We start from the raw sequence: 144,179 nt of genomic DNA on the forward strand, positions 1-144,179 counted from the left end.
TGACTTCTGCAGCACCTACCCTAGTAGTCTCCTTGTCTCACTGCAATCCTTCCAAATTCTCCATACTGACCCACAATTGCCTCTGAAAACAAACAAACAAACAAACAAAACAACAGCAACAACAAAACTAGATACCTCCATGTGGCATAAGAGCATAAGAGGCTTTTTTGGATCTAACTTCTGCCTCCCTATCCAGCCTAATTGAACACCTACTACCCCCAGGCTTTTAATTTAGACTGAGCTTGTCCAACCTGTGGCCCACAGGCCACATGCAGCCCAGGATGGCTTTGAATGTGGCCCAACACAAATTTGTAAACTCTTCAAACATTATGAGAATTTTTTGTGATTTTTTTTTTTAGCTCATCAGTTATCGTTAGTGTTAATGTATTTTATGTGTAGCCCAAGACCATTCTTCTCCTTCCAATGTGGCCTAGAGACACTAAAAAAATCAGACACCCCTAATTGAGACTCTACTCACTGAACTAATTTGAGTTTCCTGAGTATACCACAACCTCATAATTCATTGTGTTTGTTTACGATGTTTCCTTTGCCTAGACTGTCCTCTCTCAACTTATCTACCTAACTTTTAATCATCTCTTGGAGGGGTTGTCTTTGAAGGGACTCATTATATAATATCCTCTTCCCTGTCTCAATCTCAATAAATTGAAAATTAAGGAATGATGGGGTTAGGAGATCAAAATAGCACTTAGATCATGGCTGGAGCCCAGATATGAGGTCATGTCTTTAGGTCTGTGAACACAGAGTGGATGCTAATAAAGATCCCGAGTTGGGTAGCTCACCTGCCAACTGCAGCAGCAGTGGGTGGAATTTAGCCTTCCCCGATGGCCAAGCAGAACCTGAAGAAGCCCTGCTGCATGTGGTCCCTGCAAGCAGCAAATCCCAAGAGGAGTGAGAGAGAAACTGAGCCTGGAAAGCTCTTTCATGATGTTTCATGATGGAACAACTTTCCATCCTGAAAGGATTACCTGTGATTCAAACTCATTAACCCAAATTCAAGAACTGCAAGTGCTTGTTATTATACCCAGAGCCTCCTACCTTTGACTTTCTCATTGTCCTTTGATCTTTCATGACTCTTAGGTCACATTTGCTGTGCCAACACATAGTTAGTCTTCATATATTGTATCTTGAGCATTTTCTTAGTAAATACTCTTTGCAAACTTACCAATTAGGCAAATCATTTTATTTTCACTGGGCCAGAGCAAGTAAAAGGGCAGAGAGAAGCCAGGAATGTGCTTTTAAAAATCCTTCCAGAAGTGGGAGTAAGGAAGTCCAGGCTTCTTCAGGCCTCTTTCCATTGCTTGCTGCTTTATGTATCCTCCCCTACCTTATGCTGAGAGATTTAGAGGCTCTTTTCCCTGGTCAGTGGTCCTCATGCAGGGGTGATTTTCCCTCAGAGAACACTTGGCAATGTCTGGTGATATTTTGGGTGTCTCAGCTGTGAAAGGGGGTGATACAGTTTGGCTTTGTGTCCTCACCGAAATCTCATCTTGAATTTTAATCCCCTAGATGTTTAGGGAGAGACCTGATAGGAGGTGATTGGATTATGGGGGTGGTTCCTTCATGCTGTTCTCCTCATAGTGAGTGAATTATCATGAGATCTTTTGGTTTTATGAATGGTAGTTTTTCCTGTGCTGACACACACTCACTCTTGCCTGCTGCCATGTAAAACCATGCCTTTGCTTCTCTTTCACCTTCAGCCATGATTGTAAGTTTCCTGAGGCCTCCCCAGCCACACAGAACTGTGAGTCAATCAAACTTTTTTCCTTTATAAATTACCCAGTCTCAGGTATTTCTTTGTTGCAGTGTGAGAACAGACTAATACAGTAAATTCATACCACAGAGAGTAGGGTACTGCTACAAAGATACCTGAAAATGTGGCAGCGGCTTTGGAACTGTGTAACAGGCAGAGGATGGAACAGTTTGGCGGGTTCAGAAGAAGTCAGGAAGATGTGGGAAAGTTTGGAACTTCCTGGAGACTCATTGAATGGTTCAAGCCAAAATGCTGATAGTGATATGGACAATGAAGCCCAGGCTGAAGTGGTCTCAGATGGAGATGAGAAAACTATTGGAAACTGGAGTAAAGGTCACTCTTGCTATGCTTTAGCGAAGAGATTGGTGGCATTTTTCCCCTGTTCTAGCGATCTATGGAACTTTGAACTTGAGAGAGATGATTTAGGGTATCTAGTGGAAGAAATTTCTAAGCAGCAAAGCATTCAAGAGGTGACCTGGGTGCTTTTAAAAGCATTCAGCTTTATGCATTCACAAAGAGATGGTTTGAAATTGGAGCTTATGTTTACAAGGGAAGCAAAGCATAAATGTTTGGAAAATTTGCAGCCTGATGATGCGATAGGAAAGAAAAACCCATTTTCTGGGGATAAATTCAAGCTGGCTGCAGAAATTTGCATAAGTAATGAGGGACTGAATGTTAATCACCAAGACAATGGGAAAAATGTCTCTAGGGCATGTTGGAGATATTGGCAGCAGCCCCTCCCATCACAGGCCCAAAGGCCTAGGAGGAAAAATGGTTTCGTGTTCCAGGATCCCTACTACTCTGTGCAGCCTCAGGACATGGCACCGTGTGTCTCAGCTGTTTCAGCTCCAGTTGTGGCTAAAAGGGACCAAGGTACAGCTTGGGCCATGGCTTCAGAGGGTGCAAGCCCCAAGCCTTGGCAACTTACACATGGTGTTGGGCCTGTGGGTTCACAGAAGTCAAGAATTGAGGTTTGGGTACCTCTACCTAGATTTCAGCAGATGTATGAAAATGCCTGGATATGTAGGCAGATGCTTGCTACAGGATTGGAGCCCTCATGGAGAACCTCTGCTAGGGCAGTGCAGAAGAGAAATGTGGGATTGGAGTCCCCACACAGAGTCCCCACTGGGGCACTGCCTAGTGGAGCTGTGAGAAGGAGGCCATCATCCTCCAGACCCCAAAATGGTAGATCCACCAACAATTTGCACTGTGTGCTTGGAAAAGCTGCAGACACTCAACACCAGCCTGTGAAAGCAGCCAAGAGGGGGGCTGTACCCTGCAAAGCCACAGGGGCAGAACTGCCCAAGACCATGGGAGCCCATCTTTTGCATCAGCATGATCCAGATGTGAGACACAGAGTCAAAGGAGGTCATTTCAGCCCTTTAAGATGTAATGGCTACTCTGCTGGGTTTCAGACTTGCATGGGGCCTGTAGCCCCCTTTGTTTTGGCCAATTTCTCCCATTTGGAATGGGTGTATTTACCCAATGCCTGTACCCCCAATGTATCTTGGAAGTAACTAATTTGCTTTTGATTTTACAAGTTCCTTGGTGGAAGGGACTTGCCTTGTTTTAGATGAGACTTTGGACTTGAACTTTTGAGTTAATGCTGAAATGAGTTAAGACTTTGGGGGGATGTTGGGAAGGCATGATTGGTTTTGAAATGCAAGGACATGAGACATGGGAGGGGCTGGGGTGGAATGACATGGTTTGGCTTTGTGTCCCCACCCAAATCTCATCTTGAATTTTAATCCCCAAGTGTTTAGAGACCTGGTGGGAGGTGATTGACTTATGGGGGCAGTTTCCCTTATGCTGTTCTCATGATAGTGAGTGAATTCTCATGAGATCTGATGGTTTTATAAGTGGTAGTTTTTCCTGTGCTGACACACACTTACTCTCACCTGCTGCTACGTAAGACTGTGCCTTTGCTTCTTCTTTGCCTTCTGCCATGAGTGTAAGTTTCCTGAGGCCTCCCAGCCATGTGGAACTGTGAGTCAATTAAATCTCTTTCCTTTATAAATTACCCAGTCCCAGGTATTTATTTATAGCAGTGTGAGAACAGATTAATACAGGGAGTACTGCTGGCATCTAGTGGGTGGAGGCCAGGGATGCTGCTAAACCGCCCTCAATGCACAGTACAGACCTCACAATAAGGAATCATCTGGCTCATGCCAAGGCTAGTGCCAAGGCTGAGAAATCTTGCCCTAGGTATATACTGCTCCAATTGATACTCTCCTACCCTTATCCCCTCAAAGTCCCAAAAGATAGGGATTGTGTATTTCAATTTTGGATTTCCAGAACCTACAGTCAATACACATTTATTGAAAGATTGAATGAATGAATGAATGAATGAATGAATGAATGAGTTGGCTCATAAATATTTAAACTACAGCATAAACAGTTAACCAACCCTCCGGATGACATAGAGACCTTTAAAACCTAAGGCTGCTAACTTGGAGGCTGAAGTTTTGAAATCTACAAACTACTAAACTTTCATGTAAAATAATGTATGTTCATATTTGCATTTTTTCTGAGTAGAGGGCCTAGGTTTTAACAGATTCTTCAAGAAGTCTATCACTCCAATAATGCTAAAAATCACATTTAAGACACCAGGTCAAAATTTTTGAGAATTAGAGCATCAGCTCCTCTTTCTAGATGAGCGCTGGCTACAACTGTCCATCATGAAAGGATTACATTGTGATGCAAACTAATTAACCCAAATTTTAGAACCACAAGTGCTTATTATTATGCCCAGAGCCCCCTACCTTTGACTTTCTCATTATCCTGTTATCCTTCATGACACTTAGGTCACATTTGCTGTGCTGACACATAGATAGCCTTCATATATTGTATCCTCAGCATTTTCTTAGCCAGTCTCATTCCGTTTTGTTTCAAATTACGCATTCAATTGGCCAGGACCACATTAAATTTTAACAGGGATATTAGGAATCATTTTATCCAATACAGTCGTCTTACAGGTGACAAAACAGAGGCTCAAAAGGGTCAATTGCCGAATATCAGAGAAACTGCAAGAGGGTTAGGAACCGGTCTCTTATTTCCTGCTTTAGTATTTTTTGTTGTTGTTTTTTTTTGTTTTTTAGTATATACACTAATGTCTTAACTATCATGAATTCTTGCTAATTTTTCATAGGCCATCTTGCTTCTTAAGAAAGTTTAGTTCGTATATATAATAGAAACTGCCTGCCCTGTGTTGAGATAGGAAGGAAGGAAGGAAGAAAAGAAGGAAAGAAAAAAGGTAGGAAGGACAATAAAAGAATAAAAAAAAGAAAGAGATTGATGGACTGTCATGACTGAGTAAGAGTTACTGACCTTGGAAACAGATGCCAAAGAGTTTCTTGCACAATGAGTTTTGACAAATACTTCTTGGAAAATAAGAGCCACTGAAGATGTTCTTTTCTCTTAAGTGAAAACAGAACTTAGTAACAGAACCATAGCAGGTCCTCCAGGCTGACTGTGCATTGATGTTTGATTTGGACAGCAAATGAACTGAGGTATTATACTGTGAGTTCCAGAGAACAGAAAAAGCATATATTATGTAGGCCAAAAATATCGGGCAGGTAAGCAAGTTCATCAGAAGGAGAGTAGCATCTTTCCTGTTACCAGGAAAAGGCGTGTCTCATCACATCACCCACTTTCTACCTAGTATTAACCCTTGAAATTCAGAATCTACTTATCTGCCCCATTACAGATATATACAAAGCATTTCCTATGAGAAAGAGGAAATATCTCTTAAACCTGTTTTTCTTTTATCATTTTGGCAATTTAGTTGCTATGTAATTTTCAACTAAATACTTTCCATCTTTAAAACTTGGTTTCCTCACTTGAAAAAAGGAAACCAAGGAAATAATACCACTTCATGAGGTATATGTGAGATGCTTAGCTACTGCATGGAATTTAGTAAATTCTGAATAAATATTAACAATTAACATTTGAATACTTTTAGTGGGATTGTTTGGAGGGTAGCAGTAATCCAGCTAAACATTATATTTTTTCAATTTCTTGGCAAGTTAAATTCTGCTTGGAAACTGAGCTTTCTCTTTCAGTAATGTAGATGAAACATCTTCTTGACATTTCATATGAGAATTTAAACATTGAGCAAGAGGAGAAGTTTGGAGTTTAATTTCATGTTGGCAATCCAGTAGTCAAAACTGCTGCTTAATTAGATTCTTCAATTAACCTGTGCAAAAAAGGTTTGATACAAGAAGTGGATACATTTTGACTAAATTAATTTGAATTATATCTGGGTTTTGCAAGTTACTTTTCAGCATTTGATGTTATTGATTCTCTAAAGTTGTGGGGGAGTAAAGCGAATGGAGTGGGGTGCTTACTGTGCAGAGAATTCCGAGGAGAAGAAGCAAATAAAAGCACAAGCCAGTTTTCAACTGCTTTAATTGATTTGACTAGTGGTTATATATAAAAATAAACACTTCCAGGTAAGGCTTTAAAAACAGTTTTCCCTGGTTTGGCTCTTTCAGAGAGAGAGTGTGTGTGTGTGTGTGTGTGTGTGTGTACATCCTGTACTCGGGGATTATGGGATAATTTGTACGAACAATTAGACAACTAGGCATTGGGGATTCTTTTTTTTCCTCTTGGACTCCAGAAACATAGTTGTATGCATGACACTTTTGGGTCCTTGGATCTAGGCAGCTCTTCTGTCTTGATTTACTTCTAATTCTCCCCCTTTCAACCCCAATGCCCACTCCACCAACAGACAGCCACTCTAATAGCCACTCTTAATTTGTGTAATTATGTCCTTTGATATGCATATATCTTTGGAAACTGTATTAATATGTCCACTGCTTTGGTAACCTGACACAATTTTTAAAAATCTATCCAGTTGCTGTATGTACATCTAGTTTATTGCTTCTAACTACTGTATGGAATTCCAAATAATATGCATCTGCTATGTTTTATTTATACATTTCCCATTGATTGGATCTAGGTTGCCTCTAAGTCACTTTTACACATACCACCTCACATGAATATCCTCATATGTGACTATTTATGGGTCTGTGAAAATATTTTCTAGGGTATAAGCTCAGGAGTGTGACTGATAGGTCACCAAATAGAGAAAATATATGTATATAATTTATATGTTTATATACATAGGCATGTAGATGTGTACAAATACATAGTTTTTTCTCACATAAGTAATGACAGATTACTCTCCCAAATGGCTTTTCCTGTTTCCATCCCTACCAGCAGCACTAGGATTCCTGTTTCCTCCCAGATTTCACCAACACTTGGTATTATCCCATCTAATCTGTACCTCTCTCATTAGTAAAACATGATGCAATTGGCTTCTTCACCCCCTCCCCATCACCCTGATTACTAGTGAGGTTGACATCTCTTCACATACCCATCAACTATTTGGATTTTCCATTTCGTGCATCACTTCTGTAGCCATGTTTTTTTCTCTCTGTGTTTTCATTTTTGTAATTTCTAGGAAGTGTTTGTTTATTCCAGTTTTGGGGCTAGCAAATATTTTCTTCCAATGACCTCTCTGTTAGGCTTGTGTACGGTGCCCTTCAATGAAGATAAACTCTTAAATTTTACATAGTTGTAGCCATCAGTTTGGGTCAGTATTGTTTGTGCTTCTTTGATTCAAGAAGTTGTTCCTCAATATTAAATTAGAAAATAGTCTTTTAAATTTTATTTTATTAGTTTTTTAGTTTTGCCTTGTACTTTTTCATCTTTAATTCATTTAGAGTTCACATTTTACATATGATGTAAAATATAGTCACTTCATTTTTCTCTATACAGTAAACCAGCTTAGCCAGCATCATATATTAAAAATCCATTTTTATCCACCAATTTGTGATGCTTTGCAATCATACACCAGGTTTCATATGTACAGGAGTCTGTTTATAAACACTCTGTCCAATTATACTGATCTATTTGTCTATCGTTGTGCAAATACCATGTTGTCTCCATTACTAAGAGTCAATCGTGTGTCAAAGTCTAAGATTAATCAACCTGCTTTGCTCTTATTTTTTCAAAATTGTCCTAGCATTTGGGAACTTTTATTCTTCTACGTACAGCTTATATTAAGTTGGTTAAATTTCTAAAAACATCCTGCTAGAATCTTATTAACATTTCAAATCAATAGTAGGAGAAAAAATGTTACATTGTCATGCAACAAACATTTCATCTTTCTATTTACTCAGATTTTTTTCTTCTTTTTTAATGGAGTTTAAAAATTTTCCATGAAGGTTTGTGCATTATACACAAGTTACCTCCTAGGCACCATAGTTTTGTTGTTACTATAAATGGTGTCTTCTTTCTAGTAATGTTTTTCGCTAATTATTGGTGGTTGAATTTTTTAAACTGATTTTGTTTGGCAAACTTGCTAAACTCTCTTAATCCTCCTAATATTTTGTCTGGTAATCTCTGAGTTTTTCACGTAGATATAAGAAATGGCAGTTGTTTAATTCTTTCTAATCCCACCTCTCTTATTTTGTTTTTTAATGTTTTTTGGCCAGGACTTTTGATATTATATCAAACAATGGTGATTATAGCAGCCAGCCTTCAAAGTTTCTTTATTAAGTATAATGCTGACTAGAAATTTTTAACAGATAGGCTTTGCCTAGGGAAAAGAGTTTATTTCAAATAATAGGTCTTTTTAGTAGTTTTTATCAAATTCTTTTTCCATAGCTATTTGAATAATATAGACCTTTTCTCTTTTAGTCCCTTAATACATAGATTTTTTCATGTTAAATCATCTTTGCATTCCCAAGATTATGCTTGATTATGATATTGTTTTTAATATACACTGATTCCATTAGCAAATAGTTTTATTTATAATTTTCTCATCTATGTTCATAAGTGAAATAGACCTACTTATTTTTTTTCTTGCACTGTTTTCATCTGGATTTGAAATCAAGGTTTTACTGGCTTTACAAAATTACTTAGGCAGCCTTTCCTCTTTTTCTATTTTCTGGAATAACTCATATAAAATTTAACAGTTCTGTAATAATTTGGTAAAACTCAACTCCAAAATTGTAAAAATGCTTTGATTATCATAAAATATTTCATTGCATTGGTCCATTAAACTTTTCTATTTCTTCTTGTGCCAATTATACATTTTATGTTTTTTCTCAAAATTTATATATTTTACCTAGGTTTTATTGTTGTTACTCTCTATTTCATTAGGTTTTTCCCCCTCCTTCTCCACTATTTTTTCTCCCTTTTCCTTTCAGTTTATTCTCTTGCCCCTTTTCTAGCTTTCTCAGTTGAATTCTCAGCTCATTTGTTTTCAGACTTTCTTGGTGTTCATAATAAATGTATTTAAATCTTTTAAATTTCTTCTGTATTCCACATTAGCTATACTTTGATGGCCTCCTACTCATCTTGTTGGTGAGGGAAGGATTCCTCTGCCCTAAATAGCGTGAGATAGCCAAACACAGGACGACTAACACTGGAGAGATGAGACTGACAGCAGTATGTCAGTCACATGTCATCACAGCCTTGGAGAGCACACCACACATCATGCTGAGCCACAGAGAGTTACCCTAGGGGACAGAGTGAACAAGCAGGGATGTGGGAGGCAGGCTTTATAGCAGCGGGAGGGTGAGGTGACCCCTGGTTCCCACAGGAGGATGTGATTGGCTTGTTTGAATAACTTCATGGGCTGGTAGGGGAGTGAAACCCATTTGGTTAAAGACTAGGTGGGGTGCAGCATCTATCTGCTGGTCTAGCTGACTGATGAACTGGCTAGGTGGGAAGTCTTTCCCACTGGGTGGTATAGCATATCTTGTGAGAGCAGGAAAACTCATGGTTAGGCTTTTGAGGTCCTCTCGTTTCAGATGTCAAGGCAGCATATAGTATTGAATATTAATTTCAGGCCTCACACCATAAGCTGTATCCCAGAAATTTTGATATGTGGTGCTTTCTATGTATTTTATAAATTCTGTTATGATTAAATCTTTAACCTAAGAGTTAGTTGTATATATTTATGTAGATATATATGCATTTATGTATGTATGTAATATATGTATGTATTTAGTTATGTATATGCATGTATGTATGTATGTAGTTATTTAATTATATATATGTTTGGTTTCCTCACATAAGTCATTGCTAGAGTGATTGTTTTGCATTTTTACCACCTAAATTCATTTCGTTATGTGCAGCAAATGTAGTCTGTGTGATGTTGAATTTTTGGAATTTGTTGAAGAATTTTCTTCCTTTGTGGCATAATCAATTTTTGTGTGTTCCATTTGTACTTTAAAAGAATATGAATTTTTGTTTGTTTGATGGATATACAAGTCTATAAATATTAGTTCGAATTTATTATGTTGCTTAAATCTTTTAAATTATTGCTTACTTCAGACTCTTTGTAGGTCAATTACTGAGAATCATCTTAGAAACTCCAGCTTCCTCACCCAACTTTCAATGCTTTCTTATTTGCCTGATACGTCTTATCTTTTACTTTTAATTTTTTTTGAATCTTTTTATTTTAAATCTATCTTTTTAAAAGACACATTGCTCAATTGTGTTCTGTTACCCAGCCTGAATGTCTTCTGTTACCCAGCCTGAATATTTATGTCTTTTGATTTGTGAATATTTATTGTAATTATTATTCTGTTAGCACAAATTTCTATTATATAATTTTATGTGTTCTCTTATCATTCTTTCTGCATTTTCTTTCTTCTTTTTTCTCTATTGTATCAGCTATCTCTTGTGCCCTACACACACTCTTCCTTCCTCTTACTCCAGGCCTTCCTGGGGTGATCAACTTTTCATGGTATAACCTGACAGCACTGCCTCACCTGCATCTTACAGCTCTTGCTTCTTGCTTTTTATTCAATATGCCTCCCTTTATCCAACCCTTGGGAAGAAAATTGTGAGAAACATTTTCCACAGTTCCTTAATGCATCCTTGTGTTAGTTTTTCCTCCTTTCCTTCCCTGTTTCATTCACTCTGTTCTCCACTCCTGTTCACCGGGATCGCTTTCCAAAATAAACTATCTATATAAAAGCCCTTGTCTCATATTCTGCTTTTAAAGAGATTTCCAGGCTAAGGCTCCCAAGTTCCTCAGAAATACAAGATTTTCTTCAGCTGGTTTGAAAGTTATATACTTTTATTTTTCATTAACAATTTATTAAAACTGATGCTTTTGTCATCAATTCGTGTATCTATAACTGCCATTCTCTCCCTTCCAAAAAAAGTAGGTGACTTAACATGTCCTCACTATTCTCTGGTCACCCTGTTTCTGGCCATTTTACTATCACATAGAATTTTAGTTTGGAATTATATTAATTAGATGTATCTCCTTTCTCTTCCTGATCCTTGAATTTTAGTAGGAGATCAAACTTTACTCCTTATGTATCTCTTAGCATCCTCCAAGAGCAATTTCTCTTTCTGCTGAAAATATTTGTCCAAGGGTGTCTTAAAGATAATCTTATGTTATAGATTGTCTCAGCCATGTATCACTGAGAACATAAAACACTAACTTCAAAGAACTTTTCCTTTAACACTTTGTGTTAACCAGTAATACAAATACCACTCTATTGCCTTCTTCCACCTAGGGTTGCTGTTGAGAAGTTTGATAATAATAGTTGATACTTAACAGAATGCTTAGTATATACAAGGGAGTGTTCAAATAATTTACATATATTAAGTCATTTAATGTCCATGATGGTAATTTCATTCTTCTTCCTTTGTAGTTAGAATCCCCTATTCCGTTGTCCCCCCCACCCCCATTTTGAAAGCTTGTAGACTTTTTCTTTCCTCCTTGATGGTCTTATATGTTAGTATATTGAGCATAGGTGTGATTTCATTTTTTCATCTTTCTATTTTACCAGTTCCTGAGTCTTTTTACTCTTAAGGTTTTTTATATTTAAGTCTGAAAAATTATTGTTCCTTGATGCATTCCTCCTTCTTACTATCATTATCTTGTTCACTATCTCCTGAAATATTTCTTTTCCTCTGTTTATTCATTACCTCTTCTCAAGACTCTTACACAAATCCCAGCTTTTTAAAAACTTCTATCCTCTGTATTTCTCACCTTTCCTTTTGCATTTTCCTGCCTACTGCTTCCCGACAGTTCCCTAACTGATCCATTAGTTCACTAATTCATCTTCAGATATAATCAGTTTTTATTTCAACTCTCATATTTTATGCCTAGTGTTTTTCACTGATTCATTCTTATAATGATTTGTGTCTCTTTCTTGTTCCCAATAATCTTCCCTATTTCCTTGAAAATTTTTATTATGATTAAACATGTTTGTTCTATCTGATACATTAACAGTGCTTCATTTAGTACAGATTGTTCAGTTTATCTTTCTTCATGGAGCTTGTACCTCAAAAAATTGCTACATTGGCTGGTAACATTTCCAAGCGGAAGCAGCAAACACCTACACCCTATCTGTACCCATCAGAGTATATTTGGCCTTGGGGAGAAGACGCTCTTCAAAGAATATCTCTAGTGTTATAATTCATACACTATCACTCACTCTGCTTGTTCTCCCTACCACCAACTAGAGAGCCTAATACAAAATCTTCCAATAGCTTGACCAATGAAACTGCTCTTTGTCAAAAGCCACCTCTCTGAATTGTAATCACCTATCCCATGGCATATTGAAAACAGAAGGGGAGAAGAAGGAAAGAAGGTTTGAGGGCTGGTCTTGCATGTATGTTTCTATTGCTTTCCACCGAAGCTAGCAAGCTCTTCCCAGGTGGCTCTGATGCAGAACACAGGAGGGCCTCTGCTCTGGGCTGCACTCTCACATCCAGCCTAACCCCCTCTGTCACCCCAGGAGCTTCTCACAGTTTTCATGTCAGGTTCTCACATTCTTCAACCTTTCCCCCTCCCTTTTGGCATTTTCGGGAGCTCATTAGGGGCAAGTCAGGATCTAGACTAGTTCTTGACAGGGCCAGTGATGTACTTTCTGGGAACTCCTAACTGCACCCCAGTCCTCACTTATAAAATGTGCCTAAGAAAACATGTTTGCCCAGAAATATGCTCAGGCTGAGTGTTTCATCCAGAAAGTTTAGTCCTACAATGGCAGAAACAGTATTTCACAATCTTAAGGTGGCAGTTTTGTGCCAAGATATGTATCTTTTAGAAGGAGCATAGCTAGGGCAAAACAGCCTGATGGGCCTTGACCAAATCATATACCTCAGACATATTTGTGGGCCTATAGTAACCCTATAAAGAATTTTTCATTCATTCCTTCTTTCTTTCATTCTTTTCTTCTCTCTCTCCCTCTTTGACTCTCTCCACCACTCTCTGCATGTAAAATAATCAGAAGCTGTTTGCTCACAGCACTGTGAATCCACACAGTGGGGTGCAAGTGAAAGCAGATTTGCAGCAGGAAGTTTGGTGGAAGGGCAGAGAGAAACACTATCCTACATGGTCAGAGGCTTGTATCTAAACAAGGATGACTGATTTGACTCTGAAATTAAAATGTTACAATGCAATTTTTCCAACAACAAAAGGTGATTCTTACAAGCAAAGCACTCTATGGTTCTTCTTTGCTCTTCTAATTATAATGACCCCTCCAATTTCTATCATTAATGTGCCTCTTGCAAGAAGGAAGCCAAATAATTGAGTAAAGACACTTGGATTAGTTACTCCAAATTATCTCTAGTCTACAGAAGAAAAAAATAGCAGAAATCTACAGTCAATTTTTATTTTCTTCCTAAGTGAAAATGTACAGGGAACTATTCAGAAAATGTTATTTTATTTGCATTCTGCATTTATGTAAATCCACAAGTATAAACGGTTTTCAATGACCTCATCCTCCCTCGTTCGTGAGTAGATAATAACTGACGGTACACTTTCCAAAAGGAGGATTTCACCAAATAAGGGGCTTTGCGAATGCAAATGCTCAAAGCAGCATTACAATGAATAGAAAAATAAATTTACCCCAAAAGGGAAAGAGTATATCTAAGTAAGTGCTTCTTAGGAATACTACTGTTATTCATTTACTTAAAATTTTCTTGTTCAGATATTCCCAATGTATTCAATAAAGAAAATGGTTTAAAACCTCTGGTCCAACTGATAAATTTAAAATGGGAATAAAGAGGGGCCAATAATCCTGGTTTCTGATAAGACCCCTGCCTGGTATCACTCTGCACCCTCCGTCTAGATTCTTCCATGGTCAGCAGGGAAAACAGAATCATCCATCTACAACACATAATGCAACTCTCCCTGTGCTTCAAAATGTACCAAATAGCAGGGACAGCTCCAGGAGGCAGACAGTAGATCAAGGAATTGTCTGTCAAGATGGAATAAACACTAGGAATTGTTAATGCTAATGGTAGCAATTTTTCCTAGAGTTACCCAGAATTAGAATCCAAAGATTTATGAGCAGCTTGGTAATAACAATATATTGATCGATCTTTCTTTTTTGCCATCATATATACCTATGTCTTCCCCTTCTCGACAAAACAGCCCTACCCCAAATTTAGTTAACTCAGTTGTCCCTTCTGGCTTTTATTCCACTGCATTTTTATTGGAATGCAGCCTCATTTCTAAACTCTGACTGGTGCACTTACATCACTTTCATTTCTATTTTGCCTACAACCTCCTTATTTTCTGCAAACTAGTTTCCTTTCCTCCTCCTTTCCCATACCTTCACCTTCACATACACGGGCAGTCTTAAGCCCACAGTACTGAAACACTCAAAGGTCACTAAAGATTCCTCTGTGATAGAATCTAATGGCAAATATGTCATCCTCTTTTACACTTATCTATCTGTAATATTTGATACTATTGACCACACACTGTACTTCCGGAAATGATACCTGCCATTTAGTAAGAGTTCACTATAGTTAATATTGTGTCGTGCACAATATTAAGCACTTTACATGCATTAATCTTTGTATTTTTCAAATGCCCACCTAAGGTAAGGACCATTATTATCTCCATTTAAAAAATAAAGTAGTGGGGTCTAGAGGGGTTAAGTAATTGCTCAAGGTTCCCAAGTAGTAGAGGAAGATTCAATCCTAGGTCCTACTGACTCTAAGCCCATTCTCCGCTTACCACACTGATACCACGTCTCACAATGTGCTTTTACCCCTTTACATTTATAACCCCATTTTCCTCTGGATCCTCTTCCCTGACCCCCTTACTTTTAGGCATTTTCTGGCCCTATCCTTGGCATTCTGCTCTCCTTCCTCTCTACTGTGCTTTAGGATTTCCCTAGAGTGCTATTAGTCATCTCAAGCTGCCACAACAAAATACCATAGACTAGGTGGTATAACCAACATATGATTGTTTTCTCACAGCTCTGAAGTTTGGAAGTCTGAAATCAGGGTGCCAGCAAGGTTGAGGAGAGGGCTTCCTGGCTTGCAAACCATCACCATCTCACTGTGTCCTCACATGGCCTTTTCCTCAGGGCATGTGTGTGTGTGGAGAGAGTGCGCACTCTGGTGTCTCTTCCTCATCTTAGAAGGCCACCAACCCTGTCAGATTAAGACCCCACCCTTGTGACCCCATTTAACTTTACCTCCTAAGTGTTCTATTTCCAAATACAGTCACATTGAAGGTTAGAACCTCAACATATGAATTTGGGAGAAACACAATTCAATCCACAACCAATCATGACTTAAAACATCTTCTCCTGTCCTCTAATTCATGTTCCCTCTCCTTAGCTCTAATTTCCTACTATGCCTTTCCTTTCGTATCTTCCACCAGCACTTCAAATTTAGCAAGTCCAAAATTCAGTTTCTCATTTTCACTGTCATGGAAATGTCACCACTCTTCGCTCACTTCAGGTTTAAAAACTTGGAACTAAATTTTGAACTCTCTCTCTCTTTCAACCTCAGTGTCTGTTATTACCAAAGAACTGAATTTGTCCTTCTCAGATTAATTCTCTCTTTTGTTTCTATGCCAGGATCACATCCTTATCCCCTGTATGAGTTACTATTGCTGTATAATAAAATACCCAAAACTCAATCATAAAACAATGATTTAGTATTAATCATGTGTTTGTGGCTGGCTGGGGGTTAGCTGATATAGGTTGGGCTTAGCTGGTGCTCATCTGCTCCTCAGTTCTCTTTGCCGGCTAGCCAAGACATGCGCTCTTCTTGGTGATCACAGAAGCAAGCTCAATCACACAAGTGCTTCTCAAGTTTTGTTCACATTATGTCCACTACCATTCTAATAGCCAAAGCAAGTCACATGGTCAAGTTCAGAGCAAAGATGTGGAAGGCATAGGGTGAGAGAAAAAGGGAGTGAATATTTGGAACAGAAATTTAACCTATCACATCGTCTTATTCACGTATTACAGCACAACAATCTTTTAGCTGCTTGTGATGACTATAATAGCATCCTTGTCCAATGTTTCCTTCATACAATTCCCAGATTAATCTTCTGTAAACATCACTTTTATCATGTCACACATCTGTTCTAAAATCATATATGGGTCACTCTTTCTAACTATACTATATCTAAAGCATTTTTTCTGTCTTTTAAAACCCTTCATCATTTGACCTTTCTCCATTTCCTAAACATACATCCTCCATTCTAATCAAGCCAGACTCTTCAGTGTTTCATGAACATTCTTTATCAATTCTTATCTTGGTAGCGTTGTTCAGACAGTTCCTCTTGCCCCACATACTCCCTTCTCTTCCCAACCTAATTACATCTCCTCCACAAAATTTCCCTAGGTAATTTTTCCTAACTTATGTCCTTTTTATGCTAGTGAATCAACATGTTACTTCTCCCAGAGAAGACTTGTGTTTGTTTACTCATTCAACAAAGTTTTATTTAGTACTTACTAGGTGCCAGCATCATACTAAATGTTGGAGGTAACACAGTGAAAACGACCCCAGTCTGTGACCACGTGCTAGCCGACAATCTCTTGGGAGAAATTATGGCATGATCATGCTGCATAGGGATGAACATAAAGTACACAGGAGTGGTTTAATCCTTAGTGGACTATGAAAAGATATTTGAAGCATAAGTTGTCTATGCCAAAACCTGTGTGATGAAGAAGAGCTAATCAGGTTAGAAGGGATTAGTGAGAACCATTCAGGTAGAAGGAACTAAGGCAAGAAAGAAAGAGGCAGCATGTTTGGAGAGCTGCCCATAATTCAGAATGGCTGGAGAATTCAGTGTGAGACAGAGATGGGGAGATAAGGCTGGAGAAGAAAGCCTTTTCTAAGGAATTGAAACTCACATTGAGGGCAGGAGAGTAGTAAATTAGTATGTTTAAGCATGGGCATGACATGATCTGATAGTGTTTTAAAAGATCACTTTTAAACAATGGGTTGAAGGGAGTCAAGAGGAGAAGCAAGAAGACCAGTTCAGAAGGCTGTTGTAATAAGCCAAGAGAAATATAAGTGTGGATCATACTCAGGTAGTGGAGAAAAGCAGATTTCAGAGGCATTGGAAGTGGATTTAACAGGACTTGGCTGTTAAATGAAATAAGGCTATGAGAGAGAAAAGTGTCAAGGTTTTGCCAAGTTTGCGGTAGAGGCAAAGTAAACAGTGGTGCAACTAATTCAGGGAGCCTAAAGGAAAGTGGGGAGAAGTGGAGAGGAGGGCAGGACAGGATGAACGGGTAGATGATGGGGGATGGGGGCGTGTCACATGTTAACGCTCCTTAAAGAATGAGACTGCTTTCCGATATCAGCAAGCAGGCAAGTAAGGAGGATCTTCTGGCACCCCTGAAATCACTCTACATTGGTGGCCACCTATCCTGCCCATGAGTGGAAGTAGGTTCAAATCAGAATGGGCCTAGGAGGAGTGCTATGGTCCAGTGTTGCCTGAGATCCAGATCAGCCAGGTTGTAGTTCTTACAGGTGGGTCACAAAGTCACTGAAGATAAGACCATAGGTCTCTGAACTCCCTTTACTGGATTTAGAATAGTGATGGTTGCAACAATTCCTCATTCCACCACATCCATTTGTGGGGTTCCTGAGAGACGCAGCTCATCCCTACTTATTTGATGATGCCAAACTAATAGTACTTTTACTAAGCAAGAAATAAAAGACAAGTCCAAAAAAGTTACAGCTGGATTTGCATTTTAACAAATTTTATATTCCTTTTGAGGAAACTGAAATTAAATATTTATTTTTTATATCTTGAGAAATAAAATTTTCTTTGCTGGGAAAACAATCTGGATATATATTGGATCTTGAAAATGAAAGCAGACTTACAGGGTTTTTATATTAGTATCAGTGATACTGGAAGTTTGCCCCCAAAGAAAGCAGTGCCCAGAGAAATAAGAGCTACATTCTCAAGTGAGAGAACTGTGTACTTACTTGATGGTTTGCAATGTATTCAATTACTGGGTAGCTCAGCGATCAAGGCCCTTAGCAGTGCAAAAGGCTATTAGATTACCTGCCGCTACCCCAACCAGGGTAGAAATCTTCTTTCTAGTATGTTCATAAGGACTCTGTTCAGTCTAGTTTTAAAGGTCTTAAGCTTGGAGGCTTTAATCACCTCCTTTAGAAGACTCTTCCCTACTATCAGGAAGTATGTCCTTAGGGGAAATTCACTGATACTTAACCCATATTTTACCTGTTATAATGTCCTATTACCCTAATTAATACCTTCTCTGAGCCTTTCCTTGTGACTCATCCACCATGCATTACCTCTTCCTCTGCAGTGTTTTTGCCATTCAGATTCATTGCATGTGGACAGTTAACCTGTGTCTCTAGTCAGTCCTAATAGTTAGGAAATGTTTAAGCCTGCAGTACTAATAAATCAGCTTAACGTGTAATTAGAGGCTTAACTCTGTGAAGAGAAGATATAACCCATTTGTTAATAATATCACTTAGGCCTTTTGAAAACATTCTTGCCTAAAATAACTGAATTGAATTGGGAACTAGCCTTGAACAAAATGTGAAAATAATTGCCTTCTATGACATTATGAGCCCAGTTCCTTCACCAAAAGTATAGAGCTAAGAATGCTCTGTAGCTTTCTGTCAGTTATTCCAGAGGCAAGTAGATTATTAGCTTCCACAAAGTTGATTAAAATTCAGATTTATAGTTGGGAATGTGGTGTGAGTCTGCAGACCTAGCTACTCAGGAGGCTAAGGTGGGAAGATCTCTTCAGCTCAGGAATTAGAGGCTGCAGTGAGCTGTGATTGCACCACTACACTCAGCCTGAGTGAGAGAGTGAGATCCTGTCTCAAAAAAAAAAAAAAAAAATCAGATTTAACTAAAATTGCCAATATGCTAGATGCTTTCATTTAATCTGCCGCATTATAGTCATTTTATAGATGGCTACACCAAGGCAAAGAGAAGTTAGAAACACGCTCAGCACCACACAGCGGAAAGTGACAGATGTAGAATATGCACCTGAGTCTTCTGACTCCTAATCCTGAGCTCTTGAAATGTCATTCACCTGACTGGAGACAGTAAGATGGTTACTTTTGGGGCTTGAGTATCTCTACCACACCACAAGACCCTAGGAGAATATCTGTTTTGTATTTTCTCTTGTACCATAAAGAATATAGGCATGATATTCCTGCTAATTCCTCTCACTGGACAAGCAATTTTGTGGGCATTTTGATGGAAAATTGTTGGGCATCCACCTAAAAGCCTTGATTTGGTTCATTTTGGCTTCTTTTTGTTTTCTAATTTTTAAAAAATATTTAAATGGGGCCTTTTTATCTTTAGTTAATAATGTAAAAGAGACTGCATTCACATAGATCCATTTCCAGGACCCTCGGTATTTAGGATTGGACTGAATGACCAGTATCAACATTTACAATGGTGTCTTGAAATTGATGGCCTTTTGGGGGATTTTTTAAGATTAGAGGTTAAGGGGAAGTTGAGGGAGCCAAGTCAGGATTCTAGGGTGGATGCCTGATGATTTCCCATCAAAATGGTCACAAAATTTATTGTTTGATAAGAAAAATGAGCAGAAACACGGCCTTTTCAAATGGATGGAGCTTATGTTGAGAAATAAATTTTTCTTTAAAAAAAAAAAGAACATGGGCATGAGAACAAGCATGCTCATGGATGTAAAAAAGCCATGGAATTCCTGGCTCTTATGAATGTGAAGTAGCCCATGCCTCCCCACTCAGTTTACTTCATATTACCCTTTTGTATGCTGTTGTACATGTGGCCATTTCCTCCTCTGGTCCTATCACAAACACCTAACTGGGTACCCCATTTATGTACTAGCCTGGGACAAGAAGATATGAATTAAGACAAGGTAGGAATGAGCTCTGAGCTCTTTCTCCATCACCATTTCTGGGTTCAGCCTTTCCTGGGGTCAAGAAGAGGGAGAACACAACCAATTATTCATGCATGGCAGAAGAGAATAATTCTTCTCTACCCATCCCACATAACTTCCAGAGAATTATCTATCATTCTCAGACTCCAAGTAGAGTGAAGATCTGTTCACATCAACCTTCCTCACATTAATGCAGGAGGAAAAGAAAGGTAGGGGGCTGGGTGCGGTGGCTCATGCCTGTAATCCCAGCACTTTGGGAGGCCAAGGTGGGTGGATCACCTGATGTCAGGAGTTCAAGACCAGCCTGGCCAATGTGGCGAAACCCCATCTCTACTAAAAATACAAAAATTAGCCAGGCATGGTGGCATACACCTGTAGTCCCAGCTGTGGAGGTTGCAGTGAGCTGAGATTGCACCGCTGCACTCCAGCCTGGGTGACAGAGTGAGACTCCATCTCAAAAAAAAAAGAAAAGAAACAAATAAAGGTAGGGTCCCGAGAGCTCTCTTGGAGCTCATTTTGGGTCTGGGGTGAAGGCTTAGAATCAGGATGGTGCTGCTACTTCCCCCTTAGCCTTGTCAGTAAAGGGCTTAGAACCAGATCTAGGGGTGCACAAGTCTAATGCACTAAGCTGTGTGCCCCATGACAAGTGGGGAGGGAATGGAGCAGGTCCAGCCAGAGCAAATCAGTGTTTGCTACCTGGGTACCTGTAACCAAATGGGCTACAGGGTCTGCCTCAATTCAGCTAGATATTTTCTTATTGAACAACACCTCCCCCGAAAAATCATATTATGAATAATTTTGTATTCAAATATAAATTAGTTTAAGAAATAATGGAGTTATACAGGGCCTAGTTTCTAAGGTAAAAAGTACAATTACAGTACTGACCTCTTATTCGCAATTTTTGCTTTTCATGGCTTCAATTACCTGCAGTATTAAATGGAATATCCCAGAAATAAGCAATTCTTATGCTTTAAATTGCACATTGTTCTGGGTAGTTTGATGAAATCTCTCTCTCTCCTGCTCCGTCCCACCTCGATTTATCCATGCTGTCTACACTATCCACATGTCAGTCGCTTAGTAGCAGTCTTGGTGATGAGATTGACTGTGGTGGTATCACAGTGCTTGTGCTTATTTTACTTTTGTTACAGTCTGTTGTTAAAATTGTTCTATCTTATTATTAGTTATTGTGTTAATCTCTTACTCTGCCTAATTTATAAATTAAACTTTATCATAGGCATGTATACACAAGAGAAATCATAGTAATCTAAGGTTCAGTACTATCTGTGGTTTCAGGCATGCACTGGGGGTCGTGGAACATATTCCCATGGATAAGAGGGGACTACTGTAGTCAAAATTGGCCATTAAAATATTAATACCTTCAGGGGCCCCACACTGGAGACAACAGTTCCAACGCACTTTCCCTTCATCTTTGGATCCTATTTCGATTTCTTTAATATAGTAGCCAGATGAAGGAGTTGGCTTACATCTAGGGACCTTGTTATGTGAAAAATACATACCTTTAAAAACTAGAATCACACTAGGTGTGCCAAGACTCCAGAATTATGAGAGGTATAAAAGAAATGAGGCAGCCTAAGGGAAGAATGTGTTCATGGTTCCATCTCATGCTTACTCTAAGGCTTACACTCAGTGAAGAGAATGACAGATACAACTACTGTTTCTCCATCCCTTTCTCTCGGTATATTTATTTTTGTCCTGAGTATGTATAGTTGCCTTATTTTTGGTGCCTTTTTATCAGTTACATGTACACATGATGCAACCTCTCTACATGTAAGCTCACATTATTGAGGATCACCAAGATACCACATTAGGGTAGCCCTAACAATGTAACAATGTTAACAATCAATATTCAAATATTGTGATTGAAGCCTTATAATTTCATTTTTTTATTGGATTCTTAAGGAAGTGAGAAACTGTAAGTAGAACATGGGAGATCTAGAATTATGATTAAAAGTACTACTGGAAATCATGGTTCTCAGGACTATGGTGCTGGGATTCTACTGACATCTGGGTAGCAACTGTGTTAGTCCACTCCCATAAGATTTCCATAGCATTAGTCTGAAGCTGTTTTACATTTGCTGAAATTTACATGATTGATTAAAATTGATGGTCAGTTTTAATACTAATATGCATCCTTATAATGCCCAGATCCTGAAGTGTTTATTTATAAGTTTGGAGATTTGGAAAAGGGGAAGTGAGGATGAGAAAGAAGGGAAAGAAATGGAATGAAGATTTATTTAATGTCCCATATATATCTGAGATGCTTGGTTGAAACAGTCTATGTATTCTTTTCCTACAAGGTTTGTATTATTATGCCTGTTTTAAAGACTAGGTGCTCCCAGAAATTTTTTCCAAGGGTGATTCAGATAGAAAGTGGGGCTAAGCTCAAAACCAAACACAAGTATCTCTGACTACAAAGCCTGCCACTGAAAGTAAAGGAAGGCAGCTCAGCTTTGCTTCTTCATAGGGATGTTGAAAAAAAATAACTAGAGTGATATTGCAACATGTTTTGCAAAGTAAAATATGCTAAGGAAGAGCTTGTAGTATTAACCTTCTCCATAGGACTTGTACAGATGATGAACTTTAAGACTCACGAAACCAGTTTTCCTGGTGTGTAATTCCTTTTCCTGTCACTCTCTAAATATGCAATGTCATCTCCTATGTATTGTAACCTGTGCATTTGATAGCTAATTCTAATGCTACTACTGCTTGGCTAAATGATATTTAAAATTAAACTTAATAAATCTTTTAATGAAGAGATCATTCTACATAATTAAATAAAATTTCAAAAGAGCATGTAACTGACAAACAAACTACCGTAGTCAGATGATCAAGGTCAACATCAAAAGTAATGTCATGTTGACAGTACCCTTGATATAATGTGATGAAAATGGCACTTGACCTCAATGGTCCTACTCCCCAAACACATAAACCCAGTATAATTATGAGAAAAACATCAGAAAAATATCAATAGAGGGACATTCTGCAAAATCCAAGTATTCCTCAAAACCAGTCATCAAAAACCAAGAGAATCTGAGAAATTGCAATAGTCAAGGGAAGCCTAAGGAGACATGATGACTATATGTGATGTGCTATCCTGGATGGGAAGCTGGAACAGAAAAAGGTAAAAATGTTAGGTAAAAATTAAGAAAATTTGAATAAAATATTAACTTTAATAATAATATATATAATATTGTTTCATTAATTGTGGAAGGCTAGATATGTAGTATATGGGAGTCTCCATACTATCTTCATAATTTTTTTAAAAAATCTAAAACTGCTCTAAGTAAGAAAGTTTAAGAATAAAACAAAAGAGCACATAGATAGGATTTTGCTTCAAAAAAATTCTGAAATATGTATTCTCCTTTCTGTGTTCTCATGTTTCTTCAAAGATCTGAAGGACAGAGCAAGATAGCATTTTTAAAAATTCACATGAGGCCAGGCGTGGTGGCTCATGCCTGTAATCCCAGCACTTTGGGAGGCCAAGGCAGGTGGATCACCTGAGGTTAGGAGTTTGAGACCAGCCAGGCCAACATGGTGAAACCCTGTCTCTACTAAAAATACAAAAATTAGCTGGGCATGGTGACAGGCACCTGTAATCCTAGCTACTCAGGAGGCTGAGGCACAAGAATTGCTTGAACCCAGGAGGCAGGGGTTGCAGTGAGCCGAAATTGCGTCACTGCACTCCAGCCTGGGCGACAGAGTGAGACTTTGTCTCAAAAAAAAAAAAAAAAAAAAAAAAGAAAGAAAGAAAAGAAAAGAAAAAAATCACATGAAATGTGTTTATCACGGTAAAGTGTAGCAATTTAGCCTTGTCCCATCTTACCCTCATAAATAAAGATTAAGAAACTTGTGGCCGTTTTTCTTTAGCGTTGTTATTGATTAATTATGGTATTTTTCAAGTCGGATTACATCTGTAAAACAGATAAAACTCTACCTTGTGGGAGGCTTGTAAAGTTTAATGAAATGAAACAGATAAATAGTACATAAAAAGGATTACTTTTGGGCTAACATTCTAATAACAGAGCTTTTTAAAATAATCAATCTTAAGTCATTTCAAATGCTGACCAGGTTTGACTTTCCTGTCAATACAGAGGCCTATAATGATTGTATTCCTTTGTTGAATTTTTCTTCACACAAATGAGCACACACTTAAACTTTACTTAAATGCCAGGGCATGCTGACACAAGTTGGGGGCAGAATCGCATAGACAGCCCACACCCTGGCTCTTGGCTAGTTCGCGTAATCCAGGACACACTGTGACCCACCTGTGCAAGTCACTGTTTCATGAATCAGTCCCCTTCATGCAAGGGAAAATGTGCTTGGCAACCTGGCCACACTATTCTAAGGTGAGAGAAGTGATTACCTAGGAAGAAGACGTAAAGGCCACCACACGTACAGACTTGCTTTGCCCAGGACATGGGGAGTTTCAGTTTGCTTGGAATTAGCCCCAGAATTCAGAATTAAGCTAACTACAGCTTGCTTTTCTAATATCCTAAAAATGCATGCTTTTCATAAGAACCTAGGTGGTGGCTTTCCTACTTGCGCATGCTTTGCCTCTGCTCACCATCCCTGAGCCCTTAGCATTAACACAGCATTGCTTGATCTCTTCAGGTGAGGTGGGGTAGAGTTTAATCAGTCAGAGGTTCATGTGCAGAAGCTACCCCACATATAATCAGAAGGAGGCATAAGACAGTGAGGATGACTGCAGGTTCTGAAAGGAGAGCTGGTGGGGTCTATGCTAGAAACTAGGCAGGCTGGGTGCAGTATGGTCATCACATCTGTGATGTTGTTTTTCTTTTGGTTTCTGCTATTGGTGCTTAATTCAAGAGAATCTCACCCAATGAGAGCAACAGGAAATAGGCAGGCTATTCTTCTATGGAACCTGCTAGGTCTAGTCTCTGGCCCAAGGTAATTTATAAGGGCTTTTGTTCTTCCTTCATGTAGGCCCTAGGAACTCATGGTGATGAAGACTTAGGACACGTGGTAACTACTGGTAAGAATTTTATGAAACATAGTATCACCAGGCTCTGTGGCTTAATTTCTAATACTATGTGACTTGAAAGTTGTCAGACAAATTCCATAGTCTGAATTCCTTTTCTCTTCAAGACTGCCCCTACTGCATATTATCTCTAGAGATTTCTTTCTCTCCTCATCTCCAAGACTTGCTTTGAGTGGATAATACACTACCTAATTTCTTGCTAACTATATTGACATGCACACCATTTCTGCTTTAGAAGTTTAGACTAAGTACTATAAGAATGCTGACACCAGAAAAGGATATAAGAAGCATGGGGAGAATTGTAAAAGCCTACTAAATTATGTAAAATAAAACTCCTTAGTCCCTAGCCTGAAAAGGGATGACACCCTTTGGCTTTTTCATAAGAGTGAAGTTCAGAATAAATAATAAGATGAAATATTGAGTTCCTATTTGTGAATAATATTTGTGTTTCAGGAACTTTCAGGTATGTGTTACCAAATTTGGTGGGCATTTTCACAATACAGAAGTCAGTCCCCATAAACATATTGTTGGAATAATTATATCCCTATTCAGAACTATCTGAGTATCAAGGAGTTCTTCAATCAATATACTGAAAAAGGAGAATCTGACTTCACATTTTCTTTCTATCATTTGACTCATGAGAATAACCATAATTTCATTGAATATAAATGTGAGTCTGAAACACATTTACAAGGCCCTGTGGCTTGGTTTCTAATGTCATTATCACTTTACTCAGCAATGTTGCTTGGACTCAACCCTAGTCCAGGATTTCCTTCCTCACTCAGTCCTCAGATCCAGAAGCTCATCTAACTGAATTTAGGCCTGTGTTCCATAAAGTCACCGGAAAAGTTTATTAATTTACAATGCAAAGTATTTACACATGGAGAGTTAATTTTTTTTCTCTAGATATCTACTTCAGAAATGAGCTAAGGACAGCAGTGGGTTAAATGACAATTGAGCCAGGAAATAAAGGAAAGAGAATGTTTTTAGGTTGAGAGAGCTTGCTGAAATTTCCTTTTATAAAATTATGGCACCGCAGAGTTATACCTAACCAAGAACCTAAATATTCCTGTCACAAGTCTGGGCACTATTAGTTTGGGGAAATACCCAAAAAATCTTACGTCATTCTCATTTTTCTGGATGCCATATGCCCCGATGCCTTTCAGATTCTACATTTTCACCTTTCATTGCAACCCTCTCACAATATTTGGACAGCATCTGCATTGTGTTTTACATTCCATTTATCTGACTTCCTACGAAAAGGAAGCATCTGTGTATATATAATGTACTAATTGCTATCAGTCCCAATTAGGTAGAGCTTGCCTCTTTTCCCCCATTTTTGTTTATTTTCTAGCATTCATCTGATTTTGGTCTGTTCTCTATATTCAATTACTACAACAGTATATGGAAGTAACTCACCACATTTCAAATTTGTATTTATAACATCAGTTGAATGGGTGCTATAGGCATTACAAAAATCATAAAGGAACATTATATAGGATAAACATTCCTTTGTTTTTCATCCTATATGTGTGAATGAAAGAATTAATATAGGATGACATAATAATGGTAAGAATCTTGGTACTTGGTATTATATAACAGTGAATGACGGGGTGCAATTGAACAAGTCTACTTTGTGGTCAATCATTACTGACTTGGGGTTTTAATTCCGAGGACATCCATTTTGTTCTAATTACAGTGCTCACAAAGCTTTGACAGCATAACAGGCAAGCACCTAGAGAGGAAAAAAAATATTGTAATTAATATTAATAAAAATATTATAATTAATGCAGACTATAAAACATTCTTAAAAGGAACCTGTGATCAACAAATAGTGCTGAGATAAGTGGATAGCCACATGAAAAAGAATGGAGTTGGATTCATAACTCACACCATACAGAAAAAGTAATTCAAAATAGATCACAGACTTAGATGCAAGAATTACGATTTCATAGAAGAAAGCATAGGAGTAAATCTTCATGACTTTGGATTAGTCATTGGTTTCTAGATATGACCCAAGAACACAAGTCATAAAAGAAAAATTAGATAAATTGGACTTCATAAACATTAAAAACATTCTGCCTCAATGGACACCATCAAGACAGCAAAAAGGCAATCTACAGAATAGAAGAAATGATTTGCAAATCATACATCTGGTAAAGGACCTGTATGCGTATATAAAGAACTCTTATAACTCAACAATAAAAAGATAAATAACCCAATTTAAAAATGAAGCTAGGTGTGGTAGTTCACACCTGTAATCCCAGCACTTTGGGAGGCCAAAGTGGGAGGATCCCTTGAGGCCAGGACCTTGAGACCATTCTGGGAAATATAGCAAGACCCAGTCTCTACAAAAAAATTTAAAAATTAGAATATGATGGCACATCGTTGTAGTCCCAGCCACTCAGCTGAGGCAGGAAGATGGCTTGAGCCCAGATCAAGGCTGCAGTGAGCTGTGATTGTGCCACTGTACTCCAGCCTGGCTGACTGAGTGAGATCTTGTCTCTTGAACAAAAAAAGAGCAAAGGCTTTCAATAGACATCTTTTCAAACATGATACACAAATGTCCAATAAGCATATAAAATAATGCACAATTAGAAATTAGGAAAATGCAAATCAAAACCACAGTAAAATACTACTTCACACCCACTAGAATAGCTATGATAAAAAGATGAGCAATGGCAAGTATTGCTAAGGTTGTGGAAAAACTGGAACTCTCATACATTTCTGATAAGGATATGCAATGGAGCAGCACTTTGATAACAGTTTGGCAGTTCCTCAAAAAGTTAAACATAGTTACCATAAAAGCCAGCATTTCCACTCCTACTGGACCCTATCATACTTATAACCTATATATGTTCACAGAAATTCATAATAGCCAAAAATATACACTACCCAAAATGTGCATCACCTGATAAGGTATGCCCATGCAAGTGCATATTATTCAGTCAAAAAATGAAGTATTGATATACACTACAGTATGGATGAACCTTGAACACATGATGCTAGGAAAAGAAGTCAGACACAAAAAGCCACATGTTATATGACTCCATCTATATGAAAAGTCCAAAATAGGCAAATCAATAGAGAAAGAAAATAGATTAGTTGTTTCCTGGGTTGGGGGAGACAGGAGTCAGCAGTGATTGCTAATGGGTATTGAGTTTCTTTTTGGAGTGATGGAAATGTTCTGGAATTAATGATGGTAGTTGCAGAGCTGTGAAGATAGTAAAAAACACTGAGTTGTACACCTTAAAATGGTGAATTTTACAGCATATGAGGTAAATATAAGAACTACAGTTATGATTCAGAAAGGCTGAGGACTTTATTAAGATTGGAGAGGGGTGGTGTAGTGCACTGATTAGGCCAACAGTTCTCAAAATGTGGTACTTGAGTCAGCAGCATCAACATCACCTGAAAATTTGGTAGAGATGCACAGTCTCAGGTTATGCCCCATCTACTGAGTCAAAACGCCTGGGGGCTCAGAGATTTGTGTTTTAAAGAGCCCTGCAGGTGACTGTGATGTACATGTAGGTTTGAGAGCCACTGGATTAGTTACAGCTTTAAAAGCCTAATTGCTCTTCTACTCACCAGATCTGTAGCCTTTGGCAAGTTTCTTGACCTTTCTGTGTCTCAAATTATTCATCTGGAAAAATGATTCCTCACAGGGTTGTTTGTGAGAATGAAATGTTTTAGCATAGGTAACATGCTTAGGAGAGGACTTGCCACTTAATAAGTACTCCAAGTGTTAGCCATTATTATGCAACAGTGCTGAGCTGATCTGGGAATCAAAGGCAGATGTCTGACTCAGCAGAATGTCAACCACATAAATGTAGGTATATTTTTTCTAGTAGGCACATGTTTTTAAAGTTTAACAAAGAGAAATTCATCTAATAGTATACTTTATTTAACCCAATACATCAAAAGTATAATTTCAACATGCAATCAATGTAAAATATCTCAAAAAAATTATATTCTCTTTTTCACACCAAGTCATCAAAATCCAGTGTATTTTATACTTAGAGTACTTCTCTATTTGGAATAGCCACATTTCACTAGCTTAATAGCCACATGTAGCTAGCGGCTTTTATATTAGACAACACAGCTGTAACTCAAATACCATGCTCTCTTCCCTTTCTTTTTTTATTATTATTTTTTATACTTTAAGTTTTGGGATACGTGTGCAGAATGTTCAGGTTTGTTACATAGGTACACATGTGCCATGGTGGTTTGCTGCACCCATCAACGCATCATCTACATTCGGTATTTCTCCTAATGCTATCCCTCCCCTTGCTCCCCACCCCCCAACAGGTCCCGGTGTGTGATGTTCCCCTCCCTGTGCCCATATGTTCTCATTGTTCAACTTCCACGTATGAGTGAGAACATGTGGTGTCTGGTTTTCTGTTCCTGTGTTAGTTTGCTGAGAATGATGTTTTCCAGCTTCATCCATGTCCCTGCAAAGGACATGAATTCATTTTTTTTATGGCTGCATAGTATTCCATAGTGTATATGTGCCACATTTTCTTTATCCAGCTCATCATCTCTGGTCATTTGCGAAATGCAAATCAAAACCACAGTGAGATACCATCTCACTCCAGTTAGAATGGTGATCATTTAAAAGTCAGGAAACAACAGATGCTGGAGAGTGTGGAGAAATAGGAATGCTTTTACATTGTTGGTGGGAGTGTAAATTAGTTCAACCATTGTGGAAGACAGTGTGGTGATTCCTCAAGGATCTAGAACTACAAATACCATTTGACCCAGCAATCGCATTACTGGGTATATACCCAAAGGATTATAAATCATTCTACTATAAAGACACATGCACACGTATGTTTATTGCAGCACTACTCACAATAGCAAAGACTTGGAGCCAAGTTCCAAGTTCCTGAACATTCAGAGATGTAGTCTCTGCCTGAGGATTTCCAAAGAGTAGATCACCAGATGGGGACAGGTCATGAAGTATCATTTCCTAGCCATGTCCCGTCATAACAGGTGATGCTGGCTTGCAGACGAGTCTCCTATTGACCCACCTCCTCAGCTACATATTGTTATAATAGAACTGGTAAACTGCCTGAAGAGAATCTTCATAGAGGAACGTATTAGATTTCAGGCTCTTATGTGTTGCTCACTGTTGTATCCATAGGGTCTAGAAAATGTGCCTGGCACATAGCAGGTACTCAACACACTTTTTTTCAAATTGTGAATAAACATTGTTTTTCTAACTTAGCCTTTAATTTTCGAATATTTTCAAATATCCAAAAACATCAAAAAATTCTTTTAATATTGTCATTCCTTCTCACAAGCAGATACATTTTTGTCTTCTAACTTTAAGCTTCTAGTTACCTTTAACATTTATCAAGCCCTTAGTAAAGATCAGGTTTCATAGACTATAAACCCACAATACAATTGCTGATATTTAGGGGTTTATTTTCTGTGACAGAGTACATATTTCATATATGTACAAACATCATACAAAGATCATAAGTATAATTTTTAAAATTTTTTATTGCTGGTCTAAGAAAAAAATGAAAGCAAACATCCAGAGTTGTAAGATTCATGATTTTCCCTGCATTCTCAGTAGCAGTACCTACAGGACATACTTTTATGTTAAAGGCCCATGCTGCTGGAAGATGCTGACATTCTTATAACTTATGACCTGAACAATCTGGAGTACAAAGAAACACCACTGATGTGTGGGTGATGGTTGCCCAAGGAGGCTGGCACCTGAAGTGCATTAATTTCTTCACTGAGGTCCTAAGATTCTCACAGCAAGATGTGAGTAGTTTTCTCAGAATAAAAGACAAGGTCTTAGTAAAGGCCTACAAGGTCTCTCTGACTTCATTCCACTGGAGGGGAGTGTGGGGAAGAATATTCCTTCATATTCCTCAAACACACCAGGTTTGCTCCACCATGCCTGCTGTGCTCTGTAAGTTCTCACTGCCTGGGATGTTCTTTCCTTAGTACCCACTTGGCTAACTACTCTCACTGCCTTTGTCTTGCTCAAATGTCTCTCCTTCTCCAGGAGTTCTACCCTGATCACATTATTAAACACAGCCATCTGCCCCCATTCTGTGACACCCCCACCCCTGCCCACCATATTCCTTAGCCTGCTATCTACTCCCCTTAGCACTTCCCACCTATTGAAGATATGGCATACCGTGTTCTTTACTGTTCCTCACACTAGAACGTAAACTCCACAAGGGCAGATCTCTTCACTGTTTGGCTCACTGAGGTACCCTACTCCAGAATAGTAGCTGGCAGATAGTAGGTACTCCGTAATAACTCCTTGAAGAATGAATACAGGAATTAGTTCACTCATAGACCAAGCTCTTTAATATATCACTTTTCCCTTTCGGTTTTAGTCTGCTCTAATATTAATATCTGCTGGGAGGTTTTGCGTGTCTGAGAAGTTGAACTCTCCCAACCTGTTGGTTGGGTTTACTCAGTGAAGGATCTAGTCTCTGGAATTTATTCTTCTGGGCAGGCTGCCAGAAACTGAATTTGTCGTCTTTGGGGTATGATGCAAGATTTGGGGTTCTTTGTTATTCTGAGGGGTGTGTTTCAATTTTGGCTGACTTTATTGTTTTGTCTGGGAATTTATTCTTGTGTTGAGTTTTATTTCTCTGGGTTGATCAAGCAATTTAGCAACTATTCGTCACAGAGCTATGGAATACTAGAAATTAGAGCTGAAAAACACCTCATGGTTGGTCCAGACCATCCCCCCGCCATTAAGTCTTCTTGCTCCCACAATACACTGTCCATGGCTTTGTTCAATGAAGTTTTAAATGTCCTTAGAGATTCTTTTGGGCACCCACTCAATTAACCTAATACTCCTGACAATTAACAAGAATCCCCAATATTTTGTCTAAACTTTCCCTTTCTTATTTTTATTTTATTTCTCCTATTTACAGTCCAAGGTCAACTCTTTTTCTTTTGGAATTTTATACCTTTCAGAGAGGTGTGGACTTACATTTCTGCTCTATTAGTTCTTTAACCAAACTATGTGTTCCTACCTTAATCTTTCTTCATTCTCTGTTTAATTTTGGTTTTGGTTATTGAATTCCTTCCAACTCATCACCTTGGTTTGCAGTATGTATAGTTTCACTGTTCACCCATTGAACAACTATCACAATGCTTTTCCTTCAGAAACCTTAAGACAAAGCACTGCCATCTGCTATATATAATTACAAATATATCCAATTTGATGCCATAATCAACCTAGGGTGTTTTCATTTTACTCATCAGAATATTAAATAAGTTCTGTGCAATGCTGTTTACTTAACTTGATTTTAAATTCTGATGTTAATTGTGTAATATCAGACATCTCACTTAAGCCCTTTGTACTTTTGTTTTTATATCTGCAAAAGGAGAGAACAACATCAGCTTCAGCCTCCTTTGCTGTAATCTTATGAAAATAAATATGCTATTCTAGGGCTAGAAAGAGATTTTTCAGAGAGAAAAACACCTCACTTCCCAGCTTTCAGACAGAATCACACAGGATAAATTATTCTCAATATATGAAGTTCAAATGACACTCTTTTCTGCTTACAGTAATTTATGCTAAATCAATCCATCTCCATTTGTAGTAAAGGGCAAATTTTTTAAATTCAAAAATGCCATGGGCTGAGTTTTATAAAATACTAAATCACAGGGTTGGATGAAGTGGCAGTGTCAAACTAAGTGTTTATGCTTACTTTCTGTAGTTGTCTTTTATAGGCACCGGTCCAGGGACCCCACTTTGAGTAGCTCTGTGCTAGACAATTATATGCCTCACCTTCAGATTCAGATATAGGCTCAGAGGCCTGACAGGTACTTTTCAAGATAACTCTTTCTCTTCTAATGATTAACACTGGACTTGATTTTACTTTTCAATTTTTGTACTTCAATTCAAAATCAACTTTAAAAAAATAGAATAGCAAATCAATTAATCATTCCTCTCAAAACATTTGATTACATATTTCTCATTTATTTATCGTCACCTTTTTTCAAAGTGTGGCAATCCTTAATTCATATCATAAAATCAAATCTGAATGAAAAATACTTTTAAGAAAGAAGAAAAAATAATTCCATGGAGCTTACACCAGACCCCTGAGTTACAGAATGATCTCTTAGTCACAGCGATGCTAGCAGCTCCACTTCTCAAACTGTCACTAGTCTCTGGCAGCTTACCGTCAGGGATAGGCTGACAGCAAGCAAACACATTCCAATCAAAAGGAAGGCAAAATCACCCAATGCTAATTCTACCCCACCTGGCAGTCTGCCATCAACCTTTACTCTTTGGATTTAAGACACAGATCATGTATCAGAAATAACTGGAGTAGCTATTACATAAGCTGGTTATGGGATGCATAGGCTTTCAGCTAGCATCTTTTATAGTTTGGGTACAAGAAAAATTTTGAGTTTTAGCACTCTTTTCTGGAATAGGCTTCTCTTATTTTTAGTGGGTTTTAATTATGTTGAGAAGGAATTAAATAACAATATATTGAAATTTCATTTTTCCAGGGAATTAAAAAAAATAAAGTTAATTGGAAAATATGAAATGTGAGGAAATATTAAATACAGTTTTAAGCTGAACAAACGTAATCCATAAGTTACACATTGGGCTTTTTATGATCTAAAAATTTCTTCCAAGAAAAAGAAAAATTGAAATTCAAAGACTTATGAGCTTGTTTCAAAAAATAGTAAAAATAAGTTCCAACTGGTGTAAGAACATGGATAAAGTCCCAACTCATGGTCAAGGTACAACATGGTACCAGGGCAAATAATAGCACAGGATGAGTGAGGTATTAGCAGAGAAGAAACTTTAAATGCAGAACATTTTATACTACTTTAAGAGATTTTATACAACTAAGAAAACATATATATATACACACACACATATGTATAAATAGCAGAGAAAGTGTATTAAAACAATATATTTCTGATGAAGTTCTTCTTTACACAATTTTCTAAGAGCAAGCACATGGCCAATGTGGATTAATCATTAATGAATTTAATAAAGTGTACAGATTATTAGCTCCTAAAGCTAGTTATTTTGTTTTTCAAATGTTTCAAATGTGCCAGATGTTTCATAAAAATAGTTTTTATTATTTAAAATGATTTATGAAGCTAGAATGCCCAACTTTTGTTTCTGTGTTAAAATCTAAGTGTTAAAAACCGTTAACAGACAAACAGAATTTACAGTTCAGTTAGCAGTCACTGAATGTGAAAAGAGTTCTTAAAATGCTCCTCTTCAGAGCCATTCTTGTTCCCATAGAAACCAATGTGAGATCCTGGAAAACAAGGTAAGTTCTAAAATAATCACCATTATAAATACCCATTATATAAATGTAAATACAGGCAATTGAAATGATTTAGATGATTTTGAAATTGCATATCATTTCCCAAACCATAATGATTCCTTTAGAGTGGTTCTTATCTGTCATATAAATACAGCATTTACAAAATTTTAAAAATTCTTATGATTTACCTGTAAGACCATAATCGCCTTTTCCAACAAGTCTTGGGCATGCAAATACCGATTTTTGAACAGGTAGTTTGGTCCAAAATGGGGTCTTTTTGGGCTGGGCTCTTATGTTGTGGTAGATTAAGTACTTCTCATTATTAGCATTTAGATTTTAAATAACTGCATCTTTATTCATTACTAATTGTTCTACAATGAGATCTAAATATTTTAGAGAGTTTACAATGATAATTTTTCACATTTTCATTTGTCCTGGCATTTTGTTATGACAAAAGAGCCAAAAAAGCTCCATCTATTTGGGATTGTAATTCTTCCCAAAGTCCAGAATCAATCACTGGGTACAGAGTACTCATAATACTAATAAAGATGTGAGTGTGAGTTGTTCCCAGGCATATATACACCTTCCAAGAAGAGCTAAGCTCCTCCCCCATAAATCAAGCCATTAAACATATCACACACAAAAATCAACTCAAAGTGGATTAAAGGCTTAAATATAAGACCAGACACTGTAAAACTCCTAAAAGAAAACAGGAGGAAAGCTTCCTCATATTGGTCTAAAAACGATTTTTTGAACATCCCAAAAGCAAAAATAGACAAGTGGCACTACATCAAACTCAAAAGCTTCTCAACAGCCAAGGAAACAGAATGAAAGGGCAACCTATGGAATGGGAAAAAATATTTGCGAACTATTTATCTGATAAGGGGTTAATATCAAACACACATAAGGAACTTCTATAACACAACAGCAAACAAAACGAAACAAAACAAAAACCCAAATATCCCAATTAAATAATTGGCAAATGATTGGAATAAACATTTATCCAAAGAAGACATACAAATGACCAAAAGGTATATGAAGAGATTCTCTACCTCACTACTCATCAGGAAAATGTAAATCAAAACAACAATGAGATATCATGTTATACCTGTTAGAATGGCTATTATAAAAAAAATAAGGTAAGTGTTGGTGAGGTTGTGGAGAAACTAGAACCCTTGTGTGATGTTGATGGAAGTCTAAAAATGGTGCAGCCTCTATGGAAAACAGTATGGAGTTTCCTTAGAAAATTAAAAACAGAACAACCATATGATTGAATTATTCCACTTCTGGGTATATATCCAAAGGAATTGAAATCAGGCTCTCAGAGAGATATCTGTACTTCCATGAATATGTAGTATTATTGTAGTATAATTTGCAATAGCCAACATATAGAAATAATCTGAATGCCCATCAACTAATGAATGGATTAAGAAAATGTGGTATATACACACAATGGAATATTATTTAGCCTCAAAAAAGGAAATCCTGCTATACGCAACTGTATAAAAAAGTAAAACACAACAACATGAATGAATCTGGAGGACATTATGCTAAGTGAAATAAGCCAGTCAGAAGAGACAAATAATGCATGATCTCACTTAAATGCAGGATCCAAAATAGTCCAAGTAATAGAAACAGAGAATAGAATGGTAGTTGCCAGGAACTAGGGGACAGGGAAATGGGGATTTGCTGTTCAATGGTTATAAAGCTACAGTTACACAAAATGAATAAGTTCTAGAGATCTGCTGTACAATATAGTGCCTACAGTTAACAATACTGTATTGTGCACTCAAAAATAGAAGAGGGTAGATCTTATGTTAAGTCTTCTTACCACAATGATAATAATAAACTCAAATGTATATCACAATGGGGTTTAGAGCTGGCTGCAAGTATCCAGAATCTGCCTGCATTGTTAGAGTCCACTTTTCTTAAAGATCCTTAATTTTAAGATCTGTTTCAGGAGAAAGTGAGTATATTTTAAAGGTCCAGAAAGAATGAAAATTTGAACAGACAGCTATACATTTACATGACATAAGAAATTTCCTATAAAAGATACCCTAATCACAACTTTCTAATGTCCCATCCTTTATACACTTCCTTCTTCATTTCCAGTGCTACAAATTGATATGGCTTGGTTTGTCCAACCCTTTTAGAATTTCATTTTTCTCTGAATAGAATTACACTTGCATTTATTACAAATATATGTGGAATTTTAATGATGGTGTTGATAGCTGCCTAAAAGCTGTGACCTGGTGGAGAAAGGAAGTTCCTGAAAGTGTGCTGCAGACCAGCTTTATGGATTTATTATAATATTATCTAGGACCTGCCCTTTAGAGACTCACAAGAAGCTACAGCAAATGGTTGTGTTCTAGAGGTTAAAGAAAGCAGATAAAAAGATAGCTCCATTACTCAGCACAGCAAATGTTCAGTATATCTTGATGACAAGCATAGAAGTGGTTGGAAATAGTCGACTTCCCTTCTGTGAAGAAGCTTATGCATTGCTAGAGGATAGGAACCAGCATTATCATCCTCCTTTCTACATCAAACAACCATTACTTACCATGTATTTGCTATAGGCTGGGCACCAGAGAGTTTTATATGCAGTAACTTAATCCTAACAACATTATGAGGAAAGTAATTTCACTACTTCCACTTCAAAGATTGGAAAAATGAGGCACACAAGGGAAATTTCCTAGAGATACAGCCAGCAAATAGTAGAGCCTGATTTAAACTGAGGAAGGATGAATTTGGAGACCAAGCTTTTTACATACTCTGAAAGGATGTCGTAGAAATTGAGGTGTAGGTCAGCTTCCTCAACCCTTCATGGCTAGTTAGCTCTGCTCTCCCAAAGTCAAGTTGAAGGTGCCTTTGAAATCAGTCCTTCCTCTAGACATCAACCATTAAATATCCTCTCACTGTTTCTCCCTGGATAGATATTACAAGCATATGCCACCATGCCCAGCCTCAAGTAAATTTTTTTTCTCTAAAAGTTTCATTAGGGATTTTTATGATATTAGTTATATGACAAATACCTGAATTCTTAAGTGGGCTATGGACTGACCATTTAGTAACTAGACAGAATGGACTATAACAGGTTGACCTTTCTGTACAGACCTGTTATAGTCCATTATAGTTATAGTCCAACCTGTTATACAGTCCATTCTGTCTAGTTACTAAGTGGTCACTCCATAGCCCACTTAAGAATTCAGGTATTTGTCATATAACTAATATCATAAGAATCCCTAATGAAACCTTCAGGGAAAAAAATTTACTTGAGGCTAGGCATGGTGGCATATGCTTGTAATCCCAGCACTTTGGGAGGCCATGGCAGTAGGATCGCTTGAGCCTGGGAGTTCAAGACCAGACTGGGCAAAATGGCGAGACCCCATCTTTACAAAAAATTAGCTGGGCATGGTGGCCTGAACCTGTAGTCACAGCTACCAGGGAGGCTGAGGTGGGAGACTTACCTGAGACCTGGTGGTCGAGGCTGCAGTGAGCCATGATCGCGCCACTGCACTCCAGCCTGTGCAACAGAGTGAGACACTGTCTCAAAAAAAAAAAAAAAAAAAAATTTACTTGAGACAAACAGAATCATCTACTACAAAATATACTGCTAACTTGTTTTCCTACCTATAAAGTTAAAAATATTCAATCAATTACAGATATTATATAATATGTAAGTGAAGCCATAGTTTTGACTACGAGTGCTTTTCATAAGATTGTTGAGAGTTTCTTAGTCATTGAGAGTTAATCCTAGAGTTCGATTTTTTTTTCATTCTACTTCCTTGCCTTCTGCACTTCTGTCTACATTCATGTGTCAGAAAAAAAATGATTCTGGGGGTTCTGGTGTTAACTGTCTGTCTCTCTGCACATCGGGATGGTTTGTTTCCTATCATTTAAGAAAGTCCTTAGAATATAATAGCTTCACCACTTCTTAGCGCTATGACCTTGGCCACATTACCAACCTCTCTGAGTCTCAGTTCCTCAAGTATAAAATGGATTTAAATTGTACTCAGTAGGTGTACTAGTCTGTTCTCATGCTGCTAATAAAGACATACCTGATACTGAATAATTTATAAAGGAAAGAGATTTAATTGACTCACAGTTCCACATGGCTGGGGAGGCCTCACAATAATGGCTGAAGGCAAATAAGGAGGAAAGTCATGTCTTATATTGCAGCAGACAAGAGAGCAGGTGCAGGGGAACTCCCCTTCATAAAACTATCAGATCTTGTGAGACATAGTCACCATCACAAGAACAGCACAGGAAAGACCCGCATCCATGATTTAACTACCTCCCACTGGGTCCCTCCCGCAACATGTGGGAATTATGGGAGCTACAATTCAAGATGTGGTAGGGACACAGTCAAACCATATCATTCTGCCCCTGGCCCTTCCCAAATCTCATGTCCTCCCATTTCAAAACAAATCATGCCTCCCAACAGTCCCCCAAAGTCTTAACTCATTTCAGCATTAACTCAAAAGTCCACAGTCCAAAGTCTTATCTGAGAAAAGGCAAGTCCCTTCTGCCTATGAGCCTGTAAAATCAAAAGCAAGTTAGTTACTTCCTAGCTACAATGGAGGTATAGGCATTGGGTAAATATACTCATTCTAAATGGGAGAAATTGGCCAAAATGAAGCACCTACAGGCCCCATGCAAGTCCAAAATCCTGTGAGGCAGTCAAATCTTAAAGCTCCAAAATGATCTCCTTTGACTCCTTGTCTCACATCCAGTTCACGCTGATGCAAGAGATGAGTGCCAGTGGTCTGGGAAGCTCTGCCTCTGTAGCTTTGCAGGGTACAGCCTCTCTCCTGGCTGCTTTCAAAAGGTGGTGTTGAGTGTCTGTAGCTTTTCCATGCATACAGTGCAAGCTGTTGGTCAATCTACCATTCTGAGGTCTGGAGGAAGGTGGCTCTCTTCTCAGCTCCACAAGGCAGTGCCCCAGTGGGAACTCTGTGTGGGGGTTCTAACCCCACATTTCCCTTCTGCACTACCCCAGCAGATGTTCTCCATGAGGGCTACACTCCTGTAGTGCACTTCTGCCTGGACATCCAGGCATTTTCATACTTCCTCTGAAATCTAGGTGGAGGTTCCCAAACCTCAATTCTTGACTTCTGTGCATCTACAGGCCCAATACTATGTGGAAGCTGCCAAGGCTTGGGGCTTGTGCCCTCTGAAGCCATGGCCTGAACTGTATCTTGGTGACACAGGGCACCAAGTCCTGAGGCTGCATACAGCAGCGGGGCTCTGGGCCCAGCCCATGAAACCACTTTTCCCTCCTAGGCCTCTGGGTCTGTGATGGGTGTGGCTGCCATGAAGGTCTCTGACATGTCCTGGAGAGATTTTCCCATGTCTTGGCAATTAACATTTTGCTCCTTTTTACTTATGCAAATTTCTGCAGCCAGCTTGAATATCTCCCCAGAAAATGGGTTTTCTTTTCTACTGCATCATCAGGCGGCAAATTTTCCATACTTTTATGCTTTGTCACCTCTTGAATGCTTTGCTGCTTAGAAATTTCTTCTGCCAGATAAGCCTAAATCACTTCTCTCAAGTTCAAAGTGCCACAGTTCTCTAAGGCAGGGGTAAAATACGACCAGTCTCTCTACATAGCAAGAGTGACCTTTACTCCAGTTTCCAGCAAGTTCCACATCTCCATCTGAGACCACCTCAGCCTGGACTTTATTTTATAGTCCATTTCACTATCAGCATTTTGGTCAAAGCCATTCAACAAGTCTCTAGGAAGTTCTGAACTTTCACATCTTCCTGTCTTCTGAGCCCTCCAAATCTCTAGGAAGTTCCAAACTTTCCCATATTTTTCTATCTTCTTCTGAGCCCTCCAAACTGTTCCAACCTCTGCCTGTTACCCAGTTCTAAAGTCGCTTCCATATTTTCAGGTATCTTTATGGCAGTGCCCTACTACCCTGTACCAACTGACTGTATTAGTTTGTTCTCACGCTGCTAATAAAGACATATCTGGGACTAGGTAATTTATAAAGGAAAGAGGTTTAATTGACTCACAGTTCCACATGGCCAGGGAGGCCTCACAATCATGGCTGAAGGTGAATGAGGAGCAAAGTCATGTCATACATGGTGGCAGACAAGAGAGCTTGTATAGGGAAACTCTCCTTTATAAAACCATCAGATCTTGTGAGACTTAATCACTACCAGGAGAACAGCATGGGAAAGACCCGCCCTCATGATTCAGTTACCTCCCACTGAGTCCCTCCCACAACATGTGGGAATTATGGGAGCTACAATTCAAGATGGGATTTGGGTGAGGACAGAAGCAAACCATATAAATAGGGCTGTTGTGAGGAGGATTAAATAAGTAAATACACAAAATGGTTTAGCCCAGTGCCTGATACAAAGTAAACACTAAATATACATTATTAGAGGGACTGACTTCCTCATAAAGTATTAAAAAGATATCATCAAGGAAACAAAACACACACTTAGAGACTTTAAGTGTTGACAAGGAGAATATGAAATATTTAAAAATATAAGTTCCTTAGTTAATAACAGCTAACATGTATTGATCACTTATTATGTGCCAGGCATTGAACTATGCACGTCATATACATAATCTCCTTTAATCTTAACTGTAACTGCAAATAACCAAAATGTATTACAGAGAAATTAAGTAATTTGTCTAAACTCCCCTTTAGAAGGAACTGAGCCTGGATTTATAATACAAACTGGTCTGCAAATATGTATTCTTAATATCATTTTCCAAAATTATTCCATGTGCCATGACCCTTGAAATGCAAAGTTGCTCATTGTGCCATGTGCCATGACATTTATGGCCGTACCACCCTGAACATGCCCCATCTCATCTGAAATAAGAAGTTATTTAAGTTTCAGCATTCTGGATTTCACGAACCAGTACAATGGAATAACCAGTACAATGGAAGAAAGGGCAGGGGTGGTGGAACTTGACGTAAGATTGTTGATTTTTAAATCAACAACCTCTCTTTAAATTGAATATAGTTTTAGGGGGAAAAAAATCACCATATTGCTGTTGATTTTTTTCTTTTGCTAAGGATTGATACAAACTTCATCATATATCAAATGAAATAAATAATAGGTCCAGGAACTAGAATTTGGGTTTTCTGACTCCTTGGCAAAATCTTCTTTTTTTTTTTACCTTCTTCAAAAAATTATTTTAATTGACAAATAAAAATTGCCTATATTTATGGAGCACATGTTTTAAAATACAAATACATTGTATAATGACTAAATCACACTAAACAGGATATGCATTACCTGACATAATTTTTTTGGTAGTGAGATACCACTATTTTTAGTAATCTATACAAATCAAATAGTATGAGAGATACATTTTTTAAAAATTACATCTAATTGTAGTTCTTGGCCAAGTTTGTTCTACATTTAATTATTCAATTTTCTGTATTCCCAAACACTCTGTTCATTTCTCACTAATATTAAGATGGAGATTCAAGTGGATTACTGTGTTTCATTGTGATTTATCTGTTTACATGTCTCTGAGTAGAATATGAGCTCCTTGAAGAAAGGGACCTTGTCTATACATGTTTGATGCACAGCTCCTGGTAAGCGGTATGACCTTACATTGTTGAATAAAGGAATGGCATTTATAGATATAATCTGGAACATGTATCAACATTTACAATAATACTCAATTTGTGTATGTACATTCCATGATATTCATCCATATACATCCATATATTATATATAGAGTTCCATGAAGTTCGCTACTGTATTCAAAATGATATTCAAATGCTATTCAAACAATTCTAAGTGATATATTTTGAACACCATAAAATGTTACACAAATTCATAAATAGCATTACTGTATAATAACCTGTAAACTAGAGTTACTACACACACATACACATCACACAAATTCTATTTAAAAAGCTATTTACCACAAAGTAATTCTAAGACCTTATAAACACTGCCTAATGGAAAAGTCTGGAGATTGGAGCCAGGCAAAAAAAATCTGCATTTCGGTTGTCTAGCACTACCTGAGTGACTTCGGCTGCTTCTTTCCGAACCTGAATTTTCTGTGATGTGGAGACATTTAATACCACCTTTAGGGAACTGGCTTAAAGACTGGAGGTAATAACGTATGTGAAGGGCTGATGAATGTTTTCAGTCACACTGTAGTCTCTCTAGAGTTCCTTCCCCGGTTGCAAACTAAGGGTTTTTTTGTTTGTTTGTTTGTTTTACACATTATGAGTCTTTTATAGTCAGGAAAACTACATGGATCTCAACTTTGGCAATTCAGAGTCTGAATAACATGGTAGAGACCAAAAAAAAAAAAATCACCTCTATAACTCGGAAAAAGCGCTAAACCCGCAGGAAGCGCTGGGCGGACCTCCAGTATCCCAGCATTCCTCGCGCTGCTCCCGTATTCTTTCCCTGAGTCTCTATGGTAGCGTCAGCGTCGGAGGAGGCAGTGACGGTGGCGTTTCCTTGAGGAAGAGTGAGGGTTCCAAGTTTTCTGCTGATTTGGGAGGTGTTGGGCGCGGATAGTCGAGATGTCAGAGAAAAAGCAGCCGGTAGACTTAGGTCTCTTAGAGGAAGACGACGAGTTTGAAGAGTTCCCTGCCGAAGGTAACCGCTGGGCCCCGGTTTCTGTGTCGCGCGGACGGTGACTCAGGCCTCCGTATGGAGGTGGCTTGGGCGCTCGGGCCCAGCTGAGGGCACCGGCGGGAAGTTTGGACTCCCAGGGCCGGCACTCGAGGCGCTAATGCTCACCCCTCAGTGGCGCCCCAGATTCGGGTTTGGGGTGTCGCGCTGGGACTCACTGGCGAGGCCCAATGGCTTCGGCTTCCTCACTGGGAGGAGCCACCGTGTGTCTGGACCCATAGCCCCGCGTCTGTGATGGTTGGTCCGTTTACTGGTCTTCTGGGTTACTCACCACTTAAACGTAGTTCAAGTCTACATGACCTCCATTTCTTTTCTTTTTGTTTTAGCAGTCTTTGTCTTTAAACCTTTCCAGAATTGAATTGTCTGTAGTTACGCCAATGCTGCTTAACTTTTAGGATGTTACACATGAAGCCTCATTAAGTAGGATAGGAGGGTAAGATACTGGGTGCTTAATACACGTTATTGCCTTATTCCTGTTCCTCACCATTTTGATCACTTAACTGTGACCTAACTTAATGCTTTATAAGACCCTAAAACTTGCCGGGTGTGGTGGCTCACGCCTGTAATCGCAGCAGTTTGGGAGGCAGAGGCAGGAGGATCACATGAGGTCAGGAGTTTAAGACCAGCCTGGGCAACATAGCGAGACCCTGTCCCTATAAAAATAAAATAGTTTTTTAAAAGAACCTAAACCTTACCCTTTTTTTTTTTTTAGCTTCAGAACTAAAGACCTGGTTTTTTTCATTGTAGGTAATAGCAAATTGCTAACATTTATTGAGTGGCTGCTGTTTTCAGGAACTTGTCTAAGTGCTTTACTTGTAATAGCATATTCCACTTTCATAAATATAAGAAGTAGGCCTCAGTATTGCCATTCTTCAGATAAACTGAAGCTCGGAATGGTAAAGAAACGTTCCTGATGTCTCATAACTAGTTAGAAATAATAGAACTGGAACTGGGAAACCTGGCCTGATTGACACCAAAGCTCTTAACTTTAGCTGTACTGCTTCTGTTTGTGAGATTGCTATTGCCAGTTAGGTTTTCAAAATAGGCTGCTTTATTGGCTGATGGTTGATGAGTAGGATTTGTAAATATTTAGCTTATAAGAAAAGGAGATTACTTTCTGAAGGTGGTAGAAAGAGAATTGTGGTTAATGGGGTACACATCCTGTTGCATCAAGCAATTGCTACTTCACTAAAATTGTCCCAAGTTGTATACCCTATCATGATCCTATTGTGCGTAAAACCACATAGCTGGAACATTTGTTCTATTTATAATGTACTGTTACTTTGTTTAGTGGAAGAGAACATTAGTGTACATGCTACAGAAACTGGTAAACTAACCCAAAACACATTTCTTTTCAGTTCTGGAATTAATTATGTGTTGTAGGTATTCTTAGTTTTTTTGTTTTGGTAATGGATTTATCTGTTCAGTCATGTTTTCTTTAGCTCATGTTTATGAAGCTTTCAAGTTGCTTCATAATCCGCCAACATAGAGCTGTGTCGTAGAAAGCTGGCCTATTGAAGGTAGGATCTACTTCTTACTCAAACTTCGTATTTCAAATAGCATTATTCATTATCATATACAGGGTGGAATGTTAGGCAGTTTATTTACATTACATAATCTAATTATCACTATCACCTTGAGAATATGGAGGCTCAGAGACAAAAAGAAAAACAAACAAACAAAACTTGCCATTATGTCCAAGCCAGGATGTGAAAGGTCTAACTCCCTGATCCAAACTTTATCTGTAACATTTAGCAAAGTGCCTGATACATAGTAGGTGGTCAATAAATGCATGTCGAATGAATGATGAATGAACCCGCATTTAAAATGAGTAGTTAGTTGATAATTGACTGCTTAAAAACGATCTAGAGATAACTACGTACCTGATGGTACACTTGATTTTTTTCAGCAACTTTCATCAGCTTCTGCGAGTGTAGTTTGTGCTTGTTCTAAGTTTATATGTGAGCAGCAATTTTTCAAAGTGTCAGTAGTTATATAGTAAAACAAAACAAAAAGGTAAAAGGAAAAGCAAAAAAAAAATATTCTTTCTAAGGACAAAAGACTCACAACAGACTGGTTTATTAACATTAAGTAATTGACCATTTATGGGTCTCCTTACAGAATGTTTGTTGTCTTCAGGTATAAATGTGTAGAATTAATTCATTCAGGAAACTTTCCATTTTAGAGTGAGAAACATTTTTAATGCCTTTATTTTGTTCAAGTTTCTCTTCTCTGGTTTATGATTTGGAGAGGTTTTTCTTAATTTGAATTAGTGAGAAAATCAGCCCACAAGATGAAACCACTCAGTATTTACTCATGAAAATTGTTCTGATGAATAACAAAACCAAAAGAAAAACACTTCAGAAAATATCACCAAAGAATTATTTCTTTTCTGAGAATCTACATTTCTGACATGTTTTGGTCTAGTCAAGGTTTAGAGTCTGTTACTATTCAAAATGTGATCCATGAAACAGCAGACTTGGCATTGCCTGGGAGCCTGTTAAAATTGCAGCATCTCATCATTCCTCAAACCTAGACCTACTTAATCAGTGTGGGCTTTACCAAGATTCCTAAGAGAGATGTTTGAAAAAAACATTAAAGTTTGAAAAGTATTACTTTAAAACAGTGACCTATTTTCAATCTTTTGGTATTTGAGTTTTCATTTCAATTATTAATGCCCCGATTTACTTTCAAGTTCTTTCTGTACTTTGGAAAATTATTTTTCTTGTAAGTATGCCATTGACAAATTCACTAACAGATAAAAATTAAAATTGCTGTTGTTAAGGCAGCCTATGAACATCTCCGCAGTCTATAACAGATCTTACTTTCAAAGGCTTTGTTGAGTCTCAGTGCTCCAGAAAGTGGATTTTATCCACTCTCTTGGGTAACTTGGAGTATAGAGGTTGCCACATGAAAGTCATTACTGATGGTTCCACGAATAGATTTTCTTTCGGGAGTGGGTCTTTCTTTTGGGAGTGGCGTTGCTACATCCCATCTTGCATAAGAATGTGTTTGGTAGGATGTTCATTTAATCATTTTAAGGAAAGGGAATTTTTATCGCTTCTTCTCTCTTTTTTTCTTTCTTTCTTTCTTTTTTTTTTTGTTTGTTTGAGATGGAGTTTCGCTCTTGTTGCCCAGGCTGGAGTGCAGTGGCGCTATCTCGGCTGACTGCAACCTTCACCTCCCGAGTTCAAGCGATTCTCCTGCCTCAGCCTCCCGTGTAGCTGGGATTACAGGCATGTGCCACCATACCCGGCTAATTTGTATTTTTAGTAGAGACAGGGTTTCTCCATGTTGGTCAAGCTGGTCTCGAACCCCTGACCTCAGGTGATCCGCCCGCCTCTGCCTCCCAAAGTGCTGGGATTACAGGCGTGAGCCACCATGTCCAGGATAGTTTCTTCTCAATAACCCTTCAATGTAAAGTGCAGCATCTGGAAGGAGTCTCTGAAGGTACAAATGCTGCTTTTATTTTTTCCCCCATTCTATAGCCTGTGAATTGGTGCTACATTGGCAGTTCCTCACAATTATTCTAATTGGTGTGTGTGTAATCTTCTGGTCATTAAGCAGGAGCTGTAAAAAAACATGTTTAGGATCTTTGTGATGATACACACCCTCCAACTTCTTGACTACTTAAACTGATTTAGAACAGCCTTTATTAGGAAGACATTCAGGGTCCTGGGCGTGATTGATTTTGATATGATTTTGGAAGCTTTGAAATTGTTGGAATTCTAGGACCAGAGGGCAACTTAAAAATCTAGAGAAGATTTCGTTTTTCAAATCATATGGTCAGGTTGGTGGTGATAGAGTCAAAAACGGAACTAGTCTATAATTTATTTAAAACTTTTTTTTTTTTTTTGAGACGGAGTCTCGCTCTGTCACCCAGGCTGGAGTGCAGTGGCGCGATCTCGGCTCACTACAAGCTCCACCTCCTGGGTTCACGCCATTCTCCTGCCTCAGCCTCCCTAGTAGCTGAGTCTACAGGCGCCTGTCACCACACCCGGCTAATTTTTTTTGTAAAGATGGGGTTTCACTGTGTTAGCCAGGATGGTCTTGATCTCCTGACCTCGTGATCCGCCTCGGCCTCCCAAAGTGCTGGGATTACAGGCATGAGCCACTGCGCCCAGCCTAATTTATTTAAAACTTTGACTACTTTTTCATATCAAATTATTGAAAGAGTTTTAAAAAATATTTTTATTAGTTTCTCTGACAGTTAGATGTGGATTTGAGTAAAAGAGGGAAGAGAACAAGTGCCCATTTAGATTCTTTTATTCTCTTCCTGTGCCAGAATTGAAAGGTTTTTTTTTTTTGAGAGAGAGAGAAGCTTTTTTAGAATATTTAGAATGAAATTGAGTTTGCCTGCAGCAGCAATAGCATTTACAAGAGTGATATTATACTAAGTATTCTATACTTTTTCTGTATCAGGTGAAATTGCTATATAGTCTGAAGAAATCAGGAGCAGAATACTACCCACCTCCCCACCCTCTGGCCCCTTGAGAAATTTCTGGATAAGACAGTGCTATGATGGGAATCTGTCTGTTGAGGCAGACAACAGACTAGTGATCCCCTAATGCTGCCAGCATTGGAATAAATGAGGCACTATCACCTGTGCCTTAAAAAGTATGACATCTTACAGTGGTTCTTAACCAAGGGAGTGTTTTTGGATGTCACATTGACTTGACAGGTAGGAGTGTAGAAAAACTGCCAGCATTTAGTGGGTAGAGGTCAAGGATTTTATATTTGTGCCTGCATGAGGAAGAACTGCCCTATGAAAAATGCTTTTGAGAAATATTTATGTGAACATCATATACCAACAGGACTAAACATTCAATAGGAGGATTCCTTAGAAACTTAAATGTAGAAGATAGATGTGACCAGTATTGATAATGTCACACACCATGCTAGTCAGTTTACCTAGTGCCAAAAAGGGCTTTTGCTGTTTTTGCATTATTAAATGTAATATAGTGGACATAACCATCAAACATTTAAATTAGTTACACAGTGGTAGCAAGAAATGGAGAACTCATGTTACTAAAAATTTTAAGAAAAAATGTGTAATCTATATAATGATTTGAAGAGTACTTGTTGAATGTCTATTTTTGATAATTGTGTGCAAGAAGAAAGTTTTTGAACCCCAGGATAGAATAAGCATGATGAATCTAGGATTAGGCCTAAGTTCAAATCTATTGTTCATAAACTTTCAGCTAGTCACCTCATGCTAGTTACTTAACTTCCTCTTTAAAATATTTTTGTAATATATTATATAGGATAATTGTATAAGTAACTGCTTATGGTAAAAATTTAAACTTAATGAGAGTATAAATTAAAAAGTAAAAACACAGTTTCCCTCTACCAGTCCCCAAAAAAGTTATTTATGCCCCAGTGAGAACCAACGTTAAATGTTTTTTTCTTTAGTATCCTTCCAGAATGTATTTATAAATTGTACTTGTTTGTATATATCCTTTAGATACACAAACAGAAGACGTATGGTATATACTATTTCCTCCTACTTGATTTTTATTAATGTATCTCAGGTACATTTTTGCATCAATATGAAAATCTACCTCATGCCCTCATTGTGTTCATCTTAAATAGTCTATTTAACTAGTCCCTTCTTGATAGATATTAGGGGTTTTTTTTTTTGGTTCTTTTATATATATATGTGTGTGTGTGTGTGTGTATTTTTTTTTTTTTTTTTAAGAGACAAGGTCTTGCTCTGGTGCTCTGTCACCCAGGCTGGGGTGCAGTGGCGCTGTCACAGATTATTACAGCCTTGAACTCCTGGGATTCAGTGATCCTCTGTCTCAGCCTCCCTAGTAGCTGGGAGTACAGGCATGTGCCACCTCACCTAATGTGTTTTTTCAAATTTTTTGTAGAGATTTGGTCTCACTATGTTGCCCAGGCTGGTACTGAACTAATGGCCTCAGCAGTCTTCCCACCAGTCTTCCCAGGTGCTGGGATTACAGGTGAGCCACTGCACCTGGCCTTCAAAAGAAAAAAAAAAGGAATATGCTGCAGTGAATAACCTTATAGCTTTAGGGTTTTTGTTGCTTGTGTTTTGTTTTGCTTTTTTCTGTTACAGATAATGAATATGTTTACATCTTTTTGTGTGTGTGCTAATCTATAAGATAAACTCCTAGAGAGGAAATTGCCAAATTGAATTGGCAGACTCATTTTTTTATAATATAATTTTTATTTTGAAATAATCTCAAACTTACAGAATAGTTGAAAATACAGTACAAACATTTTTCTCTAAACGATTTGTGAATAAGTTGCCAACCTGATGGCCATCACTCCTGAGTATTTTAATGTGTATTTCCTACAAGGACATAGTCACAAGACAACTGTCAAAATCAGGAAATTAATGCACTGATGCATTACTATAGGTTGAGCATCCCAAATCTGAAATCCTCCAGAATCTTAAACTTTCTGAGTACCAACATGAAATTTCAGATTGGGGGATTTGGGATGCCCAGTTGTAAATATATAATGCAAGTATTTAAAATTCAGAAAAATACAAAATTTGAAACACTTCTGGTCTCAAGCATTTTGAATAAGGGATACTCAGCCTGTATGATCTAACCCACAGATCCCTTTCAGCTTTCTCCCATTGTCTCAATAATGTCTTACTATAGAATCCTGGGTTACAGTATCTTGTCATGTCTCTTTAGTCTTCCTTAGTCTAGAGCATTTCCTCAGTTTGTCTTTTAATTTTCATGATTTTCACACTTTGGAAGACTACAGGCCAGATATTTTGTAGAATATTCCTCAACTGTGCCTATTTCTTCATGATAGAAGTTCTACATTGTAGTCCTGGTGCTCTGATCTTATGACATCTTTTTAGGTGGAACATTATTCTCATTTGTTCCATTACTGGGGATGTTCACTTCAATCACTATTAAGGTGGGGTTTGTTAGGCCTTTCCATTGTTATGTTACTAATTTTCCCTTCCTAATAGGCAGTTTTGGGGGAGGGACTTTGAAGCTATGTAAATACAGTATTCCAGTGATCATCAAACTTGTAACTTGTTCATCTTTTGAAAAATGTATAGCAGTGTGGACTAGTGGATTCTGACTCAGTAGGTTATAATTTGTAACTATTATTTGGATTCTCAGATTGTCCCATATTTGAACATGCAGAACCCCTTCAAGCTATCTTCTGTGTCCTTTTGCCATGTCTCCATTATTCTTTGTGCATTTCCTAGCATTCTGGCACAAGGTGTATTCCAAACTAATTTTATACCTGAAATCAGCCATTGCTCCAATGTGATTTTTTTTTAGTGGAGAATGGTATTTGGAATGCAGTGTCTTCACTTTGCTTATGTTTATTGCTTTTGGGATATTCCTGCTCCCACACCCTCTAAGTGGAAGGAACTAGGGATGTACAGGAGTGTGTGTGTGTGTGTATGTATAAAACCGTGGGTTCACACAGATGTCTCCACTTGCAGTTCAACACCACTGGATTCATTCTAGTTTTTTCCCTTTCTACATTTGTTATTCCCTTCTCCAGTAGTGAGAAACCTGGCTTCTGTTATCTTCAATGTATTGACTATTTGGTCATCCCCCTTCCTAACCAATCTTTGCTGCCCCCAACAGATGCCCTTCTCGCCCCACTTGGGCTCCACATTTTATGCCAGGCCACCCTCCCGTCCTCTAGTGTGGGTGACTTCTTCATTCTGTCCAGGCTCTGACACACCAACCACACCATGCTGCCCCTCTCCAGGAATGCCCTCCTTGCTCTACTTGGGCTTAGACACCTCATCTTAGACCTGGCATATCTTAAATTTTGACAGATACTCTCAAATTGCCTTTGAGAAGGGTTATGCCAATTTATGTTTCCATCTACAGTTCACCTTTTCCCTCATAAGCTTGCTATACTAGATAGTAAACATTTTAGTCATTACTGACCTCGTGAATGAAAAATAAAATTGTATCATTTTGATTTGGATTGATTTTTTTTAAGGAAGATTAATCATTATGTTTTTCTCTGAGCTGTTACCATCTTAATCCTCAATTTCATTATCTGTAATATATGGCTAATAATATTTATTAGAGTCATGAAAGAATTACATTATTGTAATGGTCGGCCTGGGCTGCCATAACAAAATACCATAGACTGGGTGGCTTAAACATCAGAGATTTATTTTCTCACCCATTCTGGAGGCTGTGAAGTCTAAGATTAAAGTGTAGGTCGTTACAATTCTTGGTGAGGCCACTCTTCCTGCCTTGCACAAGGCTGCCTTTGTGCTGTGTTCTCTTGTGGCAGAATGAAAGAGTGCATATGCTCTCTGGTATCTCTTAAGGCACTAATCCCATCATGGGAGCCCTACCCTCAAGACCTCATTCGATCCTGATTACCTCCCGAATACCATCATATTGAGGATGAGGGCTTCAACATAATAATTTTTGGGGGGGTTTGGTGGGGCCGGGGTACAAAGATTTAGTCCAGAACAATGATAATATGTAAACAGAGTCTGGCACAAAGTTAGTATTCAGTAAACGTTAGTCTCCTTTTTTCTCTCCCCTCTAATGTACTTAGGAGTTTGGATTTTGGATGACGTTTAATATTTATTTAGAATTTGAGCTATGTCTGACATGTATTTAGTAATTTTGAATATATTCAAAATTAAGCTTGTTAAATTTGTGAGTTATTTGATAATTGATTTATTTTGCAGTATTAGAAACTTGTAAATTAAAAAAAATTGCCATTAAATGTTTTTCCACAAGTACTTAAACAATAATGTGGTTATTCATAGACACATAAAATAGTAACATACATTATTTAGGGGTACATACAGATTGGAATGAAAAACCCCCAAATCAAGATGCTGGTGCTTGGGAAGGGATAGTGAGAGGTGTGAACCAGGATATTAAACACTGAAAAACTCTTTGAAAAACTATTTGGTTAGCTATTTCATTGGTTCTATGGAATGAGCAAGCAGTAAGCAATTGTGGTTTAAGTAGTGTCTAATGTTACTACTTGTTTGTTAAACATTACTCATTGAAAGATGTGATGAACTGTGAAAACACTGAGAGGAAAATAAAAGTTTCAGAAACTGTATACAGTTGACCCTTTAACAACATGGTTTGAAGTGTGAGGGTCCATTTATACACAGATTTTTTTCAACTAAATGGGAAAAGGAAATACGATATTCACGGGATATGGAACCCACCTGCACAGAGGGCTGACTACCACTCGGCTAACCATGGGAACTGAGTATGCATAGATTTGGGTATACTTGGGCTGTCCTGGAACAAGTACCCCGAGTATACCAAGGGATGACTGTACTCTTCTTCATAAGTATTTAAAATTTACCAAATATCCTTATCCTTTGTCTGGTTGTGTACGCTGGTGTACGTGTAATGTTTGGTGGAAATTGTATTGTTTATATTCTAGGACATGTTTCTTTACTCACCTCTCTCATCCCACAAATTGCCTTTTCAGTGATTAGCATGTAATAAAGGATTTATTCATTTGACATATATTTGTTGAGTGTTGCCTATAAATCTGGTACTGAAAAGTACAGAGAGAATGGTATTAGCTGCCATTTATCAGTACTAAGTGCTTTACATACACAATGTCATTGAGTCTTCATAGCTCTTTGAGGTATAAGTTTTATACCTGGGGATCAGTAAAATTTAATTTACCCAAGGTCACAGTTAATTAGAGGCTGTCTTGAAGCAAATTTGACTTCTGTAGATATTTGTCTTTGAACTTAGTAGTAGTTGTCAAGGGAGAGAAGAATCAGTGGTTTTAACACCAAGCTAGAGTGCTTTAGTATTTTGGAAGTGCTTATCCTGGGGTGGGACTCCAAGCCCTTTTCTCCCTACCCCCAATTAAACCAGAGCAACGTTGCCTTTGTTTCGCTTACCTGTTGGGCTTCTGGGTAAGATGTAATTTGGTTTCCTTCAACTGATAGTAAAGTGCAACAGCAGTTCAAAAGAAACAGATTACTTCCAGTTATGTACAGTGCGAGGTAGCAACCTTTGAACAGGGCTTTCAAAAGAAATGTAGGAAAGGGGTTTTCAAAAGAAGGGAAAAGGTGTAGGTGCTTTGAAGTGAAAAAATAAATGTGTATGTATATTGTATTGCTTGTGAAATAGTAGTTGTAAATGCAGGTGGTTTGCGGCCTAAGCATGGAAAGCTTTAAGCCTCTGACCAGTTTGGACTTAATCCTTAAGTAGATGAGAAGTGGTTTTTAAAATGTTTGTTTTGCTTATGACAGTGATATGTGTAAGTTTCCTTTAGGCAATATGCTGAAACATTAACCCAGCAGAATTAATTTGAAAAGATAGAAAGACCAGAGTCAGGGAGGTTAATTAGCAAATTGTCGAAATAACTCAGGTGAGGACTAAGGGCGAAATAAGTTATTATTAGAAATGAAGTGAAGAGAATGATGCTACAATAGTAAGGGAGGTAGAAGTGATGAAGCATTAGCAACTAGTTTGATATGGGGTGTTGAGAATAAGAAGAAATCTGGGGTTGTGATTTTGCCCATGCATGTCTAAGAATATGCATGGTGGAGTTGAGATTGGATACCCTTGACTCAGTAATGTGAAGGGTAGATCAGAATGAGGGTACCAAGATGAGATGAATCTAGGGCATGAGGGCTTGGAAAAGATGAGAGTAATGGCTTTTGTAAATTTTATGGAATTAAAAATAAAACCACAAATCTACCAGGTTCAGGAAGCCAAAGAAAAATACATTTTTAAAAATTTATGCTGGAGAGGATGTGGAGAAGTAGGAACGCTTTTACACTGTTGGTGGGAGTGTAAATTAGTTCAACCATTGTGGAAGACAGTGTGGCGATTCCTCAAGGATCTAGAACTAGAAATAACCATTTGACCCAGCAATCCCATTACTGGGTTATACCCAAAAGATTATAAATCATTCTACTATAAAGACACATGCACATACATGTTTATTGAAGCACTATTCACAATAGCAAAGACTTGGAACCAATCCAAATGGCCGTCAATGATAGACTGGTTAAAGAAAAGGTGGCACGTATACACTGTGCAATACTATGCAGCCATAAAAAAGGATGGGTTCTTGTCCTTTGCAGGGACACGGATGAAGCTGGAAACCATCATTGTCAACAAACTAACACAAGAACAGAAAACCAAACACCGCATGTTCTCACTCATAAGTGGAAGTTGAACAATGAGAACACATAGTAGACACAGGAAGGGGAACATCACACACCTGGGACTGTCAGGGGGTGGGGGGCAAGGGGAGGGATGGCATTAGGAGAAATACGTAATCCATGTGGGACTTAAAACCTAGATGATGGGTTGATGGGTGCAGCAAACCACTGACTGTGGTACATGTAGACCTATGTAACAAACCTGCACGTTCTGCACATCTATCCCAGAACTTAAAGTAAAAAAAATCCCAAATCAACAAAGAGAACCAACAAAGTGGAACCATTCTGCCAGACTTATATTTTTTTTAATTGTTGATGAAAATAATTGGGTTTGGGTTTCCTTTTTAAAAAATGTAAGAATAGTTATGAATGATTATGAAGTTATTTTGATCCTTTATTTTAGACTCTTTGCCACAACTGAAAGCTCACCAACACCCTGCCAATAAAAACATTGTTTATGACTTGCTTTTTGTTTGAAGTTCTCCACTAACAGTTTTGGTCCTTGTTAGAGAAAATATAGTAGTAAAGTGCAGTGCTAGGTATTGATTTCTTAGTCACTGACTAGACATTAGATCTGCAGGGTATACGCGTGTTTGCATTATGATAACCTACAGGAGTGAAATTTTGAAAAAAAAAATAATTTGTTTCATACACCCTCAGCAGGAACACTTGTAAATTTATCTCAGAATCACTGGATATGGTGTGGCTTCATTATCATACTCATGAGTATAATGATGCTGTTTGTAAGTATTGCTCTTCTCTTTTACACACACCTAAGATGGTGAATGTTCAATTTAGTATTTTTCTTTTCATGTAATGTTCTGTATATACTTGCATGTTTTGTATTTGAAGAAACTTGGTTGGAGATTAGGTTGTTTATATTCAGAATACCTTTATTTTTATGGAATAAGAATTTGATGCTCTTGAAAATTGGTGTAGAATAGAACATTTGCAACCCTATTTAGTATGAGTGGGATTTCCTTTTTACTTTTCTCAAAAATGCTGTATTTCATGCCTTTCAGAAATTTGAAAATGTATGTTGCAGAGTAGGGGAAAGTAAGTATTAAAAGAATTTTCTAAGTTGAGAGAAGATTTTTTTTGTACTTAAATGTCAAGGTGATACTTAGGTGAAGTATGTGTGAGATCTTGGATAGCTCAGATTTTTTAAATTTAAAGCTAGTTACAGATGTAATCCTCAACTAGCCAAAGTGAAGAAAGCCCAATTTGGGACAACGTCTAAAATAAGAATTGCTAGAAACTTATGTATTAGGCATCTGTTACTGGTTATTTCCAATTCTGACTTTTTAAAATGTAGGTTTTTTTTTTTTTTTTTTTAAACCAGTACACATCTGGAGGCATATACATTGAAGTAAATACAGCTGTGGTTATTTACATGATTAATCACAATTCTGGCAATGCATTTAGTGTTTAAGGCAAAGTGTATGCTTTATAAGGCCATCTACATATTGAAGGATGGCATTAGACATGAGGTATATCAGGTATCATGGTTATCATTGTTTGGTTATATTTTGTCCTTTTCAAAACTATTTCTGGGGTTAACCCTTTAAAACTGAGTGATTAAAATTGCTTGGTTGTCAGTGTAGTGTTAGAGTTGAAAATTAAAACACAGTTCAGAGATCCAAGAAGATGTCAGCTAAACCCAGAGATTACAATAGTTACAGCTTTTTCATGTTATACATTGAGTAGAGTTTGTATATATTGTAACTTACGTATATTGTAACATGTATGTATAGTATAGAGAATTTGTAAGTGTTGGACATACTATTTTGGGGCATTATACCCTATCACATAAGCTTTTTATGTAATATAGTTAAGTACATAATCCAGGTTAATATACTCTTTAAAATATCCATCCAAAATAGATTCTGGTTTGTCAGTGTTAGCACTGTTTTTCTTAATAGTGCTCATATTAATTTTAACTGCTTAATAAGTTGTAATAGAAAAGAGGTTATTTCTCAGATTCCTCATCTATGATAATTGGAAGGATGGTATGCTATTACATAGACATCAGTGCTTCTTACTGCTTAAGATAATTATCTAGATTTATCAGATAATTAACGAAGAATTTGGCCAGCTCTTTCATCTTTGTTTACTCAGTAGTGTCATAACTATGAAGTACTGTATAGTAATACCAAAGAACTATAGAGGTATTGTTATGAATCTTTTTTATATGTTCTACCTAAAATGTTGCTCACAGTATTCTTTTTCCCCCTCTTCATGAGCCAGTTCCTTTTTCCTGGGACTTTGTCTCTACTTTTTCCTTTCCTTTCCCTGCCATTAAAATAGTGTAAGATGGTTATTAGAAGAGGGAGAGATGCTTTATCTTTGTTGTAAATGATCATCAGAGTTTAACTTTATAAACTAAAAAAATTGTACCATTCTTAAATATTTTTCCCATCTCTAAGTTAAAAGAAGTAAAGTCAACTTGAAGACATCACTTAATAACTATTGAAATAACATTTTGAATCAAATCATAATTAGATGAAAAATTTTGTTTCTTAAAAGATAGTTGCTTTAAAAGATAAGGCTCTACAGTATTTTTCAAAGACTTACAAGGTTAGCAGAAAAGTGTAAAATGTTATTTTATATTTCTGGCTTGAATCTTTTGATACATGATTATTTCCTTTTTAGGGACCAATGCAGATGGAAGCAACCTACTTAACAGTTTAGGAAGCTGGTTATTTGGAAGTGGTTCAAGCTGAGTAGAATCTGCTTGTTGTCTTAGAACCTTGAAACAGTTCTGTTGTGATTTTGAGTTATGTCACCCCCTTTACTCGAGAACATAGTATCTAGTCTTTATTTAAATTATTTTTTGTAACATAAAACTCCATTAGACATCTTTATAAAGACTCTTTAAAATAACTATCAAATAGATAATTTCTATTTCCAGGCTCAACCCACATAGCATATTTAGAGCTTGAGATTTGAGGTGGGAGAATAGTGGTAATACATATGTACTTTCTCACCATTCTCAACAAAAGCTGAAATCTCAATCTAAACCTCCCCTCTACCACTACCAAAGGGAGGAAGAAAATCTAGAAAACTAAAAACTACAATATTCTTCTTTATGCATATTTATGTTTATTCTTCCTTTAAAAATATAAATTTTGTATCAGTTATATTAGGCAGATACTAGTGGTGGCTTACAGTTTGGTTTACTTTTAAATATTTGTATATAAGTTATCCTTATGTTTTGCAATTTTGAATTTCACACTGGTATCTTCCTGCCACTCAACTTGCTTTAGGATTGTTGGTGTTGTGTTTTGAAAGATTATGAAGCCGACCTTCTAAAAATGAGTTCAAAGAAAAATCAGTAAAGTAAATATCCTCCTGAAATTGTAAGTTTTCATGGCAAGTAGAATTTTTTGTATTAACTTCTGTTTTAGATTATCTGCACACTCAAGAATTGAGAGAACTAGACAGCATAAGCTCAGATATAAGGAAGATACCATTTTTCATAGATATGGTTTTAGCTGTTTTTGAGTTGTGAGTGTTCAGTAGCAAGCTTTTCAAAGTTTTTGTAATTGTGGAAATAATGTATGAGAAATATTTAGACAGCGTCTGTTTCTATTTTTAGACTGGGCTGGCTTAGATGAAGATGAAGATGCACATGTCTGGGAGGATAATTGGGATGATGACAATGTAGAGGATGACTTCTCTAATCAGTTACGGTAAGTTTTAAACCAGATTTTTATTGTAGTTCAGTATTAATTTAAGCATGGAATATGTAATTTACATAGATAATTAACCTCTTAAAAGCTACTTAATCTTTGAAATAGGTTTTTGAACTGTGTAAAGTAAGACATACTGTCTTCATCTTCTGTGATTCTAAACATGAACACTTTGTGTAATTACATACAACTTTTATTCTTTCTGGTCTTTTTACAAAGGTGGTAAAATAGAAGCGTATTTGCTATTTCTTATCCTTAGGAATTTAATTCTGTCAATGTTAATTTTCTACTGATATCAAATAACTCAGCAGAAATTAGAATCATAGAGTGCTGTGAGCTAATTGGTGATTCTCAAACTGGAATGGAGATTGCGGTTGTGAGAATGTACTGTGTCGTATTCATGTATAAATCTACCTGATTTCGTTTATTTATTGAGGTAAAATTCATATAACATAAAATTAAGCATTTAAAAGTGTACAGTTCAGTGGCTTCTAGTACATCCTCAATATTGTGCAACCATCATCTCTATTTAGTTCCAGTATTTTCAGCATCCCAAAAGAAAACACAGTACTTGTTAAGCAGTCATTCCACGTTCTTTCTTCCCCTAATCCCTGGCCGCTGCTGATCTGCTTTCTATCTCTTAAGTATTTGCCTTCATATAAATGAAATCATACAATATTGTGACCTTGCGTGGGTACCTTTTTTCACTTAGCATAATGTTTTCAAGGTTCATTCATGTTGTACCATGCATCAGTACTTCATTCCTTTTTATGGCTGAATAATATTCCATATACATGTTCCATATTGTATATTCCAATTTATAATAATACTATATGGATATGCCACGTTTTATACATTCATCAGTTGATGGACATTCAGACTGTTTCCACCTTTTAGCTATTGTGGATAGTGCTGCTGTGAACATACGTGTACACGTATTTGAGTACCTGTTTTCAATTCTTTTGAAAAGAAATCATATATATAAACAAGTGGAATTGTTGGGTCATACGTTAATTCTATATTTAACTTTTTGAGGAACTGCCAAGCTGTTTTCTACAGCAGTTGAACAATTTATGTTCTCACTAGCGTTTGTACTAGCAGGGTGTGAAGGTTTCAGTCTCTCCACATCCTTGCCAAAACCTATTTTTCTTTTTTGTTTTAAATTATAGCCATATTTTAATCTATTTTTTCTTTTGTTATTTGTGCTTTTGGTGTCATATTTAAGAATTCATTGGCAAATTCAATGTAATGAAGATTTATCTCTGTTTTCTTCTAAGAGCTTTATAGTTTTTGCTCTTACATGTTGGTCTTTGCTTTGGGTTAATTTTTGTATATGTTATGAAATAGGGCTTCAGCTCATTCTTCTGCATATAGATGTCTAGTCGTTCCAGCACCATTTGTTGAAGAGACTTTTTTCCCTCCTAATTTTGTTTTGATTCAGCCTGTATTTATCTGTCTTGGCTGCAAGAATAGACTGTCATATACTTTGCTCAAGTAAAGATATAGAAGATATATGTATTCCAATCTTCTAATTTACTAGAAAGTGAAATAGTTTATAATAAATTTTTAAACTTTGATTTCTAATAGTGATGCAGTAGCACCAGCTCCTACACTGCATTTTTTTTGTTGGCTCTATAAAGACTTAGAATTTTGCTGGAGACTGATGATAATTTTACCCGTCTACTTTTTTCTCCTTTTTAGAAATAGTATAATTTACCTTTCACTGTTATACTGATACTTCTACAGTTTTTCATTTCGGTTTCTCAAATATTGCTGAGATACTTCTACAATTTTTCATTTCCGTTTCTCAAATATTGCTGACTGATTTTTGACTACATCTTTTGGTTCTTCCAGTACCCTGAGATGTAATTATCCAGAGCCTTGAGATTTTAAACTGCCTTAATGCAGTTATCTTACCTGTCTTAGTTTTCAATTTTGTCTTAATTATGTTGTTTTTCCTTTTATAGTTTTATGGACAAGATAAAAATGATAGCTATTGAACAATAATCCTGCTTTTTCTCTAAAATCTGTTAATGTTACATCATCTGTTCCAAGCATTGGACCTGCTCTTTCTCATTCTTCATGATCAATATATGGCTCTTAAAAGCCCCTTCTGTTCTTTTTACAGATTTCAGTTTATTTCGAGGATCAGATTAATTCTATGTGTACAAGCTCATGCACTTTTCTTTTTATATTTGTCTTTGTTTTATGTCCTTCAAAAAATGAGCCACGTTAGAGAACACCCTACTAGCTTTGGAAAAATATGCATTCCCTTTTGTTCCTCCTTGGCATCATTATGCTATTAGACTATTTATTTTCAGGTCTTCCAAATGCTGTTGATCTCTACTCTGTGTTCTTAATCACGTGTCAGAGTTTTTTTCCTGATATGTTTTTGACATTTTTAAATTGAGGCTAAATAAGTTTTCTTCCTTTGACATTCAAAATAGTCAAATTTCTTTGAAGTTTTGTTTCTTTTATGTCTTTCATTAGCACTTTTCTCCTAAAACTAATTGATACATTGTTGAATACTATAATTTTTACCAAGAAACTTTCAGTAGTAAATGTATTGATAATTAGATTTCACATCATTACATGTTGCCTTTTCCTTGGTTTAGAAATAGAACATTATATATTTGTGGATTACTGTTTTTATAATACACCCCCACAGTGCTGTTATGTACTCTTGTGTTTCTGCCTTTAGGTTTGTGGATTTCTATAGGTATATAAATCTATTTTTGTTTTTTTTGTTGTTGTTGTTGTTTTTTGTCTGAGGTATATAAATCTTGATGCCTCCATTAGTGAATAAGATTTTTCTTTTTATTTCCCCATTTGAGTCATGAGTTTTTTCCTAACTAAGATTGTTGCCACATTGCCAGTGGTGTCAAATAGAACTCGTTGTAGTGATGGAAATGTTTGAGAAGCTGCTTTATAGAAGCAATCAGTTACATTTGGCTACTGAGCACATGAAATGTGGCTAGTGCAGCTAAGGGACTGAATTTTTTGTTTTATTTAATTAAAATAGCCACATATGACTACCATATTGAATAACACAGCCTCGCACAATCCTTGCTTTAAAAAATTTGTCTTGATTAAAAGACTCACACAAAGTTATTCTTCCTAGTCTTTTCTGTAAAGTACATGAAAACCCTTAACATAGTATCATGTCATGGTAAAGAATGGGGTTTACTGTTATCTGATGTTATTTGGTCCTAATCCTATTTAACAGTGGAGAGGCATCTCAGACTCTAGTGTGAATCAGATTGCCGGGGTTCCAACCCCAGATCTGCCTCCTATTTAGCCATGTGAACCTTGGGCAAGTCACTTAGCCTTTCTGTGACCTACTTTTGTCACACATAAAACTCAGATGATAATTAGTGCTTTACTGCTAGTTATTATAACGTTTAAGTGATTTAACATGTGTAGAGTGCTTAGACTGTGGTAAGTGTGTGTTAAATAAAAACTGTCCATGTAGCAGGCCACCCACTTTCCACGTTCCTCTTTCTCTTTCCGTGTAATTACCTTTAACAGATAGAAGTAGAAAGAATATGGGGACTGTTGTGGGGTGGGGGGAGGGGGGAGGGATAGCATTAGGAGATATACCTAATGCTAAATGGCAAGTTAATGGGTGCAGCACACCAGCATGGCACATGTATACATACGTAACTAACCTGCACATTGTGCACATGCACCCTAAAACTTAAAGTATAATAATAATAAAAAAAAAAAGAGAAGAAGTAGAAAGAATAAGGCCAGTTTGTGCTTCCAGGTAACTCAAAGTCATTCTGTTTTTGCAGCTTCTGATATCATTTGTTTCTTTATGGATTAGGAGCAATAGGTAGTAGTATGATTTTTCTCAACCCTATTTTACGTCTTACATAAAAACTCTTAAGAAGCCAGTATAGGCCAGGTGCGGTGGCTCACACCCGTAACTCCAGCACTTTGGGAGGCCGAGGCAGGCAGATCACGAGGTCAGGAGATCGAGACCATCCTGGCTAACACGGTGAAACCCCGTCTCTACTAAAAATACAAAAAAATTAGCTGGGTGTGGTGGCGGGCGCCTGTAGTCCCAGCTACTGGGGAGGCTGAGGCAGGACAATGGCATAAACCCGGGAGGCGGAGCTTGCAGTGAGCTGAGATTGCACCACTGCACTCCAGCCTGGGCGACAGAGTGAGACTCCATCTCAACAACAAAAAAAAGCCAGTATAGTTCCTGATTTACCAAATCAGATATAGCCATTGTCATAAAGCTGAGTAGTTTCTTGGATAGTAAGAGGACTTTTCAAACCTACTAGTGGTCATAGTCTTTTTTCTTGTTTTGTTGCACAAAGACTGCTGCTGTTTTTGTTTCAGATAGTGTATGTTCACTGTGTATGTCGTATGATATTAACAGTTGTGCTGAGGTTTTCTATTTTTGTCTTTGTTGATTTTTCCATTCAGCAGCCTCATGGTTATTAGTGTTTTTGTTTTGTACTTGGTGGCCTCAATTTTTTTCTTTTGGTTTTTTAAATTCTAGCAAAGAATTTTTCATCTTCTCTAAGAATTTAGCTGATAGAAGAGCATTTCATCATCTTGTTTGTGTTCGTAAACAATTTATATATGCAGTTGGTGACCAGCCACCTCCCATTAGGAAGGCCAATAGACACAAACCTGAAGGACAAATTTGGTATACTTGTTACTTAAATTGTAGGTTGAACTTTGGGGTTTTTTTGTTCATTGTTTGTTTTTGTTGCTGCTGTTAAAGTGAATATTCTACAGAGTAGAAAACTAAGGTTTAAGAAAGTTGTAAAATTACTTTTATTTTAAATAAAGTATAAAATTTTAACAGATAAAATTCAAAGACAGTTACCACATTCCCTAAAGATTGGCAGCAAGAGTTTTTGTATGAAACATTTGAGTTTTCTGTGATCATCAGAAATAGAATCTTTTAGCTTTTCCTTTCAGCCTTGATTCTTATTTTAATGTATACTGCATTACATTTGTATAACTTTCTCTCATTTACTCTCAAAACAATGGAGATAAGTTGTTATAAATGAAGGGCAAATACTATAATCTCCAGTTTCCTGAGGGGTGGGGGAAGGGCCCAAAGGAAGCAAGTTAGTTAGCAAAGGAAGGGCCAGAGTCAGAGTCTTGCACTGGAGTCTTGACTCCTAATCCAGTGTTTATACCACCACCCCATACTATACCCTAGCAGAAGACAAGGATGATTCATTTGAACAATCTGTGGCCTTGATATAATTTATGGAAATTAGCTCACTATTTGTATTCTAAATAACTAAAAATTGTAGGAAGGCAAAGGAGTTTTGAGAAATGAATACTAAATACTATACGTTATTCCTGTCATGTGTTTGCACTGGAATAGTGTAGTGGTGTCTAAGCCAAATTTACTTGAGAACAAATGTCTATCTTATTGGATGTAATGATGTAAAGCATATTAATCATACTTTAAATTTACTCAGTGTTTTATCATGGATTAGCCATCTACTAATTTTGTGATAAACTTTTATCTGAATTGTGGCAAATAAGGTTAGAGCAATAGATGTATGTCAATATGGAAAGCAATCTGTTTCTTTCTGCATATACAACAGTAATACAATAATACCTGTTATGATCATTATAAAATCCCTAAAGGTTTAATAGTGATGTGTACTTCACCTGAGGTTAATGAGTTTCAAAACTTATGTTTAAATATTTATTGGGAACAGAACATTCATACAGCATTTGGAAAGTATTTGAAGGATAGCAGTAAGTCCCTCACATTTCTTCTACAAATAGACTTATAAAAAAATTAAGGAAGATAAAAAACAAGTTAACTAATGGGAAAAGCAAAATTGTATAGTATTATATTGACTCATAGCCAATTTTCTTACATAGTTTTTTTTTTCAGAGACAAAAATAAAACTATTCAGTGGTATTGTATACTGATGTCTCAGGCATAGCTCATTTATTTGTTTATTTATCGTATTATTTCTAAAATAATGTTTATTATAAAGAATACCTAGTGATGTTCTTTCTGTTTTATCGTAGAGCTGAACTAGAGAAACATGGTTATAAGATGGAGACTTCATAGCATCCAGAAGAAGTGTTGAAGTAACCTAAACTTGACCTACTGAATACATTCTAGGACAGAGAACCCAGGATAGGACACTAAAAAAATGTGTTTATTTCATTATCTGCTTGGATTTATTTGTGTTTTTGTAACACAAAAAATAAATGTTTTGATATAATCTTGGTTTGGTTCAGAAGTCTTAATCTTTTGCCTCTAATCAATTTTCTTGTCATGATTTTCCAAAACCTTATTATATATAGATAGTAAAATTGCATATTATGAAATTTTCTTTTCTTTTTTTTTTTTTAATGTTAACTGAGTGAGGCTCAGGTTAAATGATCTGGAGTAGATTTCACCTGATTCCCAATTCAGTACTTTTCTTAAACCACATCAATTAATTGTTACTTCTATTTTATTAGGAATTTCTTTTACATCACGTTGAACCTTAATCTCTTCTGTATTTTGATAGCTTAGGCAACATTTGCTGACATTTATAAGGTGACCTTTCAAAACCTGTGTTTTAAAAATATTAATCATTTTAAATTGCTGTAATTTACTTAGTTCCTGAGCCATTAATAATATTATTAATGGTTGTTAGCATATTATTGGTACTTAAAGTCCAAAGTAGTTTAATCACAGTAAGAATGGTGTCTTCTATTAAAATTGAGGAAGTGGGCTCAAGATACTTTTATCAACAAGTGCATATTTTCAGGTACTACATAGCAGGCTCATTTAGTACAAGTGAGTTTTCACAGAGTGATAGCTGTTGCCACATCACTTTTGTGAATGGGAGTTTTAATTTGGTTTGTAAAGGATTCTTTGTGATGACTTAAATGTATGGGGTATTTTTTAGGAATATCTTCAAATGTAAATGTTGTTACTAAGAACTACAATCAATCTGTAGTGTTGAGTAATTTCAAATGTAAAATTTATGTAACAGTGCAGTGCAGATACCAAAATAGGGGTTGGTGGCCTGAAATACAAGTTATACTTCAAAATGATTTTGAACATAAATATGATTCTGCTTTTAAGACAAGCGTAAACCTACCTTGCCTGCCTAACAGAACTGCTAGATGATCAAATGGAATAAGGAACACCAAAGAACTTTGGAAAGTATAAAAGTTTTGAATGGATAAGTGATATTTTTATAAATATAATGAAGCACAGGCAGCCATGTTAATGTTGTAACATGCTAAGAAGTATTTTGATGTGCATTTTCTCAATATTTTGGTCTGTGGTTACAGGATGTGGTCACCCTAACAGTGTCAGATTACTGACACTATTAAGTGATGGCCTGAATGATGGCCACTTAATGTGATGATTTTAAATTATTGAGGTATAATTTTGAAACCTCATAGGAGTTGAGCAGAGGGTTTAATGGGTTATTTGTAGTTATCCAGTGTTTTGTCCTTAATTAAATATCAAAATTTAGGTAGTAGTTGTTAAGGATTGGGTACCTGAAAATTGGTATTTGGCATCAGGATGATAAAAACACATCTGAAGTAGGAAAGGAGATTAGTCAGGCAGATGAAAAAAATTATTATTTCAAATTTTACAATTTATAGATTTCTCTCATTTGACCTTCACAGTGACCCACCCTGTGAAGCAGGGAGGAGAGGCCTGTTTATTGTAAACAATTTTGTCAAATAGAAAACAGTCTCAGAGTAAGTTAGGAAGTAAAAGGGCCCAGGATTGCAACAGCTAATAGGTGGCATATACAGAGCTAGAATCTAGGTTTCTGGACTCTTGGGTTTCTTGCATAATATTTTGGAAAGTGCATGAGTTCTGATGTTACTTCAAGGTTTGACTCATAATTAGACCACTTATTAGTTGTGTGTTAAGTTTCAGAACAGCCTGTTAACAGTTTTCCTGTTCTGTAAAATGGAAAGAATCCCTGCAGGGTCGAGCTGAAGATTAGCATGTGATAATATAGTGGTAGTAATCAATCAAATTTTTTTTTTTTTTTTTTTTTTTTTTTTTACTGAGCCATGCTACCACTTATATGGAAGTTGCCTTACCTCCCCTTAATAACTGATGCTTACTATGTACCAGACATTGTTCTCAGCTATTTATATGTGTTAATCTTCACAACAACCCTGAGATAGGTAATGTTATCATGTACATTTCATATATGAAGAAAAACACCAAGATGCTGAATAATGTGCCCATAGTCACTCAGGAGGTGGTTCCAAACAAAATAAAACAAAAAACGTCTTCAATCGAAGGGACTGTTCTGCACAACTTAGGGTTTCTCTTTCAACAGCACTTAATATAGTCTCACATAAATGCTCCTTAAATTTTAGTTGAGTAGATACACAGAAAAAATGCAAATTTGCTCCATAGTAGAAGTTTTTATTGATACAGACATAAATGTTTCTGTTAGCAATGACTCCCTTTTTTCCCTTGTAATTTTTCATAATTATTTTCCAAAATTCAGTTCTGTTTGAAATGAAATTGTAGATGTAATAATGGTCAGCATTTTTCATTAGGCCTTGGCATAGAATTGCTGTAGGAGATGCCATGTCCATCCTATTCCCACTAAAAGTTTTAGAGGAGTATCATAATGAGCCAACTCCCTTTTGAAAGATTGAATGTTATATTAATAATGCTTTCTACAGCATGTTGTCGTCTGCACTGTATATTTTTAAACATTTATATCCTTCCTGTTCCACACGTCCCATTTTGAGAGAGGTAACACATCCCACCCACTTGGCAGAGAGCTGATAATTAGCACCACCCTCATTCCACCCATACACATGATGCTGGGTGACTGGCCTTGGATTTTCCAGCTACCTTAATGGCTCCTATTGCACTCTGCCTTTAAGTGTCCTGAGTTTACTTCTTGCTGTATCCATATGTTCTCTTTAGTAATCTCACCAGTGTCAGTTGCTTTTAAACAAATTCCACATGTATGATTTCAAATCTCCTGTTTTGGCCTGTCCCTGAAACTCTAATCTCATATATTCAACTAACAACTTGATTACCTCTCCATGTCTGAGTATCTTAAAATTAACTTGATGAGAAGCCTTCATTATCCTTCTCAAACTTGATCTTTCCTCCAGTCTTCCCCACATCAGTAAATAGACCCACATTCAACCCAATTGTTTAAGCCAAAAATATAGAAACTTAGTGCATCTTCTGTTCTCCCAATATCCAATCCATTGGTGAGCCCTATCAACTCTACCTCAAAAGCATATTTCATGTAGTTAGTACAGTGCTTGCCTTTTCCATTCTTCCCTTCCGCTTTCCTAATGAATCCTCATCTCCCGCCCTCCCCAAACGGTTAGATATCCATCTTTCTTTCACATGGGCCAAGCCGCCTTTCACAAGGCAAGCCAACACCATTCCCAGCTCAGGGTGGGGTTTCCTTCATCTTAAGCCAATTTTAGTAATCCCGTGCCCCATACAAGTGATTGGATACAAGTATGGACAGCTTTAAATAAATTTGGGGCAATGAATCAAAAGGGGGGCTAGGAGCATCTGGCAAAGAAAAATCCTGCTTCATAAAATAGCACATAAAGCCAGCCTTTCCCTCCAAATATAAATAAGGGAGCATGTAGTCTCAATTGCTAGTGACAGTCATATGACAGCTATTGCAGTTTGAGGGTGAAGATTAGAAAGTCTGGAAGAGGATTCTTTGATGATGTTATTGAGCTTGCTCTAGGACTAGGCTTCCTGTAAAACAAGCCTACAAACGTCCTTATTTTTTATTTTTTTAAATTTAAGTTCTGAGGTACATGTGCAGAATGTGCAGAACGTGCAGAACAGGTCAGCCCTCAGGGCTGAGGGTCTGCTGGCACACACGCCCTTCCCTCAGGCTCAGCCCAGGCCTGCCCCAAAAGTAGTGCTGCTGAATGTCCCATCGACAGTGAGCCAGTGGCTTTGACCCCAGACTTGGAAACGCAGACAGTGCCAGGTTACATAGGTATACATGTGCCATTGTGGTTTGCTGCACCCATCAACCCATCATCTACATTAGGTATTTCTCCTAATGCTATCCCTCCCCTAGTCCGCCACCCCCTGACAGACTCCAGTGTGTGATCTCCTCCCTGTGTCCATGTATTCTCACTGTTCAAATTCCACTTATGAGTGAAAACATGCGGTGTTTGGTTTTCTGTTCTTGTGTTAGTTTGCTGAGAATGATGGTTTCCAGCTTCCTCCATGTCCCTGCAGAGGGCATGAACTCATCCTTTTTATGGCTGCATAGTATTCCATGGTGTATATGTGCCACCTTTTCTTTATCCAGTCTATCACTGATGGCCATTCGGGTTGGTTCCAAGTCTTTGCTATTGTGAACAGTGCTGTAATAAACATACGTGTGCATGTGTATTTATAATCCTTTGAGTATACACCCAGTAATGGGATTGCTGGGCCAAATGGTATTTCTGGTTCTAGATCCTTGAGGAATCGCCACATTGTCTTCCACAATGGTTGAACTAATTTACAGTTCCACCAACAGTGTAAAAGTGTTCCTATTTCTCCACATTCTCTCCGGCATCTGTTGTTTCCTGACTTTTTAGTGATCATCATTCAAACTGGCATGAGATGGTATCTCACTGTGGTTTTGATTTGCTTTTCTCTAATGACTAGTGATGATGAGCTTTTTTTAAATATGTTTGTTGGCTGTATAAATGTCTTCTTCTGAGAAGTGTCTGTTCATATCATTCACCCACTTTTCTAGTATTTGTAGTTCTATATCCTTGTTTCAAGTATTTCTAGTTATATATCCTTGAGGAATCGCCACATTGTCTTCCACAATGTTTGAACTAATTTACACTCCCACCAACAGTGTAAAAGCGTTCCCATTTCTCCACATCCTGTCCAGCATCTGTTGTTTCCTGACTTTTTAATGATCGCCATTCTAACTGGCATGAGGTGGTATCTCATTGTGGTTTTGATTTGCATTTCTCTAATGACCAGTGATAAAGAGCACTTTTTCATATGTTTGTTGCCTGCATAAATGTCTTCTTTTGAGAAGTGTTTGTTCATATCCTTTGCCCGCTTTTTGATGGGGCTGTTTGTTTTTTTCTTGTAAATTTGTTTAAGTTCTTTGTAGAGTCTGGATATTTATCTATCCAAGGATAGACAAAGGATACAATCTATCCTTTGTCAGATGGACAGATTGCAAACATTTTCTCCCATTCTGTAGGTTACCTGTTCACTCTGATGATAGTTTCTTTTGCTGTGCAAAAGCTCTTTAGTTTAATTAGATCCCATTTGTCAGTTCTGGCTTTTGTTGCCATTGATTTGGTGTTTTAGTCATGAAGCCTTTGCTCATGCCTGTGTCCTGAATGTTATTGCATAGGTTTTCTTCTAGGGTTTTTATGGTTTTACATCTCAAAATAATAAGAGCTATTTATGACAAACCCACAGCCAATATCATACTGAATGGGCAAAAACTGGAAGCATTCCCTTTGAAAACTGGTACAAGACAAGGATACCCTCTCTCACCACTCCTATTCAACATAGTATTGGAAGTTCTGGCCAGGGCAATCAGGCAAGAGAAAGAAATAAAGGGTATTCAAATAGGAAGAGAGGAAGTCAAATTGTCTCTGTTTGCAGATGACATGGTTGTATATTTAGAAAATCCCATTGTCTCAACCCAAAATCTCCTTAAGCTGATAAGCAACTTAAGCAAAGTATCAGGATACATAATCAATGTGCAAAAATCACAAGCATTCCTATACACCAAGAACAGACAAAAAGAGAGCCAAATCATGAGTGAACTCCCATTCGCGATTGCTACAAAGAGAATAAAACCTAGGACTACAATTTACAAGGGGTGTGAAGGACCTCTTCAAGGAGAACTACAAACCACTGCTCAAGGAAATAAGAGAGGACACAAACAAATGGAAAAACATTCCATCCTCATAGATTGGAAGAATCAATATCGTGAAAATGGCCATACTGCCCAAAGTAATTTATAGATTCAATGCTGTTCCCATCAAACTACCATTGACTTTCTTCATAGAATTGGAAAAACCTACTTTAAATTTCATATGGAATAAAAAAAGAGCCTGCATAGCCAAGACTATCCTAAGCAAAAAGAACAAAGCTGGAGGCATCACACTACCTGGCTTTAAACTATACTACAAGGCTACAGTAACCAAAACAGCATGGTACTGGTACCAAAACAGATATGTAAACCAATGGAACAGAACAGAGGCATCAGAAATAACACCACACATCTACAACCATCTGATCTTTGATAAGACTGACAAAAACAAGCAATGGGGAAAGGATTCCCTATTTAATAAATGGTGTTGGGAAAACTGGCTAGCCATACACAGAAAACTGAAACTGGATCCCTTCCTTACACCTTACACAAAAATTAACTCAAGATGGATTAAAGACTTAAACGTAAGACCTAAAACCAAACGTCCTTATTTAAGACATCTTAGGTTGGGTGTTTTGTTACTTGTACCCAGAAACAGCTTAACTGATAAATTGAGAATCTATCTACTTCCACTACTAGTATTAATACTATCACTATTGCTTATTAGGATTTACTGCAATTCTTACCTAGCCGGTCTCCCTACTTCTACTCTTTCTGCCCTATAATCTATTCTAGAAAAAACACCACATTGTTGAAATTTAGATCATGTCACCGTTTTCCTTAAATGCTGTCAGTGCTTCTTAAAGCAGCATAAAATCTCAACTACTTGTAGAGCCCAATGTAGTCTGGCTCCTGCCAATCTTATTGACACACACCACTTGATTTTCAATATTGTCATATTTTGATCACTTCTGAAGAGTAAATCAAGGATATATCACCCAAGCAAAAAGTGGTTAAACTACATGCAGTTGCTTGAACATGCAAAGGCCAGGTGCTTTTGTACCAGTTGTTCTCTGGGATGCTTGCCCTCCTCATCCTCTTAAGTCAGGCCTTCCCTGATCATTTAAGCTAAGGTATCTACTTGGTTGTTCTACAACACGACCTCCTAAAAATTGCTCTCCAATACTGCCTGATTTTTTGTTCACTGCTGTTGCACTGTGATAGCCAACTCCTTGTGTGTCAGAAACTAATGACAAACAATGGCCAGAATATTGATTTCATTTTGCTCTCCACATATTTGCCTTGAGGGTTCATGGGTTGTCAAAAAGGTTGATACCTATCCATTTTATATTAGCTATAGTTTTAATTCACTGGTCAGGTAGAATCGCTATAATGTTATTCTGATTTGTCTTTAGCTGTCATGAAATTGAAGAAAGCTTATACTCCTACCCTCTTTGTTACCCTTGTAAGATGACTTTCTTAGACTAGGTGACTATTAGGGAAAGTCTTGCCACTTTTCACTGATGAGGATAATATTTAGAATTACAGGAAGAACCATTAGCTAACATTCCAGTGGTGCACAACACATTTAAAACTCTAGATTATCATCTTTGCCTGGGCCGGCACACCCCTGTTTACAATGTAACATTGTGTATTTCTCCTCTTAGTTACTCTTTTTGTTGTTGGTTGTGTTTATTAATGGTTTTCTGTTATAGACTGTATTCCTTAAAAGTAGAACTCCCATTGTATTCATGTTTATATCCCCTTGTCTTACTGTAGGTTGTCTCAGAAGCAACTTAGAATAGAGATAAGGATTCAAATGTGAGTATTTTATTACAGAAGTACTAGGGGAGTGGGGAAGTGAGTCAGGAAAGAGAGAGAAGCTAAAAAAGTGTATATCTGGCAAGTTACACCATAGGGAATTCGACTTCAGTTCCACCTGGGAACTCTAGGAGGCTATATACAACATATCTTAGAGTTATCCTGTCCTAGGGGAGGGGAGCCAGTTTATCAACTCGTCAGTTGGGAGTTTATCAACTCGTCAGTCATTGGTTGAGAGTTACTCAGGAAAATCCCCCAGTATCTTCTGGTATGACCCATGTGTAGGCAGAGTAGGCTCTGGCTACCACAGAAAGTATTCAGACAGAATTACAGTCGCTGGCAGCTGAAAGTGGAGCTTTCCTGTGTTCAAGTGGTAAATGATGAAGAAATAAGGGCAGGGCACCAATCACATCTGCTACATCACTTGGTGTGTCTTAAATATTTGCTATAAAGTGAATCTTAAAACCATTGAATCAAGAGATCAGAAGAATGATTGGCAGAATCAGCATAGACTAGGAAACAGTAAGACCTTTTATAACAATGGGAGATGGGCTTTTCCTTCCTTCTTGATTGTGAGTCACAGATCCATGTAATAAGCCATTTCATATCTAATTGGTTGTACCTAGACAATTTAAACCTTATGTCCTGCCAAAAGAGGTCAATTGGATCACTAATGACTAAGAAATATACTTTTTTGTTACTGCCTATGGTGAAATGTCTTTCAGAAAAATCTTCACAGCTTTTTGCTTTGATTAAAAATAATGGCATCATTAAAGCTCAATAACTGTTCAACAAATCGATCAACAAGATTAATTCCTTATTTAAGGTATAAATGATGTGATTTTGTCTATGTTAGGGTTCATAAATAAAGATTGAACAAAGGTGTTTTAATTTTTCAAAACTCGTACTCAAAGACAAAGACTCATGGTTGGTATTTTATGTATAGAAATCCATGGTCCAAGTTAAGGGGATGTGTCTTAATGATTTTGATGATGATATTTCAAAGTAGTGGAATGGACAGGATACTGATTTTCTGAGAAGAACAATTGCTTCTTTTTGCTAAAGCTAGTAAGGCCACTACAATGAGCCACAGAGATGACAATGTGTGTTTATGTCTTTTACTATCTTTCAACAATTACTTCTTTGGTCATTAAAAAAGGCATATGCAAAATTACTTTGGTTTCAGAGACATATACATCATTCCTCTTAAGTAAGACAGTTGAAAAAAATTAAAGCAATTGATTTATATATTGAAGAAGTTTCTTCATATTTTATAATTTAACTTGTTAAGTAAGTCTTGTTTTGGAAGCTAAGTTTTCACCATTTGATACAAGTCTATATAATACTAGTTCATAATGCAGGGACTAGACCAAGACTATTGTATCAAACAGTGCTGCTAGATTTTATTTTGCTTTACAAATTAAAATTTGTTGTTGTAGACTAATAAAATTGTCTTTAAGTCAACTGACTCTGAAAGAGAGCATATATACTTTTATTTTTCCATGGAAAGCTTTTTTCTTAATTTTTCTCATCCAAATTAAATTTGATATCTTATTTTAAAACTATTTCAAGGTACAGAAAAATTTAGGGATAGTCAATCAGGAATTAAATGAGTGATGACAAATGGTGTTCCCAGGAAACTGTGGGAAAGGGTGTGAGTATGAGGCTCTAGTCACCCCTCTTTTGTTTCAGTCAGAATAGTTTGACTTTTATTTGTTTTAGACATTGGAATTCAGCATACAATTTCATTTGAAAACTTGATTCTGCTGCCTTTCTTTTAAAGTTTGATAACGGTGATCTGGATGTTCTATATCATTGGCAATTTCTCCTAAATACTACCAAGTAAGATAGGTTTTACTTTCTGTCCAGATTCAGGGTACAACCACCTCATACTGTGAAAATTATAAACATTTTTCCTAAGTCTTCTGAGTCTCTGTCATCTATATATTTGTGACCATGATGTTAGACTTATAGAAATGGATGGATGCTTGAAAAGCATCTACCTCTACCACTTCATTTTACAGATGAAGAAATAACCTCAAAGCCATTGTGACCCATCCCCAAGGTCACATTGGGCATAATCAAGAAATGAATCAAATTGGGTACTCTTCTCACTACACTGAGCTTTCTCTTTTAGAGGTTCTATTTTACCAATTTTGAATATGGAATATTTGCTAGATTTTAGGAAATATAAATGGCATAAAGAAAGGATGAGAACAAGTAACATTGCAAAAGAAATTTATTCATTCAACAAATATTTATTGAGCAGCTACCAAGCGTCAGGCATTGTATTCACTGAAACTAGTCTGTTAGTTCACATATGAAAAACGTATGTGTGCTTTATGTGATGTTTGTTAATGCAAGTTAAGTAGATTGCTCCTGGACTTTAGGGTGAAAACTTCTTTTTTAATACCATAGTGGACATTGGTTTTATCTTGGCTACTGGGAACACATTGTCCTTTAGGTTGCTAATAACATCTAGATTTTTTATGGGTAATTAATACCATCATCTCCTTTCCCTGCTCCCCTTCCCCACCCTCTTTCATTTTTCTGCCGTCTTGATGAAGCCAATTGAGGACTTTCTATCTTAAAAAGAGATAATAATGATGAGGAAAACTGTCAATTCATTCAGCCCAGACCACTGAATAGTTCCTGCTCTGAGACCCTCTCCCCATCAGAGCACCTTTGATCCTGTCTCCAGGCACAGCTCTTCAATCTCATGATGGATTCTAATAACTCTCTCACTTCCTTTCAATAAATCCCCTTTCTGCTTAAGTTAATCAAAGTTGTCTTGTGTTGCTTGCAACCAATTAACCCTAAATGATATCTATATCTCTTTGTGAGAGATTCTGTAATTATTTATCAGATGTGACAACACAAACTGCTAGAGAAGAACAAGATCTATGAAATTAAGGCCTTTGTCTCAAAGTCCAAAACCTAAGTCACTGTACCAAGAAAAGATGACGATAACCACCAACTGAACCTTTTAGCTCTTTGTTACCTTAACAAGCTTGATGTTGGGAGACCTGTTACACAATAAAGATAATTCCCTTCTCTCGATTATCTTCTCCCCGTTTAGAGACGACTCCTGAGAAGCTGTCCTGGGCCTCTTAGGGCTGTGAAGCACTGTCATCCTTTTCCCAGTCTTCATTTTGATCTGCTAAAGTACCATTGCGCTGGCCCTCTGCTGAGTGCTGTTGACCTTGTTCCCTGATTGCTTTTAGTGATTCCCTTCGGTGATTGATGGAACTGACTGGACAGTAATAAAAACAGGGCTGATTTGCTTTATCTTAGCAGGATTAAAGCCTGAAAACAAATCTAATTTTCTTTTATGGGGAATGGAAGTAGGAACAAAAGATTTTGATCAGTGTCTTAAAGTAACATGAAAGGAAGACTGGAGGATTTAATATGGTAAAAGGAAACTCTGTAAAGGAAAAGAAGCATAACTGTTAGATTCCTAATGGAAGGTGTGGTGACTCTCTAATTTCCTTCTTAACAATAAATGCTGTTCACATGCTAGGCATGGTATATACTAGCCCATAGATCCTCTGTATAAATTTGTGATGTAAAATGAGAGAAAAAGATATGGGAAATGTAAAACAGTCGTGGGAAAATTGAAGAGGTTGGAATAGAACATTGTACAGCAAAATTTGTCATCTTTACCGTTCCATGATCTCTCGCAATAAAATTGGCAGAAATGTAGCTTGTAGGAAATTAATGGAAAGTTCTTGAGTCCTTTACTTGTTTTTCTGCCATTGTTAATGAATGTAAAGGGTTAACTATTAAAAACTAGCGTAGCACAGAGTATTAAATATTTATACATATATTTTACATTTAAATTTCAACCCTTTTAATAATTGTGGGTAAATAATAGGTAACAGACTGTGGTCAGCCTTATCATAGGAGGATGAATTGTTGCAGGAACATTCCTTCTTTCACATTTTCCTGGCAGGAATAAAGAGGTTGTTCAATCATTCAACCTATATATAGGTAGAGAGAAAGGCAGCAGAAGAGCCCAGTGCAATGTCATTGCATTACTGTAATCATAAAAGTGTCAATGACTTAATCTCTAGGTCTTTATTTCACAACTGGAAAATGGGGATGTATGGGTCAAGGGCAGGGCCACTGCCAGCCTAAACAATGCCTCTATGTAAACAGGAAAATTTCACCCCTTCCTGCAGGATAATTTAGCCTCATGAATTTGGCAAATGGAGCTCAGGCTAGATTTCAGCCTCTGGTTTCTTTTGCTGGATTCTCTTGTATAGAGTACAACCTACATAGCTGTATATAACAGCTCTGGTGTGAGTTCTTGGTTGCCTGCAACAGAATCCACCCCTAAATATGTTATGCCAAATGAGAAGTTACTGGCAGAATATTGGAGTTCACAGATCAAGAGGAACCTGAGAAAGTAACAGAAGCTAGGACATCTCTGGCATCAGGACCTTAAAGTCGATTGAGGCTTTAACCCAGTAGCTGGACCCCAGGTGCTGCTGCAAAGGATTTGGCATCTGTCCATGTCCTCTTCCTCTGCATCACTCACTTAGGATTTACAGTCCCAAGAGTGATATTTGATTGCCTGGCCCCCTGGCTATAACAGGGAGCTGGTGGAGGAAGGAGCAGGCTCCTCAGCTTCTGAAGTAGGAAATGACAGTGAGAGCTGGCACTTAGTGTCCTCCCACTAAGACCAAACGCCATTTGAGTTATCCCCAAGGAGAGACTGGGGTGTTATTAGGAAGCTGTGTATGTGTGGAGAGAATTGGGTGCTGGATAACTATAAAATGGTAAATGTCTGTTATATACTTAGCTGTTAATATCACCTAAAGGTATCTAGTTGTAGCTGCCATGCAAAACTGCTCCAAAGATAGGGACATTAAGTGTTAGAACTAACAGCATTTAAGTGACCAGTTTCCTGACCCAGTGTTTTAGTGCATGTCCTTTTCTCTATACATAGAAGTGACGGCAGAAACTGATGGCCTGAAAAGGAAAGAATATCAAGTGACAGTTCATAGTGAAATACTCAAGATGCAATTCTATGAATTCATTATTCCTCTTGATTCTCTGTAGTTTGCCCCATACTGTGTGCAGAAGACAGTTTTCTCCAGAGAAAGGAGAAAAGGTCTCAAATTTTATCATCTTTTCTCTCCAAGATAGAAATGCAACTATATTTTCCACCTTTTCCTTTTTTGCTTTTGCTTTTGATTTATTTTTGGGGGCTGGGGTGGGGTTCAGGATGATGGCCATGTCCATGAATAACAGAGAAGTGGTCCTGACAATCAATGATACTGCCTGGTGGGTGGGCTGAGGTACTGTGTCCCCAGGCTCCTAAAAGATCCAAAGCCTTCCATGTCACCCATCCCTGTTCCTTCTTCCTCCATGGAGGACCCTGGTGCTTGTGCACAGCTATTTGTTGGCTCTTGCTCAAGAGTCTGCTGATTTTTCTCTTAGATGTGATTTTTCAATGTCTATGAGTTTCCTCTGTGCACAAAATTTCTGGCCCAGCACAGGGTTCAGTGGAATTTGTCCTTCCCCTGATTCATCATTCCTATTATGAAACCACAAATTTCCTGCCATTGTACGCATTGTATGTGTACTTTTATTTTTTTTATTTTGAGACAGGGTCTTGCTCTGTTGCCCAGGCCAGAGTACAGTGGCTCAATCATGGCTCATGGCTGTCTTGACCTCCCAAGCCCAAACCATCCTCCCACATCAGCTTCCCAACCAAGTATCTTCTGGGACCACAGGCATGCACCACCATGCTCAGCTAATTTTTTTTTTTTTTTTTTTTTTTTTTTTTTAGAGAAAGAGTCTCCTTATGTTGCCCAATCTGGTTTCTGACTCCTAGGTTCAAGTGATCCCCCTCTTGCCTAGGCCTCTTAAAGCACTGGGATTACAGGTGTGAGCCACTGCACCCAGCCTGTATACTTCTTTTGATGGACCGATGTTCATTCATTAAAATATATGTATAAACACTACTCTATAAGCCCTAGTAATATTCTAAGCCCTGGTTGATTTACCTATTTTGTTGGTAAGTAAAGCCTAGATGACCATAATTATAGATCTCTGGTGGATCTTAACAGTCTAGTGGTGGAGACAAGGAAGACAAGTGGACAAATGTGTAAATATGTAATTACAAATAATGAGGAAAATAATTTTAAAGAAAGAACAGGACTCTGTAATAGAGAAGAGCAAGAGTGGGACCTACCTAGAAAGAATGACCATTAGGCCTATCTGAGGAACATATAAGTCATGATCTAAAAATTTGGCTAGCGGGAGTCAGGGAGAGGGGAGGTAGAGATGGGGATGGGACTGGGACTGGGGCATAAGGGGTATACATTTTCAGGATGGGCCAGGCTTATGCTGTGGTCAAGCAGCCCACAGATCACAGTGGCTTGATACTTAAAAATTTGCTTACACAAAGTCTGTTTTCCAGGGCAACCATACTCTTGATGATATTGGTCTGTGAAACCCCATATGGCTGCTATGTTCTCCACCAAAAAGGAAGGATGTGCAGTGCTTTCCTCTGCTGTTAACAGATCATCAACCTGTATGTGTTCATGGCCTCACCTAAATGTAAAGAGCTGGGATGCACAAGAGTGGAGAGCTATTATTGAGCACTAGTCATGTGGATATGTGCATGGAGTCAGTAAGGAGGGAGTGGAGTGGTGCTACAGCATTTCAGGCAAAGAGAGCAGCTTGGGTAAAGGTCCAGCCTGGGCAAGGTAGGATTATGGTTAGCATACTGCAGTATTGTTGGGTAGTAAGAGATTATGATACTTCCTGTAGCTACATAACAGGGGCTTACTTGAAGGGTGACCCTATTTATTGTTTCAGTCACCAGAGTTCAGTGGAAAGTCATGTCTTTCATATAAAAAGGAGGTCAGGCACAGTGGCTCATGCCTGTAATCCCAGCACATTGGGAGGCCAAGGCAGGTGGATCACCTGAGGTCAAGAGTTCAAGACCAGCCTGGCCAACAGGGTGAAACCTGTCTCTACTAAAAATATAAAAATTAGCCAGGCATGGTGGTACACGCCTGTAATCCCAGCTACTCGGGAGGCTGAGGCAGGAAAATTGCTTGAACCTGGGAGGTGGAGGTTGTCGTGAGCCGAGATTGCGCCACTGCATCCCAGCCTGGGTGACAGAACAAGACTCTGTCTCAAAGAAAATGAATAAAAATAAAAAATAAAAATAAAAATTAGAAGAAATGACGTCCATGTTTTATTAGTTTATTAATTATCTGCCTCCTAAAAGACAGAAACTATTAATAATAATTAATTTTATATACTATGTGTGATAAATATAACATATGCATTTTTTCACTTAATTCTAAGCAGTATCATTATCCCCATTTTACAGATGATAAAATAGAGAAAAACAGACTAAGTGATTTGCTTAAGGTCACACCTCTGGTAAGTGATACCCAGGCAGTCTGACTCAGGTGGTTTTTGGCCACTATACTACTCCCATACAGCTGAAAAATGTTTTCTTTGTGTTGGCCAGGAAGGACCCTGGTGACCAGGTGCCTGACCCTGTAGAAGAGGAAGTGTTATTGCATCTTGCAGGGGCAGGACAGAGGACAGGGAAAAGGTATGCATATAGTATGCTAATGAGGTTATATTTCCTTTTGGAGTTAGTGTTTATCTTAAGAATCAGATTTGGGATGGTGAGAAACCACTATTTTGTTAGCTTAACTAGAGAGTGTCCTTCCAGTGGTGTTATTGTTGTTCTTTCATACTAAGTGTTTTTAGACACTTCAGACTGTTGCAGTTGGAGAACAAAAGGTACCCCTTCTCCAGTGCCCAAGTCATAGAGACAGCATCCAGGAAGTGATGGTACTCAAAATCAAAGCGTAAAAAACTAGAGTGAGGAAAAACTCAGCAGGGATGAAGCTGGAGTTGTTGGACGGCTGCCTTCTCCTACCTACAACGTCTTCCCTCAAGGCTAATACTTAGGTGGGCCTGCATTTATTGTAATAATGGAGGCTGTTTCCATCAAACTTTTGGGTAGCTACCTGCAACCTTCTACAGCTCAGTGGCCAGCAGTGACCTTGGGGCAGAACAGGCACAACTCTTGGTTTCCTGCCCACCACTGTTCATTCTTTCCTTGTAAAAGAAAAGGGATAGAAGTGCAAAGTACTACACAGAAGTCCTGGGAAGAATCACTGGGTGTGCAGAATGTTCAGTAAATAATTTTCAGGTGATTATACATGAGAGGCCATTGAGCTTCTCTTTGTCTTACTTGGAGTTACCACAGACTTTCACCCAATGAGGACACTGACCTAAGAGCAGGCACAGGCCGTGTCATCAGCCAGGGAGTACTATATTTGGTTTTCTAAAATTAAACCTATCTTTATAAGAGATATTTCTAGGATCAGATTTTCTATCCTGATATGGGCATTCTGTAATAACAACAGGTTTCCCCAATTACTGTTTACACCGTGAATCTAAAGCCCTTAATAATATTGTCCAGATACGTAGTTTTTCCATTTAGGAATAGCCATAAATTGGAGTTTTTTTACATGAGTAATTCTGCTCTCTGAGGAGCATCCTCTCCAGGCATGCTCCGCAATGTCTTATACCTCTCAACTTTGCTCATTTAGTTTCTCCAGTGTAGGATGCTTTTTCCTCCCTTCTCTTCAATTGGTTAAATGTTCATTACCTTTTTCATTTTTTGCATTATCCTCTTTTAGAAGCCTTTTTTGAACTCCCAGGTTGAGCTCTGTGCCTCTCTTTCAGTTTTCCATCATGCTCAATATCTTTATCTTGTTCTTTAGGCTCATTCAAATAAAATTATCTATTCTGAAGTTTCTTTTGTGGGTTTTTCCCCCTCATTAGATTCTAAAGTCCTCATGGGTTGGGATTGTCTTTACTCAGCATTTTTACCTCTAGATCTAGTAAAGTTCTTCATAAATGTAAGTTAAACCAAATTAAATGGGTAAAAGCTGGTTTTCAATAAGATGTAGTGAGAGTTCCATAAATCTATTGTAGCTTTGGAAGTAAGAATTGTTTCTGCTAGAGTATAACTGAAACAATGTCACCAAAAATTAAACCCCATAATGCAGCTGCCCCAGGAAAGGGATAGATTTAGTCTTATTGCTGATTTCTGATTCTAATTTGTTTTGAAACAGGTTGTTTTTTCAAGGTGTCTTAATTTGTCTAGCTGCAAAATAGCTGTGGACATTGTGTTCATTGAAATCTGTGGGGCTTGCTATTCTCACTGAGTCAGCATATTATGAATGCAGTTTATTATTTCCAAAATGTCGTGCATGCAGCTTAATCAGTGCAGAAGTGAAGACCAACAGCCTTGGAGCAGTTGTACTGATTTGACATTTTCCTGGAATCAACAAAGAGGATATATCTCCATGAGACAAGCTACTGGATTTCTCTCCCTCCCCATATTTCAAGCTATAAACACAGTTTCCCCATTGACATTTATTAGAAAGTAACACAAAGCAGATTGCTGGGTTTGTACTCTGCAGACATTTTTATATCAGGCACATTGCATGCTCTCTGTAAATCAGGCATGATGGCATCCTTGCAGGTTAAGCTCTCAAACCCTGTTCTACCATTTTAATAATTTCACTGACTTAACCTTTGTATGAATGAAGTATATAATTTCCTCAAACAATGCTTTGCTCCTCTGTGTTTGCCAAAAGAATGCTTCAGTTCAGAAATTTGGTCTGTGATCTGTCAGATGAGGATACAAAAAGTTTAACTTAAACACAAACACTAGGTCGCACAGGGACAGGATCCAGATGGTTTTGTATTTGATTACACCACCCTCCATCTCCCTGGCATCTATATCCTTTCTTCTATTTTCTGCCATCTGTCAATAAACCTGAGCGAAGAACTTAATCACATATGCTATCAACAGGTCAGTTTGATTTTTTTTCTACCTTCTCTGTCACTGGGTGGTTAAAAAAGAGTATCTTATAAAGCAGTATCTAGTTTTACATCATAATTTATGTTTTTCCCAAGGCTAAGTAAGCCTTAAGATTAAGGCTGGGCCATTTGCTCATGTAATTCCAATATTTGAGACAAATCAAATGTTATATTTGATCTATTTTAATGAGTTAGAATGAAGTACGTTTTTCTTCCATTATTTGCTGTTAACATGAATAATAGATTTTGTTATTTATTAGTAATAAAATTGTAGATTTTATTATTACTTGATTAACATTGGAAATTTAGAATCAACCATAACAAGAAATTAACAATAGTATTTAAAGTGGTTTCAATGATATACCTTGAAGTCAGAATCACCTGATTTACTCCTGGCTCAGTTATGTACTAGTCATGTTGCCTCAGGCATGTTACTTAGCCTCATCTGTAAAGGAGGTAAAGGACTATGTAACTTGCAGGATTATTGTAGGATTAATGAGATAATTTTGTACAGCATTTAGCACAGTGCCAAATGAAGCCCTGTGTCAACAAATAGTGATCATTTTCATTATTAATATTTGTGCTACTATTAAAATATCTTTGAATACTAAAGAAAAGAGATAATGTAATAAAATGGAGTTTTAAAAAAACACTACATTATCATGCATTTTGAAATGTGATTCTCAGGTGGGTTCATAAAAATGTTTTTATTATAGACAGATATCACTCCATGAATACAATTCTCATTCACAAGTCAGGCCACTTATCTTATGTATCCTAAGTAAAAGAATGCATATTGCTTTTCTGTCATGCTTTTGACCAAGTGGGTCAAATTTATGTTATCAGCCTGGAACAAGGTTCAACAAGTTGCATCTGCAGACAAAATCTAACCTCCGCCCCCCGCCTGTTTTTGTGTGGCCTAAGAGCTAATAATCACGTGTGTATTTTTAAGTAGTGGGGAATTTTTTTCTATACCATTTTCTGATTCAGGAAAATTATATGAAATTCAAATTTCAGTGTCTATAAATAAAGTTTGATGGAACATAACCACACTCATTGATTTACATATTATCTATGGCAGCTTTTAATCAGCAGAATTGAGTATGACAGAGACTACATAACTTGCAAAGCCTGTCATCTGTCCCTTTACAGGAAAAGCTTACAGAAAAATTGACTCCTGACTTAGAAAAATAAAAATATATTTCTGGATGAGGCTTTCGGAGTTCAGCACTCTCAATTTAAAGATTAGCATTTTAGTTTCCTAGGGCTGCCATAACAAAGTACCACAGACTGGGTGACTCAAAGCAACAGAAATTTATTGCTGCATGCTTCTGGAGGCTAGAAGTCTGAAATCCTAGAAGTCTGAAATTAAGGTGTCAGCAGGGCCATGCTCCCTCTGAAACCTGTGAGAAAGAATCCTTCCTTGTCTCTTCCTAATTTCTGGTGGTTTGCATGTTCCCTGGCTTGCAGCTGTATAACTTCAGTCTCTGCCTTTCTTGTCCCATGGCATCCTCCCTGTGTGCCTCTGTCTTCAGGGGGCCATCTTCTTTTAGGGACACTAGTCTTATAGGATAATGGACCTGTCTACTCCAGTAGGACCATCTTATTCATTACATCTGCAAGAACCCTTTTCCAGGTAAGGTCACATTCTGAAGTACTAGAGGTTAAGATTTCAACATGTCTTTTTTTGGTAGAGGGGAAAGGAACACAAATGAACCTGTTACAATCAGGAAATTGGAGCCCTGACATATGAAGGAACTTATTCAAAGTCACAAAGAGAGTTAGTGGAAGAACCAAGACAAACCTGGGAAGCTGAATCTGTAGCTGATTGATGAATAATCTTTACACTACACCACATGCATCAAAGTGAATTAATCTGTTATATCTAATGTATATGCAATACTTAAGTTCATTGGGTCCTTTTTAGAATATATCTATTTAAGCATTAATAATGAAACACACTATTTAAAGTTGAGGACTGTAATTGGCTAAAATCCCCAGTACTATAATTTTTATTTATTTTATAGCAGAGAATAATAATTGTGATGAGGTGTATTTGTTCTATTTCAATTGTCAGCTAACCATTCTAAAAAACAGGGATGTGTTCATAATCTACATTATGTGGCAACAGTAATATTCTACTAAATTGTCAAAATTTATACTCTTATTCAGAAGTGACAGCCATACAAAACAATACTAAAGAGGAAAACCCAGCAATATAAATAGTAATTTAAGCACTTAAAAATAATATGATATACACCTACTATGTATGCACAAAAATTAAAATGTCTGATAACTCTACAATTTCATTTCTTTTCTCAATGGCTATCACTTTTATCAGCTATAGGAATTCAACTTTCAAGTTGTTTCTTTCTCAAAGTTGCTCTAAAAGTAGTATTCGTGGGTGGGTTTCCACCTCCACAGGTCTGTCACTGGTTGTATACAAGGAGCTAATAGAATTTTTCAGTGTTAAAATATGGATTGTGAAAAAGGATCCCTTCAAAACTAAAAGTGATAGAGACATGGCAGATAAAGAACGATATTGGTATTACAGAAACAGGAAGAGGAGATGGGAAATTTTAACCAGGTCATATTTACTTGTAAATACCAAACTATATTCTTTACAGTATTTTTCAAGTGGTATTAGGTGTGTATATTATGGGGAAGCTCAGGCAGTTGGGACTAAAGAAAGCCACCCATGTGATTTAGCAATGTGGTTCTCTTCAGCTGAATCCAGGCTTTTTGGTTTAATGTTTTGGAAGATTCTTCTGCTTCCATCTGCCAGCACTAAGGCAATTGAGTATGTGGCTCAGTAACCCTAGAGAAAAAACATCCCTGAATGAACCTCCAGCAGTGACATTCATATATCCAAAAGCTAAAATAATCCCAAGATTCAGGGATCATGCTTTGAAGGAAAAAGCTGACAATAGCTTTGTTACTGCACAGAAAGTTCCAAGTTTACTGTGGCCAATAGGTAATTAATTGTCATAACCTACGCCTTTGAAGTAAATGAAGGAAGGAAAAATTACCCCATTTGACTGATAGAAAAACTGAGACAAGGGCAGCTAACTTGCTTGTGGTTACCCAGGGAATAGTTGGCTGAGACTCCAGGATTCTTGACTCCAAATTCATTGCCGTAACCACCAGACTGAAACCGGCCGCCAAAGGCTGTAATTTGGTCTTGAGGCTGTGGCTATAGTTTAGAACCACAATAGTGAGGGAAACACACTTTAAGGAGGACCTTGAAAATCTCTCAAAAGAATTATGCCTCTTTATCTATGTTTATGCAACGATTGGAATAAATGAGAGTTCCGTCCCAACCACATTTGTGGTTTTGGGTTAGGCTGGAATCCCTCTGAGGAAACTGGGAAGGTTTGTCTCATCCTTCAGCCCAAACTTTAAAACCAATGGTGTTGAATTTTTGATACACAAATCAATGCATTAACATCATGCTTTTACTTGGCAGAAGTCATATCATGGATTGCCATGGATATAGCAAGTTGGCCCAAAGAGGAGAGGACTGGAGACTTGGAAGCTAGGGGAGCATATTTTTTGGGGTCACATGGGTGATCTGGAACAGCTCGGAGGTGGGTGCTCTTCAGGGATCCGAACGAACATAGGCCTTGCATCAAGAACATCTTCAGTATCTCTAGGACACAGGCAGGAGAAGCATGGTAAGAGAGAGTGGTAGAAGTAGGGTCTGACTGTGGGTACCAGGTTGAAGTCCTACAGGGCAAGCCTCAGGCATCACAGAGATTGAGCTGTACATCTTTATGGTTGAGGCAAAAAAAAAAAAAAAAATTGGATTCAATAGCAGCATTCAAGCAATTCTTGGAAAGGTAAAGCAACAGTCTTACTCCATTGAAACAAGGGTACCAAGTAATAATCATTGTATTTATTATAATATCATACTACAGCTACACTTTATTGAGTACCTGCTATGAGCTGGATGTTATACTATCTCTTTATATAGATCTCATTTACTCCTTACTACAATCCAACAATGTAGGTTTTAATTTTCACATTTTATAGATGTGGAAATTGAGACTCAGAGAAGTTGGCTGACTTACCTAAAGTCACAGTGATATATCAAATGGAGACACGATTTGAATCCAGGACTCTAGTTCTGTTGTCCATGCTTTATGCTTATCCTTCCTGGGCTAGGGGAGACCACAGGGCCTCGGTTCATAGGCATAAGACAAGAGCCCAGTTTCCAGATCTGGGGTACAAGGATGATGCATACACTGGGAAAACTTTTAAGATTTCTTTCAAGAACAAGGGTCCTAGAGATTCGGCCTTGGCTGTGTCTGTAAGTAAGAATGTAATGGCTCTAGAGTGGGAAATTAAAGTTGCTAAGCAGGTCCTTATCCACATTTAATTTCACCCTTCCTCACAATGACAGCTTTTTTCTCACTTGCTAGTGGTTAAGTGCATGGACCTGAAGTCATATGAACTTGGTTGGAAATGCTGTTTCATACCCTTACTAGCTGTGTGGTCATAGGTAAGTTACTTAACCTCTCTGAGCCCTAGCTTTCTCATCTGCAGGGCTGGTATCTCACAGGATTGTTGTGAAGAGTCAGTGAGGACCTGTGTTGACATGTTTATCCTAGGGACAGGTTGTCAGCTCAACCTTAGTTGTACATTGGAATCACTTGGAGACCTTAAAAACCCTTGCTGCCAGGCACATTCCAGATCAATTTATTCAGAATCCCTAGGAATGGGACCCAGACCTCAGTATTTGTTTAAAGTTCCCTTTGTCATCTGATGTACAGTCAAGGCTGGAGATCAACACTTAAGTGCTATGAATAATATTTTTCTCTTGTTTAGGTGAAAGGTAATTTTCTTCCTCAGTCCAGCAAAGAATTGGTGAAATTCCTGAGTAAAAATAACTATTGCCAAGCCTTAACCATAAAAAGAGTATTTTTCTATTTATAAATAGTGAACTAGCTTTTCATATTTACTCTCTCAGAAGTTTAGAGTTTCTACATTTCCTTTGCTTTTTAAGTTTTCAACTTAGCTGTTGAGTTCAACAGTGAACAGGAATGAGAAACCAAGGCCATATTTTTAGGCGGGGAATATACCTTCAAAATAGATCATCTTCTATCTCTTCCCTCCCCTGAAATCCCACTAACATGTAGGCATTTTCCCCCTTGGTGAGCTCCTGTGTTGCAGAGGGGTCTGTGACTGAGTGGTTTCTGATAGTACCTCTGGGATTTGGAAAGCTAGAGGGATGTCCAACCAGAGAGCTGGGTCAGGGGCTGGCTGGGAGTGGGAGGCTAGGATTGAGCTGCCTTTCTGGGGTAGAGGATTGTGGGGAAAGCCAGTAGGAAGATGAGAAACCAGTGCCTATGGGAGCCCTGAGAGTTCAGAACTGAGATCCCAGATGCCAATGCTGAGCCCAATGAACACGTGTGGGATTGTGAATCTGGGAGAACTAAAGGGGAAGTGGGTTGAATCTGGAGCTTGAAAACAAGTAAAGAGGATACAGAATGATTGTTTCAGAGACTGCTGTGTGTCCACCACTTAACTTTGTGGGTGTCAGCATTTTATTTCGTGTATCTGTGGTTTATTCATTATTTCACTATCGTATGGTTTTTCACTTTGTAAACATACCAGAATTTATTCAACCATCCTACCATTAATGAACACTTGGTTTGTTTCCAGTTTCTATTGTCTATGCACTATGTGGCTATGAACATTCCAAACCATATATCCTGGTGTGTGTGTGAGTGTCTTTACAATGATGTGGTAGGCCAAATAATATCCTTCTAAAACCATTTAAGTCCTAACCCCCTGAGTCTGTGGACATATTGTTTTACATGGCCAAAAATGAATGTGCAGATGTGATTAAAGTTAAGGATCTTAAGAGAAGGAGGTTATCCTGGATTACCCAGGTGGGCCAAAACTAATCACCCAAGTACTTAAAAGCAGAAGATGGAGGCAAAAGAATTGATCAGAGAGATTCAATTCGAGAACTTCTCAACCTGTCCTTGCTGTCTTTGAAGATGGAAGAGGGGAGCCAAAAGCAGAAGAATCTGGAGGCCTCTGAAATCAAGAACAGCCCTCATGTTACGGTGAACAAACAGGGAACTCTGTCCTACAACCCCAAAGAACAGAATTGTGCCAGCAACGCAAAAGAACAGGGAACAGATTCTCTCCTAGAGCCTCCAGGAAGGAATGCAGTCTGCTAACACCTTCCTGTTGTTCCAGGGAGACCCATACAGACATATGGCCTGCAGAATTGTAAGATAATAAATTTGTGTTGTTTCAAGCCAGCAGGTTTGTGGTAATTTGTTATGGCAGCAATAGAAAGCAAACAGATATATAACTAAGAGTGGAATTACTGGGTTGTGAATTCTTGTTTTCAGCTTTATGAGCTAATGACACACTGATTTCCAAAGGCAATTAGTGCTCCCACAAGCATTCAATGGAGTGTTTCTTTTATTCCATAACTTCACAAACACTTGGTATATTCAACTCTAACATTTTTGCCAATCTTGTGGGTATGAGCTGGTTTTAATTTTTATCTTCCTTGTTACTGATGAAACTTTTCATATACCTTTGGACTATATATTTTGTTTTCAGTGAAACGCCTGCTTTGTCTTTTGCCTGTTTTTAATTCTATATTTGTTTGACTTTTATATTTTTTCTTGAAATTCTTTATAGGGTTTATAGTGTTCCAGTCTTCTGTTACTCCTTCAAGTCTGTGGTTGTTTTTTCACTTCCTTTCTGGTATGTGTGGTAACCATGGGAGTGCACTGTTCAGAGAGAACCTACTGTAAGGAAAGCAATTAGTTGACATCCTTCATTAGCCACACCTTTGGGTCACATGCTACTGGTCAAACCTGAGCATGGTGGAGGTACTGAAGCCTGCCCAGGGCTTTCTCAGTGTGGCACTGCAGGCTGAGGCTCTTCCTATCCAATCCTTCTTCTCGCCCTTCTCTTTTCCTAGGTGTCAGGCCTGAATCATATTCTCAGACTCTCCCCCACACTGCTGCTCCTTCTTGCCTTTGTTCTTTGCAGGTGCTGTCCCCAGCAAATCTCTTGCACCTTTAATTCCACCTTGTCATCTACCTCCTGGGGAACCCAGACTAGCAGAGTGTTTTTTGATAAATGTAATTCTACTCTTCCTCCTCTCTTACCTCCTGTTTCTCTCTTTATTTCTTCTTATGGAAATTTTAAAACATATACAAAAGAAAAGAGAGTTGTAAAATAACTTCCACATACTCATTGCCCAGTTTCAGTAGTTATCAACATGTTTTCCAATCTCATGTCATGTATTTCCCTCCACTTTTTTTTTTTCCTGGAATATCTTAAAGCAAGTTCTGCATCATATTATTGCACTACGACATACTTCACTATGTATCTCTAATACAGTCTTTCTTAAAAAAAAACAAAATCACATAATACCATGATTTTATCTAATAAAATTAATGATTCCTTAATGTCATCTAATATTCAATATGTGTTCAAATTTTTGTGGTCGAACAGAAATGTTTTATTTTAATGTAGCTGGGAAATCAGCTTTTTCTTCTATGGCTTACACTTTCTACATCTTGTTCAGGAACATGTGTTCAACAAAATATTCTCCTATATTGCCTTCTAATTTTTTTACTCTTTTGCTTTTGCACAGTTAAGACTTGAATCATATTGAGTTAGTTTTTGTGTATGATATGAAGTAGGGTTCAGTCTTTTTCCATATGCCCAATTTTACCAGTTGTCCAAACACCATTTATTGAATAGTCACTTTTTAAAAAATTATTTTTATTTCACTTTAAGTTCTGGGATACATGTGCAGAATGTGCAGGTTTGTTATGTAGATATACATATGCCATGGTGGTTTGCTGCACCTATCAACCTGTCATCTAGGTTTTAAGACCCGCATGCATTAGGTATTTCTCCTAATGCTCTGCCTCCCCTTGCCTCCCTCCCCCTGACAGGCCCCAGTGTGTGATGTTCCCCCCCATGTGTCCATGTGATCTCATTGTTCAACTCCCACTTATGAGTGAGAGCATGCGGTGTTTGGTTTTCTGTTCCTGTATTAGTTTGCTAAGAATGATGGTTTCCAGCTTCATCCATGTCCCTACAAAAGACATGAACTCATTTTTTATGGCTCCATAGTGTTCCATGGTATATATGTCCCATGTTTTCTTTATCTAGTCTGTCATTGATGGTCATTTGGGTTGGTTCCAAGTCTTTGCTATTGTAAATAGTGCTGCAGTGAACATGTGTGTATATGTGTGTTTATAGTAGAATGATTTATAATCCTTTGGGTATATACCCAGTAATGGGATTGCTGGGTCAAATGGCATTACTGGTTCTAGATCCTTGAGGAATCGCCACAGTGTCTGCCACAATGGTTGAACTAATTTATACTCCCAGCAACAGTGTAAAAGCACTGTGACTGCTCCACAGCCTCGCCAGCATCTGTTGTTTGCTGACTTTTTTTTTTTTTTTTTTTTTTTTTTTGAGATGGAGTTTTGCTCTTGTTGCCTAGGCTGGAGTGCAATGGCATGATCTTGGCTCACCGCAACCTCCACCTCCCGGGTTCAAGCCATTCTCCTGCCTCAGCCTCCCGAGTAGCTGGGATTACAGGCATGCCCCACCACGCCCAACTAATTTTTGTATTTTTCGTAAAGATGGGGTTTCTCCATATTGCTCAGGGTAGTCTTGAACTCCCGACCTCAGGTGATCTGCCCACCTCGGCCTCCCAAAGTGCTGGGATTACAGGCATGAGGCACCGCGCCTGGCCCCCTGACTTTTTAATAATCGCCATTGAATAGTCAGTTCTAGTCCCAAGATATACAATGTTACTTTTGCCATATAAAAGTCAATTGTTTTGTGGGTCTTTCTCTCTTCTCTATTTTATTCCTTTGGTCTAATTTATTTCTGGTTAGTACCACACTATCCTAGTCAATACAATGTATAACAAGTCCTTACATCTGGTAGGGCAAATCTTACCTTATCCTTTCTCTCAATTATGGTCTTATTTTTATTGAATATTTGTCATCTTATATAAAACTTAAAATCAATTTGTTGAATTCCTGGAAGCAATTTATTAATATTTTGATTGAAATTGCACTGAATTTAAGAACAACTTGGGAAAGCATTGATATCTTAACGATTTGGAGTCTTTCCAGTCCTAAATATGATATAGCCATCTATTAGGTGCAAATGTCTTTCAATAAACCTTTATGGACTTCCCAGAGATCTTGCATGTCTTTTGAGAAGTAGCAAAGAATAGTGATGAGGAGTACAGAATCTGGCACCAGACTACCTGGGTGTGAATCCTGCTATTTACTGGGTGTGTAAACTTATGTAACCTCTCTGTGCCTCAATTTCTTCATCTTTAAAATGGAGATAATTATACTACTTTAAAGGGCTATTGTAAATAGTAAATAGTAAATTAATATATATGAAATATTTTGAAAGAGGTCTGAGAAGTAGTTAAGAATCATGTAAATGTTTACAGCTAGTATTATTTCTTCCTAGCTTCCTTTCACTTGTTCTATTTCAAATAAGACAGGATTTTTTTTGTAATTACATTTTTCTATTTCTGATACATACATGTAACTAATTTTTATATATTGGTTTTAAACTTAATTCTGTTGTGGTCAGATTCCATTTGTTCAAAATTTCTTGAGAATTGCTGCATTTGGTCAGTTTTCATAAATATTCCATGAATTCTATTAAATAATGTGTATTCTTCAGGTATTGAATATGGATTTCCTTAGATGTTTATTAAATTGAGCTTATGAATTGTGTTGTTCAGCTCTTCTGTGGCACTATATTTAAACTGTGTGGGTTTCAGTAGATCATTGGATGAAATTGAGATAGTAAGATAGAAATCTCTAGACAATTTTAAAATTTCTAAATACACATTGGAAATTATATATACAATAACAATGTGTTTTCTTAGTTTAAATAAAGCGTAAGGGGTTTTTGCTTTTTACTGGGATTGGATTAAGTTATTATATTCAGAGTGGTACTTACATACATTTTTATTTTTAAAATGCAATTATTGGACGATAACATGCCACTATATTTATACTAATTTTTTAAAAATCTCTTTGACCTATCAAGAATTGAGAGAAATGTGTTGAAATCTCTCACTATGAGAAAGGATTTGACCATTTATGTCTGTATTCTATCAACTTTTGATTTATATCATTTGAAGCTATTTTATTAGTTATATGCAATTTTAGAATTGTTGGATCTTCCTGGGGAGTTGAAATCTTTGTCATTATGTTGGGACACACTCTAGCCACAAGAATGGATTTTGTCTCAAGGTCTATCTCATCTGCTGTTATTATAGCCATCTCAGCTCTATTTTTATTAGTATTTGCATGGTTAGTTTTTTTCTGTCCTTTTATTCTCAACTATCTCATGTCCTTAGATATATTTGAGGGGAACTGCTTATAATCAAGAGTAGGTTTTACTTTTCATCCAGTCTGAAACTCTTATTTTTTAATTGGCAAGTTTAATATAGTCCCACTTACTGTGATGTCTGATATATTTGGGCTTTTTTTTTTTTTTTTTTTTTTACCATCTTACTTTCTTTCTTCTATTTGATTCACATTTCCTCTGATTCTTCTATGTATCATCTTGCCTTTTGGGGGGCTTGTTGGGTATTTTGTTTGTTTGTTTATTCCATTTTTCCCTCTATTAGTTTGTAAGTATTCATTTCATTTCTGTTTTAGTGATCACCCTTGAAATTTTGCAAGTAAGCTTAACAAAATTAGTAAGCAATACCAATAGTTTTTCACTGGGAAAATACACAGACCCTTAATATGCTTTAATTCTAATCACTCTTTCTTCCATCTTCAGTATTTTGTCTCTTCTAAGACATCAGGTTTGAGATTATCACTATTTTATGCAAATAATGTTGTTTAGATTTACCTCCAGTTTAGACATTTCTTTGCTCACTTTTCCTCTTGTGTCTCTCAGGTTGTCCTTCTGAAATAAGTTTCTCTCTCTCCTCTGGAAGTGCATTTAGTAAAGATCTTTTAGTTATGAACTCAACTTTTGTTTGCCAAAAATGTGTTTATATTGCCTTTGTTCTTGAAATACAGTTGTGCTGAGAGTATAAGTTGGCAGTGATTTTCTGTCAGCACTTTGACAATATTATTTCATTGTTTTCTAGTTTCCCTTATTGCTATGAAGAGCCTACCTGTGATTTATGGATCATTTTCTTTCCTGTTGCTTTCAAATTTTCCCTTTGTCTTGGGTGTTCTACGGTTTCACTAAAACCTATCCAGGTGTGGATTTCTTTTTTATTTTGCTTTTTATTTTAATGTGCTTCCTGTGTTTGTGAGTTCATGTTTTCTCAATTCTGGAAAATTCTGAGCCTTGATTTTGCACGCTGGCTTTCCCCATACTTCTGGAGTTTGCTGCGGTACACCTCTGCAGGTATGGACATCTGCCAAGTTTTCTGAGACATCCACAATAATGCAACTAATCACAACTGCAGGGCCTCTACTAGATCATATGGTACCTTTGTGCATTAGAAAAAAAGGTGCCCCCTTCAAGGATGGGAACATTTGGTTCAGTGGGCAGAAAGCATAGCTTAGAGAGCAGGGATCAGGGTTGGGTTTTAGTTTCCTGTTGCACCACTAACTGGATTCCTTTTTGGTGGGCACACCTAGCACAACCATTTGCCCCACCTCTGAAATGACAAAACCTGTGGTGGCTGTGGGACACTCAGCACTGTGTTAAGATCAGAGGCACAGGGAGTAGCCCCAAAGATTGCAGAAGTCTTCACGTTGTGCATTAGGGAAAGATCTCTTGATTACAGGCTGGTGTCTTCAACAATAGTTGTGCACAGACACTCTACCCATTATTGGGGCACCTTCCAACACTGAGACAAGTTATGGATACTGTCTCCTAGGAATTGCATGGCTCCTATGCACAGATTTAACATTTGTTTCCTTATACTTGCACTCTTTCTCAGAGAAGCTTATAGAAAAACAAATTAATTGGTCATTTTTAATATTGAAAAACACCAGTGTGACTTCAAAAATTCAGATCAGTAAAGAAATTAAAAGACCATACACCAGGGATGTTCGGCCTTTTTTCATGATATAAAATGCATTTTCCGAGCATTTCTCATCTTCCAAGTGAGTGCATAGATCAAACACAGAAAAAAGAGAGTATTGAGATTTAGTTTTAACTGAGCACTCACACTGTGCTCAGGACTGGGCTGGCACTGAGCACTCACACTGTGCTCAGGACTGGGCTGGCACTGAGTACTACACTTCAAAGGTACAAGAGGAATATTAGCAAAACACCACCCTGGCAGTCCCTGGGCCCTGCAGCCTGGAGAGTTGCAGGCCACTGAATCATGCATCCCATCCTCTAATTTCACTTGGGATTCATCGGCCTAAGTAACCTAATTGAGTGTCATAATTGATTTGGGAGACTCATTTCCTTCCCTGGAAATCATTAAAGGTGGCCGCGGCATGCTTAAAACAGCACTTTTTCTAATGGAATCCCCTGGACTCGTTCATGAGGAAGAAAGACCCTGTCAGCAGGTGGCTTCTCAGTCCTGCCGGTCCATGACCTGCCCAGACCTGCCCTCTGCACAAAGGTTGCTAGTGGCTCCTCAGGCCTCCCTACCAGGCGCCTTTCAGAGTACACAAAAAGGGCATACTGCCATTCCTAATGGAGGCAGCCACCCTGGGCAAAGGGCTGGCCACTGGCGTTGTCGTGGTCATCACCCCAATTAGCAAGACACACTCTGTGCCACTGAAGAATTTTTAGCAGGAAATTCTTTTGTGAGTGACTCAACTTCCCTGCATGAAATACCTAGATATTGTGACTTCTTTTTCGAAGCCAATGTTAAATTCCTAATTAAACTCTTACCTTTGAGGTTTTCCAACCGAGAAAACCCACTAGAGGTGGCCCTAAGGAATCTGCAATTCCTTCTGTTGGATTTCACCAGTGAGAGGTGAAACTGGGAACAGCCACACTGCTGAGAATACCTTTGGCGTCACAGGAGGTGGTTCTCTTTTCCCTTGATTTTAATCCCTCTTTTACTTAGGATGGAAATAGCCTAAACCCAAATCTGAAAGAGTGATATCAAGTGTGGATAAAAATGCTGAAGTGTAGGGTCACAAATGGAAAGCTGTCTGAGGTTTAATTTTGTGAAATTCATTGATCCCCGAAAGCACTTTATCCTTAAACATGCATCTGTGTCTACAATAGAAACTGCCACTTGAAATACACCTCCTACAAGTGTAAGCCATCCTCAATTTTGAATCATCTCCATAATCCTGAGATAGTCTCAAGTCTACAGATAGCATCTCAAAAATCATCTAACAAAAAACTGTTCTTGATGAGGTAGGAGATTCCTTTGCCTATTCCTTGGCTTAATTGTTCTCACTGTTTCAAAGTGTCCAACTTAAATTTTCTTACTGCCACTTAAATTTTTTGTCTCTATGGAAATGAATAATAGATGCTGCATATTTTAAAGGGCTTATGACAATATTTCTCAGGGTACATAATCACAATTTTATACTATAGACTGCACATTTTAACAGTCACAGCTACAGACAGATGTATAAATTGACCTAATTTATAAATAAGCCCAACTTATTTTGTATACATATATGTGTGTGTGTGTGTGTATATATATATATATATTTAACATTATATTTTTTAACATGCACTCTTCAACTGGGCTATATCAGCCCCAACAGTTGGAGAGTGTATATGCTAAAACTGCTAGCCTGTGGCATTCTTCTTCATTCTCATTTGCAGACATTTTGGGATTCAGAGATTATTTTTATCACTTCATCTTTTACCACTAAATAAATAAATGTAGATGATTTTGTTGTACCAAGACAGTTTTCCAAACACTGATTTTGAATTTAGATGGAAGAAGCCTGATATTTTTTTTTTTTACTAGGTCCTAAACTGACTCTGGGGACTAAAGAAAAAAAGTATAACTTATCATGGAAGTTGCTTAAGTGCAAAATTAATTAGGTCAGGGGAGGATTGGATATGGAGATTAAACTGTCATGCTTGGATCTGGATGGTCAGTGACAAACCAGGTGGGCTGCCAAGGAGGCTGGGGTAGGGTGGGAGTTAATGTCTTCTGCATATCAGAGGCTGCAAGATGGAAGCCAGCTGAGGCAGTGATGTTCAGGCAAGGAAGTAAGCTCAAAGAGACAAGCAGTGAGGAGAGAATGCTCAGGCAGTAGGCATGAGGACTCCAACTAAGAATTTGGAGACTTGTGGGTGTGGCCAACCAAAAGCCAGAAACGGACACCAGAGAGATCAGGCAGCATCTTGTGTGTGCAGCAGATGCTGTCACCAACAGCAAAAAAACGGAATTTAATTTTGAGCTCGGAATTTGGGTGGAGGGAATCTTTACATTCCTCCTGCCCAGGGCAAGAGCCTGTTTCTGAGGTCAGACTGGACTGAGCCTATGGAGGCATGGGAACAAAAGGACATGCTCCCCATTCCTTACTGGATGATTCTATTAGATCCTGTGAAGAATCTGTTGTGGAAATCTGACCCAAAGTTTCTGTCATCAAGATTAATGGCTTCTTCCTACATAGCCAGTTCCATTTTCACTTTTCATTATTATAATAAAAGTTGTATCTCTAGTCCTTTGTTTTATAATCACTAATTATCAAAATATTCTAGTTTATAAGTTAGCTTTATATTCATTATGGAAATGACAAAATGGAAATGAAGTAACTTGTTCAAAGCCACAGGCAACTAGTCATAAGACAAACAGGGTGAGAAAAATCAAATCAGGACCCTCAACACCTGCTGTAATAAAGGGGTATGGGGACAGTTTTGGGAGCGATGGGTTTGTTCATTATCATGATAATGGTGTGAGTTCACAAGTGTGGATAGATGTCAAAACTTTTTGGACTGTACAATTTAAGTATTTGCAATTGAGGCTGGGTGCAGTGGCTCACACGTGTAATGCCAGTACTTTGGGAGGCCGAGGCAGACGGATCACAAGGTCAAGAGATCGAGACCTGGCCAACATGGTAAAACCCCATCTCTACTAAAAATACAAAAAAAAAAAAAAAAGTATTTGCAATTGATTTTATGTCAAATGTACTTTAGTAGAGCTGTTCAAAAAAAATGAAATAACTGATGGTTCCAACAGCTGATCAATGTAAGTGGAAATAAGTTGCAAAGTTTGCACAACCACACAACAATGACAATGGAAGTCTATGGTACTTGATGCCTTTCTATTTTCTCTGTCAAGACTCCTCTAACTTCTGCTTCCTTCACTACCTAGCCCAGACCCTGAGATGAAACATTTTAAACATTTTAGTCTCTGGTACCCTTAATCTCTGGTACCTCTGCTCTCACTGCGGCAGAAACTTGAATAAGCGGTAAGGGTTAACTTGTACAAAATTAACCCCCTGCTGGCTGGCCTCCCTGAAAAGAAGTTGGCTTCCTGCAAAGCTTCATGGAAACAGACTAGGCTCTAAGTGCTTAGAGCAATCAATCATTTCTGGTCAACTACTGGCCTGGAGCCTGGCCTCTCCCTATACTGCAAAGGGAGGGGACGGTGCTTCACAATAATGAACACTACTATGGTGAATGCTGCAGAGAGCTTGCAACATCATACACCTGTGACTGTGAATTGTGGACCTCAAATCCAGATCACACTGGATTTGAAGCTGCTGACTCCCAGTCATGAGCCTTGAGTTTGCGGGAAAGTCTTGCATCGAGGTTCCATCACACTACAGATCTCAATTTATAATGGGCTTATGTCCCTACAAATATATAATAAGCTGAAAATACCTCAAATAAAAAATGCATTTAATACACCTTACCTACCAAACATCAAAGCTTAGCCTACCCTACCTTAAATGTGCACAGAACAGTTACATTAGCCTACAGATGGGCAAAAATTATCTGGTAACTCACTGGTAGAGTAGCATTGGCTCACCCTCATGATGGCATGGCTGACGGGTGCTGTGGCTCACTGCTGCTGCCCAGCATTGTAGAGAGTACTTGCTAGCTCTAGAAGAGATCAAAATTCAAAATTCAAAGTATGGTTTCTATGAATGCGTACAGCTTTCACACCATCATAATGCTGGAAAACCCTAAGTTGAACCATAATAAGTTGGAGACCATCTGTATATGACATTTGTATCCTGGTCCTTGATTATACTAGGAGAGGGATGACACTTTCTATTGGAGAAGCTTCACAACTCCACAGCCCAAAGTTCAGCTCTTTCTACTCGAATCTGAAACTTGGCCTGGACAGGTCTCTCATGCTGTAGAATTAAGTGAAAGGTGGAGACCTATGTCTTCTGTCTCCATGAATTTTCCCTAGTGAACTCTAGTATGGGTACTTGCCCAAATGTCATCGTTTGCACAACATTGAATAATTGTGAATGTGCGCTCCATTACAAATATAGGGCTTCCTTCCTTAAGTGCACTCTCATCATTGCTCAGCAAACCATTTAAACATACTCTTCTCTGTTCAGCTCCTAGCTGGATATGAATGTTTACAATTCTCTGTAAGTCTCCCCCTCAATAATATTCCCTCATTTGGGGCAGATGGCCTAGCTTCCAATTGCAAAAAGAAATAGACACTATTAAGTATAATTCCCCGGCCCCCCAACAGACAAACATTTCTCTGTCGTTTGCCACTACTTCATTTTATCCTCTTTCAGAAGAAAAAGAGGGGACTGTGTTGTTAGGTGGAGGATGGCCTGCATTCCTGCCTTGTTCCAACGCTTGCTAGCAAGCTGACTTCGGGAAGATTAGGTAACTCATCTCAGTTTCCTCATCTGTAATGCAAAGGTAATAATGATAGAGATTTCACAAGTTATTGGGAGGAATAAATGAGAAAGTTAATGCTTAGCATAGTACGTGGCATTGTTGGACTTAATGGACTTAATCTGTACAGGTTGTTATGAACTATCACAACTCCTCTCTAAAGTAAGTCCATTTGCCCTCCTGATGCCATTCCTGTTCCCATTGCTGAGTCCTGGCTACAACAATTACTTCTGTTCCACCTCTCTTACCACCCTTAGCTGAAATCACCGTAATTGCCTCCTGCCTGGAAAAGTAAATAATGTTTATTTGTTTATGTGTCTGGTTCCCTGTTAGAGTCTGAACTCAAGAGCTAGAAAATTATCTCTGTAGATCCCAATAAGTAGGTGAGCAATCTGTTAAATAAGTCAGATCTAGAAAACAGTCAGATTTCCTCCATTTTTTTTCTATTAGGAAACTACCTCCATTTTTTAAAAAAGCTGAATCTGATATCTGCCTTTGTTTGTTTTGTTCTGTGTTTTGACAGGCAGTGTACCACAGTTGTCTGCACATGGCTCCTGGAGCCAGTGAGGCCTGGGTGGGAATCATGGCCTTACCATTTACTATTGTGTGACTTTGGTCAAATGACTATTTACATCTCTGGTGCCTACATTTTGCACATATGTAAAATGGAGATCATAGTACCTGTCACTATAGAATTGTTGTATTAGGTCATGCATGAAAAGCATGTAGCTTAGTGCTTGGCACATTAACCCTGTCCATCATTATTGTTATTAGAATTGAGGAATCTCCAAAACCATGGTGCTGTAGCTACTAGAAAATCCAACAGATTGTGCTAGTGTGTCAACGTTAATGGTTCTGTTAAAACTACAAAAAGAGTGGAAACAGAAAGAAAAGGGGGATCATTTTTATTCTGTTCACAGACTCTTCAATGCATGCTTGAGTGATTATCTGTATGAGTGTGTGTTTTAATTCACACAATTAACTTTTCATTTCACATTCAAATAATTTGAGTACAAATTGGGAAAAACTGTACTTCATTCTTTGGGAAACATAACTGAAGATGAAAAAGAAAGTTTTCCTAAAGTAGCTTAGATTTCTTTGGGATTTTAAATAGTATTATACCTAAAATCTATTATGCCTTCAAAGTTTTAAAAATTAATATTTGGTGACCATAAAAATTAAAATAATCCAAATAATGGATTGGATCATTTATGTAGCATATATCTTGATACTAGATAAATAAATTTTCCCTATTCTTTTTGTGTTGGTGATTATTTTTCTATGATTTCCCTCAATTTTTTACAAAGAAGATACTTTATCATATCCTAAATACGCCCAAACTAGTTTACCAAAATATATACAATATATATAGAATTCAAATAATTTGCATCCTTAATGTAGAATTAGCTAATAAAAATCAGTGGGAAAAACACACTCTCATTTAACAAATGGGCAACAGATATGAACAGGCAATATACAACAGAAGAAATACAAATAGCCAGCAAACACAAATAAAACAATAAAATAAAGCAATAAATATTATTTCAATATAAAATGTTCACTTGACTTGAGTGTGCATTTAATTTTATTAAATTCTTCATGATTCGATTGCATTTAAATGAATCCTGCAGATGAAGAGACATTTTTATCTTTTCAGACAACATTATTACCTCAATTTTACGTGCTATCCAAAGCAATGGGAAATAAAAGTTCAAAGAAAACTTTTACACTGTTGGTGGGACTGTAAACTAGTTCAACAATTGTGGAAGTCAGTGTGGTGATTCCTCAGGGATCTAAAACTAGAAATACCGTTTGACCTAGCCATCCCATTACTGGGTATATACCCAAAGGACTATAAATCATGCTGCTATAAAGACACATGCACACGTATGTTTATAGCGGCACTATTCACAATAGCAAAGACTTGGAACCAACCTAAATGTCCAACAACGATAGACTGGATTAAGAAAATGTGGCACATATACACCATGGAATACTATGCAGCCATAAAAAAAATGATGAGTTCATGTCCTTGTAGGGACATGGATGAAACTGGAAACCATCATTCTCAGCAAACTATCGCAAGGACAAAAAACCAAACACCACATGTTCTCACTCATAGGTGGGAATTGAACAATGAGAACACATGGACACAGGAAGAGGAACATCACACACCGGGGACTGTTGTGGGGTTGGGGGAGGGGGGAGGGATAGCATTAGGAGATATACCTAATGCTAAATGACGAGTTACTGGGTGCAGCACACCAACATGGCACATGTATACATATGTAACAAACCTGCACGTTGTGCACACGTACCCTAAAACTTAAAGTATAATAATAATAAAATTAAAAAAAAAAGTTCAAAGAGATGGGAAGAGGTATGCATTGAAATGACAAGTGGCAACATGTTAAATATTCAAACTGAGGACCATCTGCTCTGCTCTAAAGCCTCTGAATAAAGTAATTTCCAGACTTGAGGCCAGTGTAATTTTTGACCCATGTTTTTTGCATCTTAAAACCGTTTTGCAGCCAGGTGTGGTGGCTCATGCCTGTGATCCCAGCACTTTGGGAGGGCAAGGCGGGCGGATCACTTGAGGTCAGGAGTTCAAGACCAGCCTGGCCAACATGGTGAATCCTCATCTCTACTAAAAAATATAAAAATTAGCTGGGCCTGGTGGTGCATGCATGTAATCCCAGCTACTTGGGAAGTTGAGGCAGGAGAATTGCTTGAACCCAGGAGGTGGAAGTTGCAGTAAGCTGAGATCATGCCACTGCACTCCAGCTTGGGTGACAGAGCAAGACTCTGTCTCAAAACAAACAAACAAACAAAATCCTTTTGCCATCTTGCTCTTTATCAGCCTTGTGGGTTGAAGCTTCTTCTTCAGTCCTGATGATCACACATGCCATTTACCCATGAATACAGATGCTTCCTTTGACTCTGTCCTGGTTCTTGACTCTGCCTTTGGATTTTTTTTTTCTCCAGTCTACCTAACGTGAATTGCATTTGATAGTTTGGATATTCCAGAAAAACTTCCTCACATATTGTCTCCTAATTTATTTTAAGTATTAATAGTTATCTTTGAAAAATATCTTCTACAATTTTAATAAGATAAGGGAAATCATGATTTAAAAGAGTGTTTTTAATTGGAATCTTGAAGGAAGAGCCTAACACCTTTTCCAACGTGGAATTTTAAGCTCTCTTGATCCCTAATTTATTACCACTGGCCACAAGAGGTGACACTTCCTACAGAGTTTAGGGAATTTATGGCAATACTAATAAGAACCAATCCTTGACTTGCCACCCATGTGCAGTTCTTCTGGAGAACATGGAGTCTGTAGTGTCTTAGACTACTGACTTTGCTGTTATTCATCCTACCCACCCTTCATTTTTCTCCATGAGTAACTGCTTTCCTCTTAGTCCTAGTAACCCAGAGGCACAGATGTCCAAAGACAACAGTCAGATGGAAATGTAAATCACAGATCTCCACACCTGAAAACACCATTAGCAAACTGAAAACCAGACTAGCTCTGGGAAGCAATTGCTATCAAATTGCACAGATGAAATTAACCTGATACACATGAAAAAGTCACTGTCTAAAGATTAAAAATGAGAGAAATTTATATATTTTGTAAAGGATTGTTGCTGTCGGGCCACTTTTACATGGTGAGAGTTTTGGAGTTCTGAGTGTATGTGTGTGTGTGTGTGTGCGTCTGGTTTCTGTGTGTGTGTGTTTAAATTTGGAACTTGGGGGTTTTCATTTAAATTCTAAGTAATGTCTTTTAGGGACCTACAGTGTTGTTATTGTTATTTACAAATCTGTGTTTCTTCAGAATTTCTTATCTTTCTCTCCTTTCATGCTAAAGCTGTGAGAAAAAGCCTTCAGCTATCTCCCTAAATGGCTGTGTCTCCTGCAGTGGCTTGGTACCATCAAGTCAGATGAAGGACCCACTGGGTGAGGTGACTATCTACTGCCTGGAGAACATGCCCAGGGGGCTGGAACCTGTTCCCTTTCAGAGATGAAATCCTGTCTTCTCATCAACTCACAAGACAAAGAGGACTTTTCTGACATCTAGCTGAAGGAGGAGAATTGTTTCAAGTCTTGTGCAGCAGAATTTCCCATAGTTTGTTCTGTTGATCCTTAGTTTTTCAAGATGCCCATAGGAAAAAATATTTTTGTGGTCAAGTCAGTTATGGAAACCTCTGCCTTTGAGCTATTTATAGGTTCTTAAGGCATATTAGCATGAACATGTTCTGAGACTTCCTGTGTTGAAAAGAAACTCTGTTTAACTTTGTTTAGCTTAGTGATTTCCAAATTTGTTTGACCACAGAACCCTTTTTTGGGAAACATTACTAATATTTCATGGAACTAGTGGGCTACAGAAAACACATGGGATATACTGATGGACGGTGTTAGGATGATGGATCAGATGGAGAGTGGGAAGAACAATGGATTTAAAGTCACAGACCTATGTTCATGTCTAATTTGCTGTTTACCAAAAATGCAACATTTTTTTAGGGAGATCTCTAAACCTCTCTCACTCTTGGTTTCCTCATCTAAAAATGGGAAATAATAATATTTATTACACAGGGTGTTTGTGGGGACGAAAGGACAAAATGTGGAAGAACATGGGACCAGGGCTTGGTTCAACTTCAATTAAATCAGACTCTCCTTGACAAATAAACACTGGGACAAGATGACAATGGGATACTGTCACAGAAGTGATCTGCAGAAGTCTTGTTGCTGTCTACATACACATATGTGTTCCATGACTTCATATATTGTTGGAAGTAGCAGCTTATTGATGGCTTGGGGTATAGTTGAAAAGGATATGGGCCCTTCTATAGCACCAAGTTGGCTGTCTTCAGTGTTGGCCAAGATTAGCTGTCTTAAAGTCCAAAGGATGGGACCGGCTAGATATTTTATTGTACCTCAGAAAAATTATCTTAATTTCCTAGATATTTTGTTGTACCTAAGAAAAATTACCTTAATTTTCTACTCTCTCCAAATTTTTTCACCACAGAATCTTTTTTTGGAGAAAAATTATCAATATGTTATGGAACTAGTGGGCTATAGAAAACACACAGGATGTACTGATAAAACACAGTAGTAAAACACATTGGTTTATGAATGATCTCTGTATTAAACCATCTGTATGTATTGGTTTAATAAAAGTTCATTGCTAGATCTATCTGCTGAATTTCCATTCACCTTCATTAATGGATGCTTTAATTTGCAGTTCTCAAAAAGCTTTACAAATGAATTAGGGTAGACACAAAGCTGTGCCACCCAGAGCATCTTCAGTGATGTGCTGCACCCAATAGCGAGGGGGACTTTTCAACAGAGTCTCCAGTCCTCAGCTCAGGGAGGCTCCATCTCTGTCGCAGAAAGCCACCTTATTGGACGTCACACCTTCTCAGGGTGGTTCACATCCAGTGACTGGTCCAGGCAGGGGAAAAAAACATTGGGCCACTTTGGCCCAATGTGAGAAAGCTCAGACAGCCGATATATGCTTCAGCACCATGCCCCACCCCTAGGTGAGTGGCCGAGGCTTTGTCAGGCCTGCACTGCAGTTTGATGTGCAATCGTCTGCAAAAAAAACTGACTTGCAAAAAATTGCAGTTTGGTTTCTGCTCAGTCCTTCTTCTTTCACTTATTTTCACAAGTATCCATCCAAAATTCCTTCTGTAGAAGCCAACCTATACCCAGAGGTTGGTGCTTTGGCTCTATACCTCCTAAATACCTATTCGGTGTCTCTTGACTACAGTATTCTCTCTCTAACTTGACTGCAAGTTCCTTGTGGGCAAAAAAATATATAGCGATTTCTATATGCCACAGTTTCCATGATTGTGCCACAGATACAGAAGATAGCTGTTAAATACATTTTGAATGAAAGGATATTCCTTTTATAAGATGGATACTTCCATTTCTGTACATAGCAAGTGGTCAGAAATTAAAAGAACCATGTTAGAACTCGGGAAATTCTGTCAGTTTTTTCAGCTTTGTTTAGTGGCTCTTTCTGTGTCCATTTACACTGTGGAAATTTCTGGTATGTATTATATTTCTCACTCCCTTCTTTTCCTCCTTTTCTTTCTATGTCCAGAACTAACATTTATGTCCAAAATTTCTCCACCTATATCCTGCTACTCCTTCTATGATAGTTGAAATGATATTTTTCTTTATGAATTGTTATTCACAGCAACCTTCTTGACTAATGTATTCAAAAATTGTGAATGACATTTTCCCCTTAAATAGGCCCCTTTAGACAAATAACTGCTAAGCATTTTTCCCTGTGAATATGTAAATAGGTTAAAAACGAAGATGCAGCCAGTGTTGTGTGAATATTATTCCAACATTACACTTAAGATCCTTTCAGCACCATTTGCTAACATTTTGTACTCCTAGCCAAAGTGCCAAAAATTGCTCTCTCCTCATGCAATTTTCAAAAATTTCACTGGCACAAAATGAAGTAAAATCTCTATCTGCAGGAGAGAGCAAACTTCATTTAGCGTGTTTTACAAAGTGCTAAATAGGTTTTCTATTTTGGGAGTGGAGTAGCAGAACGTGAGCTTCCTGCTCTCCTGATCAAACATTTGCAATTCTGTTTCTGCACAGATTGCACATTTCAGGTTGTCTTTGGCTATATTAACATAAGACTTGTTGTTTTATGCAAAATAAAAGAAATACAATTACAATGTGTTCATGGGATGTGATATCAGTACTGGAAGGTTATTTTTCCCTGTCTTTAATGTTTTTATTATTTAAGATAAAATAGTGATTAGAGTCCCTGCAAGAGGCTTTTGTATTCAACTGGTTTCAGAGTAAGAGCTCTTATTTGCTATCTTCTAGGGCACCATCCAAAAGAAAATGGCCATGTTCTTCCTGATGAGAAATGTAGGATACCGGATTGCTAGCATCCTTTCAAGTAGCCCATTATATCCATGTCTCAGAGAAACCATACATAACTATTTGCTGGATATATTTTCTAAGAGAAAAGTACTTGTCTCATAATATGATAAGAATAATAATTATAGCAAAGATTTATTGATTGCTTATATATTCCAAGCACTATATAACATGGATGATCTCATGGAATTGCTGCAACTGCCCTCTGAGTTAGCATCTATTTGATTTGACTCCAGACCCTGAGTCCTGTACCACTTGGCAATACCATCTTTCACGTAAAGAGAGCACGCAGTGCTATACCTCACCTCCCTAGTAGAATACCATTTAGTTCATAAGTAAACTTGACTGAGAGAACATGGAAACAGAGTTAGGGAGGTGGCTGCAGAGCACACCACAGACCGAAACATATTACTGCTTTGTAAAGTTTTCAATATTTGCACCATAAAACACATATGCTTAGAGTATTTACACACTTCTCCAGCTTTTCTCAATGCTTAATTTGTGGATATATTTAATATCTAACTGTAGTTTGAAAGGAGCAAACATTCCTTCAAAGCCAATGAAGGCTGGAGGATTGACCTAGGCAGTTGATTTTTGAAGAGTAATGATACTGGTGAGCATTAGCCCTTTATAGATATCTGCTAATTCACCCTCTCAGAAGCTATTAACAAAGAAAGAAATAAACTCTATGACTCTTACATGGGGATCCAATTGTATCTTTATTCTCACATAGCTATCTCTCAAGTATATATCACCATTGTGTGCAAGTATCTTAAAGTTGTGTTGCACATATCACCTGGAGAGAGGATGGCAGTCGGGGATGGGAGTGGGAGTGGGCAAACAACTTCACTGAGGAATCCAGAGAACTATGCCTTGCATATTATAGACAGCCAGCATATCTGGTCCCTGTTTCCAAAAAATCTTACATGTATAGTTTGTATATTTAAAAATCTAAGCTTTTGGAAGAGAAAAAAACTCAAGACAATATGTAGGATAACTAAAATAATATGTGACTCAAACAGTAATAACTACCAATTCAGAGGAAAGAGAAAGATCACTGTGGTCCCAGAACATAAGAGAAACTTTGAGCTGGACTTTTAGGAATGAGCAAGACTTGGATAAACTAAGTAGTTAAGAGGTCAGCAAAGTTGTTCTGTGAATGACCAGATAGTAAATATTTCAAGCTTTGTGGGCTACATATGATCTCTTTTGAAACTACTCAACTCTACCATTGTAATAAAAAGCAGCCATAGACATATTAGGTAAGTGAATGGGCTGGGTTGTGTTCTAACAAAACCTTATTTACAAAAAAAAAAAAAAAGGCTTCAGGCTGGATTTGTCATGCAGGCTATAGTTTGCTGACCCCTGGTATAGACCATGGAGAAGTACATCTTAGGAAAGAGGTACTCTCAAAGGAATAGGGAGGGATATATATCTGGGACAATGGAGAATGGGAAAGACATGATGAATCAGTGAAACATAATGTATGAAAGAAACTATACATGACTAAATATTCACAGAATATATTTTCTTCTTGTGGAAGGTAGACACAGCATCATCTCTACCCATAAAAGGTGGCATTCTGCAAGACTGAGAAGATGCCCACCTCCATTCCCAGAGTCCAGGCCTTCATTAACTCACACGTGAACTACAGAAGCATCATCCCTAGTTCTCCTATTAGTCACTCCTCCTCACCTGCCTCTAATTCATCCATCCATCCAGCGTGGGTCATGTAAAGTTACAGCTGAGAAGGTACTCCCTCTCTTAAACTCATCAGGGCTCCATGTGGCTTCAAGATTGAAAATAAAATTTCTGTGTATGGTATATAAACTTAAGCTCTTAACAGTGTGCCCACTCCCTGTGCTCCAGTCATGGAAAATTATTTGCAGTTCTTTGAGCATGCTCCGGTCTCTCTTTCATGTTTTATATAAGCTGTCCTCTTTTATTGGAACATACTTCCTTCCCATCCTACCCCCAACACCCAACTTGTCTACCTGAGGAGCACTTAGTCATTGTTAAAGACCCAGTCCAAGATTTTCCTCCTTGGAAACACTTCCCTGACCTACTTTGTCTGGGGTTTGTGCCCGCTTTTCTGTTCCTAATGTTCCCTGAACCTACCTCTACAGTAGCAACCATATTCTATTATACAGTATTTACTTATTGACCCATCCCTCTTCCCTGCCAGACCTTGAACTCCCTGAGGGCAAAAACCTTCCCATTCTCAATCTCTGCCACCTAATGGTCTGGCAGTTTACGAACAAATGCTTAAATATTAACTTATTGATCATTGAATGAATGAATATCTAAATCCTGTTGTCTATTTTTTAAACACAGGGACAATTCTCATATAGTCTAACATTTGTATGATAAAAAGTATAAAGATGGCATTAAGAAAAACAGAAAGAATATGTACCAGAAAGGCTTAATAGTGGTTATTACATTTCTTAAAATATATTTTCTATGTTATAAATGTACTCATTTTATAATAAAAACATCAATATAAGATAAACAGTATATAAAAACTCTTGGAATCTGATTTTAAAAACTCTTGGAATCTGACTGGTGTGAAGCAGGTTCACCATGCACCTGTCACTCTACTTGAATGAGTCTGGTGAGACAGAATACTCACACAAGTTAATCAGTCTTCTTATCTATTACACACAGATGAGAAGATGGATAATAGAAACCTAGCATTAAGGTGGGCTGGTGCCCAACTTTCAGGAAAGTCGTCCAGGATGAACAGAGTCTTGTCTGTGAGTGCTCCACGTCACACTGCAACTGAGGGTCCCTGAAAGCATTCTGCCCTGGGTTTTATACCTTGGGGGAAACTGGGTGCACCGAGCTAAAGCTTTGCAGAAAATCCTGTTTAGAATAGATAGGAACAGAGCCCGGGCTGTTCTGAACAGTCCCTCCTTATTTCAGCATGTTATATTCCCAGCACATTTTACAGTTATCCTGAGCAGGAGGAGACCTGACCTCTTGCAGTTGACTGTCATGAGGTAGCCTCTTCCACCTTCCCCCTTTAATGCTATGAAGACAGAAAAATACATAAAAATAGCAAGACAGGAAACCAAACCTTACAGAAGATCTATTGCCAGAATCTGGGAGCACTCTTTGGAATCTACAAGGCTGATAGAACTTGGTCAAGATAATCCAAACTTCTGATTGTTGGCATTCCCAAACTTTGCTTCATGAAACAGCTCATAACCCAGAGAACCAGAACTTGCTCCAACAAAAAATTATGGAATCCCACCTCCACCACACTCTTGTTGCTTTTGGAGGCTTTCCGAGCATGTCTAAACTGCCTTTCATCCTCCCATGTCATTGAGAGGAGCAAATCCCAGAGAACAAGCCAGTAAAGCAAGTCCCAGAGAACAAGCCAGAACAAGCCAGTAAAGGGTTACACCTAATGGCAAGTTACATCCTTGGAGGTAAAGTTGTTACAAAGTGATGGTGGGGACATAGACTGTGAGAAGTTGGGAATGGGCTTGGGGCAGGCTCCACTCAGGCTTCTAGATGGAGATTTAAATATTTGCAGTTAATAAGGAGAAGAAAGTGGGCAAAACAGAATCCTTTATTTTCAAATACAACCTCTTTATTATTCTTATCTTACTTAAAGATAACTACATTTAATGCTATCCCTCCCCTAGCCCCGTATCCCCTGACAGGCCCCAGTGTGTGATGTTCCTCTCCCTGTGTCCATGTGTTCTCATTGTTCAACTCCCATTTATGAGTGAGAACATGTGGTGTTTGGTTTTCTGTTCTTCTGTTAGTTTGCTGAGAATGATGGTTTCCAGCTTCATTCACGTCCCTGCAAAGGATATGAACTCATCTTTTTTTATGGCTGCATAGTATTCCATGGTGTATGTGTGTCACATTTTCTTTAGCCAGTCTATCATTAATGGACATTTGGGTTGGTTCCAAGTCTTTGCTATTGTGAATAGTGCCGCAATAAACATAAGTGTGCATGTGTTTTTATAGCATTAGGAGAAATACCTAATGTAGGTGACAGGTTGATGGGTGTAGCAAACCACCATGGCACGTATATACCTATGTAACAAAACTGCACGTTCCGTACATGTACCCCAGAACTTAAAGTATAATAAAAAATTAAAAATAAACAAAAATAAAGAATATATGGTACGTATACACCATGGAATACCATGCAGCCATACAAAAGAATGAGGTTGCGCCCTTTGCAGGAACATGGATGGAGCTGGAGGCCATTATCTTTAGCAAACTAAAGCAGCAACAGAAAACCAAATACTGCATGTTCTCACTTATAAACTGGAGTGAAATGATGAGAACACATGGACACATATGTGGGAACAACACACACTGGGGCCTATTGGAGGTTGGATGGTGGGAGGAGAGAGAGTATCAACAAAAATAACTAATGGGTACTAGGCTTAATCCATGGATGATGAAATAATCTGTACAATAAACCCCTATGACACAAGTTTACCTATGTAACAAACCTGCACTTGTACCTCTGAACTTAAAATAAAAGTTAAATTTTAAAAAATGAAAAAAAGATAACTAAATTTAAAAGTCCAAATTAGGGCCCATAGAAACATAATGTAAAATTAGGGACAAGAAGTGGTCATGCTGAGGACTTGGAAGAAAGGAGACTGCTTATAACTGAAAATGACCAATTGTAGAATCCTGAGGAAAAAATTCAAAAAGTTGTTTAGAATTTCCAGTAAAAATGAAAAAAAAATGGCTTCTACAAAACAGTTAAAAGTAGTAAGGAGAAAAGAGAGAAAGAAAAAAAGTGACAGCAGGACCAGATATACAAGTAGATGAATCTGATGAGAAATAATTATTTAGTAGGATTAATATCCTACTATTATTACAGAAAAAAAATCATAGTTTGGTACCTAGGAAATAAACTCAAAGATGCAAAGGACTAATTTGATAACTTTTCCTGGAGAGTTTAAAAAAAGAGACAAAGGTGAAACTATGAGGAAAAAAAAGAGGGAGACAGAAAACAGAAACTCAAATCAAGATAGAAGCTACCGTACCTGGAGAAAAATAAAGCAATTTTTAAAGACGTAATTGAAGTAAGTTTTCCTGAGCTCAGAATATTTCCCATATGCAGACTGATATTCTAAACTAAAATCTACATAATTACAACCTGAAAATTCAAAATTCTATAAACTCTAGGTAGAAAATCTGGTTATTCTATGAAGGAATTTGAAACAGGTGTCTTCAACCTTCTTCTCTGTACTCTACAAGTCAATGGATCAATATGTAGACTAGGAACTACTGTTCAATAAAACTTTCTGCAATGATGAAAACGTTCTAGATGTGTGCTGTACCATATGGTAGCCACTACTCCTGTTGAGCTATGGAAGCCTTGAAATGTGACCAGTGGACTGAATTTTCATTTTACTTAATTTTAGTAATTTAAATTTAAATAGCTCCATGTGGTTAATGCCACCCATATTGGACAGTGAAAATTCAGCATTTTGAGGTTAAGCTATTGTGACTTAGATTATTATTCCCATCAAAGCTTTCTTTCTCATGTGAAGGAAATAGGACTTTTTTGAGTATTCAGGAGCTTAGAAAATATACCACCTATTAATTTTGTTTGGAAAAAAAATTTTCAAAGATCTGTTCAAACCTTAATAAACATAAAAAAAATTAAAAGCACAAGAATAGGGAAGTTTTCTTATAATAGGCTTGATGGGGACTACTGAAAATAGGAAATGTGTAACGTAAAACTTAAACATTAAAGACAATAGTCTGCCTAAATCTCCAAATTGTGTTACCAAAACAGGCATGGCTAGGAAGTGGGGTAGGAGGCATGCTAAATTATTTGATTATTTGTTTGTTTAAAGAGACAATCTGCATTTCAGTTAGACAAGAAGAAAACTATGCAATGTGTTTGCATATGTACATGTTGAATTTAAAACAAAATGTGTCTTCTATAAAAACTGGAGAAGACAGATGTAAAGAAGGGTATATTCTTGTGCTCAGGGAAAATCTCCTAGATTTCCATTTCCATGTTTTCATTATTAAAGAACAGAGAATTAAAATAATTTAAATAAGCACTAAACTCAAGAAGTTAAGTAAAATAAAGCAACTCTAAGAAAAGCATACACAAATATTAAAGCAAAAATAATTATATCAGAAAATAGAAAGATGGTAGGATTAAAATAAGCCTGAAAATTGTTTGAAGAAAAAAACTAATAAATAAATCTCTAGCTAGTCTTCTCAAAGAAAAGAGAGAATAAATACAGCTAAAACTATGAATGGGAAAGTAAATATAGTGTTTGATATAAAGTGGATTTATTTATTTTTTTTGGCTCCCTATTTTTAAGAAAAGAAAAAATACTGCCTAAAAATCTTGAAAAAATTGAAAAATTTTTAGGAAAGTATGTTATCAAAAATAACTTCTTAAGAAGTAGAACACTTGATAACTATAGAAAAACATAACATTTAAAAAAGTTTACTGGTAAGAAATGCTGGTCTTAGAAGTTCTGAGTGAGTCTTCTCAAACCTTCAAGTGTGAGATTACTCTAAGTTTTTTGTAAAAAAACCATATTTCTTAGAGCAGTTTTAGGTTAACAAAACTGAAATGAACACACAGAGAAACCCCACGGTAGGGGTCTCTCCTCCTCCCCCGACACATGCATAGCCTCCCTCATTTATAGCATCCCCCACAGAGTGGTACATTCGTTACAGCTAATGAACTTCCAGTAACACAACATCACCCAAAGCTCATAGTTTCCATTAGGGTTCACTCTTGGTGCCCTACATTCCATGAGTTTGGAGACGTATAATGACATGTGTCCACCATTATAGTATCTTACAGAGTATTTTCACTGCCCTAAAAATCCTCTGTTCTCCACCTATTCATCTCTCCCTCCCACTACCCCCTGCCAGCCACTAATGTTTTCACTGTCTCCATAGCTTTGGCTTTTCCAGAATGTCATATAGTTGGAATCATACAGTATGTGGCCTTTTCAGATGAGCTTCCTTCACTTGGTAATATGCACCTAAGTTTTCTCTTTGTCTTTTCATGGCTTGGTAGCTCATTTCTTTTTAGCACTGGAAAATAGTCCATTGTCTTTATGTAACATGGTTTATTTTTCATTCATCTACAGAAGGATGTCTTAGCTGTTTCCAAATATTTGCAAAATTATGAATAAGCCTGCAATAAACATGTGTGTGCAAGTTTTTGTGTGGACATAAGTTTTCAGTTCCTTTGAGTAAATATGAAGGCATATAATTTCTGGATCCCATGGTAAGAGTATGTTTAGTTTTGTAAGAATCCACCAAACTGTCTCCCAAAGTGGCTGTTCCATTTTGCATTTGTATTCATTACAGCAGTGAATGATAATTCCTGTTGCTCTACATCCTCACCAGCATTTAGTATTGTCAGTGTTCTGGATTTTGGCCATTATAATAGGTGTGTAGCAATATTGTATTGCTGTTTTAATTTGCATTTATTTGACGATACATGATGTGGAACATCTTTTTGTATGCTTATTTCCCACTGTATATCTTCTTTAGTGAGATGTCTGTTGAGGTCTTTGGCCCATTTTCAAATCAGGTTGTTTATTTTCTTATTGTTGAATAGGTGCCTCGTAGGATAACAGTCCTTTATCAAATACGTCTTTTGCAAATATTTTCTCCCAGTCTGTGGCTTGCCTTTTCATCTTCTTGACAGTATTTTACAGAGCAGAAATTTTTTTTATTTTAATGAAGTTCAGCTTATCAGTTATTTCTTTCATGGATCATGCCTTTGGTGCTGTATCTAAAAAGTCATTACCAAACCCAAAGTCATCTAGAGTTACTCCTATGTTATTTCTAGGGGATTTATACTTTTACATTTCACATTTAGGCCTGTGACCCATTTAAGTTGAGTTTTGTGAAGGTTGTAAGGTTTGTGTCTAGGTTCACTGCATTTGGATGTCCTGTTGTTTCAGCATGGTGTATTGAAAAGATTATCTTTTCTCCACTGTGTTGCCTTTGCTTCTTTGTCAAATATCAGGTGACTATATTTATGTGGGTCTATTTCTGGGTAATCTATTCGGTTTCGTTGATCTCTTTGTCTATTCTTTTGCCAATACCACATTGTTTTGATTACTATATCTTTACAGGAAGTCTTGAAGCTGGCTAGTGTTTGTCCTCTGACTTTGTTCTTCTCTAGTTCTTTTTCATTGTTCGAAAGCATAGGGAATAAAATGAAAAATTTAACTTCATTTTTAAAAGACCATATATTTTGATGCCAAATGTGAACAAAGTTGAATAATGAAAAAACTGGAGATCATTCCCAGTTCTAAGTAAAGATGAGATAACTCTGCAGTATATTAAGAGTACGTGACAAAGTGAAGTTACTTTCAGGATTGAGAAGCAATTACAAACACACTGTTTTGGTTTTTTGTCAGGTGGTATCCTAAGATCTGCTCATATATTCATTCAATTTTCACAAGAATAAATTATATGAGTCCCAGTATTGTGCCTCATTTACAGATGAGAAAGTTCAAGTGTTGGGATATTGAGTAAGTTGTTCAAAGTCACACAATTGGTAAGGGCAGAGGCAGGCTTGAATCCAGGAAGTCTGGCTATAGAGTGACACTCTTACCACTAGTGATATTGCTTTTTATGCCAGTAGATTACTGGAAGAAACCAGAGCACATATCTCAATAGTAATGAAAAAGATGTGTGATAACATTCAGAATCCACTCCTAAATTAAAAAGAAAGTGCTTACACTAGGAGAGAAGGTTATGTTATTCTTAATATTATAAAGAATATTTATTACTATGGGGAAATATTAATAATGGATTGTTGAGTGAAAAGGAGATACAGTGTATAAAATATGATTGTAATTATGTTACTATATAGAAAATATATTAGAAAGATATAAGTCAAAGTTAATAATAAATGGGGAGATTATAAGTGATTCTATGTCCCTTCACCGGACATTTTCTATATTTTCTGAGTTTATCACAAATGCATTTATTTTGTAATTTTAAAAATATGTATTGTTTAAAAAGCAAAGATTACCCAAATAAAGAGAAAAATATGGTAGATCAAATGTAAAGTATGAATTAGAAATCCCAAATAGACATTCATAGAGTATCCTTTGAGTTTCTCCAACAATAAGAGATTCTTTTGTGCCCTAGAAGGTGGGAGGGAATTTGTGTCACCATATGAAAATGACAGAGCAAAGTGAGTGTGGAAGCTATGAAGGCAAGTACCAGTTAAGTCTGAATTCTTAACTTTGGTCTTCTCCGAAAGGAGCTGAGAAAAGTCTTCATCACAAATCATCTTGAAACTGGTAGAATGGAGGAACGAGGTGAAGAAGGACTCATTAATAACTGAGTATAAAAACAATACCATGTAACATTATTTAAAAGTAGCAAACAATGGCTTGACCAAATCCAGCCATCAAGTGCAGGCATCATCTGCTAATTTGTTGTTCATTGGTAGCCATTAGCTCTGTGACAGGGTTGCTCTAGAAGTACACAAATGAGCTTGCCATTCTCCTTGGAAGCTCAGGGAAGGTGAGGGTGGGTAGAGAAGAGGAAGGCTGTTGAGTCAGTGAAAAAATTATGAATAAGTCCAACAAACAGAGACAGCCCAAGGTGCATATCAGGAATCAGAATAAGAATTAGCCAGGGTGATAAGAGGGAAGAAGATGATAGCTAGTGAAGGGGAGCGCTTGGTTCAAACAGAGGCCATCTGTCCATACCCAACTGATTTACAGGCAGCAGAACAGTCAGACTAAAGGGCAGCCATTGGATAGGTGTCTCTTTCATCTTATGCAGAAGTACATTATCTTAGCATTTAAACTGAGAGTGAACTGGGCCCCTCATTATGCTTTGCCAAGAGTCCAATATCCTAACATTAAATGGAAAATAGAATCAAGCACATCATCTGTTGGCATAAAAGTAAAGTTTAAAGAGAAATATAAGCATAAAAGCAGGACTTTCTAGCAATGAGAAGCATCTCAAGGGAAAACAATTTATATAATGAGAGTTGTAAGTACATACACATATTAAAAGCACCCAGACACCTTGCTTGTATTGGCTTCGGGTTATGAATTGAAGAAGACTGCAAAAGCTTGGGACACACCATTTGAGTGTTTCAGAGCTGAAATGAGAAGTACATTCTATTTTTGACCAGGAATATGGGAAACGTGTCAATCTCTGTGTGAGGGTGAAGAACGCACTGAGACAGCCAGAAGAGACGTGTGAGTAATGCCACTGACATTTAAAAATCTTTTTCTGGGTCTAAGTATACCCTGGCAACTTCATGGCTTCCTGATAGAAGCAACGCAGTCATATATACCCTCTCCACAACAGATCACTTCCTCTACACCACTAGCCTAAGGACTATGTGGGGAACCAGGGACAGTGGCTAACAATAGCCTTAAACTCACTGTTTCTGTGTCAGATACAAGTAGAATTTTGAATAATACTTTCTTTTTCCTTTTATTCCTCCTTCCACTCAGAGAATACTTGCCTCAATTTTAAGGAGGTATCTCCATCTTCCACTGAGTCAGATGCAGAAATTCAGATCCTTCTCATCTTCGCAACATGCTATACCAGGTGGACTTTACCATGAGTAACAGACCAATCCAATGAATCTCCAAAACTCACAGCAATAACAGGCACCATGTGAAACAGAGAAGAGCGGTATCTCCATTCTGAAGTCTTCATTTTGTGGCTTCTTTCACTAACCACATTTCTTTAAACTTAATCAGAGCTAACCCTTCCCTAATTGGACTCAGACAAGCTACTTGAGCACTGGACACAAGACCCAGAAAGAATTCAGGGCTGTGAACAGCTAATTATAATTTCCTGTGGTGATTGAGACATACACATGCAGACACACACACTTTAGAGATCCTGGTTATACATGTTACTTAGCTATTCTTTATTTAATTGATGAGTAGGCATTCCTGAGGGAAAAGGAAGGGGAGCTTCTTGGGTTTTTCTCCATTTCTAACTTCACTGAAGAGCTCTTGGTGGTAACCGTGGGTTGCTCACCATGTCCTATGGATTTCTCCCACAGAGTGACTTAAGAAGGTACAGATTCTGCCTTACCACTCTAGTAACGTTGCTCATGATGACCCAGTCACCATGACCTTCCCTTTGTCAAGTTATTTTCTTTTTTTCAGAGTTTTACTCTGAAACTCTGACCAGGAACCAGGAGTTATAAGCCCTTCTTTTGACTTCTCATAGGTGCCTTGTGCTCTGATTGGAACACTCACCTTGCTTCACTTTGTGTTATATATCCTCCTTGACATTCTTATATTGCACACCTTTCCAGATGGTAGCAACCTGATGCAATGCCAATAGTCTGTTGCATTGAATTGATTTAATTTGGTTTTGAGCCTAGAGGTTTGCTAAAATTGTTTGGTTTTCTTAAAAAAGACATTGATTCTTTTAGTTAAACAAGAGTATACTATGGAAAAATTAGAAAAATGTGTAACTACAAAATGAAAATACCCATTATACTACCAGTTAGAGACAGATTTGTTATCTTTTTGAAGTACTACTTTCTTTTTTTCCTAAAATTTTAATCAATTATTTAATTTTTCCAACAAATAATAAATTATACCAAGGTCATTTATAAAATGATCATTCTCCCTGCTGATTTGAACTGATTTTAGCAAATTGAAGTAATTTTTTTTGTATTACAGTATTGGTTGAAATGTCACTTCAGTGACACTAAAAAGGTTGTCAAAAGTAGCTATCTCCACCTCCTTGCCTCTCATTCTAAAAGGTATCGCATACCCATCAGCTTCACCAAGGTTGCTCTTTTCAAGCTAGGTAGTGCTCTCTATTTTGTTTGTATATTGCTTGAACTAGCCACAGGATTTAGCAGTTGACTACCCCTTCTGCGAACTACTTCCTTCTGTCTGCTTCAATACCTGTCTGGTTTTTCTCCAGCCACCCCAGCTATCTTTTTCCTGTTTCCCCTGCTGCCTTGCTCCTTTTCTGTGTGTCCTCCAAATGCCAGCATCCGGGCACCTTTTTAGGACTCCTTTGCCTCCCTGACATGCTCATTTGTGCCTTGGCTTTAAATATAATCATCGATTATTGCCCAATATGGATATCTCGAGCCCAATTTATCAGGACACCAGATTTCTATAGGTTACTGCCTGCTTGTTACTTCCTCAAAATCTCTGATAGACATCTAAAATTTACTATATTTGAAACTTTCCATTCCCCACACCTACCCCCATCCTGGTCTTTCTCTAGTCTTCTTAGTATCATGCAACCAGTTCTTTTAGACCATAACTAGGAATTATCCTTGATTCCTTTCTTTTCTTCAGTGTCCCAATTCAATCTTTTTGACTTTTCCTCCAAAACATATCCCAAATTAATTCACTTCCTTCCAACTTCACTACCCCTACTTTATCCTAGTCACTTTCATCTTTCCCAGACTACTCTGATGGGCTCCTGTCTGGGTTGGCCGTTTCCATACTGGCTCTTTGTAGTTCATTCTACAAATAGAAACCAGAGTGATCTTTATAAATGACAAGTCAGACTGTCACTCCTCTGCTTTAAAACCTTCCAATATTTCTTTATTATACTTAAAAAATAAAATCCAAGTTGTTTATCTTGGGTACAAAGTCCTGCAAAATCTAACTCCTGTCAACCTCACATATTCTTGCCCCCTTGCCTACTCTGCTCCACCATACTTCTTTCCGTTTCTTGACTACACCAAGCCTGATACTTTATTTGAAAGGTTCTTTCCCCTGCATTTGCATGGCTCACTTCTTCTAGCCATTCACTTATCAGATTAAATGTCACCTCCTCAAGTCAAAATTATACCACCCTACCTGAATTATCTTTATTTTTCTTATTTATTATATATATATTATATACATATCTTATATATAATATATATATGCATGTATATGAGAGAGAGAAAAAGAGCATTGTCTGTCTCTCCAATCAGAATACAAAGAGAAACAGACTCTTGTCTACCATATTCACTGTTGTATCCTCAGTGACTAGAATAGTGCTTAGAGCATTATTTTTAAATAAATGAATGAATGTGACATAGGCTAGAATTTTATCTACACTTGCCTATGTTTTTGTTTCTTATTTTCTGTTCTAATGATCTACCTATTCTTTCATCAAACAAGTAAACAAGTAAAACAGAAATAGAAGACTCCATCTCAATTGCCATAGTTATCACATACATTTTAATATTTGATAGGGATAGCCAAAGTTCTCCCTTCTCACACTCATTATTCTAAACATTCCTGGCTAGTATTGCCTGTTTGTTCTCCAAGTGATCCAAAAACATACTATATATTTCTTTATTTGCTCAATTTTCATAGGTTCAGCATAAAGACTCTGCGTGTTTCTTGTTAAGTCAGCTAGTTTATATTTTTCTTGCTATTGTGAACAGCATATTGCCCACACAAGGAGAGGTCATGCATTTAGGTTACCTACCTAGCCTTTAAAGACATTTGAGTTTGCACCTCCTGATATAGCGGAAAACTAATACTTGTCCATATTTATTTTCTATGTAATATTCACAGTGGACTTTTGCATTGGTTTTAGCAGATCTTCAACTAATTTTCTTTAATTTTCTAGGCAGTCTATTATATCATCTGCAAATAACAATCTTTTTTTCCCTTCCCAAGAGTTAAGCCCTTTACTCCTTTTCCTCCCTAGTCTGGTTGCATTCAGTAGAACTACCATAACAATATTTAATAATGATGAGTATCCTTGCCTCATAATGACTTTTATATAAATGCCTCTAGTCTCCCTATTAACCATGTTGTTAAATGCTGGTTTTAGGTAGATTACTATATTAAGAATGACATAACTTTCTCTCCTAGTTTAAAAGTGCAATATGAGTGTTTCTGGTTGCATAATATATAATGCTTTATATTATAATACATCCTCATTGTCGCCATATTTTTATTATTTCAGTATGGAAATCATCCCAGGAATGTTATAATATTGCCTTTATCTGATAGGACATTAAATATTGTCTGTGTATCCACTATGTTCAAAACATTGTGCTATTTTTAAACTCTGAAAATAAGTAGATTAAAAGAAGGTTTAAATGTGGATGTGGTAATCCAACCCCATGTTTAATGCTGTTTCAGTCCCCACCATCATCTACCAAAATGTTAGATTTGTTATTACAAAATAAAAGCAAGCAGTCGCATACCATATACCATAAATATATATATATATTTAGAACCATCATATTTTCTCCCTGTAAGCTATGTCTATTTTTCCTATGACAATTAAAGGTGTTTTTCCAATTCCTTCTTGCAATATCTTAAATAATGAGTCCTAACCTGGATGCATATGAGAATTAGCTGAGGTTTGAAATATTCTGATGTTTGGGCCCTTCCCTAGACTAATTAAATCTGAACTACCAGGAGTGGGTCCCAGGCAATTTTATTATTGAAAAGCAACATTCAGCCAGTAGAGTCACTCAGTATTGAACCAAGCACTTTGTGTCTGGCCCTCCAAGAATTCAAGAAAATAAAAAAAAACTCTACACCAGTTATTGTCAAACTTTGCTTAGAAATTAAGGGGCAATTAGAAATATCAGGGTGCATTTAAAAATTCAAGGTACAGGATTGGTAAGGGGCAGAAGTCTCCACTGATTGTCCCCCAACCCCTGCAAACACACTAATCTAACAACTGTCTGCAAAAAAAAAAAAAAAAAAAAAAAAAAAAGCACCTTCATAAGAACAAAAAATCAGGTGAGCATTCACAGTACCTGTATTTTAAAAAATTATTATTATACTTTATGTTCTGGGATACATGTGCAGAATGTGCAGGTTTGTTCCATAGGTATACACGTGCCATGGTGGTTTGCTGCACCCATCAATCTGTCATCTACATTAGGTATTTCTCCTAATGCTATCCCTCCCCTAGTCCACCACCTCCTGACAGGCCCCAGTGTGTGATGTTCCCCTCCCTGTGTCCATGCGTTCTCATTGTTCAGCTCCCACTTATAAGTGGGAACATGCAGTGTTTGGTTTTCTGTTCTTGTGTTAGTTTGCTGAGAATGATGGTTTCCAGCTTCATCCATGTCCCTGCAAAGGACATGAACTCATTCTTTTTATGGCTACATAGTATTCCATGGTGTATATGTGCCACATTTTCTTTATCCAGGCTATCACTGATGGGTATTTTGGTTGGTTCCAAGTCTTTACTATTGTGACCAGTGCCACAGTAAACATACGTGTGCATGTGTCTTTATAGTAGAATGACTTACAATCCTTTGGGAATATACCCAGTAATGGGATTGCTGGGTCAAATGGTATTTCTGGTTCTAGATCCTTGAGGAATTGCCACACTATCTTCCACCATGGTTGAACTAATTTACACTCCCACCAACAGTGTAAAAGCATTCCTATTTCTCCACATCCTCTCCAGCATCTGTTGTTTCCTGACTTTTTAATAATCACCATTCTAACTGGCATGAGATGGTATTTTGTCGTGGTTTTGATTTGCATTTCTCTAATGACCAGTAATGATGAGCACTTTTTCATATGTTCATTGGCTGTATAAATGTCTTCTTTTGAGAAGTGTCTGTTCATATCATTCACCCACTTTTGATGGCGTTGTTTGTTTTTGTCTTGTAAATTTGTTTAAGTTCTTTGTAGATTCTGGATATTAGCCCTTTGTCAGATGGATACATTGCAAAAATTTTCTCCCATTTTGTAGGTTGCCTGTTCACTCTGATGATAGTTTCTTTTTGCTGTGCAGAAGCTCTTTAGTTTAATTAGATCCCATTTGTCAATTTTGGCTTTTGTTCCCATTGCTTTTGGTGTTTTAGTCATGGAGTCTTTGCCCATGCCTATGTATTGCCCAGGTTTTCTTCTAGGGTTTTTATGATTTTAGGTCTTACGCTCTGGTTTTAACTTTATGTCACTGAAAGAGGCATTGAAGAGGTAGGTAAAACAGTCTTGAATCACCGACACTACCCCTCCCTCATCCTGTGACAGCAGTGGCATGGTGCAGAGAGCTTTTCTGTGCACTGGGGAGAGAGAGAGTGCAGCAATTATGAGGCATTGAGCTCAGCGCTGTCCTATTATAAAAGAAAAAACCGGATGAAACCTAGCTGATGCTCGCCCATGGAGGGAGTATTTAATCCAGCCCTAAACAGAGGGGAATCACTGACCCCCAGCAGTCTAAACTTGAGTTCCCGCAAGCCTTGCCACCATGGGCTACAGTGGCAGTCTAGGCCACCGGGACTACAACTCCTAGGCAAGCCCTAGTGCTGAACTGGGCCCAGAGACAGTGAGAGTGGGCTAAGCGGGGCACGTGACCTAATGACACATCAGTCAGGGGAAGCTAAGGGAGTGCTGGCATCACCCTTCCCCTAACCCTAGGCTGCACAGCTTGTGGCTCCAAAAGAGACCCTTTCCCTCCACTTGAGGAGAGGAGATGGAATAATGGGGAAAACTTTGTTTTGCATCTTGGATAAGTTCAGCCACAGCAGGATAGGACATCAGTCAGAGTCATGAGGTCCCCTCTCCAGGCTGTAGCTCCTGGACAACATTTCTATACATACCTGAGACCAGAAGAGAACCCACTGCCTTGAAAGGAAGGACCTACTCCTGGCAGGATTCATTATCTCCTAACTAAAGAGTCCTTGGGCCCTGAATAACCAGCAGCAATATCCAGGTATCATGGCGAGGGCCTTGGGTGAGCCTCTGAGACTTGCTGCCTTCAGGTGAGACTCAGCCTATTCCCAAATCTGGTGGCTAGGTGGCAAGATGCCTTTCACGTGAAAAACAGATGAGGGAAAAGTAAAGGGGACTTTGTCTTGCACCTTAGGTGCCACCTTGGCTACAGGGGGATAGAGGACCAAGAGGACTCTCAGGGTCCCCAATTCCAGGAGTTGGCTCTTGGATGGCATTTCTGGACCTGCCCTGGGCCAGAGGGGAGCCTGTTCCCCTGAAAAGTGAGTCCCAAACCAGGCAGCATTCACCACAAGCTGACTGAAGAGCTGTTAGGCCCTCAAGGAACATCAGAGGTAGTCTGGCAGTACTCCTCATGAGCCTATGGTAGTGGTGGCCACAGGGTGAGGCTCCTTTCTGTTTGGAAAGGGGTGGGAAGAGTGGGAAGGACTGTGCCTTGTGGCTTGAGTGCCAGCTCAGCTGCAGCACATTAGAATACCACGTAGAATTCTAAGGTTTTTGCTTTTAGTTCTTAGCTCCCAGATGGCACTTCTGGACCTGCGTGGGGAGTGGAGGAACTCACCACCCTGAGAGGAAGAACACAGGCCTGGCTGGCTTTACCACCTGCTAAGTGTAGAGCCCTAGGGCCTTAAGCGAACATAAGCTGCAGCCAAGGAGTGGTTATAGTAAGCCTTGGGCAACACCCAATGCTGTGGTGACTTCGGGTCTGACCCAGCACAGTGCTAGTGGTGGTGGCCACAAGGGTGCTTGGGTCACTCCACTGCCATCTCCAGGTGGCTCAGAACAGAGAGAGAGGCTCTGTTTGGGAGAAAGTAAGGAAACAGTCTCAGTCTGGTAATCCACAGAATTCTTCTAAATCTTATCCAAGACCATCAAGGCAGTACCTCTAAGAGTCTGGAGGAACCACTGCATTATTGGGCATGGGGTGGCCCCTAAAGCACATACAGCTTAGATCACAACTCCCAAGTCCTTCTGAATATATGGAAAGCCTTCCCAAGGAGGATGGGTACAAACAAGCCCAGACTGAGAAGACTACAATGAATACCTAACTCTTCAATGCACAAACACAGACAAATATCTACAAGTGTCATGACCATCCAGGAAAGCATGACCTCACCAAATGAACTAAAAATAAGGCACTAGGGACCAATCCTGGAGAAATGGATATGTGACCTTTCAGACAGAGAATTCAAAATAGCTGTTTTGAGGAGACTCAAAGAAAAATCAAGATAACACAAAGAAGGAATTCAGAATTCTATCAGACAAATTTAGTAGAGATTGAAATAACTAAAAAGAATAAAGCAGAAATTCTGGAATTTGGCATACTGAAGAATTCAGCAGTCTTTTAATAGGAGAATTGGTCAAGCAGAAGAAGCATTAGTGAGCTTGAAGATAGAGTATTTGAAAATACAAAGTTAGAGGAAACAACCACAAACAAGAATAAAAAAGCAATGAAACATACCTACAGGATCTAGAAAATAGCCAAAAAAGGGCAAATCTAAGAGTTGTTGGCCTTAAAGAGAAGGTAGAGAAAAAGATAGGGGTAGAAAGTTTATTCAAAGGGATAATAACAGAGACCTTCCCAAACCTAGAGAAAGATATCCATATCAAATACAAGAAGGTTATAGAACACCAAGCAGATTTAACTCAAAAGACTGCCTCAAGGCATTTAATAATCAAACTCCCAAAGGTCAAGGATAAAGAAAGGACCCTAATAGCAGCAAAAGAAAAGAAACAAACAACATACAATGGAGCTCCCATATATCTGGCAGCACACTTTTCAGTGCAAACTTTACAGGCCAGAAGAGAGGGGCATGATGTAATTAAGTGCTAAAAGAAAAAGAAAACTAACCTAGATTAGTGTATCTGGTGAAAATATTCTTCAAACGTGAAGGAAAAGTAAAGACTTCCCCAGACAAACAAAAGTGGAGAGATTTCATCAACACCACACCTATCCTACTACAAATGCTAAAAGGAGTACTTCAGTCAGAAAGAAAAGAACATTAATGAGCAATATAAAATCATCTGAAGCTACAAAGCTCACTGGTAATAGTAAGCACAAAGAAAAACAAAGAATATTGTAACACTGTAATTATGGTGTGTAAACTACTCATGTCTTAAGTAGAAAGATGAAAAGATGAAACAATTGAAAAGAATAACTAGAACTTTTTAAGACATAGGCAGTATAGTAAGATATAAATAGAAACAACAAATAGTTAAAAAGTGGGAGGATAAAGTTGAAGTGTAGAACTTTTATTCATTTTCTTTGCTTGTTTATGCAATGAGTATTAAGTTGTCATCAGTTTTAAATAATGGGTTATAAAATACTATTTGCAAGCCTCATGGTAACAATACATAGTAACATATGATGGCTACAAAAAAATAAAAAGCAAGAAACTAAATTATATCACCAGAAGAAAAAACTTTCACTAAAAGAAAGACAGGAGGAAAATTAAAAAGGAAGAGAAGGCCACAAAACAACCAGAAAACAAATAACAAAATGGCAGGAGTAAGTACTTCTTTATCAATAATTACATTGAATGTAAATAGACTAAATGTACCCAATGAAAAGATCCATTGATCTGTCACCTACAAGAAACATAAATAAAGACAACTATAAAGACACACATAGACTGAAAATAAAGGGAAGAAAAAAGATATTCCATGCAAATAGAAACAAAAAAAGAGTAAGAATAGTTATAGCAGACAAAATAGATTTCAAGACAAAAACTATAGGAAGAGACAAAGAAGGTCACTGTATAATGATAAAGGGGTCAATTTAACAAGAGGATATAACATTTTAAATATATATGCACCCAACACTGGAGCACTCAGAGATATAAAGCAAATATTATTAGAGCTAAAGAGAAAGATAGGCTCCAATACAATCATAGTTAGAGACTTCAACACTCCATTTTCAGCATTGGACAGATCTTCCAGACAGAAAATCAACAAAGAAACACTGGACTTAATTTTTACTATAGACCAAATGGACCTAATAGATATTTATGAACATTTCATCCAATGGCTGCAGAATAAACATTGTTTTCCTCAGCACATGAATCATTCTCAAGGATAGGCCATATGTTAGGTCACAAAACAAGTCTTAAAATGTTTTAAAAAGTTGAAATCATATCAAGTATCTTCTCTGACCACAATGGAATAAAACTGAAAATCAATAACAACAGGAATTTTGGAAACCATACAAGTACATGGAAACTAAACAACATGCTCCTGAATGACCAGTGGGTAAATGAAGAAATTATAAGAAGGAAATTGAAAATCTTCTTGAAACAAATGATAAAGGAAACACAAAATACCAAAACCTATGGGATACAGCAAAAGCAGTACCAAGAGAGGTTACAGCTATACGTGCTGGCATCAAAGAAGAAGAAAAACTTCAAATAAACAACCTAATGAATTAAATTAAATTAAAGAATTTGAAAAGCAAAAGCAAACCAAGCCCTAAATTAGTAGAAGAAAAGGAATAATAAAGATCAGAGCAGAAATAAATGAAATAAAAAAGAAGGAAACAATACAAAAGATCAATGAAACAAAGATGGTTTTTTGAAAAGTTAAACAAAGATGACAAAACTTCTGCCAAAATAACTGAGAAAAAAGAGAAGATCCAAACAAATAAAATTGCAGATGAAGAGGAGACATTACAACTGATACTGCAGAAATTCACAGGATCATTAGATGCCAATAAAGTTGAAAACCTAGAAGAAATGGTTAAATTCCTAGATGCATAAAACCTACCAAGATTGAACCATGAAGAAATCCAAAACTGGAACAGACCAATAACAAGTAATGAATTCAAAGCCATAATAAAAACTCTCTCAGTAAAGAAAAGCCCAGGACCTAATGGCTTCATTACTGAATTCTATCAAGCATTTAAAGAAGAACTAATACTAATTCTACTCAAACTATTATGAAAAATAGAAGAGAAGGGAATACTTCCAAACTCATTCTGAGGTCAGTATTACTCTGATACCAAAATCAGACAGATACATCAATAAAAGAAAACTAACTACAGGCCAATATCTCTGATGAATATTGATGCAAAAACCCTCAACAAAATACTAGCAAATCGAATTCAACAAAACATTGGAAAGATCATTCATCATGACTGAGTAGAATTTATCCCTAGTATTCAAGGATGGTTCAACATATGCAAACCAATCAATGTAATACATCATATCAACAGAATAAAGGATTTAAAAATGATCATTTCAACATCCCTTCATAATAAAAATATTTAAAAAACTGGATACAGAAAGAACATACCTCAACATAATAAAAGCCATATATGGCAAAAGCAACCTAAATGTTCATTAACAGATGAATCAATAAAGAAAATGTAGTACTTACATATGATGTAATACTATTCAGCCATAAAAAGAATGAGATTCTATCATTTGCAACAACATAGATGGAACTGGAGGTCATTATGTTAAGTGAAATAAAACAAGCACAAAAAGACAAACTTTTCATATTCTCATTTATTTGTGGGATCTAAAAATCAAAGCAATTGCACTTATGGACATATAGAGTAGAAGGATGGTTACCAGAGGCTGAGAAGGTCAATGAGGGGTTGGAAGGGGAGGTGGGATGGTTAATGTGTACAAAAACAATAAAAAGAAAAAAAGAATAAGACCTAGTATTTGATAACATAACAGGGTGACTATAGGCAAAAATAATTTAATCATATATTTTAAAATAACCAAAAGAGTATAATTGGATTGTTTGTAACACAAAGGATAAATGCTTGAGGGGATAGATACCCCATTTTACATCATGTGATTATTACACATTTTATGCCTATATCAAAACATCTCATGTACTCCATAAACATATACACATATTATGTACCCATAAAAATTAAAAGTTAAAAAAATTATGATGACCAGGTCACACTTAAAGACAAATAAGAACCTCTGTGGCATCAGTTTTATTTTGCACACCACATGTAAACCCAAAGTGTAGCCAAATTTAAGAACTGCTGTTCTACACTCCTGCAAATCAAAGTATGGTCTGTGGTTCAGCAGCATTGTTATAACCTGGAAGCTTGTTAGAAAAACTGATCTCAGATTTATCATATATGCAGATGACTTTGTTACATTAAAGTTTTAGCAGCACTGCTTCCACAAGGGGTTTCAGCCTTGTAGCTTAGACACTAAACTTTGAGACTTGTTATTTTGCTTATGATTTTAATTCATGTAGTGGGGAGCAGTGACAACACTAGCGAGTAATTCCAAAGATTTGTTTCAAAAGAGCGACTGGACTTTTCAGGAAGCCACATGTCCCTGCAGGGATGTCATTTCATCCCTTTTGCTCTTGCTAACTTTAAGTTTTTGTTGTAGTTCTTTCATTTATTTTTTTCCTGGTCTTGCACATGTTTGGTGACTGCAACAGGTTGAGGGGAAATATGATGCTAAGTGAGACGTGAGGCAAGTGAAAGCCTTCATGCACTTAATGTAAAAATGAAATGACACCCTAAATATAAAGTGTGAATTGCTTGTAGATGCGCTGGCACCCTGAGGTGTGGGAGGAGAAGGAGGCAGTAGCCACACTACTCACCTGAGCAGGCTGGCTCAGCTCCCTGTTGGAACAATGGGATTCCCTAATGGCAAAATCACACCTGAGCCTCCTTTAACACTCCAAAAGCAGCAACCTCCTTATGAGCAGGGGGAGTTGTTCTTCAAGAAGCATAGAGTCCTGATAAATAACGTTTTCATTTAGGTTGAGTCAGTCACAGCATTGAAACAGCTTTCTAGATATGATAGGTATTTTTAGAATTTGCATTAATTCTATCAGCATTATGGCTAAGAAATGGGCTGAGCAATAGCTAGTAGAAGATTGGCTAAAAGTCTACAAGGGTTTCCCCTTGCTTTTAGAATCTCCCTATCACCTCATTGCAGCCCCAGGTTTGTCCTGTACCCATGTGACCTGTGTAAATACCTTACACCTTACATCCCTTCCTGCTCCCCACTCCCAAACACACGCACAAACAGGGAATCCCCTGTGCCCCCTTTCTAAGGGAGTTTCTCCCAGCTAATAGTGGAATGTTGGAAGGGGACATCCTGAAAGACTCAGCATAATTATTAATGTGGCTAATATTTATCAGGTCCTTTCAATGTGCCAAGCACTTAATGAGCATTATTTCATTTCATTCTCATAACAATTGTCTGAATTTAGTATTATTATTATTATCCCCATTTTGTAGAGGAAAAAAATAAGTAACTGACCTGAGATCCCACAGCTATTCAAAGTCAAGCCTGGTGAGATGCAAACTCAGGCATTCTGTCCCCAGAGCCCATGCTCCGACCCACTCAACCCACTACACTAAAAGAGCTCCCTAAATGAGACTCTCTTGACAAAATGAGGAACTTAAACTTGGCTTAGTGTGAAAATCCTAAGCACAAAGTTTTAGACTAATACAATGTACTCCCATATATCTACCACCTAGATTTATCAACCATTAACTTTTTGTCTTATTTATTTCATCCATATTTATTTTTATTGAGTCATGTAAAAGTAAATTTTAGATCTTCTTATATGTCACCCCTTTAGTAGATAGAATGGTGGTTCCAAAAACATGTAGCCATGCCCTAATCTCCAGAACCTATCAATATTACCTTATATGTTAAAAGATGGAATGTTACCGTATTTGGAAAAGGGGTCTTTGCAAATGTAATTAACTTAAGAATCTTTAGATGAGGAGATCATCCTGGTGGGCCCCTTATCCCAGTGGGCCCTAAATCCAAGGGTAAGCATCCTTGTAAGAGAAAGCCAGAGGCAGATTTGACATGCAAGTTCCTTGGCAGCCCCAAGCCAAGGAATGCCAGGAGCTAACACAAGCTGGAAAAAGCAAAGATAGATTCTCCCCTAGAGCCATCAGAGGGAGCACAGTCCTGCCAACATCACTTCAGTCAAAATTCTGGTTTCTGGAACTTTGAGATAATAAATTTCTGTTATTTTAAGCCACCAAGTTTGTAGTGATTTGTTATGGCAGACCTAGGAACGAGTACAACCTTTCAATGATTGAGTATGCATCACCAACAAAATCAGGATATTCTTCCATATATAAACAATAAAATGATCATATCTAACAAAATTAACATGAATTCCATATATATTTATATAAACAAGTATATATTTATATATAATAAACAAGTACATATTTTTATATAAAATAATATATTTATATAAACAAGTATATATGAATATATTTATATATAAAATATATACATATAAATATATTTTATGTGTATATATTTATATATAAAATATATACATATAAATATATTTTATGTGTATATATTTATATATAAAATATATACATATAAATATATTTTATGTGTATATATTTATACAAATTTATATATTTAAATATATAAATTATATATTTAAATATATAAATTATTTATATATTTAATATTATATAAATTAATATAATTTAAATATATAGAGAGAGAAGAAGAAGAAAAAGAAGAAGATTCTATTCATTATTATAAAGAATTGGCTCATGCAGTCATGCAATTATGAAGGTGATGTTCTACAATCTGCTGTCTACAGTTGCAAACCCATGAAAGCTGGTGGTGTGGTTTAGCCTGAATCAGAAAGCCTGAGAAGGAGAGTCAATGTTAAAGTTCCAGCCTGAATCTGAAGGCTTGAAAACCAGAGAAGTTGATGGTATAAATCCTAGTCCAAAGGCAGGAGAAGACTGATGATCCAGCTGAAGCAGGTGGACAAGAGAAAATTTTTCCCTTCCTTTGCTTTTTGTTTTATTCAGGCCCTCAGTGGATTGATGATGCCTACTCATATTGGGGAGGGCAGTCTGCTTTACTGAATCCAGCAATTCAAATGCTAATTCTATCCAGAAACACCCTCATAGACATACCTGGAAATGATGTTTAGCCAAATGCCTGGCACCCTGTGACTCAGGTGAATTGAAATAAAATTAACCATCACAGATGTCAAGACTGGCACTGACCCCAAAGCATTCGTATTCCATGCAGAGCTCACTGCGGCTAGAATTTCACCTTTTGAAATGTCTGTATTTATGTAAGTTTTCCGTGCTTCCTTTGAAAATGCCACATTTCTAGACAGGCGCATGCATTACGTGACTAGTACAGTGGTATTAAGTGATTTTATGATCTACATGGCTTTTCCACTGATCAGATGGTCAAACAGGATTTGAGGCTAATAGGTGTTTGACAAAGAAAACCTTCACCTACTTTCTAATTTTTCCAGGGCTAGATACAGTGAACTGGAGGAATAGAGGGGAGAATTGCCAATACTCAGGAGTCAGGCTTTACATTGATCATGCAGCTAATAAGAAAGAAGGCAAAGGTACCAAGCCCCTTGCCATATGAGAGCTTCCATCAACTTTGGCAGAAAATAGAAAGGAAAATACTACTACTATTTAGAAACTGCCACTGATATTTCTTGACTTCCCCTGAATTGACTACTGTTTTCCCCTCAGTGATTCAAATACAAGAGAAATTTTTCTCATCATTCTGTGTCTCAAAGCTCTGAAATAAGGCATCTTTTCCTGTCTTTTATTTGATTTAAGGCCAGCTTCAAGCATTTATTGAACTGATTAGCACATTAGTTTTATTTTTTTTCCATGTCCTTTTACATTCTGGTGAGTTTATTAGGTGAGGCCAGTTTCCTTCAGAGAATTTAATCCAAAGGCCTTTACTAGAAGGCTGGCATATTTCCTTTTCTCATAAAGATAAGGAAACACAAAAAACCAAACACCGCATATTCTCACTCATAGGTGGGAATTGAACAATGAGAACACATGGACACAGGAAGGGGAACATCACACTTCAGGGACTGTTGTGGGTTGGGGGGAGGGGGGAGGGATAACATTGGGAGATATACCTAATGCTAGATGACGAGTTGGTGGGTGCAGGGCACCAGCATGGCACATGTATACATATGTAACTTACCTGCACATTGGGCACATGTACCATAAAACCTAAAGTATAATAATAATAATAATAATAATAATAATAATAATTACAATAAAAGAAAAAAAAAGAAAAAAAAAAAAAAAAGATAAGGAAACATCAACAGGCATAACATAGCAGAATGTCTAGCCTAAGTTATGGAAAAGACTCCATGCCATACTCCCTGGTGAGGTTGACTTCACACTTACTGGCTTACTTCTCCCGATACTTGGTTTACAAGTGAGACAAGTAATCCCCTCTGAGGGTAACTGGTCATGTTTCTTTGTTTACTCTGGGAGTCATTTTGCCACTAACAGCTACACTGGCTCTATGCAGAACTTCAAACCTGAGGCTGTCTACCTGAGCTATAGGGAAGAAGAAGCTACAGAGTTCCCTTTAATAAGACATCAGCAATACATTTAGCTGTCAGGGAAGATGGGTCATATTTAGGAATACATGGAGAATCTGTTTTAAAAGAGAGAGAATCCAAATGTATTGTACTCTTAATTAGAGGTCCCTAAACTCCAAATTCATTTGCTAATATAATTTCTCATGCTTTTTATTTCAATAATGTATGTATTCAGTAATGTCTGATAAATACTTGCACTTCATTTTTTGTTGTCCACTCATTCATTAACTTCTGCAGCAGTGTCTTGGATGGAGGGTGAACTGGAGAAGCACTGAATAGAAAAGAGGGTGATATTACAAAATCCCTGAAGTTGGAGACACACAAGCAGCCTGAACACACTTCTGTCCTCACCAATGGAAAAAGCTCAGCTGCTCTTTCATTTTGCTTCTACATTCCTCAAACCCCAGGCTACCCTACAATCCTTTTTTATGTCTTTTAAGATAACATTTACATTGAGGAAAGATTGAACAAAGGTACTGAATTAGCCAGAACAAAATGGAAACTTCCAATTTTGGAATTGTGAAGCCTACCAAAGCTTCACAATTCAACTCATCAATTATGTGGATGCTGCAAAGACCAATTTTTAAAGAGTGTTTGATATTGCTTAATTATACTTATTTATTACTTATTTGCTTCTTGTGCTTATTATCATTAAAGAAAAAGAAAGCAACATTTCAAGCTTTCCTGGACAGATCTTCCAGGACAATCAATCTACTTCTATTCCATATTTTCTTAATTTTAACAATACATAATTATGTACAGTAGATTCTCATTGGTGGCAACATAATGAATACAAATTTTATACTGGTCATACATAGTGTGTTCATGTAAGATGGGTCAGATCTGGAGCAGACCTCAGAGGGTGTCCTGGAAGATGATGACATGTGGAGTGACACCACCAAATCCAACTGCCCCAAAACACACAAAGCCCCAAACTATCAAAATCACTCAACAGGTAAATAAAAACATACAAATATAAACAGGTAAATAAATTGGTCTCTAAACAGGCATGCAAAAATATAAATAAAAAAAAACATAACATGGAGGGGAGATATGTTATAATGGGAGGGGAGAGGGATCAAAAAGGCTGATTAGACACAAGGAGTACATGCACCCTCCATGGAGAGGAACCAGAATAGTAAGCAGATACTCCAAACAGATCATCAAGGAGAGAATTTACCAGAGAAGACATGGGAAGCACCAGAAGTAAGTAAGGAGAGAGTTTGGGACAGCTTGCTAGCAGGGGGCTGAGAGCCAGGAGAGGCTCCCGGGTGTGGAAAAACCTCAGGGTTCTGAAATGGGTTTTTACAATCTTGTCTACAAGAGAATCCCTCAACCCACTAGGGCCTCAGGCCTGACACACAGAGATGCCTAAAGACTGCTCAGAGACATTGCTCCGGAAAGGGAACCCCACATGCCTCCAAGCCAAAAGCAGCCTCAGCTGGGCACCATTCTGAGAGTCTAGATACTAGGGATCTACAGACAGGGCTGCTGCTGCTGCACTGATTCTAGGAGACAGTGGGAGAGGCTGGGTACTCCCATGCACCCCCTGGGAGGGTCCCTACTGCCCTGCCGCAGGCTGCTGTTGAGACTGAGATGTGAGTAGACTACACTTGCACTCCCCCTGGTATCTTGCCTACACTGCTTGCCTGGGAGGTGCTCCATCCTCCCTGGACCCTGGACACAGGCCCAAAGCACCATTTTGAGTCTAATGCTGGGTAGTGTCCTGCCCTCAGGCTAAGTTCAGGCTGCCATGGCTGCAGCTGCTGCTAAGGAGGATCAGGGAAACTAGGCTCTCCTACGCATATCTAGAATAATACCACTGTTCTGGAATGAGTGGCATAAGACTGAGACACAAGTGGACCACACTCCCCACAGCTTCTTGCCCATGCTACCTGCTTGGGAGGGGCCTCACTGCCCTCACTGGTTGCAAGACCAAGGTGCCATTTTGAGAGTTTAATGCTAGGCTTCCCCCTGCCCTTGGGCAAAGTTCGAGTTGACATGGTTGCACCTGCCACCCATCTAGGGGAAGAACATGGGAGACCAATCTCTCCTGAGCACACTTAGGACAATACCCACTGCCCTGCTATGGGTGGCTGTGGGATTACGGACTAGGTTTCTCAGCCTGTTGCAGCTTCCAGCAATACCAACATAGACTGCTTGGGTCCTGGTGGTTGCTTTTCTACTGCTACTTTCATCACCCACACCACACCAGCTGCCCAGAAGTCTGAGAACACACCCACATAGCTGCCCCACTGCTCCCACTACTAGCTTCCAAGCAAGCCACCTGGAGGCTAAGAAGAAGCCCTCTAGAATCCTGTAACATGGTGCCAGTGTCAACTGCTCTGGGGCCTAAAACAGGCACACTCACCCCGCTGCTGCCACCACTGGAGCCCAAAGACCGGCTCATGTGCCATCCAAGTCCCCAGATAAACTTCACCACAACCTCAGCTAATAGCTATGCCTTAAGTCACTAAGGAAATTAGGTACCACTGATCCTGTGTACCGCTGAAGAAGTTATACAAAGATCACACTACTGCTGGCACCCAAAGCCAAAACCAAAGTATCTTAATCAACAAAATACATACACACTCAGGAAAAAATTTTTTCCTACAAAAACAATTTCAAAAAATTAGAACAGACAACTGCTACATTAGATGTGCAGATGTCAATGGAAAAACACAGGAAATATGAAAAAGCAGGGAAATATGATGCCACCAAAGGACCACAACAATTGTCTAGCAACAGTTTCCAATCAAGAATTCCTTGAAATGCAAGATAAATAATTAAAACTATTGATTTCGAAGAAGCTTAATTAGATGAAAAATAAATCTGAAAACCAATACAGAGAAATCAAAAATCAATTCAGTATATGAATGAAAAATTTACAAGAAGATAGATAGTTTGTTTTTTTAAGACATGGTCTTTCTCTGTTGCCCAGGCCAAAGTGCAGTGGCGTAATCATGGCTTACTGCAGCCTTGAACACCTGGGCTCAAGCGATCCTCCCACTTCAGCCTCCTGGGTGGGTAGGACTACATGTGCATGCCAGCCACACCTGGCTAATTTTTAAATTTTTTGTAGATAGGGTCTCACCCAACCTAAGATAGATATCTTAAAAAAACTGAGCAGAAATTCTAGAAATAAAAGATTAATTGAAGGAAATACAAAATAAGTGTAAAAGCTTCAATAACAGACTGGACCAAGCAGAAGAAAGAATGTCAGAAGCTGAAGACTGGTCTTCCGAAATAATCCATTCAGACAAAAATAAGGAAAAAAGAATAAAAAAGAATGGACAAAGTCTTTGAGACACTGGGACTACATAAAGTTACGGAACTTATGAGTTATTGGTTTTCCTGAAGGGGAAAAGGGATAAAAAAGTTTATAAAATCTATTTCAAAAAATAATTGATGAAAACTTCCCAAGCCTGTCAGAGAGTTAGACAGCTAGATACAGGAGGCTCAGCAATCCCCAGGCAAGTATAAAAAGTACTTCCCCACAGCATGTTGTATTCAGAATATCTAATGTCAAAGTGAAAAAAGGAATTTTAAGAGAAAAGCACCAAGCCACCTGTAAAGGAAATGGATAAATTCTGGAAACATGCAACCTCCTGAGATTGAAGCAGGAAGAAATAGAAACTTCTGAACAGATCAACAATAAATAGCGAGATTGAATCAGTAATAAAAAAAATCTCCCAATAACAACAAAAAAGCCCAAGATCAGATGGATTCACAGCTGAATTCTATCAAACATGCAAAGAAGAAATAATACCAATCCTTCTGAAACTATTTTTAAAAAATGAGGAGGGGGGAACTCTTTGTAACTCATTCTGTGAGGCCAATATCACCCTGATAGCAAAACCAGACAAAGATACAACAAAAAAGAAAACAAGAAACCAATATCCCTGATGAACACAGGCACAAAAATCCTCAAAATAACACTAGCAATTCGAATCCAACAGCATACTACACTATGATCAGGTGGGATTTATCCCAGGGATACAAGGATGGTTCAACATATGCAAATCAATTAATGGGACACTCACATAAACAGAACTAAGGACAAAAAATATATGATAATCTCAATATATGCAAAAAAAGTATTTGATAAAATCTGGCATTCCTTTATGATAAAAGTACTCAACAAACTAGGCATAGAAGAAACATACCTCAACATAATAAAGGCTGTATATGACAAACCCATACCCAACATCATACTCAATGGTAAAAAGTTGAAAGCATTCTCTCTAAGAATTGGAACAAGGCAAGGATGCCCACTTTCACCACTCTTATCCAACACAGTACTGGAAGTCCTCACCAGAGCAATCAGGCAAGAAAAGGAAATAAAAACAGCCAAATAGGAAAAAAGGAAGTCAAATTATCCCTGTTTACAGATTCTGTGTTATCGTATCTAGAAACCCCTAAAGACTCTACCAGAAAATTATTAGATTTGATAAATAAATTCAGTAGTTTCTGTCCAACATTAATGTACAGAAATCAGCAGTGTTTCTACACAACAATGATCTAGCTAAGAACCAAATCAAGAAGGTGAGTCCACTTATAACAGCTAAAAAAAGAGGAAATACCTAGGAATAGATTTAACCAGGGAGGTGAAAGAGCTCTGTCAGAAGAATTATAAAACACTGACAAAAGAAGTTGTAGATTATATAAACAAATGAAAAAACCACCCCATGCTCATGGATTGGAATAATCACCATCATTAAAATACTTTACTGTCCAAAGCATTCTACAGATCCTATGCAATTCCTATCAAATTACCAATGACATTTTTTCAGAGAATTAGAAAAAAAATCCTGAAATTCTTAAGAAACCACAAAAAAGAGCCTGAATAACCAAAGCAATCCTGAACAAAAAGAACTAAGCTGGAGGCATTACATTACCTGACTTCGAATTCTACTACAAGGCTATAGTAACAAAAGCAGCATAATACTGGTGTAAAAATAGACACATAGATCAATGGAACAGAATAGAGAACCAGTAATAAAGACATATGATTACAACAAACTGATCTTTGACAAGTCAATAAAAATAAGCAGTGGTGATATGACATACTATCCAATAAATGGTTCTGGGAAAGTTGGATAGCCATATGTAGAATAATGAAACTAGACCCATACCTCTGACCACATACAAAAATTAAGTCAAGATGGATTACATACCTAAACATAAGACCCAAAAATATAAAAATTCTAAAAGAAAACCTAGGAAAAACTATTCTAGACATTGCCTAGGTAAAGAATGTATGACTAAGTCCCCAGAAGCAAATGTAACAACAACAACAACAAAAATAGACAAACAGGACTTAACTAAACTAAAAAGCTTCTTCACAGCAAAAGAAACAATCAACATTGCAAACAGGTAACCTACAGAATAGGGAAAAAGTATTTGCAAACTATGAATCTAACAAAGGGCTAATATCTAGAATCTTCAGGGAACTCAAACAACTCAACAAAAAAACAAACACTGAAAAAAAAAAAACCATTGTAAAGTGGGCAAAGGAAATAAACAGACATTTTTCAAAAGAAGACATACAAGTGGCCAAGAAACATGAAAATATGTTCAGCATCACTAATCATCAAAGAGATGCAAATTAAAACCACAATGAGATACCATCACACACCAGTTAGAATGGCTGTTATTAAAAAGTCTAAAACCAACAAATGTTGGCAAGGATGTGAAGAAAAGAGAATGCTTATGTACTCTTGGTGGCAATGTAAGTTAGTACAATCTCTATGGAAAATAGTATGGAGGTTTCTCAAAGAGCTGAAAATAGAAGTACCATTCGATCCAACAGTCTCACTACTAGGTATATACTCAATGGGAAAGAAATTATATCAAAAAGATACCTGCACTTGTATGTCTATCACAGTACTATTTTCGATAGTAAAGATATGAAATCAACCTAAGTGTCCATCAGTGGAGGATTATATGAAGAAAATGTACATATTTATTACTCAGCCATAGAAAATAATGAAGACATTTTTGGGCTGGAGACCATTATCCTAAGTGAAATAACTTAGAAACTTAACACTTATAAGTGGGAGCTAAACAATGTGTACACAAAGGCATACAGCATGGAGTAATAGACACCTGGAGACTACAAAAGGTGGGAGCGAGTTGAGGATTGAAAAATTACCTATTGGATACAATATTTACTATGTGGGTTATGGGTATATTAAAATCCAAGGCTTCTCTACTATGCAATATACACATTTAAGATAGCTGCACTTGCACCTCCTAAATACATAAAAATTTAAATAAAAAATTGATGATGGACTCTTAAAAAAATCATATGAGTTGGGCTGGGTGTGGTGGCTCATGCCTGTAATCCCAGCACTTTGGGAGGCCGAGGCGGGCAGATCACCTGACATCAGGAGTTTGAGAACAGCCTGGCCAACATGGTAAAACCTTGTCTCTACTAAAAATACAAAAATTGGCCAGGCATGGTGGTAGGTGCCTGTAATCCCAGGATTACTCAGGAGGCTGAGGAATAAGAATTGCTTGAACTTGGGAGGTGGAGGTTGCAGTCAGCCGAGATCACACCACTGCACTCCAGCCAGCCTGGGGAATAGAGCGACACTCTGTCTCCAAAAAAAAAAAAAAAAAAAAAGATGACGCAAAAAATAACCCAACAGTCCACAGAAAAGGATGATGAAAAGTGATGGAAACTGGTAAATGCAATCAAATCCCTTGTGAAATCACCTGTTGAAATCTTTTCATTTTATGAGGTTCAGGAAGGCAATGGGATTTGTCCAAAGTCTTAGTTAATACTCAATTCTGCATTTGTCACATGGAAGTAGTCATATGCAATATGTAAAAATGGATATGGCTGTGTTGCCACAATGCTTTACTTACAAAAACAGCCAACAAGTCAGATTTTGTCCTTGGGCTGTATTTTGTTGACTATTGATAGAGGCTCATAAGAAAAAACAATAAGAATTGTGACCTTATACTATAAACTCTCCTCCTCTCCAAACAAAGCAATTGTCTGTGTGTGTGTATTTGTGTGTGCACGTGTGTGCACATGACATATATTTGTGCAAAAGGCAATATGAACACTTCTATGGACCAGAAATGGAATAGAAACCCAGAGCTATCAGTTGGGTTGAAGCATATGCACTAGGTATCACGTGCAGAAGGAGACGAAGACAGATAATAGAGAAACCAAAGCTTTCCACACCATGGTGAGAGACCTGAACTGGACTCATTGTGTTACATCAGGAGCTAAGGAGTGCTTCTCTGTTCAAGAAATGAAGGCTGAATAAACTGATACTACCGTTTTCGGCTATAGCTTGCATAAAATATAAGCTGTAGCAAGAAGCAGCAGCAAAAGTCAATCAGAACATTCAGGTCTGGAAAGAGCTTCTTGCTTGCTGAGTGCATAGATCTTTACATTCATAGTTCATCTTGAAGCTGGAGCTAATTTAGGACCTGGTGCTACTTCTGGGCTGAGGAACTTTATCTAGAAAACTGCTTAGAGCAGAGTGAGACTAAAGAACAAAACCACAAAACAATAAACACTTTCTATTCAAGGTGAAACTACAAACTGAAATTTAAGAGCATATTAGGAAATTTAATGTTAAGAATGAAACTAAGAAAACAAAGTATAAGGAGATAAATAGATAAATTCACACATGGCAAAATGTAAACAATGGAACAATCTCTATGTGACTTTAAAATAAGAATATTTAAGATCCTCAAGTAGATACAGATAAGAATGTTACCCAGCAAGAGAATTTTGAAAATACAGTAGATGGATATGAATAAAAAACCAAGCAATCTCACTTCTGCACATATATCCAAAGGAATTGAAATTTGTATGTTGAAGAGATGTCTGCACTCCCATGTTCACTGCAGCTCTATTCACAATAGCCAAGATATAGAAACTATGGAAGTGCCCATTGATGGACAAATGGATTTTTAAAACGTGGTATAGATACAAAATGGAGTACTATTCATCCTTTAAAAAGCAGGAAAGTCTGTCATTTGTGGCAACATGGATAAACCTAGAGGACATTATGCTAAGTGAAATAAGCGAGGCATAGTGAGACAAATACTGTATGACATCACTTATATGTCAAATCTATAAACGTCAAACTCAAAGAAGTAGATAATAGAACAGTGGTTACCAGAGGCTGGGTGGGAGTGGAGTAGGCAGAGAAAGGAGAGACATTGGTTAAATGGTACAAAGTTTCAGCTGGACAGGTCTTCCTATTCTGGTGATTTATTGCAGAACATGGTGACTATAGTTAATAATAATGTATTGTATATTTTAAAATAGCTAAAAGCAAGGATTTTAAATAGTATTACCACAAAGAAATGATAAATATTTGAGGTGATATGCTAATTAGCCTGATTTGATTATTTTACAATGTTTACACAATTATATGTCAACTAAAAATAAAATTTCAAAAAAACCTAAGAGAATTTTCAAAAAATGAATTCCTGACTCTCAAATACATATAAAATAAACGTGTTATAGATTTTCTTTAATGTAATAAGAAAACTAGGCAGATGTTACAATGAGCTCAAAAGAGAATCCATGAACCAATACATTTATAGATCAAGAATATTAAAATGTGTGCAAACTTTTTCTCTGGGATAAAAGAGACAGAATTTTTATGTATATGGACAAGAATTATTTTGCATAGCTATCAGTTATCTACAATATACAGAGTTATAAAATATCTCCATAGAATCAGAATTGAATAACCCCAAGAGGTCTCCTCTAGATCTAGACAATGCATGGTTTTCCATTAAAACACAACTTTTTCTCTCTACAACCATGATCAAATGTTAACATTAGCTCACTTTAGTTTGCAGGTACAGATGACTTTCAAAAAAATACTTTCTTTTGTACTTTTCTTCATTTAAAAAACAGTTTTAATTTTTTAAATTAAAAACAACTATATTTGGCTGGGCTCAGTGGCTCACCCCTGTAATCCCAGCACTTTGGGAGGCCGAGGCGGGCGGATCACGAGGTCAGGAGATCGAGACCATCCTGGCTAACACAGTGAAACCCCGTTTCTACTAAAAATACCAAAAATTAGCCAGGTGTGGTGGTGGGCGCCTGTAGTCCCAGCTACTGGGGAGGCTGAGGCAGGAGAATGGCGTGAACCCAGGAGGCAGAGCTTGCAGTGAGACGAGATCACGCCACTGCACTCCAGCCTGGGCGACAGAGCGAGACTCCGTATAAAAAAAAAACAAAAACAAAAAAACAACAACAACAACATCAAAAACAACTATATTCTCACCACCTCTCAACTCGAGATTCTGATTCTGTAGGTTTGGAGATGGGTCTAAGGTTCGCAATTTTTCAATTACAAGGTTATTCTGATGTGCAGCTGGTTTGGGAAGCTTTTACTAGATGGTAACTAACATTCCTCCCAACTCTGAGATTCACAGCAAATGCCCTTGTTTCCCAGTTTGGTGGCAAGGGTGGGATCAAGGCCTAGGTTAGCTAAGGGCTAATGAAAGGCTAGAGGCTTAACCCAGAGAAGAAAGGCACAGCAGCCCATTCTATGTCTAGGTTGGCAGGATGCAAATATCAGGTGCCAGACATTTTTTACAGATGAACTTACCATTTCCCTGGAGCAGAATTAGGATAACAGTCATCCAGTGCAATGTCTGGGCAGGCCTATTAATTGCTCTGAGCCTCATTATGTGTGCCCTGTCTACATCACAGGCTACTATGAGAATGTATTTGGAGCTGCTTTATAAACTGTGAAGCACCTATTCAATGATAAAATGTTGCAATAATGCTTATTAGTACTGGTCATTATTTTGGCAAACCAATTATACATAGCAAATTAGAGATATGCTAGAAATTATACTATGCTTTTTTTTATTTGAGGGGGTAAGGAAGAGAAAGGAAAAAATGAGGCTCTTTCCTAGCAGCATAAAAATATGTTTGGATAAAAACCTAGCCAAACCTAAGAGTCATGAATTGACTTTTAGATAGTACATCCGATCAGCTTAGGGACCCAGTCATGTAAACAAGATAATAATTTATATTAAAATACAGTTGGGCCAGCTAGCACTGGATGGAAAAGCTCCACACTGTTAGGAGTTGTTCATGAGTATAATGGGATCCAATTGCTTTAAAGGGGATTCTGTGATTGCTTGGTATGTTAGGCTGACCCAAAAGTTCCTATGAAAATAAACAAGTGAAATTCTCAAAAACACATGGTACTCATCAAACTCATCTCTATGACTTTTCATTGTCGTCCTCTATGGCTATCTGAATCCTACTCATTTTCCAGATCCGCTTTCTTCTTCCATGGATCTTTATTTTATTGCCCATCACAAGTCACAACTGTTTCTCCTTCCTCTTAACTCTAAGCAAAACTTCTGGTCTTCATCACTCATGTAACTTTTGCTCATATTCCATGGCATGACTGTCATGGAGGACTTGCCAGCCCTTTTTAACAACTTTGTCTCTTCCTTCCTAGGTGATGTAGGAGAGGAGAGACTTTCCCTCTACCTTCCTAAATTTGATAGCTGGGTTTATCCAATAAACTGTCAACAGGCAGATCAATAGGAGAAAAGGTACACAAATTTATTCATTTTTAACATTACATGCACAGGGGCATCATGGGGAAAAACACGTGAATCTCTGAAAGAGTGATGAGATTTGAGAGCTTCTACACCATCTTAATGGAGAAAAGGGAGGGAGGCATGTAGGTCATTTAGGAGAGAGTAAATGATTTTTAGAAAAAATGAGAGTCCTTAGAAGAATATATGGGAGATATGATGGTTTGTAACAAAGCTTGTCTGGGTGCTGTGTCGACTTCTAATTTCCTCTCCTGTGATGAGTCAGTCTTCCCTAGGTGATGAAACTCCTGGGGGTCGGGGGAATTAAGACAATTGATTTCCTTTTAGAGGAGTTGGACCTACCCTTAGGCAAATAAGGGATGTTTAGAGAAAGTCTCTCCCAGCATTTGCTACTTTTCAAGGGCCTTCAGCTCAAAATAATCAATATACCAAAGCAGCATATTTCAGGATGATATGTCCTGAACTCCTTCAATGATAAGCAGTCTAGGGCCAACAGCAACGCTGTGAACATTTTTGAATCTCCTACTGCCCCCAGGCTCAGTATTTTATGCAAAAGATTGTAGACTCTGGTAACCTTTCTGAACCACTTAAGCCATTGACCAAGACTGTAGAAACTTCCAATTCTATATTGGAAGAGAATGAGTCTTACTTTTTTGCAAGGTCTATGGCATTGATTAATTTTATAAATTCATTTTATCTGTCATATTTAAGATATATTGTCACTGACACAAGTAGCTGAATCTGAAGAACAATTAAAGCCAGATATTTGAGCACAGCGGGACTTTGCCTACCTCTCTTATCTCTTACCTAGAGTATCTTTGGTGTCTACATTATTCACCTCCATAGCAGATAATTCTCCCCCTCAGGATAGGAAAACTGATTATCAAAAGCTGCTGGAGGCCGGGCGTGGTGGCTCACGCCTGTAATCCCAGCACTTTGGGAGATCCAGGCAGGCGGATCACCTGAGGTCGGGAGTTCGAGACCAACCTCACCAACATGGAGAAACCACATCTCTACTAAAAATACAAAATTAGCTGGGCGTGGTGGCATGCGCCTGTAATCCCAGGTACTTGAGAGGCTGAGGCAGGAGAATCACTTGAACCCAGGAAGCGGAGGTTGTGGTGAGCTGAGATCGTGCCATTGCACTCCAGCCTGTGAGAGGTGACAGCTTGCTGGCAGTCCTCACAGCCCTCGCTTGCTCTTGGCACCTCCTCTGCCTGGGCTACCACTTTGGCGGCACTTGAGGAGCCCTTCAGCCCACCGCTGCACTGTGGGAGCCCCTTTCTGGGCTGGCCAAGGCCGGAGCCCACTCCCTCAGCTTGCAGGGAGGTGTGGAGGGAGAGGCACGAGCGGGAACCAGGGTTGCATGCGGTGCTTGCGGGCCAGCTGGAGTTCCGGGTGGGTGTGAGCTTGGCGGGCCCCACACTCGGAGCAGCCAGCCGGCCCTGCCGGTCCCGGGCAATGAGGGACTTAGCACCCGGGCCAGCAGCTGCAGAGGGTGTACTGGGTCCCCCAACAGTGCCCAGTGCCAGCCCACCGGCGCTGCGCTCAATTTCTCGCCAGGCCTTAGCTGCCTTCCTGCGGGGCAGGCCTCAGGACTGCAGCCCACCATGCCTGAGCCTTCCCCCACCTCCATGGGTTCCTGTGCAGCCCGAGCCTCCCCGACGAGCGCCGCCCTCTGCTCCACGGCGCCCAGTCCCATCAACCACCCAAGGGCTGAGGAGTGGGAGCGCAGGGCGCGGGACTGGCAGGCAGCTCCACCTGCAGCCCTGGTGCGGGATCCACTAGGTGAAGCCAGCTGGGCTCCTGAGTCTGGTGAGGACGTGGAGAGTCTTTATATCTAGCTCAGGGATTGTAAACACACCTATCGGCACTCTGTATTTAGCTCAAGGTCTGTGAGTGCACCAATCGACACTCTGTATCTAGCTGCTCTGGTGGGGCCTGGGAGAACCTTTATGTCTAGCTCAGGGATTGTAAATACACCAATCAGCACTCTGTATCTAGCTCAAGGTTTGTAAACACACCAATCAGCACCCTGTGTTTAGCTCAAGGTTTGTGAGTGCACCAATCGATACTCTGTATCTAGCTGCTCTGGTGGGGCCTTAGAGAACCTGCGTGTCGAAACTCTGTATCTAACTAATCTGATGGGGACATGGAGAACCTTTGTATCTAGCTCAGGGATTGTAAACGCACCAATTAGCACCCTGTCAAAACAGGCCACTTGGCTCTACCAATCAGCAGGATGTGGGTGGGGCCAGACAAGAGAATAAAAGCAGGCTGCCCGAGCCAGCATTGGCAACCCGCTTGGGTCCCCTTCCACACTGTGGAAGCTTTGTTCTTTCGCTCTTTGCAATAAACCTTGCTACTGCTCACTCTTTGGGTCCACGCTGCTTTTATGAGCTGTAACACTCACCGCAAAGATCTGCAGCTTCACTCCTGAACCCAGCAAGACCACGAGCCCACCAGGAGGAACGAACAACTTCAGACGCGCTGCCTTAAGAGCTGTAACACTCACTGCAAAGGTCTGCAGCTTCACTCCTGAGCCAGCGAGACTATGAACCCACCAGAAGGAAGAAACTCCGAACACATCCAAACATCAGAAGGAACAAACTGCAGACGCGCCACCTTAAGAGCTGTAACACTCACCGCAAGGGTCCGTGGCTTCATTCTTGAAGTCAGTGAGACCAAGAA

General features: G+C 37.9%; 1 protein-coding gene across 2 annotated transcripts; it reads left to right on the plus strand.

The window, feature by feature from the left end:
- The first annotated feature begins 42,624 nt into the window (after positions 1-42,624).
- SEM1 (SEM1 26S proteasome subunit) lies at positions 42,625-106,724 on the plus strand. Of its 2 annotated transcripts, none has more exons than XM_054495610.2 (3): positions 42,625-42,828; positions 57,606-57,699; positions 63,724-63,923. In XM_054495610.2, the coding sequence occupies exons 1-3, from the start codon at positions 42,753-42,755 to the stop codon at positions 63,764-63,766; spliced, it is 213 nt and encodes a 70-aa protein (XP_054351585.1). In that variant the 5' UTR covers positions 42,625-42,752; the 3' UTR covers positions 63,767-63,923. The 2 variants fall into 2 exon arrangements, with proteins under 2 accessions (XP_054351585.1, XP_054351586.1); XM_054495611.2 differs by lacking the exon at positions 63,724-63,923 and adding an exon at positions 106,433-106,724 and having other exon boundaries at positions 42,631-42,828.
- Positions 106,725-144,179: the final 37,455 nt, after the last annotated feature.

The sequence above is a fragment of the Pongo pygmaeus genome, chromosome 6 (genome assembly GCF_028885625.2).
Source record: "Pongo pygmaeus isolate AG05252 chromosome 6, NHGRI_mPonPyg2-v2.0_pri, whole genome shotgun sequence".
NCBI lineage: Eukaryota > Metazoa > Chordata > Mammalia > Primates > Hominidae > Pongo > Pongo pygmaeus.

What these genes read in the sequence shown, in the direction of transcription:
- SEM1 (XM_054495610.2), top strand. Translation starts at nt 42,753, where the DNA reads ATGTCAGAGAAAAAGCAGCCGGTAGACTTAGGTCTCTTAGAGGAAGAC. An exon ending in TGAAGAGTTCCCTGCCGAAG is followed by an intron (nt 42,829 to 57,605) that starts GTAACCGCTGGG and finishes TTCTATTTTTAG; the next exon opens with ACTGGGCTGGCTTAGATGAA. An exon ending in GACTTCTCTAATCAGTTACG is followed by an intron (nt 57,700 to 63,723) that starts GTAAGTTTTAAA and finishes GTTTTATCGTAG; the next exon opens with AGCTGAACTAGAGAAACATG.